We start from the raw sequence: 144179 nt of genomic DNA on the forward strand, positions 1-144179 counted from the left end.
TCAATGTCATGGTCCCCCTGTATATACCTACCCTGATCAATGTCATGGTCCCCCTGTCTACACCTACCCTGATCAATGTCATGGTCCCCCTGTATACACCTACCCTGATCAATGTCATGGTCCCCCTGTATACACCTACCCTGATCAATGTCATGGTCCCCCTGTATACACCTACCCTGATCAATGTCATGGTCCCCCTGTCTACACCTACCCTGATCAATGTCATGGTCCCTCTGTATATACCTACCCTGATCAATGTCATGGTCCCCTGTATACACCTACCCTGATCAATGTCATGGTCCCCCTGTTTACACCTACCCTGATCAATGTCATGGTCCCCTTGTATATACCTACCCTGATCAATGTCATGGTCCCCTTGTATATACCTACCCTGATCAATGTCATGGTCCCCCTGTATATACCTACCCTGATCAATGTCATGGTCCCCTTGTCTACACCTACCCTGATCAATGTCATGGTCCCCTTGTCTACACCTACCCTGATCAATGTCATGGTCCCCTGTATACACCTACCCTGATCAATGTCATGGTCCCTCTGTATATACCTACCCTGATCAATGTCATGGTCCCCTGTATACACCTACCCTGGTCAATGTCATGGTCCCCCTGTTTACACCTACCCTGATCAATGTCATGGTCCCCTTGTATATACCTACCCTGATCAATGTCATGGTCCCCTTGTATATACCTACCCTGATCAATGTCATGGTCCCCTTGTCTACACCTACCCTGATCAATGTCATGGTCCCCTGTATACACCTACCCTGATCAATGTCATGGTCCCCCTGTATATACCTACCCTGATCAATGTCATGGTCCCCTTGTATATAGAAGGTTCCTCCTTTTCTTCTTTTGATCTGTAACCAGACTGGAGACACGAAGGAGAACTTCCGAGAGAAAGTCTTAGCTATATCATAGCCATGACTGTTCCACTGAAAGAGAAACAAAATCTTAGCTATATCATAGCCATGATTATTATACCTCTACTGATTTTTCACTATATAAAAATGTGAATCAATGTATTTTGCTGATTTCCTGAAAATCACCGTTAATAAACCAATTCCCTGCAAAACAAGATTGATTCCCTGCAAAAAAAGTTCGTTTTTTTGATGAATTGATACACACCTATTCCAAACACTTAGCATTTTCTTTAAACTTACGACAAACTTAGAAATGTTCTGAATAAACTCATGAATATTCATTAATGATATGAAATGCATCGCGAGTCAACTAGTCCCATATCAATCAATAAGAACTAGTTTACTGGTAGCAAATGATGCCGAGCTCAGGATTTGAATATAACTTTTTTAAATGTCTAGTTTGTATCGATATAATAAAACAGTTAAAGTATATCATTGAGGGAGTCAGCAAGATTCCAGTTCCCCAAGAGCAAGTCTATTTCCCAAGGCGCTTGCGCCGAGGGAAATAGGCGTGCTCGAGCAGAACTGGAATCTTGCCGACTCCCTCAATGTTATACTTTAACTGTATACTGTTCCACTGAAAGAGAAACAAAATCTTAGTTATATCCTTACCTGTCATTTTCCACTGAAAAAGAATTTTCTTTTAACTATATAAAAATATCCTTAGATAAAATTTTGAATTTAAAGATTACTGAAATAGAAAATTGAATTTTCAGAAACTTAAGATTTAAAATGTGTACTTACTCACAGGTGCTTGACGTTTTTAACCTTTTTATCATAAATAAAAAATCCCCCCTGTACTATAATGGGATATCTTTATTTATGAAAAGAAAGATTAAAAACGCCAAATTACGCCTGTGTACTTACTGTAAATAAAGTAATCACAAATAAAGAATTATTACAGAATTTGAGATATGACATGATGAAAACAAAAGCTTATATGTACAGGTGAACTGTACAAAATTAGTCCTCTAATATTTCTTTTTTACTAAACAAACCTCTAATCATTTATTTTCTACTCACCGGTGTGACATAGGCCAGAGTGACCCCAGGGAAATGTTTGACCTCTCGATCTCTGTCGCAATATGAGGCATGCTCCTTAATGATGTCCGTAGACTTGACTTTCTCTGTCACTAAACCTCTGTCTATGACATTCACAGAGCTTAATTTTATCTGTGAAAATAAAACTTCAATGCAAGAACATGCCGGGACATTAAAACAAGTCAAAATGACATCAGCATTAAAATTTTAAACATATTACATGTATGACTGAAAACATTTTCTTCTTTTTTGTTATTCAGCTCTTTTAAATGGGTGTGTAAAATCATGAACCATCAAAGTTACAGGTTATTATATGTGGCTAATTGTCAGTACCTCATTTGGTCGTTCCTTCTTCTTGTCACTCTTAGACAATGTTGCTTCAGATATTCCTAACATCACAAGCAAGCCAAACCATCCACTCATGATATTTAAATTCATGTCTGTCTGGTTAATCTAAGCGAAATAAAAATATTGATCCAAATCTATGACAATTAAATCTACATTTAAATTCATATTCAATGGTTTGAAAAAAGTCATTCATATGAATTATATAAGTTTTAATTAAAAAATATCAACTGATTATGAAGTGTAAATCATAGCTTAATTCTGACAGACAGATTGACAAGAACAAAGAGATTATAATTAAAAACTGCTTGACATTTTTTGTACCAGCTGCTGAAGCAGAAGACCTTAATCCATGCTACTGACAATGATCTCAATAATATTACTCACTTTATCTCAGTTAAATTCAAATTATGACGATAGAAAAAAAAATAAAAATCAGTCTTCTCGGGAGAGCTTTACAAATATGCCCAGATCAGTGCTCAGCTGCCGCTCTAAACATGCTTTATCTGTTTATGTGGCTAAGTATTAAAAATGCATGAGCGTGCACGGAAATGGGGAAAAAATAAATTGTAGACGCTTTAAAATTCCCATAACTTGATCATGAATATTTCATTTAACCTAAAATACATGTATGTATTGATGTTAGATTCAGTATCTACTTACATGCGATGCTGGATCGCGTTGGTATGAAATAAAACATGAAACAATGGCAAAAGTGAAAGTAGAAACCGGAAATTACTTGGCCTACTTTGTTTTTGCTTTTGGAAGAGTCGGCGGCGAGTCGCTAAAGTTTGGGGGCCTTGGCCTAAGAACTCGATGTTCTTGATTTCTATGGCAGCATGATTTTATTTGTGTATATAACTTTTCTCTACTGTTTTCTATCTGCATACGGTAAGTGGCTGATAAGTAAAGGTGTTTCCCCTAAAACTTAAGATTACTTATTGATGAAGTGATTCCAAATACTCAGTTCTGTGTTTCTATCACTAGATCTATTTCCTAAAATCAACATTATGTAAAGTAAAGATAAAATAGGTCTATATTTAGAATATTACAAAAATAGAAATCACGAACTGTGATATAATTGGAAGAAACAGATCCCTGTAAGTTAGCTGCAGAACTGTAGCTCGATCTCCGGAGAAAATATTGACAGACCGGAGAGCTACAGTGCCACCCATTGTAAAAACTGTATATTTATTGCGCTCAAAAAGTTGCGCTTATTTCTGGATTTATTCTTTCAAATTCTTACCTCAATCATAAAAAAGTATAGATTTCAAAATATTCCTTACTCCTCTGTCAAGTACGGTCTGTGTCAAGTCTGCCAACGTCAGTGAGGAAGGAGTCATTCTGCCCACAAACCATCGAGGAGTGGAATATTAGTTACATAGTCTTTTAGAGATAAGGTATGGAATGATACCTGGTTAGTAAATTTCATACCTGGCAAGGCGGAGACGAGTCAGGTATGAAATTTACTAACCAGGTATCATTCCATACCCTGTCACTAAAAGAATATGTAACGAATTTACCCCACCGATGAAACATTTACGTTTTGTCAGTGGTTTATAGATGATTTTCTCTGCTAAATGCTTCATCACGCTTATACTGTGCCTATTATGATGTCACATTATGTTTGTTACGTAATACATCGACCGGGTATAGATTTACAACTGACCGTGTATAGATTTACAACTGACTGGATATAAAAATCCACCTCCTTCACATGACAGACTTTAACCAATCGCAAGCCAGGATTTCACGGAAAATCAACAGAGGTGGGGTAATGCCCAGGCCACCTCTACCGTGATGGCACCGAGCCTTGACTGCTTCAATTAAATTAAGGCTCGCCTCCGTCTATAGGTCACCAGCCAAACAATTAAACTCACTTGTAAATAGACTGTCACAATTGTTACATTTTTTAAAAATCTTTTTAAACATGCACACACCTGGTGGCATAATAGTCAACTAATTGATGGAGGCCACTTACTGGTAGAAGTAGAAGTATTCTCGTAGTTGACATCTGCACGAAGCATGTTGGACCGAATTATCTTGCAGACCAAAATGACAGTATAAATAGACGAATTTTTTGATGGTCTTAATTTCAGGGCCAGAAGAGCTATTAACAACAATTATAAGGGTCATTTTGTCGTGGAATAAGTGAAATAATATGTTAGGAACACGCTGTTAGTAATATTTTGAGATGACAGTTTAAAAAGATATGATTTTAGTCAGATTGGAGTAAAGCATAGTTATACATTAACCTTTATTGTGAATTTCCTTTATTGTTACTTTTTTTTGTAGGAATAGAAGATTTAAAGTATTATGAATTTTTAAAGAAATCTGACCTTAATCGAAGAGTTCGTCGAAGCGTTGATCCGCGACCACAGGCAGCCATCCATGAGGTGTCATTTGAAAGTTTTGGAAGGTATTTAACTGTCTAATCAAAAACTAATAAAATAGTACATGTATATAATTTGATCAGTATTCATTTTAGAGAATTGATATTTTTTAAAATTTATTATAATCAGGTAACATATTGTGTCTGTTGTCAATGATACTTTATTCAGGGTCTGCATTTTCAATTAAGAATTTTAACACTAAATCTACATTGAAAACTCTTTTAATAGCAGAAAACTTGTTTCCTTGTTTATATTGTATTCCAATGATCATAATTTTTGACAATTCTCAATTTCAACCAATATAAGGAATGTTAAATGTTTAATGTGAATAATTTCTGTGAATTAACGCAGACTTGAATGTAGGTATATTTTTTTTTACTTCAAGAAATATGCCTTAAGGATAAATAACACAAATATACTTTTTTCAGAAATCAGCATTATTTCTCATAGATTTACATTTAAATTGACAACCTGAGTAATGTTTACCAAGTAGAGTGGGAGAATTTTATAAGATTTTGTCATAAAGTTAAAAAATTGTGCAAAATTTTGTATGGAATTATATAAAGGGCAAAATAAAATCTCAAATCTAAACACCAAGGAAAACTTACGATTTCTTGATATTTCAGGGATTTATTATTCATACATGTATCAATACAAATCAAAATCAGTCAAAAAATATATATCAACCCGCACATCCATTTTTTGTTTGTGGTAAGTACCCTTAAGGGCAACAAGTCTGCTTTACGTTTCAGTTACTCACAGAAAACTTCAAATGTTCCTTAATTAATTTCATTCTTTTCAATGAATTAAAATAGCTATAACTATATTTTAATTTTAGAAAATTTCACCTGCTTCTGAAGCCATCCGTTCCAATATCAAGTGATTTTAAAGCCTCTGCGATCCACAAAGATGGAAGTACCTCAGAGTTTTCTGTCAATACTGACATCTTTTTCGAGGGAACGTCTAAATCAGACCCTGGTTCTACGGTTCACCTACAATGGGAAAATGAGCTTGCCAACATCTTTGTCAATACAAAAGATGAAAAATACTTTTTTGAAGTATGTCAAACATTATTAAATACTGTTTAAGTGGAAATTTTAGCAAGGTGACAATTTTGTAATTTATCAAAAGAAAAAAATTGGCCTTTAGTGAGATATAATTTTAGTGATATTTAATGTCAAGAGAGAAAGCTAAAATGAAATAACCGATACAGAATAAATTATTAGCAATATTCAGTAATGGTTTTCTTCTAATCCTTGCTTTTAATGTCAACATTAAATCCACCCTCAAAATTCTGCTTATAAGGTATGATTGGATATAAAATCTTTATATTGTTTTTTATTTCGATTTGAATTTTAAGTTACATTACAGAATTTTGATTTTGAATACTCGAGATGCATTATTAACAAAAAAACCCACATAAATATAGATCCATAGATTTCCACAACAGTTATACCATAGAGAATGTTGTATTAATATGACTCACACTTTATTCTTTATTTTTAGCCAATGTGGAAACATGTATCAGGGTCGTCCAATGACTCTATGATAGCTTACAGACAATCAGATATGAAATGGAGGCCAGAGGATTCTACCATGGGGGTCAGGTAAGGTACTATATGGACCCGCTAACACACAGACAGACACACTCACACAGGCAAACAGAAATACACACAGACAAACAGACACACAAAGAGATATGAAATTGAAGCCAGAGAATTCTACCAGTAAGACCCAGGTTCTTCATCACATGTAAAACTGAACAGTAAACATAGACAGATAGGCATGCGGCTAGACGGATTGATAGACAGACTTTTCATCAGTCAATCAATTCCAGAAAACATGACCTAACAAGACACCAATACCAATGATAAACAGTACACTGTTCCTGCATGTATATTTATTGTAAGGGGTCCTTTGATACATAAATGTATTTAGTAAGTTTTAGTTTCAATTTTTTTAAAAATATATTTTAAAGAAATGGAAAAAATAAAAGGATAAAAGCACCAATATTGAAATTATACAAATATCATCATCATTTACATGGTGTATTTATCAAAACAGGGAATCTTTGTGCAATGCGACAAGGGGAACAACTCTTACTAGAGCAGAAAATTTGGAGGATGGCTTACGACTTTTTCCATTGTATGAAGACACAGCAAGTGAGTAATAATGAAATAAGAATTTACTCTGAATAGGCTTGTTATTTCTATTTCTTCTCATTCATCTATAGTTATCCCAATTAGTTTTTTGACATAATACAGTACAGGCAACGCGGATCCCGTTTTAGACCGCGTCCCCTCCGCGGTGTATTAATCCTTTCCGCGTTACACCGTCGCGGGTTTTGATCGCGGTGCTACCTGAGACCGTGTTTACACCGCAGCGGGGCCCGCTACCGTTATTCTTCAGCTTAGATGTTCTTACCTGTAAAGTATTGTCGATTTTTAATCGTGTCGAAATGAGGGGGGGGGGGGATTACGACCAAATTAATATTAACAGATTTATACCATTACATGGATTCTTTAAAAATTCATTTTTAAGTTTTATCAAATTGTTTAATAAAAAACATCTTTCTTTTTTTTTTTTACCAATGGTCACTCAAAATTAATTAATTCTCAAAAACGTCTGTTAACAGTAATACATGTAAAGTATAGGATGAAATAAAGTCGAATAATTTATTGAATATATTAACTTAAAGTTTATTTTCAAAATCAATAATGCCACCCCAAATGATCTTCAAATTGCTAAAAAGGTATAATTAAAATTTAAAGAATGCCATGATATCGCTTCTCTTTATATGCACTGTAATCCGGTGTTCACAATTAGCCCGTGCAGTTGCAGTTACATGTAGCTATGTGTTTATTTATCTGCGATATTATATCAGTCATTTGGTTTCATTTAGAAAAGTACCGTTACTTCTGTATACATGTCTGTTATAAATAATAGCATGAAAAACGATGATAGATATTGATGCATAATTACAATTAAATTTTAACAAAACACGCCTAAGTGTAGGAATACCGTTGCTCCATTATTATGCGCCACACTGTAAGACTAAGAACTAAATATCGACGATTTTTTTTTAGGGGGGAGGAGGGGTTCTTGTTAATGAAATAATCACAGGTATTTCTATTCAGAATATCAATAATATCATAGCTTGTATTTGAATGTATTTCTATTTTCTGCTCTTTTCGAAAATTACTTAATTAAATCATGTTTATGAACATAAACAAATTTCAGATTTTTCCGGTTCAAATAAAACACAAAAATAAATATGGGCCCTTAAAATATTTGAACACACAACACAGAAATTAACTTATTTTAATCAGCAAGTTGCCATGCTTCTTGGAGTTTTCAGATGTCTGTGTAACCGTTCGGTTTTCCTCAGGTAAGTTTGGTGTGGAGTGGAGCTTACTCGAAGCGGTTGAGAAGCCCCGAGGGAACGACACTGTCTAGTGTACATACTACGGTTTGTTCCCATCTCGCCTTAACTGTAAAATTTTGTATTCCCATTTCGCCTTAGTAAGCTCTCAGATGAATTAAGGTGAAAAAGATTTAATATATTTAGCATAAAGTATTTTTGAGTATTACATGTATTATTTCATTCACTGTATTCATAAATTCCAATTAAATGTTTAATTCAATCTTATTCAATTTTTTAAATTTAAATTATAATAATATTTACAAATATTAAAATTCCCATTTCGCCTTAGTACTTTTTCTTACCTGAATTTCACAGTTAAGGCGAAATGGGAACATGGGCATACTACCTATATACACAGGATGTTACCTGAGTGTATTACCTGTATGCGTTTTCCTACGACATTGTAAAACGAAGCCGTTTTTTTTTTTCATGTGTAGCTCATGAATTGAAATAAAGAATGTTTTTGTTGCAGACAGAATCCTTTTTAAATTTAATGTTTCAAATAAATATTTTCAATAATTCGACAATTTTAATATACTGTGTTTTTCTTAATCAAATTTTATAACAAAAATACATTTCATTTTACCTCCAAAATCTGTCGTTGTAATCTGGCGACAAAAAGGGAAGTAATTCAAATGTACATATGCTGAAGAAAGTGGATCATAAACAAGTCTCTCGATAAATAACAATAAAACTTAGACAAATTCCACAAATGGTCAATAAACTGATAAATCAGCGGTAGTTTTATTCACTAGACTTAAGAAATTGATATACTGATCAAAAAGGAGGAAAAACGATCATGCACGTGCCTTAATATTGTGATATTTTTCTTCTCTCTCTCCTCTCTCTCTCTCTCTCTCTCTCTCTTTCAATCTTGTAACTGGTACAGATATAATCAGACACGAAATAACATAGTAATGGATCATTATTTGATTTAATTAATATCAAATACTTCATTAATTTGTTTTAAAAGTTTTTTTTTTTTTTTACTTTTATTCTTCTTATACACTCCGTTTAAAAAAAAGCAACAATAATTTGACACAAATTCCAAGGCTAATATCGCATCTGAAAATGATATCGATGAAATAATAATGAAACAATGAATCAAATGTGTTGTTGAATGGCACATCATGTGCCAGCGAGCGTTACCCAAGGTATACTGTAAGACAGGTGTGAAACCCCCAGGGCATGTCGTTTCCTGCTCAGGCACTGCTAATCCCTATACACAGGAAATGATCGCGGCTAATACTTAATACACAAAGAAACAGAATTTGTCAAAGAAAACAAAAATATATTAATTTTTGCATTTAATATTTATTAATATAAACTATAATTTCGTCTGTGAAGTTTATCATGACACCTGCACATCCTATCTTATCTATTGAACACGAAAATCGAGAAATATTAAAATTAAAAAGAAAGACATTGTATTAAAAAGTAAAACATGTTAATGTGAAGGTGAAAAATGATATTTTTTCTTGATCTCTTGTATAAAGTTCACGTGCTCAAAGTTAACTCTCGTCATCGAATGCTTTCCGGTCATTTAACAATTTGAGAAAAATGCCTGCACATTTATATAAAAGAGGGAAATACATTAAAGAAAATTAATTAATTAAATTAAGTTAATTTGAGAACAGAACATAAACGATGAGAAATAAAGAAGAATAGAACTTTTTCTTGATATCTTGGATAAAGAAAATTTAAGTTCACGTGCCCACTACATGTAACTGCAAATGCTCGTCATCGGATGTTTTCCGGTAATTTGACACTTTAAGAAAAAGCCTGTACATGTTATATACAATAAATCGAAATTAATTAATAAACAATATGAAGATGTACATTTTTAAAAAGATGTACATCTTTTTTTTCAAATAAATGCTGAAAATCGTTCATCGAAACTTAAACAGTCTGAGTTCAACATTTATTACAGTTTGCATATAATATGAAGATTAAAAAAAAACTAATTAAAATTTCTAGTATTTAATTTTGTTTCTTGATAGATTCTTAATAACATAAAATAATTAACCAATTGCAAAGACGTAACAATTTAATGAAATTTTCTATTCAATTTCAAAGATTGATATGTAATTTTAGAAACAAAAATAAACTTATTTTTTCTTAGTTTAAATTCTATTCATAGCAAAATTTATTAATAAACACACGGTTTTTTTTTTTTTTGTTTGTTTTTTTTTTTGTTTGTTTGTTTTTGTTTTCGTTTTTGTTTTTTTTTTTTTTTTTGTTATAGGGAAAATTCGCAAATTTCAATTCGGGGAGATAACTCCCGTTTGTTTACGATACTAATTGTCAGTAATATATTGATCGATGATTTAACCGCGGCGGGGACAGGTAAGTGACGAATTTCCCGCGGAGGGAACGCGGTTTACCTGTCTACCTGGCCAAATACCGCGTTGTGATTATACCGCGGTGGGGACGCGGGAAATACGGGATCCGCGTTGCCTGTACTGTATATACTGTTAAGACATGAGTCACATGACGTGTATTGAGATTCAAAAGTATAGTGAACTACCAGGGATATCTTTTTATTTTGTTGAATACAAATCACAGAATATGGAAGTGAAGGTGCACTAGAAACAAATATGCCAGGGTATTATAATTAGTTTTTAGTACTCGGTAAAAAATAAAACATATCCTTGAATCATGTGTTTTCTGAGAAATAATTTTACCCCTGATTATAGTACAAAAGGGCACAGTTTTATATACATGTGAATTTGTTTATTTTATGTGGTTTATGTACTTCAGATGCTCGCAGTTCTCTGAGCAGATTAATTCCAGATTATAATTTTCTGTTATCTCTCCCTTCAGGTCCCTTAAGAAGAAAGCGTCAGACTATGTCCTATGTCGGTTCCCACACAGTTTGCCGATTAATAGTCGTGGCCGATTACTACTTTTACAGCAATCTAGGTCGTAGGAACAGGAGAACTACAGGAGAATACATTGTAGGAATTTTACGTAATTTTTTTTTATACCTTGGTAGCAATTAAACCAATAAGTTGGTTTAATTTTATTAATAGAAAGCTGAATGAAATACAGTAAAATATGATTATAGAAAACCTGCTTATGATGAATTGATGCTTACAGCAAAGTGATTTTCATACCCCTTGATTTTAGTTACATTATAAGTGGGAAGGATGTAACAAAATATGATTATAACAAAACAAAATTGTCCATCCCTGGCACTTTGCTATAAAATTATTTTTTACTGTGTATGTATTTGTGATACTTGGTTATAGTTAAACTTTTTATTTCTTGAAAATTAATATTTTGAATATAGAGAATATGTCTAAGTGAGTCATTCAGCATTCAGTTTCAGTCATTCCTGAAACTGTTATAAAAATTTAAGTTTCCAAATCTCAGATGTAGTAAAGTTTATCAATGCCCCATTGTGCTTTGGCCACTAAGGTACAGTTATGTGTACATGTTCCTTGTAGATTGGAATCATTGGCAGGGTGAATGCTATCTACAAAGCTACAATGTGGCCTGATTTCAACTCCAACATCAAGAATCTGGGATTTGAAATTGCAGAGGTAAATTGTTTTCATACACTCTGAAACTTATTAAATTGATTTTGATTCTTCTTTTTAATGTGTTTTTCTGAAATTCAAAGATTTTGAAAGTAAAACAATTTTAGGTCTACTAAAATAGATAGAAAGAGACAAAGAAAATGTGATATTATAATCATGATACAATAATTTATAAAATATAATAAATTTGACTGGAACAAAAAATGCTTCAAAAAATATGGGAATGACTTGACATGTGAATCAATTGTTGGTTGCTATGGTTACAGCTGGTTGTCCACGATTCCTACACGGTTGTTCCTCCCAATGGTTTACACTACAACATGGCGAATCGACCCCAGGACATGGGACTGGTACTAGATGTAAGTAGGTCACAGGTCAGAAACAGAATAGCATTACAATGTTACCACAAAAACTTGACCAGAAGACATGGGACTGATGCTAGATGTAAATAGAAAGAAATTAGCCTTACACCCCCCTTCCAAAAAAAATAATAGCAACTAGAGGACACGCATTTGGTGTTAATAATTATATATGTATATTGGTTACTCTTTAAAAGAAGTTTCAAAAGTTTCTTTAGAATGTGTTCATATTATTAACTTAAAGTTATACAGAAGTTTGGTTGGGAGCATCAGAAGCATATGCCTGGTACTGTTTAGCTCAAGTTTTATTATGTTGTACAGATGTTTTCATTGAGGGGATCAGAAGCATGCCTTGTTCTGTTTAGCTCACCTGTTTTATTGTGTTACACAGATGTTTGGTTGGGAGGATCAGAAGCATGCCTCGTACTGTTTAGCTCACCTGTTCACGTATCAGTCGTTCCCGGGGAAACTGGGTCTTGCCTACATTGCCTCCCACAGGATCAATGACCTAGGAGGAATGTGTTCCCCAGGTAAGATCAGACCAGACAAGTGTAGTTTTCTACAAAACGAATTTAGACAGGAATTCTAAAAGATTTTGGGTGCATGATTTTAATGAACTTAATCTGTTTCGTTTGACTTTTGCACATTTCCACCTTTATTATATTTTTTGTAAAGTTAATCAAGTTTTTAGATACTCTTATGTACTTGTAAATTTTTAAATAATTAAGAACTGGTAATTTGTAAGATTTGAATCATTTCAAATGTTCAGAAGAGAAAACAAAAGAAATAATGGAAAGTAAGCAAAGAAAAAAGTAGTTCTGATTTTACTTTGAATAAGTTTATGTTATAAGTTTGTGTAGCCTATACATGTAAAGTATAATATAATGTACCTGTGTGTCCCAGTGTTGATAAAATTCAGACAAAGGTAAGAAGATTTACCTCCCCTTTTGTTGCCTGCCTCACTCCTTGGTATTCAATGTTTTAACTCAGAATGAATGAATGGAGGTTGAACATTTTAACTTTATACTTCTGAAATTACATGTTCAACTCCCTTGAATGTTTGAAAATGTCTCTTTCTTATTTACTTACTGGTGATGCAAATTTAGCTTTGAGATTTTAAAGAGAAATTGAAAGTGCACTTTACACATTTGACAAAAAAGCATGAAAGGGGGCACTTGGAAACCAGCTTGAAGAGGAAAAAATTAAATCTTATATGCATTGTGAATCAATGAGCGAATGTCACTGATTTCACATGTTTCTGCATGTACTCTTACAGGGGATGAAATACATGTAATACACCGGGAGTAAACCCTAATGGGTCACTGCATGATGATACTTATGTACTTGACTGTGGATTGAAAATCTTACTAACAAATGACTCCATCTTTATAGTTGGTTGTTGTATATATTATCAGTAATCAGTCTTTATGTTTGGTTAGTAGAATCTTCTTTTTAACCCCCCCCCCCCCCCCCCCAACTTCCCCACTCCTCTTAATTTTTTTTAGAGAGGTATCACAATCTATTCCAAATCCTCTTTTTGATCCCATCTTCAAGAAGTTGGAACATAAGAAATGAAATGCTTGACCCGAAATCTAAAGATACATTGTGGTCTTAAGGTTTATTTACCCTTCTGCTTCCTCAAGTAAAATGTTGCAGTAATGATTTAATTTTCAAAAAAATAGACTGATATGTATAAAATAAGTAAAATACAAACAAATCCTGGAGAATATCATTAGCTTGTGGAGGTAAAATTTTACACCCCCCTCCAAAAAAAATTAAAACCTCTAAACTTGTCAGTGATATCTAACCCAGTAAGAGTTATCTCTCTTACCAGTTTATAAATAATCCTTAAGTAATTTCTCCTAACTGGAGCACTCATGAGGCTCATGTTATATATTTACAACTTTTAGACATGCAAGTGTTGTCTTTTAATTCCTCTTGACATAAATCCTTATTAGTTTTCTAAACAGGTTTCAAACATAAAGAGGACTTGTATAAGCTATGTCTGATGTCCAATCCATTTATCTAAAATATCCTGATTGAACTAAAACAGATTTCTAACATATATGTCTAGTTGTCCAAATGTGTGTTTTTTTTTCATATTATATTTATAACTTTGTTCATTTCATAATTACATGTGTATAACCAATTTAAACATGTTTAAAAATGATTTTGTTGTCTTTCATAAATTCTGCTTTTATTACAACTAAACAATATAATCTTCACTATTAAGATGCATGTGACCATCTGAATTATGAAATCAATTGGGCATGATTGGCATAATGTTAAAAAACATTTTTCAAAGTATACTTTTAGATTCCTCTCTCCATTACGGATACTTCAATTTCATTGTCAATTTGTTGTGCATTAGATTTATTTTGAACATTGCTTTTAAAATCATCAGTAATTTTTGTAATTTTATTTAATCATCAGTGTGGCTTTTTTTGCCTGTTTTTTTGTGTATCTTGTTTAAATTAACCTCTGTAAGCTCCTCTTGCTAGATTCTCTAATATTTTAAAAGTATAACAGAGACATTGTTTATTTTCCCGCAGTGGCATGGAAGGACAATAGGAGAATGGCCGCCAACACCGGGCTGAGTACGTACAGAAATCCTGATGGAAGTCAGGCCCTCGTTCATCAAGCCACCATTACTACAGCTCATGGTCAGTTCAGCATTTGTTCATACAGGGACTTCATTTATAGAATAGTTAAAGGCATTCTTTCTTTCTTATAATTTATGATATCATTTTTTCACCTTATATAAAATCAATAAAATTTGCTCACAGCTGTGCTGTCAATTGAATATACAAATTACAGAAATGAAGAAATTTTTAGAAATGACAGTTCTATATATACATTGTCAATTGCTTCTCCGGGATAAAGCATTACAAATGTACTTAAATTAGTGCATCCAAATTTACCCAAAAGTCTCTCGCATCTGATAATAAATAATTTTTCATCCCAATAATAATGAATGATGCAATTGTTTATCAAATAATTATGAATACCTGATGTAAATTGACAATCATTAATTTGTTTCTTTCCTGATTTTTCAGAGTTGGGTAAGTAGATTAACTCTCTATCCTCTCTTCAAAATAAATAAGCTTAAATTTAAGAATTAAAAAATAATTTGATTCTTAGTGCATATCAAAGTTCAAGTTCTTTGAAGTCCTTTTTTAAAAATGATTATTACAAGATCGTCATTGATGTTCGCTTGTCATTGCCAATCATACTTCCAGGTCATAACTGGGGGAGTGAGCACGACCCAGATACCGATTCCTGTGCCCCGTCCACCTCATCGGGGGGCCGGTTCATCATGTATCCCTCCGCAGTCTCGGGGTACGAGAAAAATAATCAGGTCAGTATAGACTAATGTAAACATATTACATTTAGCGGTGTATTCTATTTAGCGATTTTGGCGGAAAACATAGTCCGCTAATTCAAGTACATCGCTAAATGTCTTTATATTAACTTCTTTAACTAGCAAATTCAGACAGTGCTAAATCAAATCTACGCTAACTTGTTGAAAATTGAATTTCCGCCAAATATTGTACACGCCAAATGTAATACATTCATAGTAATCAGGTCAGTCCAGACTAATGGTGAGATAATATGTCAGTCATAATGTTGCCTTATATCCTACAACCAGTTGTGTCAAAAAAGGCGATCGATACTTGAATGAAGCTTGTTATGATAATAAATTCTAGCTTGAAGCTGCTTTGAGACACGGGCCTTTCTTTTTTATGCCCCGCCATGAATATGGCCGGGGCATATAGTGTTTGTCATGTCCGTCTTCCGTCCTTCCGTCCTTCTGTCCTTCTGTCCTTCCGTCCTTCTGTCCTTCCGTCACACTTTGCGTTTAGCTCTGCTCAAAGCTAAGTTTCAAAGAAACCATCCAAGATATTTTCATCAAACTTCATATGCTGATAGATATTGATGAGAGCTATGCAACTGCATCAACATTTTTTGACCTTGACCTTTCCTTTGACCTTGACCTCACTTTTGTTAAATTAGTGTTTAGCTCAGTTTTAAACATACCATTCAAGATAGATTAATCAAACTTCACATGTTGATACAAACTTGCATGGATGATGCATCTTGGGATGAACACCACCAGACTTGCTTCGGATGCTGGATCTGACCTACATTTTCCAGATGAGTGACCAGATTTAAGTTTTTGGAGCAGGTCCATTCCTAAGGTATTATAAGCCCTACTTGGACCAAACTTGCATGGATGATGCATCTAGGGATGGACACTACCAGACTTGCTTCGGATGCTGGATTTGACCTATATTTTCATTCTGAAGTAACTATAAGCCCTACCTGAACCAAACTTACATGGATGATGCATCTAGGGATGGACACTACAAGACTTGCTTCGGATGCTGGATTTGACCTATATTTTCATTCCCAAGTAACTATAAGCCCTACCTGAACCAAACTTGCATGGATGATGCATCTAGGGATGGACACTACCAGACTTGCTTCGAATGCTGGATATGACCTATATTTTCATTCCCAAGTAACTATAAGTCCTGCCCGAACCAAACAAGCATGGATAATGCATCTAGGGATGGACACTACCAGACTTGCTTCGGATGCTGGATCTGACCTATATTTTCATTCCCAAGTAACTATAAGTCCTGCCCGAACCAAACTTGCATGGATGATGCATCAAGGAATGGACACAACCAGACTTGCTTCGGATGCTGGATCTGACCTATATTTTCATTCCCAAGTAACTATAAGTCCTGCCCGAACCAAACTTGCATGGATGATGCATCTAGGGATGGACACTACCAGACTTGCTTCGGATGCTGGATCTGACCTATATTTTCATTCCCAAGAAACTATAAGCCCTGCCTGAACCAAACTTGCATGGATGATGCATCTAGGGATAGACACTACCAGACTTGCTTCGGATGCTGGATCTGACCTATATTTTCATTCCCAAGTAACTATAAGTCCTACCTGAACCAAACTTGTTTGGATGATGCATCTAGGGATGAACACTACCAGACTTGCTTCAGATGCTGGATCTGACCTACATTTTCCAGATGAGTGACCAGATTTAAGTTTTTGGAGCAGGTCCATTCCTAAGGAATTATAAGCCCTACTTGGACCAAATTTGCATGGATGATGCATCTAGGGATGGACACTACCAGACTTGCTTCGGATGCTGGATTTGACCTATATTTTCATTCCCAAGTAACTTTAAGCCCTACCTGAACCAAACTTGCATGGATGATGCATCTAGGGATGGACACTACAAGACTTGCTTCGGATGCTGGATCTGATCTATATTTTCATTCCCAAGTAACTATAAGCCCTACCTGAACCAAACTTGCATGGATGATGCATCTAGGCATGCACACTACCATACTTGCTACGGATGCTGGATCTGACCTATATTTTCATTCCCAAGTAACTATAAGTCCTGCCCGAACCAAACTTGCATGGATAATGCATCTAGGGATGGACACTACCAGACTTGCTTTGGATGCTGGATCTGACCTATATTTTCCAAACAAGCAATTCCGCTGCATCACTATTCAACTTCTGATCAAATTTTATACACATACAAATTTTCATGTTGCTTTACTTATACATCCTCGGCGGGGCATTCATGTCCTATGGACATATTTCTAGTTTAACTTCTAGGAAACATATATTTTTTATATGTAGTCAGTGGAAAATAGTATTAAAAAAAATAAGTATTGAAATTGAAATTTTCAGAGAAAAGAATTTTCTCATCTACCTACCAACCCAATATTTTCAGATCAACATGGGAGAAGGAAAACAAACATTTTTTTCAAAGTTGGCCTATTAAGTGTATATTCATATTTGTCTTTCAGCTGTTTTCTCCATGCAGCAGACAGCATATATTCAATGTCATCAAGACAAAGGGCTACAGCTGTTTTAAAGGTAGGATATAAACACTGTCATTATTTAAATGTGTTGTTACAGTATTCATCACTTTATTCTTGTAACCTTTTTATAAGATGATTGCAGTCAACTTACACTCGGCCCAATATATTTGTCCATCCTCCATACAATATAAAGTGAGCTTTGCATTGTTATTTGTCAATGGAACTTTATGACTGAAATAGCATCTCTCATCTGTTTTTGCTGTAGATGCTGTGATATGCTTTAAGTTGATAAAATAACTTACAAGGAAGGTGGGAAAAAAGCAGATCCTTTGCAAACTAGAATTTTTTTTAGATAAATAACCTCAAAATCCAAATACATGTAGTATTCAATTAATTGTCTTTATTTTATTTTTATGCAGAGGGCTCGAAACGTTTAATTTCTGTGATATTTAAAAATATATATAGATAAGTTTTTCTGATTTAATTTCTACAGTTATAAAAAATGAAGTCAAAACCAATTATATAATTTTTATATCGTTTTATAAACTAGAGTCCTCTGGTAAGTTTTAATTTCTTTCCCCCCTTTGTTTGTTTAATTTAAACAGCCAGCTATTATATTGAATATATGCTTACTCAAGATACTGTACATAAACATCAAACACTTTAGCTTCTTTTCCTCTACATGCAATGGTATTTCTCTTAATGGTACTGGCATGGAATGGTGTATCTGATTTTTTGTTTGGTTTTACATGTACTTTTGATTTCAGTAAGTTAGCATAAGACCTGTGTACATGAAAACTGATTTTCTTTTCCTTAATGTTTTGTACTGAGGAAATGTAAAATTATGAATAATGATATGAGATGACAATTCTCTTTCATTATAATTGTATATCTACATTTATGAATCATGAAATTAATGTAGACATGAAAAAAAAAAACTTTCTCTGTATGTTTTTCACAGTCTTGACGGAAATTACATAAACTGTTTATATGAAAAGTACGTCTCAACTATTAAGGGTCTTACAAGTTTCATATCTACTCTTTTTTCTGAAGTTATAGATGGATGTAGAACAAAATATGCTGATTGATCAATCAATCTTTTATAGAAAGTGGTGTGAAGTAAAAAATCTGGATCAAAAAACACTATTTGAAATCCATTATTCTAATACCATCAGTGTACCTCTTCATCTGAATTCCATGTATATTATCTTCAGTTTATATTATACAATAGGAGCACCCCCATTCCTTCATCCGAGCCTTATTTTACTCCACAATACAATTTTATCATCAACCTTAATTTTAATTTTACCCAAATATCATTAATTATTAAAACAATAATTTTTTTTCTGCATGTAACAATCCTCATGAAATATCTAAACATATATTGAACACAAATAATATGATTATCCTTCAAAAATTAGATAAGAGAATTATATTTTGAGGTTTTTTTTTCCAAATAAGCCCTACCAAGTCAAATTTATAGTCTCAGTTGAGATGTTTTAATTTAAGTTTGTCTATTATGTGTTTATATCTGGTATAGTATACTCTAAGTATTCAAATGGTGTCCTGTAGCCCTTTTCATGAAGTGATTGAGAAATAGAACCAGAGTATTCCATGGAATGCTAGTGCAGTCAACTGAAGAAAAGTACAAGAAAGGAGGAGATCTTCAAAATATAGAAAAAGACATATATACAGCCTTCTAAGTTCAATAGGAAAAAATGAGAATTAATACAATCATAAAGTTACTGAATGTTTTTGAATTTCAGTCTGTATGATAACTATTCGAATTGGGAATATGATACGTCAGTTTAAACATAAAATATAGTTTGTTTCATTATTCTTTCTATCCTGGGAATTTTATGAAACATGCTGTTGAGGTGAACTTTTAATATATAAATATTGTGTAAACTGGTACTAAGATGAGTATTGCTGTCACTAAGTCTTCTGGTTTGTGTGTTTTTACAGCTCTAATATTTTATTCGTGATAAAGTTGAATAAGAACAAATGGTAAAATTAAGTCATTTGTTTTTTAGTTGTGTTGCTATTAAAATGAAAATACTACATGGAGGATAACCAAAAATTATTCAATACTTTATTGTTGACTTTTTCTTGATATTTTTAACAGAGGCCTCAGCTACAGGTCAAGGTTTATGTGGAAATGGACGCGTCGATAAAAACGAGGACTGTGACGCGGGCTACACGGGGGACAGGTGCTGTAACGACAAATGTCAGTTCAGGGCCAAGTTTATGAAATGCAGGTAACGTCTTTTGTGAAACTTGTAACTAAATATTAAATTCATATCCCAACACACACCCACATTATAAGTTTATCTGTAAGTCAGAATATTGGCCCTTATAAAGTAATTAGATCCAGGGTAGCCTAACCTTAACAAGATTATTAGCATAGAAATCTTAGCATATTAAAGGTTATTTTTTGACCACACACATTGACCACTGATCAAGATGACTGTATATAGAGAAAGAATTAAAAATTTTAGTGTCCATAGCATAATGTAATAATTTTATTTTGTCCTTAGTGATGACCGTGAACAAAGGTCATTAAGATCAAGGTCAAAAAGTCTTTCAGTCCAATGAACTTTGCGTGCTATATTAACTGAACAGTGGTTCCTCCTGGATACATTTTATCATTTTCTTTTCAGTCCTATGAACTTTTCGTACTATATTAACTGTCATCGTCTGAAACCCACGGGTGACCTCGTCTTTACTTATCACCCGTGGGCAAACTTACCGAAAAATCGTCATATGTAATTAAATATGTATGAGTCATTTGATTGGCCGCATCACAGAGTCGCGATGCGAAACAACGAATTACAGTTCACGTTACATATGCATGTTCAGCATTGCCAAAAACATGAAAAACTCATTCCGTAGTTAACACAGCTGATGCATCCACTCACCGGTGCATTTTGCAGTTAGAAAGAGGTACTACTTCATAATATCTGACGGATATTAATGTCCGTGACCTGTACGAATTGACTTTCATTGTTTTAAATCAAACTTCGCACGTTTTAACGAGCGTCAAAATATTTACCATAAATAGCAAAGTAATAAACGTATTTTTCAAAATTGAAGAGTTCCAACTTTCTGATTGGTTGACTAAAAACAACAAATTAGCATATTTTACGGCGATTTTTCAGCTAGTTTGCCCACGGGTGATAAGTAAAGACGAGATCACCAGTGGGTTTCCGACGATGATTAACTGTATGTTGGCCCCTGTTGGATATATTTTATCATTTTGTCTTTCAGTCCTATGAACTTTGCCTGCTGTGTTAATTGTACTGTGGCCCCTATAGGGTACACCTGTCTAGACCATGTAGATGATAACTTTGACTGTAAGGGGAAGTCACACTGCAGGTATCCTTCTACTGGTGATAAAGAAGTTATAGTACAATTCTCAGTTAACCTTGGACTTGGACCCAGTAAGGCATGGCATTCTCGGCGCCACGTATGTAGCATCTCTCAAATGGTGATTAGATTCTCATTGGTTAAGAAATTAATAACATCTAGAACTTTAAATAAATTGTTGTTTAGAACAATGAGACGACTTGAGTCCCACCTCTTAGCCCAATGAGATGCTGTTATTGGATATTTGCTACACTTGTTGACATTGGCCCAAAATTCTTATCCCCTGTATATTTCAACAGTGAAAAAAAGCGTGTAAATTTCAGACGCTTAATTACCGGTATGTAACGTTGAGAATATACCATGCCTTACTGAAACTAGTGCAAGGATAACAGAGAATTGTACTAAAAAATCAACACACAGTAATAATTATACCGTGTAAGTAGAATTTTTAGCGAGGATTTAATTTTGGCATTATTAGCAAGGGTGCCAAGATCGCTAAGATTGAATATCGATAAAAACTAATCGTGCTTTATTTGCAATAGCTTCTTTAGTGAGCTTTTTAAAATCACTAAAATTACTTCTCGCTAAAAATAAAATACCAATTTTTAAGGACAATTCACTAAATTTGCATCGTGCTAAAATTTTCTCTTATACGGTATTACTGGTGAATACTGGTGATAGAGAATTTATAGAATATCAGCACACTGTAATAATTACATAAGCAAAACAAGAGGCAAATTTGAAAAACAAAACAAGTAACAACTAAGATACAAGTTAAAACAAAAACACACCATATGCATTTACTCTACCCACCTAGGATTGTCCCAAAGTAAAATTAAAAACATGATCAGAACTTGATATCAAGTTAAAAAAATTATTTGAGGAATTGTATTTGAAACGTCTTGTATGTTGATTTATACATGTAACTGTTTGATTGTTCCTTAACATGAACAGTGGTAAAGATCTGACCTGCCCGAACGCCCTACCTAAGATTGATGGTACACCATGTCATAATGGGTAAGTTATAGAAATGTATGCCAAGATCTTAAGAATTCTATAGTGCAATCTCACCAATTTCAATTTAATTAGGAACATTTAAAATATTACTTTCAATTGAAGAATACTTTGAAGAAATGGAAATTTTACTTTTTGATTTGAGTAAAAATTAATTTCTTTGTTTCCATTCCTTCAGTGAATATATATTCAAAACTTTTAGAAAACTTCAGTTGTTTTTAAAAGTACTGTGTTCAATTTCTTTGAATCTTAAGGGGATATTTTTGTTTGTTTGTTAAAAAGTTGAAACTGTTGCTTGTCAAAGACTGTATCATTGTAGATTTGGAAAATGTAGGAATGGAAAATGTTTAGATGCTTGTCAACAAGTTAATAGGAATCCATGTCTGTGCAAAGGTAGGGTTATTAAGGTGCTGAGATTGAAGAGTACTATAGAAGCTAGAGCTGTGAACCCACTGAACAAGGCTGTTACTATCATTCCGGTAACAGCATTTCACTTTGCTTGAGCTAGCATACTAATTAAAGTTTCACATCTTACATGTAATTACCATTTTACTCATCAATTGGATGTTTGATTTCAATGGAATCAATTATACATTGCATATGAAACACAGAGCCCATGCAGCAATACCACTGACAATACTATAGCCATACTCGTATTGTACGATTGTTCATGAGAATGCAGTAAACAATAATCACATGTGGTGAAAGAAAGTACGTTTTAATCCTGAAAATGATGATATTGATCGTTATATATTTTATAATGGTAGCAGAGTTACAGAGTATAGCACTACATATTTCATGCTTCAAAGGATCTCTTCTAGGTAAATGTATGATTTGACGTATAAAACCGATATTGGTTTCAGTCTTTAGAAAAATCTTATCGTTATCCATTCGGGTTGCTGAATTTAGGATATACGTGCATGTAATGTTTGTTTCTTATGCATAATTTTTCTTTGTGTGCCCATGCATTGACTTCATGATAACAAAGTTGGGAATGTACATATTTATTTCTGTAGGAGATGATGCCTGTAAGACGTGCTGCTTCAAGCCCAACACGGAGATCTGTGAACCATTATCAGACCAATCAGATCAATTCCTGGAGGATGGGAGGCCCTGTTATGATGGCTTCTGTAAAAAGGTAAAAAGAAGCACAATAATTTACAGGTTTTAGTAATTTTCACATCTCTATATATCTCCAAATATGCAAGAAATTTTCGCGAGGTTCCTGAGATCCTCGTCATCGCAAAGATTTCTCGCCATGAACTGGTCCTTAAAGTCTCTATGTCTATTAGTAACAGATCCAAAAAAGGTATGATCATGAAAATTAATTGTCGCAAACTAGTTTACCCCTAGTAAATCGCAAAATAAGTCGTCGCGAATGAAAGGTGGTTTAAAGTAACCCAAGAGGAATATCCCGACAAGTTGACAGGAGTGAATCAAACTCCATGCTTTGCATTGAGTTTGATCGGATGCATTGTAATTAAGTGCCTGTCAGCTCAACGTGATATGGCTCTTAGGATCAATTTACTGTTCTAATGGTAAATTTATTATATACCCTCATTACAATTAGCAAAATATAGTTTTAAAAACTTTTGAGATCAATTATATATAATTTTTTCACCAAAGAAAGCAGTTTGTTAAGAAACTTTTTTTATATGCAAGAAAAATAACGTCATGTCTTAGCACTGCATCATTAGTTTCAGAGAGTTGTGATATGGATTCAGAAAACCACAGTGTGGTGATCTGGAAAGTCGGATCATGACATTCATTAAATCTACAGTAAAATTGAGTGATACACATTTGGGTATATAATAAAATAATTATAACAAAGGCTTCTGATTTTAAACTTATTTTTATATTTTTTTTTCATAGGGAAAATGTGAGAAATCCCAGTCAAAATTAGTACAGAGGTTATTTTCAATCATCCAATCTTTCAGCATAGATCAAATAGGTAAGTCTATCACCTCATAATAGACATGTCACTAGTCCACTGACTTTGCATGTACTTTCTGGTCAGGTAAAAGGACCCTGTCCCAATTGAAATTTAGACGTGCTTAGCAAATTAACCTTCAATCTTAAACTAAACAGTAAAGGTTAATAAACAACATCATTATTTCCAATATTTTCATTTTTTTTTTCATTAAGGACCCTCTCTACACCAGTACAAAATGTTTTTTGGATATTGACAAAAATATATTCTATAAAGGTGTTAGTTTTTGAGCTTATTTATATGAATTTCAACATATGGTGCGTGGCATTTACCCCCAGGAAAAATAATCAAACTCAACACAGTATCAGTGAATAGAAATCACTGTTTGTTACTTCCATTGAGAAAATACATGTTAGTAACATGTTCAATTAATTTATCTTGGCCTTTTAAAATGTTAAGAATACCTGAATTGATTTAAAATTGTGTAATAAAATGTGAATTTCTCATTTTAAGAATTTAGATCTAAGGGCAGATCATTCTAACTGCAAAAAATACCATAGAATCAGAACTCTTTAGTGTGCAGTGTAGAGAGGGTTCTTAAAAAAATCGATTGAAAATGTTCAGGACCCTGATTAAAAAGCATTAATTACTGCAAGTCCATAATACAGTGTTACCTTTTATATTTGGCTGTGCTTTAATTAATTTTAAATCAATATTCAATTAAAGATAAAGACCAAATAAAAACCAATTTAAGTGCAGTCCATTTTTAGCTCACCTGAGCCGAAGGCTCAAGTGAGCTTTTCTGATCACATTTTGTCCGGCGTCCGTCTGTCCGTCTGTCTGTCTGTCTGTCCGTCTGTCTGTAAACTTTTCACATTTTCGACTTCTTCTCAAGAACCACTGGGCCAATTTCAACCAAACTTGGCACAAAGCATCCTTGGGTGAAGGGGATTCAAGTTTTTTAAATGAAGGGCCACGCCCTTTTCCAAGGGGAGATAATCATGAATTTGTTAAAAATTAATGGCATTTTTAAAAAATCTTCTTCTCCAGAACCGCTGGGCCAGGAAAGATGAAACCCATGTGGAATCATCCTCAGGTAGTGTAGATTCAAGTTTGTTAGGTCACCTGAGTAACTCAGGTGACCTATTGCTATCTGTTTTCGTCCGTCGTCGTGCGTCGTGTGTCGTGTGTTAACATTTGAACATTTTCAGCTTCTTCTCTGAAACCACTGAACCAATTTCAACCAAATTTGGTATACAGCATCTATGGGTGAAGGGGAACAAAAATTGTGAATTTCATGGTCCCTGCCCCCCTGGGGCCTGAGGGGTGGGGCCAAAACCACTAAAATTATAGCAATCTTCAAAAATCTTCTTCTTTACTCCTGGACATCAAGCAGGCAAACTGTTAGCATGAATGTAATGAGCATTGAGTCCTCTACCAAAATTGTGAAATTCATGGCCCCAGGGTCAGGGGTTCTAGTGCTAGGGCGGGGCTATATAGTTCATATAGTGAAAATGCATTATTTCTTTGAAAATCTTCTTCTCTGCTCCTGGGTATTAAATAAACTATCTAAGTACATAGTTATGATGAGCAAGAGTGCCTCTTCCAGATTTGTGAATTTTATGGCCCCAGGGTCAGGGGTTCAGGTGTTAGGGCGGGGCTCTATAGATTATATAGTGAAAATGCATTTAGTCTTTGAAAATCTTCTTCTCTGCTTCTGGGTATTAAAAAAACTAACTAAGTACATAGTTATGATGAGCAAGAGTGCCTCTTCCAGATTTGTGAATTTTATGGCCCCAGGGTCAGGGGTTCAGGTGTTAGGGCGGGGCTCTATAGATTATACAGTGAAAATACATTAATTTCTTTTAACATCTTCTTCTCTGCTTTGGGTATTAAACAATCTAACTTAGGATATTGTTACGATGAGCAAGAATTCCTTTTCCAAATTTGTGAATTTTATGCCAATGATCCAATTATATATATTTATGATGAAGAAAGGTGCATCTAGCAAAATGGTTATCCCCCCTCCCTTGGTGGGGGGGGGGTACATAGTCTGAAAATAAATTAATGCTTGGAAATCTGCTCTTTGGTTTTAATCAACTATTTTTTGATAAAATTTTGAAATATGTGGCCCCAGGATCAGTGGTTCTTTTGGGGTGAGGTGCACAACTGGTTATAAAGTGGGAAAACATTTTCTCTCTTTGTAACTCTGATATACCTTTGGGTATTGAGTAAGTAAGAGTATTTTTAATTATGATAAGCAATGGTGCCTCTTTCAAAATTGTGAATTGTGAATTTCATGGCCTCTGGTTTAAAACACGAACCAAATTTAATTGTTTGAAAGTTGTTACACAATACTCAGGTGACCTATAAGGCCCGTGGGCCTCTTGTTCAAATCATGACCCCCGGGGCAAGGGTGGGGCCAAAATGGCCGACCCAAGTTTTACATAGGAATATATAGGAAAAATCTTTAAAAATCTTCTTCTCCAGAACCACTAGGCCAGGAAAGATGAAACTCATGTGGAATCATCCTCAGGTAGTGTAGATTCAAGTTTGTTCAAATCATGACCCCCGGGGCAAGGGTGGGGCCAAAATGGCCGACCCAAGTTTTACATAGGAATATATAGGAAAAATCTTTAAAAATCTTCTTCTCCAGAACCACTAGGCCAGGAAAGATGAAACTCATGTGGAATCATCCTCAGGTAGTGTAGATTCAAGTTTGTTCAAATCATGACCCCCGGGGCAAGGGTGGGGCCAAAATGGCCGACCCAAGTTTTACATAGGAATATATAGGAAAAATCTTTAAAAATCTTCTTCTCCAGAACCACTAGGCCAGGAAAGATGAAACTCATGTGGAATCATCCTCAGGTAGTGTAGATATATGTTTGTTCAAATCATGACCCCCGGGGCAAAGGGTGGAGCCAAAACAGCCGACCCTAGTTTTACATAGGAATATATAGGAAAAATCTTTAAAAATCTTCTTCTCCAGAACCACTGGGCCAGGAAAGATGAAACTCATGTGGAATCATTCTCAGGTAGTGTAGATTCAAGTTTGATCAAATCATGACCCCCGGGGCAAGGGTGGGGCCAAAATGGCCGACCCTAGTTTTACATAGGAATATATAGGAAACCTTTAAAAAATCTTCTTCTCCAGAACCACTAGGCCAGGAAAGATGAAACTCATGAGGAATCATCCTCAGGTAGTGTAGATTCAAGTTTGTTCAAATCATGACCCCCGGGGCAAGGATGGGGCCAAAATGGCCGACCCAAGTTTTACATAGGAATGTACAGGAAAAATCTTTAAAAATCTTCTTCTCCAGAACCACTGAGCCAGGAAAGATGAAACTCAAGTGGAATCATCTTGAGGTAGTGTAGATTCAAACTTGTTCAAATCATGACCCCCGGGGCAAGGGTGTGGCCAAAATGGCCGACCCTAGTGTTACATAGGAATATATTAGAAAAATCTTTAAAAATCTTCTTCTCCAGAACCACTGGGCCAGGAAAGATGAAACTCATGTGGAATCATTCTCAGGTAGTGCAGATTCAAATTTGTTCAAATCATAACCCCCGGGGCAAGGGTGGGGCCAAAACGGCCGACCCAAGTTTTACACAGGAATATATAGGAAAAATCTTTAAAAATCTTCTTCTCCAGAACCACTGGGCCAGGAAAGATATGTGGAATCATCCTCAGGTAGTGCAGATTCAAGTTTGTTCAAATCATGACCCCTTGGGTTAGGGTGGGGCCAAAACAGCCGACCCAAGTTTTACATAAGGATATATAGGGAAACCTTTTAAAAATCTTCTTTTCAAGTACTTCAAAGCTAAATATAATTAGTGATATTTATATGGAATCATCCTCAGGTAGTGTAGACTCTAGTTTGTTCAAATGATGACCGCCTGGAGGGGAGGGGGGGGGGGGAGGGGAGTAAATTCAAGCCCGATGTGCTCAGGTGAGCGCTGTGGCCCCTGGGCCTCTTGTTTACAGGATAGCATATAAAATGTACATCTGATGTTCATATTAAAGTGATTATAAATTATTTAATGTTTCAAGCTGTATTTATGAAGAACAACATTGTATGGACAGTCCTGATCCTGGCTATACCTGTGTGGATTTTAGGCATTTACATCATAAACAAATTCGTAAGTTAATATAATCAAGCAATAACTTACAGCAAAGTGTTTAATAAAACATTGCTATGTTCCAGCCTAATACATGTATGACATATTTTTATACACATGTATAATGAAATATTTTAGGATGAAAGAGAGGAGATGAAGGACCAACCAGCCAGAAATCGCAAGCGTGATGCGGTAATTTTTTTTTTAAAAACATATAATTAATGGGAGAAGATGTGTTAATACAAGGGGCGTTCAATAAATAATGTCATTAGCTCGATGACATACAACATAGAAATCATATGACATTGGCTTTCTCTCACTATTTAATCTTTAATGAATTGATAAAAGTTTATGTGACCACTTTTCGTTGCATTATTTCATTGTGGGAAGCTAGAAAACAAGGGCTACTCGAGACACTGCATTAAAAATGAATGGTCAAGAATCAGTAAACTAGAGTAAAATTAAACGCATCATTAAAGCTGCTATAAAACTTGTTAATTTCCCAAAGATCTATTAACTGAAATATATGAAATTTACAGCAACTTATGTCTGTTTCATACACCCATGAACAGGTGGATTTCAGTTAACAAAAATTATATAATTGGCATCAAAAATGGGTACCGTCCTTGTCAAAATGTACATACAACAACCAATGTATACTAGCGATAATTCAACAAATTATCACTGATTATGTTTTATTGACTTTAAGTTACATAGCAAATTTGATAGGCATCATTTTGGGGATAGTTCACACTGTTTTAAAGAAATATTTGATTGTAAAAAAGTTTAATACTCAAAGGTCACCCTATATTTTTAAAAATGAGCGAAAACGAGAGCGTGTAGAAAATCTAACAATTATGTTTAAAAATTCAAAAATTGTTCTTAACCACGTGTTTCTGAAATTCAAACAGATCATGAAACTTGAATCCATTTTGAGTTAAACCCTCAAAACAAATTTAGAATAATACGTACTTGACAAAACTGCAAAGGCCTAAGAAGAGCAAAAATTTGCAAGAACACATAAACAGATTTATACGCTATTTTGTTAAATATTAGCGTATTTGTTGTTCAAATTCATATATAGGGAGGCAGTTCAATTTCTGGAGGAGTCTAGTAAGCAAAATATTTGCCAAAAAATTGAAAGGTTTATGAGAGGAAGGAAACAGAATGAGAAATTCACTACATTTAATTTCTTCCTGACAGCGTACAAACCCACAGGCCATGAAGAGTAAAGGAGTTTTGGGGTAAACAGAAAGTTAATGTTTTGTCACATCAACAATATTTGCCAGATCTTTTAATCTTTGCCTTGTTTCATTTCCTAAACTTAGGAAAACACCTTTCAGAAAGAAAAAAACAAGTACAGCAAATCATAGGATCTGCCATTTTCCAGTATACGAAGGGTCATACTCAAAACTGTGTTCTAAAAACAATTAGAAATTGAATAAAAATGTTACGGACATGTGTTTTTATTAAAAGAGAACATTTAAGTTAAATCTTTAAGACTAAATCATAGAAAAGCGTTTTTTTGTTTCTTTCCGAGCCCCGATGACATTATTTATTGAACGTCCCTCGTGTAATAGATTGCTTATTAAAAAAAATTATGTAAGCTCGGCTGCTGCTATGAAAATTTTTGGAAAACCCCCCAACTAGTTGATGTTTGTATTTATAAGGCTGTCTGATAATAAAAGCTGACTTACTTCCTTTTAATATATTACTTGTATACACTTGTAATGAGAGAAGAGAACAATGCAGCAGACCAGACCGGGATTTGAACCTAGGCTCCCTGAATCTCTGGTCAGGTACTCTACCGACTGAGCTATCTGACCACCAGTGATTGATCCTGGCTGACTGCCACACACTTTTTGATATACATCAATCAATTTGGAAGTTTTACTGTTCTTTTTTATTTTGTGTAAACTTTTTTATTTGAAGATGAAGTAAGTATCAATTCTTGTTTTTAAATTCCTAGGAATCAAGAAGAAGAATATTATTAACAGAAAATGAGAAGATAATAGATGCACCAAGGAAACCGTTCAATACAGCAAATCCAGTAGTCTAGTTCATACTGATCAGTGCAATGTTTTACATTAGTCTCCTTCCTTCCCATTGGTTGATCTTGTTAACCTTTTTCCCATTGGTTAATCTGTCTTCCAATTAAATGTCTGTGATTGGATGAAAACTGCAGGAATTTACATGACTTCAAAGTGCCCTTTCTGTTTTCTATGCTCTCTTGTTTGTATGCATGTGAGTGGCAATATGTGTGTTAAAATGGACATTTTTTTTACTCTCTAACACATGCCGTGTAACTTCATGTAGTTAAAAGTTCAAATCCCAATAGATGATTTTATTCAGTGATCTACAAATAAAAAGATATTAAATTTCTGTAAAAAGTAACTTATATTAAATGGATGTACATGTACAGGTCAAACCAATTTTTATGAAATGCCCATCACTGTAGACTTTTAGATTGATATTGGATTTACTTGTTTACATAATTTCACCAGAATTACAGTTTAAAAACAATACAAATGTCATGTGATTCTATATACACGTACACATTGCTAAAAATCCTGTATATGTTCAAATGGCAGTATTGCATAATCCCATGTTTTGATTATATAAATGAATATGAGAGAGAGAGAGAGAGAGAGAGAGAGAGAGAGAGAGAGAGAGAGAGACTTTTTTCAAACTTTCCTGTTTGTTGCTCATTATGTGAAAATTCTTCATTACTCAATTATATGAGTTACATGTAATAGTGTGATGAAATCTTATATTAGCCTTTCATGCTCACTAAGAATTGCACAGGGTGCTCAATTTTTCTATTGTTTGTCATTTTTAGCTCTACTGGTCAGAGACCAGAAGAGCTTATGCGATAGTAATGCGTCCGGCGTCCGTCCGTCTGTCCGTCTGTAAACAATTTTTCAAAACGCTACTCCTCCTACAGTTTTGGTCTGATTTCAACACAACTTGGCACACAAGTAGACTACACTAAAATACATAATTCTGTGTATCGGTTTTTGATTTCAATGAACAGTGTTGCCATGGTTACTAAAAATAGAAATTTCTGTGAAATACTTTCATAATGCTACTCCTCCTACAGTTTTGGTCTGATGTCAATATAACTTATACATAATTCTATATAACAATTTTTGATTTCGATGAACGATTTTTCCGTGGTTAATAGAAATAGAAATTTCTGTGAAATACTTTTAAAATGCTACTTCTCCTACAGTTTTGGTCTGATTTCATTATACTTTGGCACACAAGTAGACTACACTAAATATATAATTCTGTATACCGATTTTTGATTTCAATGAACGGTGTTGCTGTTGTTACTAAAAATAGAAATTTTTGTGAAATACTTTTAAAATGCTACTCCTCCTACAATTTTGGTCCGATTTCAACACAACTTGGCACACAAGTAGACTACACTAAGATACATAATTCTGTGTATCGGTTTTTGATTTCGATGAATGGTGTTGCCGTTGTTACTAAAAATAGAAATTTCAATTAAATGCTTTCAAAATGCTACTCCTCCTACAGTTTTGGTCTGATTTCAGTATAACTTGGCACACAAGTAAACTACAATAAGATACATAATTCTGTGTATCGGTTTTTGATTTCAATGAACAGTGTTGCTGTTGTTACTAAAAATAGAAATTTCTTTGAAATACTTTAAAATGCTACTTTTCTCTTCCTCTGTTATAAGTACAAACCAGTAGAGCTACAGTCTCGACAGAGACTTCTGGTTTTTATACATAGTCCTGAGTTATGCATGTTTACATGTAATCATTTAACTACATGTAAGTGATTTATAAATTAATGATATCCCATTTATTTGAAAGTTAAGATGGAATTATATATATTGTAAACATTTAAATGCATGCAGACAATTACCCTTTCACCAGCATTTTGTGCTCTGTAGTTTTCAGATAAACTTCAAAAAATATTTTATAAATGAAAAAAAATGTTGTTTGATAAAATCTCCCTTTTGATGTCACATCTTCATAGTGTAAAGAATGTATTTTGTCCATTGATTTTCATGAATTGGCTAATAGTTTGGGTATTAACTATTATGATTATCTTAATCACATAGTTATCTTAACTGTTACATTTATGGTGAACATTAAAAATACTGACACCTACTATACCCCCACTAACCCCCCCCCCCCCCCAAATCAAAGGGGTTGAAGATTTCTTTAATTTTCAGGTAAATATTGAAAGTTTATATACAATGTATAACATTAGAGTGATTATCATTAGCTTTTTATGCCATGTGTTTTTTTTACTTAGTGTTTGTATTTTTTGTATTTTATTTAAGTTATAGATATGAAGATTAAATATATGAATTATATTTAAACATATTATTGGTTTATTTCAAATAAATCCGAATGTCAAAGCGGGCGCAGGAAGTTTGAATAATGATGTAATGCCTTGGGTAAACAAATTCATTATTTGATTATCACCATATATAATAATATTTCGTCAATTGTATAAATATATATTTACATTAGCTCTGTCTTTCTACTATGCCAACTGTGAAATTGATTTGAATACAACCATTTTTGTGTATATAAGCACGGGTAGAAATATACACAGATAATAACGCGATAACGTGACGTCACATTGAGGCTACAGCGACGTAAGTAAAAATGCAACGATTAAGGGCAGCGAGAAATTGAAATATTGACTACTAGTATTTTTTGGTGCTTTAAAAGATGTAAAATGTAAATATAAAGAATGTTTTTAGGGTTAGTATGAAGTATTGGTGTGTATATCACAGACTTGCACAGCTACAGCGAGAAATTCAAATATTGAGTAAATTTTAGAGCTTTCAGACATGTAAAATGTAAGGCCAAAAAAAAGTAATCAATAGTTTTTTAGGCCAAAAAATTGGAATTCAATGCGACAGGCAGGCTTTTTTTTTTTTTTTTTTTTTTTGCAGGTTTAACATCCTTTTTAAGCCATTTGTTCAATAAAATGATAATATCTACCAGTTCTTAATTTTTGTTCTCTGAAATTGGTTGTAATATGTATTCAACTTTAAATAATGTTACTCCAAACATTTATTTAAAAGTTAAATAATAAAAAAAATGAAAATGTAGAAGAAATGTATTGTTTTTCTAATAAAACCGACTACTAGTATCTTAGCATTTATGAAAAGGGGAATAACTCAATTTTCTTTTTCAACTTAGAAGAATAGAAAAATTGAGTTACATTTGTATTTCCCTTTTCAATGTCAATAAAATTGATCAATGCGGCCGTTTTTGAACTGATGCGGCGGTGCCTGAGAAACTATAATTGATTATTTTTTTGGCCTAAATATAATTTTTTTTAAAAAAGTTTAGTGTGAGTTAATTGAATGTTAATCACGCAGACTTGTACACACCATAACTCGCACAAAACTTAAAATGAAAGGATTTAATATTCAATATTTACATTCGGTGTAATTTCGATATGAAATCCATAAGAAATCCACGGCGTTCAAATTAATTAACGTAAAAATACAACAATTGTACGTTTAAAATTGATTTTTTTTTTCACTTTTTGCTCGCAATGTTCGTTTGCGTTATTAAACGTTGCAACGTCACAAACGGCTGTTACGTCTATTATGCACATCAATACCGCTGGGCGCTAAATTCACATTAATTATAATAATTACACATAATTAAAACGAAAAATTGTAAATATTGGCATTTAATTCGTATTTTTGGATGTCGTCGGTCCTATAACACACCTGGCCGTGCCAACGAATTATCATACCGCGCTAACGCGCGCTATTCAAATTGTCGGCACGGCCATGTTATAGAACTGACGACATCCAAAAATATGAATTCAATGCTTATATGTAAATTTAATTTTGGATTTGATAAAAAAAAGATTTAATTGGTCCTCTGGGTGGTTCTAACTGTAATATATCCCTGACTTAAAATTGATTTCGATTTCATATGTAGAGAAACTGAATTTAGGCTGTTTTTTTTTTATTCATACAAAGGTTTCCATTCAAATGGGATGACTTGGAAGTCTCTGCGGATATTTGTTTCCCTGTTCGGCGTACCCCAAATTAAGTTTCAATTGCTTAGGAGAGAGAAGGGAGGGGGGGGGGGTGTAGTAAAGCAGGGACAGGGATCTAGACAAAGGGATATTTCCAATCTTGATTCATCACTGATTTGGATTTGAAATGCAAATAATGATTAATACATATATTCCTACGTAAATGATAAAAAAGAATTTAAAAGAAGATTAAAAAAAAAATCAAGAGAAGCTTTATCATACTTATTCCATCATATCCATGAATTTTTTTTTGGTGGGATGTATCGGAAGTCTAAACCACATGTACTTCAAAATTATAAACTTGACATGTTTTTGCTTTCAGTAAAAACAGGAAAGGAATATATTGGGGCAATCATTTAATCAGATTTTTTTGTACGCACTTTAAGCATATCTTCATGGTGGGCACATTCGAATGGTGTTGTTCATTTAATTCCTCTTCCAGTAGGCGGATCCCACTTTTAGATCTCAAATTATAATTACTGAGACGGAAAACACCACTTAGTGGATTCATCGCCTCGTTAGACGCTAAGACAGGGGATTTAGGATTTACATGTTAGACGTGTGATTACAAATCGGAGCGACATGTGATTATTATACAGACCGTAAGGTAAAGGGCTCTTTCATTCGTCTTTGATATTTTTCATTTGTATCCCCCCTTTCTCTCTCTCTTCGAAAAATATTTTTTTTCATTCGTACAAATGTAACCCATCCCCCATTGCATCTTATCTAAAGTAAACTAATACTTAAATAGAAAAAAACTATACTGTGGTAAAGGATGTTTGAGCTATAGATACACAAGGAAATTTTTGTCATATATTAGATAAAAACCAATGTTTTCTGATATTTTAAGGACAATTTTTTTAGGCGTGTTAAACTTGTAAATCAGAATTGATTGCAAAAACCCCACTGATTTGAAATTCATATCTATTCAGAGCGTAAACCATAAATGACTAAAATAATTTATACAAGTTTCAATTAAATTCATATCCATATGGAATGTTTTCAAAGTTTTTTTTCCGCTAAATTTCACAAACATTGGTTTACAGCGTCGAATGATCATTTGATTTGACTTTGAAGGTAAAGTTAAAACGTTTTATGATTGATGTTTCGGACAACGACCAGCTAATGATCGGTTTAACACACACCGAATGTTGTTTATATACTGTATTGTTTATACTATAAGCGTCTGTAGATAGCGTAAACGCCTAAGTAGAATGCCCGTTTTTTCTCTGTTAACGCCCATATCAAATACACATTGTTATTTTAAGAGGTGCACGGGCCGCCGAAGCTCACCGTGTGCAACCAATTGGTAGATCGAACTTTTAAATCATGATCAAATATAGGTTTTGATTTCGCATCGCGAAGCCCAATCATTTTTTCTGAGAATTGTCTTTCTGCTGTCATTGCCTGTCAATTATGTTAATTTAACGAACGATATAATCTTAATATTCAAAGTTTCCCTCAAACGTATTTAGAACTTAAAGTCATGTATTTTCCATAGGCCCTCCCCATCTTTATTGTTAAAGAAAAAATATATCTACTATACTATAAACATAACGTTATGTTTATAGTATAGTAGATATATTTTTTCTTTAACAATAAAGATGGGGAGTGCCTATGGTATTTTCAACCGAAAAAGTAATTAAGCGATTTTTTTTCTTGTACCCCCCTCCCCCGAGGTTTTTGATTCTAGGCAGTGTTCTTTCCCCTATCTGTTTTCTTTTCTACCTTTTTTGTCAAAGTTTTCCCTTTTTTTCACTTCTCATTTGTTGCTTTTACAACCCCTCCACTTTAAAATAAATGATAAATTGTGCGTGATCTTAAAGAAATAACTTATGCCTTAATTACGCCTTAATTGCATAAAAAGACTGTTTGAGGACCACACGCCATATCTGCGATTTCAATTAACGATTTCCGATGTTTTATTATGCAGGAATAGTAAAATACAATTCTGTGCCAAATTTTATTTTAAATAATTTATACTCCAAACGTGATTAATTGAAATAATTAAGAAAACGTATACTTAAAAGCCTATTCTCAATATCTATATCAGAATCAATTTCACCCAAGCATAAAGCTCCCCTAATTGCGACACATGCCCCTAATTTGTATTTCAATAACAAAGGTAAACTGAGATACCCTACACCTGCAAACAAAACTCTACATCGCCGCTGCTTCATGTGCAATACTCGGCTGCCGGGGCCTCAGAATGGTATCCCACACCTGGATATTTATGCTGATTTACACGTGGACAGGTGAGCATTATTAATTGTTTTCTTTCTATTTTTTAGTTTTTTTTAATTTTCAAGGATACATCCTTTTGATAATCATGATTATGACTTTTCTCTTCCCCCTCTCTCTATCTCCTCTCTCTCTCTTTCGCTCTATCACTCTCTCTCTCTCTCTTAGTTCCTAAATCACTGTCTGGCCGTGTCATAAGGAGGTCATCTGTCGAATACCTGCGCGATTCGGACCATTATACCTACATTATATACAGATCTGGCCTGTAATTAGGATTAGTTATTGATGCCCAATGTCTTTATTAACCCACGGAAAGTTTCTAAAGCGAATCAGTCAATATATTATGCGGACTGTCCTATTCTGTATTTTTCATATTTCAGGAATTTTATCTGTTCTGGGCTCAGTTCATCGGTATAAAAGATCTGTAAGTACTTCTAGTTGTTGTAATTTTAATAAGTACAGGTTATACACCCCCTTACAACATACGTACTTTATATATGTATATTTTTTAAAGAGTATCATAAGTATTATCAGATATAGACAAAATATAGTTTGTCTGGTGTCTCCTCAAAATAACTTTTAAGAATTTTGACTAGACGCTGTAAAACAGGATAAAGTTCCTTCAATTATCGAGACTCATCAATTGCACAAGGACGAATAAAGTTAAAAATTACGTCGTGCATATTTTTCACGTGCAAAGCGTTTTACCTAAGATTCAAATGAAATCGTGTGTTTTTTTTAATTTCTTATCATATAGGTTCGGTTCACCTGAAAAAGAATTTTTGAAATCACTTAATAATTTTTAATGAAATATCATTTAAATGCATGATTGTATATGTTTTGACATTATTAAGGAAATTATAGAATCACCTTTTGATGTTTCTTTTTCCTGTTTTGAGATATCTACCTTTTCCCCACCCATTTATGCTGAACAAAACAAGAATCTGATAACTTTCTAAAGACTATTTCCTATAAAATTCAATGAATTGTCATGTCAGATTTCATCCACAAGGACCATTTTATAGTCAACTCAATCGAAACTATTCTAATGTTCAGATGTGAATTTTTAGTTATAGCCAATATTTTATTAATTTTCTATAATAGTTTATAAACATTTAATTGAGATTTTGTTTTACTAAAATTTTTTTCAAGGGCGATAATGGAAAGATAACTCGTTGATTGATGCGTATTATTTTACAAGCACAGAAAACAATTTGATATTCTGATTTAAAAAGCAACGCTTCAGTATGTTTTCTAATGAGAATTAGATAGGTATGAGAGTAAATATTATTTCTATATATACCTCATATTTCTAATTTTATTGTGAGATAAAAAAACAATTGATCATTCTGTTTTACCATATCAAATTTTCTTCACATCATGATTTGACATATCTGTAGCCATTGGTAGCGGAACCTGTAGGGGACATGTATTGCTTAATATGCATTTACTCTCAGAATATGCTTGTTTTTCTTGTGCATCAGAAAGTGCCTTGTTTAAAGGATAAATGTTATATAATTGATCTTTAATTTTTTTTCTATATACATGTGTACTTAAAACTTTCAATCAAGATCGAACAATGTGGTTTTTCTTGACTAAAAGTTTATTAATTTATTTTACAATTATATAACCATTAACATTTCTGAAGATAAGCCTCTATGATTATAGCAGTAACTTGATCCCAAGTCTCTCGTTTGATCCTGATTACTCAGTGGAACTCTTGGGATCACGTTACACTATTATAACAAATATACATTTATCAAACTTCTATTTCCTTGTACATAGATAAATTACATGTGTTGTATTTGTATTGTTTCATCTTGTATATTATTAGTAACATTTAGTTTCTTGAACATTCCAGAGTGGTCAACATGTTCGGTCATTTTTTCTAGAACATTCTTGAACTTTGTGTATGTCCAGAACTTTCCAGTAATATCATATACTTACAACTTCTAGAATATTCTAGATTTATATTACTGTATAAATATCCTGTCAATTCGATGCATAGATACACTATTGTCGTATAAGCATCATTGAGGTATTACTGGGATATAATTTCACTGGGACATTGTGTGCAGCAACGGACACTCTGATGTATGTATTTTTAGATTTTTGCTAAGTTTGTACTTAATGATTTGTATATTACTGTAAATAAATTATTGTTAAGTTTAAACTGTGTGATTGATCTTTGCTGGCATTTAGGGTTATTCTGACCCATAACAGAATTGGGGGCTCGTCCGGGATAAATAATTTCTTGCACTTTTGCAGTTCATTGTCAGAATTTTGTTAATTAAATTGTTAAATTTGACTATAAGCCAGCAAAAATCAACATGGTATTTTCGGTCACAAACTTTCTTAGTTCGCCAAGTGTTCAGGTTTTTGATACGTTAAAAAAGGATGACTTGATCGCATTAGGTTTGCATTTTGGGTTAGATGTTAAATCCTCTCAGAAAAAGCAAGACATTAGAATTAAGGTTGCAAACAAACTAGTAGATGAAAACATTTTTGAAAAATACGATCTTCCAGAATATACGGTTAAATCAGAATTAGGCTCTTACAAAATGACAGAATATCAGTTTCAATTAGAGTTAGAGAAAATGCGATTTGAAAGAGAAGAGCGAGAAAGAGAGAGAGAAGAACGAGAGCGTGAACGGAAATTTGAATTAGACAAATTAGAAAGACAAGAGCACTTTGAGTTAGAGAAATTAAGATTGCAGCACCAACCAGAACTGTCATTTGTCAAGAATGAATTTGACGCAGCAAAAAATATTAGGTTAGTTCCGAAATTTCAAGAAAAATCTGTAGACAAATATTTTCCCCAATTCGAGAAAGTCGCAGAGAATCTTAAATGGCCACAACATGTTTGGTCAACCATGTTACAAAGTGTACTGGTTGGCAAAGCAGCTGAGGTATATTCTGCACTAGGGGTAGCTGAAAGTTCAGACTATGAGAAGGTTAAAGCAGCAATATTAAAAGCATATGAATTAGTACCTGAAGCGTATAGACAAAAGTTCAGAAAGTATAGAAAGTTTGATAATCAAACATTTGTTGAATTTTCACGAGAGAAAGAAGATTTATTCGATCACTGGTTTAGATCTAAGAAACTTGATAAAACATTTGCTAATTTGCGCCAAGTCATCCTGGTAGAAGAGTTTAAGGAATGTGTTTCTCAAGATTTGAAAACACATTTAGAAGATAAGAATGTGAAAACTCTTGAAGAGGCAGCAGTCATTTCTGATACTTATGCTCTGTCTCATAAAAAGAATTTTATATCAAGATCTCAGACTAGCAGTAATTCTACCAATTCAGACACATATAAAAAGAGTGGTTCAGGGTCTCAGTCTTTCACAAGTTCCCATTCTCCATCCCAAGGTGGTTCTAAGTCCGGTCCAGGACGTTTTGAAGGATCTTCTGGAATAGGGTCGCTTCCTACTTGTAGTTATTGTAAGAAAAAAGGTCATCTGATCAGTGAATGCTTTAAACTTAAGAGAAAAAATGACTTTGATAAAACTCAGCCACATGCTTGTGCTGCAGTTAGAGGTGATAGAGAAACCTTAGGTTCGATTTGTTCTGACACTCCTGATGTCCAGGGTTCACAGTCCAGTTCTATTGATTCTATGGAGGATTATAAGCCCTTTATGTCTCAGGGATTTGTTTCACTCGGTGACTCTAGCGAAATTAAACCTGTCCAGATTTTGAGAGATACTGGTGCTGCACAGACGTTATTGTTAGAGGGCGTGCTTCCTTTGTCTGAGCAGACTTCTACTGGTGGGTCAGTTTTATTACAGGGTGTGGAGCTAGGCGTCATTGATGTTCCCCTGCATAGAATTAGTTTGAAGTCAGATTTAGTTACTGGACCTGTTATCGTAGGTGTTCGACCTACTCTTCCCGTTCCAGGCATTTCTTTGTTGCTAGGCAACGATTTAGCTGGTGGAAAAGTTGTACCAGATCCTATAGTTTGTGAGAAAATCACTCCAGATGTTATGTGCGATGATAAAGATGATGACATTTATCCAGCCTGTGCTGTTACTAGAGCGATGGCCAGAAGACGAGAAATGGAGGCAGACCATACTCAAGCCTTTGACGAGACGAATTCCTCTGTTGAGATTGATTTGAATGACACTTTCTTATCTGACCTTGATGGCACTCAAACAAACATGGAACCACACAATATCGAGAAGTCGGTGATGAAGGAACCTTTATCAAAATTTGGTGGTGAGGATGATGAGTTGCATCCATTAGTTAGCCAAGGCAAGGACATCCTTAGCCGAGAACGTCTACTCTCTGAACAACATAAAGACCCAGATATCATTCAACTTAGTAAGAGGGCACTTCCACCAGAAGAGGCTACTAAAGTTGGAGAATGCTTCTATATGAAAGATGGCATCCTTATGCGAAAATGGCGACCACCTGACGCTTCCCCAGATGATGTGTGGCTTGTTGTTCACCAGATAGTGGTTCCAGCTGCTTATCGTCGAGATGTCATGAGTTTAGCTCACGATACCCCTATGGCTGGTCATTTAGGTATCAGTAAGACTTATAATAGGATTTTGAGTCATTTTTATTGGCCTAAGCTAAGGAAGGATGTTTCTGAGTTTTGTAAGTCGTGTCATGTCTGTCAGATGGTAGGTAAACCAAATCAGAAGATACCATCTGCTCCTCTCCAACCCATTCCAGCTTTTGAAGAACCGTTTAGTCGAGTGTTGGTGGATTGTGTAGGACCTTTGCCTAGGACTAGATCTGGAAACCAGTATTTACTTACCATTATGTGTACATCCACTCGATCTCCTGAAGCCATACCTCTAAGGAATATAAAGGCAAAGAGCATAGTTAAGGCCCTTACCAAGTTTTTCAGTTTTGTAGGAGCACCCAAGGCAATTCAGTCGGATCAAGGCTCAAATTTTATGTCGGGGTTGTTCCAGCAAGTCATGCATGAGTTGGGTATTAGGCAGTATCGATCAACTGCTTATCATCCTGAGTCCCAGGGAGCGCTAGAACGTTTTCATCAAACCCTAAAAACAATGCTGAAGACCTATTGTTACCAGTATGAGAAAGACTGGGATGAAGGGGTTCATCTTGTACTATTTGCTGCACGAGAAGCAGTCCAGGAGTCTCTTGGGTTCAGTCCTTTTGAATTGGTGTTTGGTCATACAGTTAGAGGTCCTTTGAAATTGTTGAAGGAAAAGTGGCTGACTGAGACTAGTGATCTTAATCTTTTAGATTATGTGTCTGATTTCAAAGAAAAACTTTACAATGCTTGTAAATTAGCACAAGAAAATTTGAAGAGTTCTCAGATGAAAATGAAAATGTGGTATGACAAAGATGCGAGAAATAGGGTGTTTAGGCCAGGTGATAAGGTTCTTGTATTTTTACCTATTCCTGGTCATCCTTTACAGGCCAGATTTTATGGCCCTTATGAAATTGAAAGCAAGATCAGTGATGTAAACTATGTAGTTAAGACACCAGGTCGACGTAAAGAGAAACGGGTTTGTCACATTAACATGTTAAAAGAGTATTTTGAAAGGTGTGACCGAAATTCTGTAAAACCAGTTTCCACTTTAGCCAACGCTAAGACTGTTCAAAATTGTACTGAGAGTGATACGAGTGTAGAGATGAATGAGAAAGATTGTAATCAGAGTGTCCGCTTGAAAAACTCAGAAATTTTGGCTGATTTTGATGCCAAACTTGGACATTTGAACATTCACCAAAAAGAACAAGTTAAAAACTTGATGAATGAGTACCATCAAATCTTCTCGGATATTCCAAAGAAAACTAATGCAGCTTGTCATGATGTTATAGTTGGCGACGCTCTGCCTATCAAACAACATCCGTACCGTCTCAATCCAATAAAATTGCAGTACCTAAGAAGGGAAGTGCAGTATATGTTGGACAATGACATTGTTGAACCTAGTAAAAGTGATTGGAGCTCACCGTGTATTCTTGTACCAAAACAGGACGGTTCCTACCGATTATGTACAGACTTCAGAAAGGTGAATTCTGTTACCAAAACTGATTCATATCCAATACCTAGAATCGATGACTGTATTGACAACATTGGAAACGCGAAATTTGTCAGTAAATTTGACCTGTTGAAAGGCTACTGGCAAGTGCCGTTAACAGAAAGAGCAAAAGAAATATCTGCTTTTGCTACACCAGATGGACTTTACCAGTATAAAGTAATGCCTTTTGGCATGAAAAACGCACCGGCTACATTCCAAAGGATGATTCACTCCCTTCTTCAAGACCTTGAGGGATGCGAGGCCTACATTGATGATGTCGTCATATACAGCGACACATGGGACGAACATCTCCGAATCATGCGTGCTTTATTTGACATTTTAGCTAAAGCAAACTTAACTGTGAATCTTGAGAAGAGCGAATTTTGTCATGCTTATGTAGAGTATTTAGGTCATAAAGTAGGTCAAGGTTATGTTACACCAATTATGGCTAAAGTGGAAGCTATTGCAAAGTTCCCGATTCCTACAAACAAGAAAGAGTTAATGAGGTTTTTGGGCATGGCTGGGTTTTACAGAAAATTTTGTCCAAATTTTTCCTCAGTAGTTAGTCCACTTACAAATCTTTTACAAAAGAGGGTTAACTTTGAATGGACAAAGGACTGTGAAAAATCATTTCATAAAATCAAATCTGTCCTTATGAGCAATCCAGTTCTATCAACTCCAGATTTTGCTAAGCAATTTAAGCTTACTGTTGACGCTAGTGATGTTGGAATCGGGGCAGCTTTGTTTCAAGAACATAGTGATAAGGTAGATAGAGTTGTTTCTTATTTTTCAAAGAAACTTACAAAATGTCAACAAAAGTATTCCACCATTGAAAAGGAATGCCTTGCTTTGTTGTTAGCCTTACAACATTTTGATGTTTATCTAAATGTTACTTTGCATCCAATTCTTGTATATACTGATCACAACCCCCTGACATTTTTGCATAAATTGTCAAACAAGAATCAAAGACTGACTAGATGGAGTTTGTTGTTACAAGAATACAACATAACAATTAAGCATATCAAGGGCAAAGACAATGTTATTGCAGATGCCTTGTCCAGAGTATCGTGAACAAATTAGATTTTGGTATTAATGTACATATGTTTTAACAATATAAGTTTTCATTGACATTCAAACTTTTTAAGGGGGGAGGTGTTGTGTGATGTGTTGTATTTGTATTGTTTCATCTTGTATATTATTAGTAACATTTAGTTTCTTGAACATTCCAGAGTGGTCAACATGTTCGGTCATTTTTTCTAGAACATTCTTGAACTTTGTGTATGTCCAGAACTTTCCAGTAATATCATATACTTACAACTTCTAGAATATTCTAGATTTATATTACTGTATAAATATCCTGTCAATTCGATGCATAGATACACTATTGTCGTATAAGCATCATTGAGGTATTACTGGGATATAATTTCACTGGGACATTGTGTGCAGCAACGGACACTCTGATGTATGTATTTTTAGATTTTTGCTAAGTTTGTACTTAATGATTTGTATATTACTGTAAATAAATTATTGTTAAGTTTAAACTGTGTGATTGATCTTTGCTGGCATTTAGGGTTATTCTGACCCATAACACATGTGATTTATTGTGTTGTGAAATTTAATATTTTTCTTTTAAATTCTCGCCATGAATTTGGCCACAGTGTTTTAGCTCACCTGAACCGAAGGCTAAAGTGAGCTCTTCTAATCAAAGATTGTCCGGCGTCCGTCCGTCGTCTGTAAAATTTTCACATTTTGACTTCTTCTCGATCAAGAACCACTGGGTTATTTTCAAATGAACATGCAACAAAACATCATTGGGTGAAGGGGATATAAATGTGAACAGGAAGAACCACGCCCTATTTCAAGGAAAAATAATTCAAAATTCGTGAAATTTTGGTGGCATCTTCTAAAATTCTTCTTCTCAAGAATCACTGAGCAAGAAAAGATGAAACATGTGGAATTTTTCGATACTGAACGATATTTTTTCAAGCCATTTCGCTCTTGTGGGCGAAGTGGACCATAGGCCTCTTTTTTCATGTTTGTCTTCAAAAATGTTTAGGTAAATTTCAGAGAAACTTATGAAGAATGTATGACAATGTTCATGGATTAAAAATCAAAAGTGTACACGTTTGTTATACGTTTTCATCATGGTTTCATTTTTTTCCAAGTCATATTTTTTTAATTCCTTCGCTCCGAAGTATACTGTTTTACCTTGTGTATCTGTCTGTGTGTGTCTGTGTCTCAGCAGGACTGGGCAAAATATCGATATTTCGGTATAATGCAATACAATTGCAAAAAATATTGCATTCAATGTATTGCGATACGTTTTTGTAATTTCGATATATCGGCAAAATGCTTTAACTTAGAATTTTATCATTAAATACAAAAAATAAATATGAGAAAAGGTTTGTTATTAAACCGAAGAGTATGACAGAAGCTGTTTTAAAGGTGTATTTCAGAGCAAAACTAATTAATAAAATCAACAAAATTGTTTTCCCCTTTTTGTGCTTATCATTAGTTTTGTACATTTTGCATGTAAATTAAAGTTAATATTATAAGAAGATATTTAAATTATCGTTGAAAGTATCGCAATGCATATCGCAATACATTAAAAAAATATCGCAATACGAAATCTCTGAACAATACCCAGTTCTATACAGTGTCTGTCTAGCTGTAGTTTTCTCAGCAACTACTCATTGCAGATTCTTGATTTTACCTTTCTCTGTTTAGCATTCCGTCGCAGGTTTTCAACTACTCATCACTGATGTTTGAAATTCTAGCACATTTTTGTTCAGGCAAGTCATATGGTGGGATTCATTTTTGCATGAATCCAATGTCAACTTCCAATGATAATTTTCCGTCGCAGTTTTTTTTTAACAACAACGACTCATCACAGATGCATGAAATGTCAGCACACAGTCTTTCTTTATTCCATAGGTTGGGATTCGTATTTTTGTACAAATCTGTTGTCAACTTGCTGTTTTTCCGTGCATCTGTCACAAGGAAATTTCCGTTGCATCTGAATTAAGTTATGTATATTCACAATTTAAAGCGTATATCCACAGTCAGTGCGGGGGTTTTACTAGTGAGCATTGACTCTCAGACTTCTATACTGGAAGAAATGAAACCGACTCTAATGAAATTTTTGTGTATTCCAAAACTTCTCTCTTTTGATTACAGACTAGTTGTGCTAGGAAGTTTCAAGTTATTCCAAACCATTCTGCATGTTTACCAAAGTCATCAGAGGCGAGAAACTCAGGTTTGTTAAAAAAAAAACCATGTAAATATATATTATATATGGGACCAGATGGTTTTATGCACATGCATGCATGTATATACAGAATTAAATACAAAAAAAAAAAAGAAAAAAAAAAAAAAAAAAAAAAAAAAAACTCAGAAAATTTATTTTCTGTGTATCACATTTTTTTTCAAAATTAAAAAAAAACATGAAAAATCTATGGTAGTTTAGAACTATTTTTCCTGCTTTTATACAATTTCTAGTAAAAACGGATATAGTAAATTAAAACAAAAATTCGTATTTTTTTTTTTAAATTGAAGGAAAATTGGTTTTCAATCATTTTATTATCCTCAATTTTCTAATACTTTGATGTATGTCAAAATATCAGTCTGTTATTGAATGCTGTGATAGTTTAGTTAACATTTACACTGTATTTTAGTTTCATAAATACATGTGCATTGAAAATTGAAAGCACAGCATAAATGAACATTTTAACATTGTTTGATAAGGGTTTGTAAGTACATATATATACATGATTGTACTATGCAAAATTACAAACGCACAACCGAAGCAAATTCATACTCAACTTTTCAAATTATATCTGGTGTTCAGTATTTGAATATTATTAAACTTAAGTTAAAAGTATGTTATATAAGGTCTAAATTGCATAAAAACATTACAAAAATTGTGTTCACAATTTTTTTTATATAAGGTTCTTTGAGCAAATTTATTCCAAAGAAACTATAAGTTCTATGTTCAAGAAACCTGCATAGAAAAAAAAACATACAAGGCTTGCTTCGAATGCTGGATTGGACCTACATTTTCCAGACCCAAACATGCATGGATGAGATATCTAGGGATGCATATTGTCTTTCCTGATATACTTTATTTTTACCAAATAAAATATACAACATGACTATAGTCATGTTGTATATTTTATTTGGTAAAATAAAGTATATCAGGAAAGACAATATTAGCATTATGCACTTCAGATGCTTTTAATATGATGCCTGTAAGGGTGCACACTACTGGACTTGCTACGGTTGCTGGATGTGAAGAACGTACCTCTTTCAAATGATTGGACCAGGGTAAAGCTTTCGAGCAGGTCCATTAGCCATGGAATGACTGTATTGCCTATCTAGAACAAATACGTTTGAATGATGCATCAAAGGATGTGCGGTGTATAGAGCATGAACACATATTAAAGGAACTGGATGAACACTTGCTGATATGAAAGACAAATCGCCTTACTAAGTATATCATTTGATCTTCGACTGGAAAACCGAACACCACGGACGTTGCCATATTGGAAATTGGTTTTCGGTCAAGAAGGTTGTTTGAGGATCTTAACATTACACCTTGTCCTTTGCCAGTTAAACTGCAAGATGGCATATTGAATAAACCAGAGCTAATTATTTATGAAAATGTTGGGAATATTACATTAATGCTGTGAAACATTGCCAAGTCACACAAACTGGACGGAAAGGTTTATGAGTAAGATATGGGTATTATTTCAGACATTGGGGAATTTTCTAATTTATCATTCATTCTCTGTTCCAGGTGTTTCAGAAGAAGACAGGAAATCTATTGTAGATAAACATAATGAATTCAGATCTCTTGTGCAGCCATCGGCGGCCATCATGGCGAGAATGGTTAGTGGAACAGGTCCTTCGTAGAAAAAAAGTTTATTTTGTTGCTTTTACCCCCTCACCTCCTTAAAACTCTCAAAACAAACTACACACTAACCTATTTAAAATATTGACTAAATCGCAAGTGCTAAATACTAGGGAAGTTCAATAAATAATGTCATTTGCTCGATGACATACAACATAGTTGTCATATGACATAAAGCTTGACTTTCTCTCATTATTGAATCTTTAATGAATTGATACCAGTTTGTGTGACCACTTTTCATCGCATTATTTCATCGTGTGAAGCAGGAAAACAAGGGCTATTCGAGACACTGCATTAAAAATTAATGGTAAAGAATCAATAAACTAGAGTAAAATTAAACGCTTTATTAAAGCAGCTGTAAAACATGTGAATATTCCAAAAATATATTAACTGAAATATATAAGTTACAGCAACCAATGCCTGTTTTATAGACAAGATAACATGTAGATTTCAATAAACAAAAATTGTATAATGGGCATAAAAAATTGGTACCGTCCTAGGCAACAATGGCTTACATTACAACCGATGCAAATTTGCAAAATTTCAACAAATTATCACTGATTATGTTTTATTGACTTTAAGACACATAGCAAAATTGATAAAAAATCATTTTGGGGATAGTTTATACTGTTTTAAAGAAACATTTTGTAGTAAAAAAAAGTTTAATACTCAAAGGTCACCGTTTATTTTGAAAAATGATTGAAAACGACAGCATGAAGGAATATCCAAACGATTATTTTAAAAAATCAAAATTTGTATTTATCCACATTTGTATGAAATTCAAACAGATAATGAAACTTGAATCCATTTTGCTTTAAGCCCTCAAAACAGATTTACAATAAGATGCACTTGACAAAACTGCAAATGCCTAAGAAGAGCAAAGAATTGCAAGAGCAAAACACAGTTTAATATGCTCTTTTCTTAAATATTAGCGGTCTTGTTGTTCAAATTCATATTCGGGGAGGAAGTTCAATTTCTGGAGGAGTCTAGAAAACAATTTTTGGCAAAAAATTGACAGGTTTATGAGAGGAAGGAAACAGAATGAGGAATTCCCTTCATTAAATGTCTTTAGGACGGCGTCTAAACCCACAGGCCATGAAGAGTAAAGGAGTTTTGGGGATAAACAGAAAGTTAATGCTTTGTCACACCAACAAAATTTGCCAGATCTTTCAACCTTTGATTTGTTTCACTTCCTAAACTTAGGAAATCATCTATCAGAAGGAAAAAAAAACAAGTACAGCAAATCATAGGATCTGCCATATTCCAGTATACGAAGGATCATACTCAAATATGTGTTCGAAAAACAGTTAGAAATTGAATGAAAATGTTAAGGGTATGCGTTTCAATTGAAAAGGAATATTTTAGTTAAATCATTGAGACTAAATCACAGAAAAGCGTTTATTGTTTCGTACCTATCTCCAATGACATTATTTATTGAACGCCTCTCGTATAATTCATTTTAGGGGTATTTTACGTTTGGACGCCTCTTTTTAAGTAATCTCACATTTTCTACATACATAATAACATGCAGTTTTCTCTCGAATAAATAATTACAGTGTCTGCTGAATGGTAGCTACAATTCAAAAACTGAGTTAGAAAAAAATACATCTTATGATAGTGTCATCATCAAAAGCCACAAATAAAGGATAGATCTTAAAGTTTATACATACTTTAATGTTAATCATGTGAGATAGATATAATTTCTATTTTTGGCGTCTGCTCTAGAGTCGTGAAGGAAGGAGTTGATCCTTACCTCGCGGGTTCGAATCCCACTATGGGACATGGAGACCGGTCCTTCGGATGAGACCGAATAAACCGAGGTCCCGTGTCGCAGTAGGTGCTGGCACAAAAAAGATCCCCCACTGCTCAATGGCCCCGAGTGCTGAGAAGAGGTCAAAACTCTCCACCGGGAAATGGTGGAGTCTCCATATGAGTGAAATTCTTGAGAGGGACGTTAAACAACATACAATCAATCAATCAATCGCCACCTGATTACGTAAAAAATACATCAGGTATGCACATGCACAAAATGTTCCTTTACTGAACAAGTTTTGTTTCAAGTATAACCAAGAAAAGCTATAACTAGAAATTCAAGTATAGCTGTCATTATATAAATAGAGTCAAACCTTGATATGGGCACGGCACGGGGCCATAAAATTGTTTGAAATATCTGAGGATTTGACCAATCTAAGTTAAAATAGGCTAGAAAACAAGGCTAGGGTCTCCAACTTACTTTGACATATACACGGTATTGGAATTAAAGGTGTTCGAGATACGTAAGTTTAATTGAATTGTCGATTCAAATAAAAACAATTACCTATAAATCAGTCAGGGGCCTTTTTTGAAATATTGACCCTTGTCGTAATAGAAAGTGTTTTATATGGGAATGTATGAGAAAAAACTATTTAAAACACCAGTTGACCATTAGTAACTTTTTTCACGTAAATAAACAAATCTTACATGTAGCCATCTTTGTCTAGTAAAGTTTTGCATTAATATAATGACGTTAATTAATTAATTTTGATCAAACTAAGATACACATATTATGATTGCAGTAAAGGGTTCCATTTATCTTCATTAACTTTTACATATTCATTGGCCAGGAAGAAAACTGTGACTCAGGCGAGCGTTACAACCCATAGACATCTTGTTTTGAATTTAAGAATAACTTTGTATTTTTTTCTCTTCGTTAGTCATGGGATGACGAAATAGCATTGGTTGCTCAGAACTACGCAGATGCATGTAAAGGTCTGGTACACGACGGAGGACGACAGCGCAGTATTCCTGGTGAGTGAATCGAACACGAATCAAATACTGTGTAGTGTAGTCTAGCAGTATTCCTAGTAAGTGAATCGAACATCAAATAGTGTAATATAGCAGTATTCCTAGCAGCGCGTGATTGGAATCAAAAAGTGTAAGCTAGCAGTATTCCTGGTAAGTGAATCGAACACGTGTCAGAGGTGATTCGATTGCACACCAAAACAAACTTCATAAGAATTCTTACAAAATTACATATCGGGTTCCAGTAAATGTTTAAAGAAGCCTCTTTCTTCACTCCTCACTAAGATATTAACAGTGCTGAAGGAGAAATTTCAAGAGAACTGTGCAACAATATAATATTTGAGAAGTGGTATAAATCAGATGTAGATGCGAACTAAGGAACTTTTGGAAAGTTTTAAATCAGAAAATTTTACTAAAATCAACAGCTTAAAGGACATTTCAACTTTATACACAATCATTCCCCACCATAATTTAAAGTCTAGGCTTTTTGATATCATTGACAGCTGCCTTTTCAATTAAAATGGAAGTCGAAAATCTGCTTACCTTGTCATTGATCATTTGCAAAATTATTTTGTTAAAAATACATGTATTCTGATTGTGGACACAAGTACACTGAAGATGACATCGAAAAGATGCCTAAGTATCTATGTGGGATTTGGAGACCAGGTCTTCCAACATACGATTTGAATTTCTATTGGTGCCAATTGCGCCTAGTTATTGGCAGACCTATTTTTGTATTCATATGAAGCTGACTTTTTTTTTCAAAATCTCATACGTTAAAGGAAGAAAACACTTTTTGTGGCTTTCAACTCGATATTAAGATACATCGACGACGTATTGTCAATTAATAAAGGTTATTTCCATTCTCATGTCTATACGATATATCCCGGTGAACTTGAGATAAAAGATACCACTGAGTCTGACACATCTGCTTCATATTTGGATATTTTACTGGAAAAAGACGTTAATGGTAATCTAGCAACCAAGCTTTATGATAAACCTGATGATTTTAACTTTTCTATCGTTAACTCCCCTTACTTCTGCAACACTATTACCTTCATCACCTACATACGGAGTTTATATCTCTCATTTGATGCGATACACAAGAGCATGCCCTACGTATAAACAATTTCTAAAACGAGGTAAATTTCTGACAAGTTGATGAAACAAAAATATCAACAGTCTCGTTTAATGTCATTATTTCGTAAGTTTTATTATTTACATGTATACAGTGACATTGTCAGCAAGTACAGATTTGAAATATATGTTTTAATTAAGTGATAACATTATTTATAAATCAGCTCGGTATAGTATCTTGGGTATGAAATATTATATAAAATTCTACTAAATTTAAAATGAATGCATTTTGTATGTATTGAATGGAATGCTAACGAACGAACGTCTTACAAATGGTTATATATAAATCAAAATATAAAAAATATTATTATTTCTCAATAAAATAGCCTAGTTTTAAAAGTGTACATGAATTATAATATATTTTTTTATTTTGATACCATTTCCATATGTAATCATTCATTTCCAGGTCGTTTTTCTGTGGGTCAGAACTTGGCGAGTGCGTCATACGACCTTGGGTGGGCAGGCGTAGTGACGCTATGGCATGATGAAGTAAAAGACTTTACTCTGGGCGGAAGTAATGATCTGTTTAAAGTGGGTCACTATACCCAGGTAAACGCAGCAATTATCACTCTCCTTTTAATCTTAATTATTTTAATTTTCCCCTGTCGCTTCAAAATAAAATTAATCGCTATTGACTAGATGTAATTTGATTTTTCAATCAATGTTTATTTTGCTCAGGTATTGAATCAATTATTATCATGTTAATTTGGTTAATGATTATTTCCGTAATTTTTCTTGGATTACCTTTCTCTTATCTATGTTCATTTATATATGTTGTTATTCACAAATTCCACTTCTCGTTCATAATGTCTATATATACATGTAGGTTGTCTGGAAAGATTCCATTAAATTAGGATGTGGGTTTGCTGTCTGTGGATCAACTAGAAGCTATGTTTGTAATTATGGACCAGGGTAATTTTAAGTCCTTTTTTTCTACCAATATCACATATCGTTGTGCATGGTACAACAAAGACATGTACCTATATACTAGGTTTATATCTCTCAGTTGATTCTATACGCAAAAGCATATGAACAATTTCTAAAACGAAGTTAGCATTGATGACAAACAAGTTGAGGAAACAAGAATATCAACAGTCTCCTTTAAAGTCCTCGTTTCCTAAATTCTATGGTCGATAAAATGACCTTATCAGCAGATACAAGCTGACGTTTTACAACTGATCATTATCTATACACTGAATTGTCGACGGATTTTACACGGCGGATGTGGCCGGAAAGCAGGGATGCTCACTCCTCTCCGATCCTATTTCTAATGTATAAGAGGTCTTGTTTGCTCTGCTTGTACATGTAATTTGTATCGTTTTTAAAAAAGACTTTTGAGCTTGAACAATGTTCGTTTTCTCCATGTATTTTATACAAACAGACTATTTAGTAAATAGTTATTTACCTTGTCGGGATTTTCAAATCTTGTTTTACTCTGATAAAATCGTGTTTGCATCCTTTGTACATTTCTTTATTGTCAGTTTGCTGCTTCAATATAATTTTATGTTGAAAAATATACTTTAATTAATCAGTTTATTTGACTTTTGAATATAAATAAGCTTTTTTTTTACTTCGAGTTTTTAAAGATATTTCAAAACTGTAATGTTAAATTGATCTTACCCTGTAATAGAGTGCTTCATTCGACATATTTCAGAAATATCTTTAAAAATAAAAACTAAGGCATCAACCAAGAAGACACAAAATTTAAATAAATATTATTTAATCAGGGGTAACTTGGATATCAACAATCCCTATACATCGGGGTCGTCGTGTAGCGGATGTGCGGCGACCTGTAGAGATAAGCTTTGTGGTAAGACCAACTATAATTATATCTGTTAATTAATTTAATGACAACTCCGTTGGGCAGGGTAACTCCGTTTTCTAAATTATGATGAACTTTACGCCATATTTTTTATTACAAATGTTTGCATACACAGAAGCCTCCATGGCCTTCATATTGGAATCCCTTACATTCCAACATCTATAATGTTTACTTTTATATTAAAAAGTGTATATCAAAGAAAAAAAATGAGATAAGATGTAAATTAGTCTAAAGATTTTACAAAGCAATATTTTTCCCTGAAAGAGTTCATCTGGTCCCGAAAGTTTTTACAGGCGTTTAATTTTATTGGAATAATTTTTTTATTCTAGACTGCAAGGGAAAGGTTTGCGAAAATGGAGGGACAATGAATTTCAACACGTGCACGTGCTCATGTAAAACCCCATCTACTACATACCTTGCCCCATCCTGTCAGTGTAAGTATTTGAATAAATTATTCTAAAATTGAAATGCCAAATTGAGAACTATTGGCATAAGTTGAATTGACCATTCATTGAGTGAAAAAAAAGTTTTCCAAATTATACTTGAACATTTTTAATACTGAATGGTTCGTGAGAAGTCATTGATCTTTTAGACAAATTCCTGAATTTGAAAACGCTTCGTTTTTTTCTAATATACTACGGATCCAATAAGCTTTCAAATTTTTAATGATTACTGCTTATCATGCCTTGTTTTACATTTGCTGGTCCATTGGCGCTAGCAACTACAAATGTTTATTTTTTTCGAATGTGATATTAAAGTATTGTTGGAAAAATTGTTAGTTTTGTATTTTTATTTTGAAAAAAAAATACATGAGCAAAGAGGGAACATACAAAATCATGCATGCTTAAGACTATAGCTTTACATCTAATTTAAATAAATATATCTTTGTATTTGTTTATTCTGATTTAGTAAACTGCACAGGACAGAAGGATCCATATTTCTGTGGGACGCAATTTACTCCAGACATGTGTGACAGATTCACCAATGTACCATATGACTGTCCTACCATGTGTCAAGTCTGTCCCTGTAAGTTTATATAATGTGTGACAGATTCACCAATGTACCATATGACTGTCCCACCATGTGCCAAGTCTGTCCCTGTAAGTTTATGTAATGTGCGACAGATTCACCAATGTACCATATGACTGTCCCACCATGTGTCACGTCTGTCCCTGTAAGTTTATATAATGTGCGACAGATTCACCAATGTACCATATGACTGTCCCACCATGTGTCAAGTCTGTCCCTGTAAGTTTATATAATGTGTGACAGATTCACCAGTGTACCATATGACTGTCCCACCATGTGTCAAGTCTGTCCCTGTAAGTTTATATAATGTGTGACAGATTCACCAATGTACCATATGACTGTCCCACCATGTGTCAAGTCTGTCCCTGTAAGTTTATATAATGTGCGACAGATTCACCAATGTACCATATGACTGTCCCACCATGTGCCAAGTCTGTCCCTGTAAGTTTATATAATGTGTGACAGATTCACCAATGTACCATATGACTGTCCCACCATGTGTCAAGTCTGTCCCTGTAAGTTTATATAATGTGTGACAGATTCACCAATGTACCATATGACTGTCCCACCATGTGCCAAGTCTGTCCTTGTAAGTTTAAACGAATTTTCGTTTCCAAATACCAGTCAATTAAAAAAACTAATGTTAAAGCATTAAATAATTATATGTGGGATTATGGTGATTGATGAGTTCTGATCTTGTTATAAGGTATGTCACTCTTGAAATTTGTTAAATCAAGGATTTATTGAGAAGTATATTTTTTATAAGTACTCATATAGAGTGACTCAAAATCGCAGAGAAAATAGGGGGTCCGTGTTCATCTTACTGATCTACGGTACAATGAAGTTGACCTTTTTGCACTTAAATTTTAACTCTTTGGTAATCACTTAAACCTTTATTATGTTTTATCAGATGTAACCATGGCAAAAAATATTATCCTATGTTACGTAAAATATTTTGAATAATATTTATAATTGAAAAAAATCTTGCAAATTAATGCGCTTAAATTATTGTGTGACCTTTTTGCACTAAAAAGTAACATATTTTGGGGTATTAAAAAACTAAATAGGCAATGAAACATTTTCTTAAATCAAGCTTTTTACGACTTAATTACTCATCAGTCACAAGTACAGAGTACTTTAAAATAATGAAAGAAAAAGTTGGGGTCAGTGATGTTAATTTTGAAATATTGGTCAAAATATGTGATTTTCAGGCAAAAAATGGTGTTAATTTCATATTGACTAATTTGACACATCTTCATTTCTTGGCAAAGTTTGTTGAAGGAAGGTGTAAGACTTGTTCTAAAAATATAAATTAAGACCTATATTAAATATTCCTAGCAATATCATAATGGAAAATATTCTCCGAGTAAAAGTATGTAGGGCTTAAAATCCAGATACTAAATTTAATAAATGTGCAGATTTGCAGATCTGCTAAATATCCTTCCAACACAAAAAAGTCCCTCACAAATCTTGCTTCTTTGTAGCTTTCTGAGCAGTTTTTTTGTTGAATGTTACAACATAAACATTGTTGAAATAAAATATGTTATAAAAATTGAATTTTGATAAATAGTTTTGAAGTAAGAGGTTCTGTGTGAGCTTTTCCCAAAAGCTGACGAGTGACCTACCTTAAGTACATTAAAACATTATCATTAAGGTTGAGTGATACTCTGGTAAGAGTGAAAACTCTTATGGTATAAATTATTAAATATTTCCTTTTTATGAGAATAAATCTGTTCTTGACCGCTTTTGTATGCCGAAATTCTTTTATTTCACTTAAAGAATACATTTTATTTGGTAAATCATAAGCGTTTAAGAAACATTGTATTTGAAAAAAAAAACTTTCAGTTTTATTTACTTATTAATCTTCAAATGGTATTGGTTGAGTATTTAAAATGCTTTTTGGCATTTTTGTAATTTCTTTTAATTTTAAATACGTAGTACATATTATTTTCATATAATATTTATTGTTAAATATCATAATAAACGGACAAAAAGTACGTTTTATGACATTTTTACAACAACGTAACCATTTCTTTTGTAGATGCAGGTGTTAACTTTCAGCCAGGAAGTGGGCAGATTAGGCCGGAAGCTTATACGAAGTTATCGTTCCTGTCTACGGTTGTCCTCGCTGTTCTACAGTTTATTCTATAAATACGAACAATATTTCTTTTCTACTGAATTGTACAAATAATGATTATTGCTCAAGTTTATAACTTAAACTTGTTACACTTCTTGTTAAGTTTAATAAAAATATAAGACAAAAGATAATGACACAATATATGATTTTTTTTCTGTTTATAAGAAAATGTCGCTTGGTTTGCATTTTAGAATAAAGTAGAATGTCAACAAATATAAGAACTCGGCACCGCTATATATGTACCTGATCATAGAAAATTTAATGCTATGTGATTGTCATGGATCAATGCCCAGCGATTAACAAACGATGAACTTCATTGCAGGTTTTGCTAAATGTAGTTATCTATTTACCACTGTGTTCTTGAAACTTTCAAATTAAAAACAAAATGAAAAGGAAAATTCCCAAGAAGAGCATACTTAATAAGTTAAGGCTATATGTTTGAATGTTCATTTTCATGTATTATCATTATTAGTATTACATGCAGACGTTGTTCATTCATCTTATTTCATCAAAAAGGTACATAGCAGATGTATGACACATTTTTGCAACAAAAAAGTCTCCTGGAATACTATGTTTAATTACTCATGTATGCATTCTTCCAGTCTATAGAAAATTCATTTCCATTTTGTATATTATTGCACAAATAACACCAAATTTCATTTCTTTGAAGGTGCCATTTTATTTCATCAAAGCGACAACCTCTTTTGGAGAAGTTTGGTTTATAGTTCTAAATTTCGTATTAGCTTATTCCTTTCATGTTATATTTGAGAACATTAATTCATTGCATCACAAACCCGAGTGTAATTCCAATTATAGGAAATAATAAAAACCATAATTCCTTCGAAAAATGAATGAAGCGAAACAAAATTCAAACTCGATCTGTATTTCATCAAAAACACTCACAAACCAAAAATCAGCTCGTTATATGCAAGCATTTAGAAAAAAGTGTGGAAAATCAAGTAGGACAGACTGACAGTCAGAAATGAGACACCTAGTCAGACAGACGGACAGACTCAGAGGAAACCTATAGTCCCCTCCGGTTTAACCGGTAGGGGACTAATAATATTGTTGATGGATCTGACATGAGTAATAGTATTGACATCACACTGAAATGAGTTATTCACAAATGAATATATATCATGTATTACGATGAAAGTAAACTATAAATTATAAAGTCCATATATTCAATGTCACCTTTGATTAACTATTGCCCTTGTATATTTTTTTTATTTTGGAGCGTATAATTAACAATTCAAAAACGTAATAAAGTTGAAAGAATCCAAAATATTTGTTGTTTTTCTTCTAACCTTCAGTAAGATAAATGGGTATAAATAGTGTAATGGTTAATCAAACAAAGATATAAAATACATTGAATTCACCTGTCAACACATTATATTCGAGGTAATAGGACGGAGAACCCTGCTTTTCAGTTTTTGTAAGGACAGGAGACTTCTGAGTAAAAATTACAATTCTATTATCCTAACCCAACCAACACATTCCAGCCTTCAGACTTCCAGAATGGGGCCACAAACCTGCACGGTGTTGCTGATATATTTAAGTAGGTGAATTTATATTTTTCATGAAATAAAATGTGTTCTGGAAACAATAGATTTAGAAGGACTTTTAAATTCCTGAAAAGATATGCGGTAAAAAGTTCTAATTTTGAGGGCCTTGTCTTTATTTTTGGTTCACGTACTAGACAGCCTTTTTTGTGTTTTCTTTATTTCTTTGAAAGTCAATCAAATTACTTGCAACAGGTGCACTTCATACAGTTTAAGAGTTAAAGTTTGTTTCGAAGAAGACCTACATACACGAACAAATTGCTTCTCGTCCAACAAATAAAAGAATGAAAAATTAAATGTAAATTTTAACAATTTTCAAATTTATCATTCATTTCACAATGTGTTAAATCTCCAAAAATTGCAACAATTCCATAAAGATTGAAACTTTTTGCATGTAAATTAACTTTATACATTCACATTAGGTGGCAAAAAATCATTCCTTCTTAATAAAGCTTCAACAATTTTTCCGAAGGAGAGGTCCTTATTTCATTTAAAAAAAAAGATAATACTAAAAGTACACCTTAAATATACATTAATTACCAAAGATAAGGAGCAAAGAACAACTATTAATGAAAATACACTTTTATGAAATGATAGCGTAGTGGTTAAAAAGTAAGGGATTTTAATTGATTGGTAGAACCTCGATTATATCCAATTTTATTTAAATAAATTGAATGTTGAGTAATTTTTGATATAGAATTTTCCACAGCAAATATTTTGTTAAATCATATATATAATTTGAAATATGTCAATGATAAGAAATTTTTCTGAAACTTAATTCATAAACTGCTTATATATAATTGTAGCTATAAAAACACTTTACGCTTTTTCTTCCTCATCCATCTCTGTTAGAAATAAAAACGAGTATGATTTGATTCACTTTGAAATGGTCACAATTTTTCATTCACCCTCCCAAAACAACAAATGACTTTTAATTACAATTATTTCTTCTGTCTGTGCTCGTGTATAGGCCAAATTTGCAGCATTACACTGGCAAGTGATGGCATCTCCATATGGGTGAAAAATTCTCAAGAGTGACGTTAAACAACATACAAACAGAGCAAAATATGTCTGTTCTCAGATAAAGAGATTTCATGCTTTCACACGAACAATCAATACATCTTTCTGATACATAACTCATATTTAACATGTCAGTTCACATGACTAATTAGTTATAACAATAAGGTGAAAACACAAATGAAAGTTAGTAATATAAAAATGCGTCGAAAGTTTTATAATGAAATGATCGATTGTCGTGTTTTGTTACATTATTAAACTTAATTATACATTTACTTATTTCGAGAAAATGCATCATCATCATTTTTCTTTTTTCTTCTCTTTCATTCATTAATCCATCATTTATAAGATCGGAAATTTGATCTAACATTATATGTTGCCCAACTACAATGTCTTCTTTTTATATCTAGGTTTTCTATTATTTGCAAGTGCCGATGAGCGCCTGAATAGTTGGGTACGTATTTTTCGTATAATTGCTCATACAGACATAATTTTATATTGTCTACTTCGATGTGTTTTATTCATCCAGGGAATACATGTATTCTGTAAAATGACATATTTTCGCGGGGGCAAAATTTTTGAGGTTTGAGAAAAAATTATTGATATGTGGCCTGGGGATTTGATTTCGTGCTTAGAGAAGTGTTGAGTAATAATTCATATTAAAATTTACATTTAGTGGTGGTCATGAATTTGTGGCTCTCTCCATACCTCAAAATTAACGAAAATTAACCCCCACGAAAATTAGTGATTTTACAGTATGTATTTCATAATCACTCAAGCAGTCCTCTATTTTGATTTCTGGTCAGATGATCATGAATCATTTTACGCTTAAAGTAAAAATATTCATGTTGTACAAGAATTTGGATTAAGTCAAGTTGACAAACCAAATTAAAATATTTTTAATTATTACTTTAAAAAAAGATATGTTATCTGCAAAATTAAAGATTAGTTCAATAATTAAGTAACATTTTCCAGGCGATTAAAAATTTGACGTTAGTGTAAAGTTCATGATCCTGGAACCTGCTTTCATCAAAATAATTATCTAATTTCTGTTAATATCTTTTCTCTAATAAAAGACCTATGCAGTCATCTTTTCTAATCACTTCTCTTTTTAAAACTCATCGGTTTTGTGCTCCTTTCTCAAAAATGACAAAAGATCTCTTATCTAACGGAACTCTTTTATACATTTTAAAGATATCATCGATAATAAAAAAGAAACTCGTAAACAACTTCCATGTACCTTGTCAGCGGTCATTTTAAAATTATTCTACAAAGGATTTTATATCTCTCATTTGATTCTATACACAAGAGCAGGCTCTACGTATGAATAATTTATAATGGATGTAAATTATTCAAGAACAAGTAGATGAAACAAGAATATCCTCAGTCTCCTTTAAAGTCATTGTTTCGTAAATTCCATGGTCGATACAATAACCTTGTTAGCAAACACAATTTATCATTGAGTTAAATGCTGACTGACAATTTTTATACCAATTGTTAGGCCATAATTAACACACTGAATTGACGATTTGAATTTTTCCGTTATTTCCTAATCATGACAAAGAGCTTACGGTTGGTGTGACCAGTCGGCAGGGGATGTTTACTCCTTCATGGCACCCCATTCCACCTCTAAACTTTTGGAGGTCCGTTTTTGTACTGCTCCGATTTTATATTGTTTTATGCACTTTTGAGCTTGCATGCTGTTTGTTACTCCATACATTTTATTTATTGTACACACAAGTACTTTGAACTTGACATTAAAAAGATCTTTCTTAGTTTCTTATTGACAATATAGATGTAGTTTTTGAAGACCAGGTCTTCCATAAATCTTTTGGAATTGCCTTGTTAAGCAGTTACGTCCCGTTATTAGCAGACCTATTTTTGTATTCATTATTTATACACTGAATTGACGACGGATTTTTCCGTTATTTCACGATCATGACAATGAGCACACGGCGGGTGTGACCGATCAGCAGGGGATGCTTACTCCTCCATGGCAATTAATCCCACCTCCGATGTTTCGAAGGTCCGTGTTTGCTTTGCTCCTATTTTGAATTGTTTTATGGACTTTAATTTGATATTGAACACTGTTTGTTATCTTCATATCCTTCATTCATATGAAGCAGAATTTGTCCAAAATCTTATATGTGAAAAGAAGACTTTTGCTGTAGCCTTCAATTCGACATTTAGATATATCGTCGATGTATTTTCAATTAACAATGGTAATTTTAATTCTTATGTCGATAAGATATATCGCGGTGATCTTGAAATAAAAGATACCACTGGATCTTACACATCTGTTTCATATTTGGATATTTTACTTGAAAAAGACTTAACTGGTAATCTTACAACCAAGTTTTGTGATAAATGTGATGCCTTCAACTTTTCAATCGTCAACCTCCCTTACTTGTGAAACAACTATAAATCTTCGTCACCTGCATACGGCGTTTATATCTTTAAGTTGATTCGATACGCAAGAGCATCTCTGATACTAGGTCTATTTTTGATGAAACAAGAATATCAGTAGTCTCGTTTAATTTCATCATTTCGTCAGTTCTATTGTCAATACTATGACCTTGTCAACAAAGACAATTATCATTGAGTCAAATGCTGACTGACGTATTTCATACCGATTGTTAGGCCATTATTTACACACTGAATTGATGCTGGATTACCGATCATGATATGTAGCCGGTTGCGACTGGTCAGCAGAGGATGCTCACTCCTCCATGGCACCTGATCCCACCTCTGATGTTTTAGAGGTCCGTGTTTGCTCCGCTCCCATTTTGTTTTGTTTTATGGACTTTTGAACCTGACTTATGTCCGTTTATTTGACTTTAAAACATTTTGAAAAAAAGGAATTTGACATGATTGCATGATAATTGTCTTTGCCGTTTTTGTTTCAGGCCAATTGTGCAAAGAAGTATCAGGTTATTCCAAATCATTCTGCCTGTCTACAGAGATCTCCAATGGCTACACAATCAGGTATGGTAGATAAATTATTTAATTCCTAATTTTCTGTTGTGCATATATAGCCCTAATGGCTAGGTTTAGTGGTGTTTTAGGTATTTTATTCCTAATTTTCTGCTGTGCTTAGATAGCCCTAATGGCTAGGTTAAGTGGTGTTTTAGGTATTTTATTCCTAATTTTCTTCTGTGCTTAGATAGCCCTAATGGCTAGGTTTAGTGATGTTTTAGGTATTTTATTCCTAATTTTCTGCTGTGCATAGATAGCCCTAATGGCTAGGTTTAGTGGTGTTTTAGGTATTTTATTCCTAATTTTCTGCTGTGCATAGATAGCTCTAATGGCTAGGTTGAATGGTATTTTAGGTATTTTATTCCTAATTTTACTGAGTCTTGAGAGATCATTGTGGAAAGGCATTGTTGTCAATCAAAAGAAAGCGATTCAGTTAAACATCGAATCTGTGATAAACTTCATATTTCTTTTCATTTCTTTAAACTACGAACGAATGTTTTTTTTTAAAGATTAATTTCAGACTTTATATTTTTCTTTTTTTCATGTCCCACGTTCAGTAAAGATAAAGAATAGAAAAACCGAGAACAATGGTCAATTTCACACAACTGTATTTTTTCTTTCAGGTGTATCAGAGGAAAACAAGAGAAAGATTGTCGATAAACATAATGAATTCAGAGCGGCCGTGCAACCAGCAGCAGTCGCCATGGCTAAATTGGTCAGTAGACCAGTTACATACTGATGTGATAGAAATATTTTAGACATATATCTGTGAATTATTCCATCTAATATCAATACACATGACTATATATTTTTACCCTATCCTCCACTCTTTAAAAACACTAACACTGGAATAAGTTAAAATGTATTATTTAGGTAGGGTGACATGAAATTATTGTATTAGCGTTTATTTAATTTTCTTATCAGTACTGGGACGATGAGCTAGCGATGGTCGCCCAGAGATATGCTGATGCCTGTAAGGGACTCGTGCACGATGGTAAAAGACAAAGGAGTATTCCAGGTAAGTAGATCGAACACGACAGCAGAATTATTGACACTATTATACAAAAAGAACACAAATTCTCCATCCCCAACTCCCCGAAACATTTAATAATATCAATACAAAATTACCTAGATTACTGACATCTTTGGTGCCTTATTAAGTTTATTTTGTGAACTCAAGAGTACATTTGATATTTCATTCCGGGAAAGTGAAATCGACCTTTTATTATATGAAAAACAATGGTTTATGCGATATAAAATCATTTATGAAAATTATACGAACTGAGTAAATGAATAGTTTGTATAATAATTTTAAAAAGTCTATGTATAGGTCGTTTTTCCGTTGGACAAAATATTGGAAGTACTTCGGAATCCAAGGACTGGGAGGAAATAGTGAACCTGTGGCATGACGAGGGAGAAGACTTTACATTAGGGGGAAGGAATGATCCGACGCAAGTTGGTCGATACGTACAGGTGATCTAAATATCAGTTATATGTATTTTTGCCCTTACTGTGTCGTTTTTCAAACAACACTCACAAGAATATTTAAATTATATATCGAACCAAAAAACAAAATAAAATCAAAATTAACTGTTAGTAGAAGCAAAACATCGTTGTTAGATGGATACAACGGAATATGTATCAAGCAACAGAAAGAAAATGACTCATTTAGCATTCATAGTAAGCCTTTGGTTTTGGTCATTGAATATCAAATTTTGATTCGATGGTCAAAGCAATTTTCAAACTATTTGTTTCATTGAAAAGAAGGGCAGTAAAATAGAAAATTCGAGACATTTTCGTTTCAAGTAATTTCTTAACTGAAGTATATGCTATTCATAATTTTATTTTTAGGTGAATATTTATGGCTCTTTATTGGTCATCTACCTGCTGTCAACTTTAGGTGTAAAAATGGACTTTTACATGGATAGATGTATTACTATTGTGCTCCTAGCAGCTTATAGTTGGAATAAAATTTCTTTTTTATTCCTTTCCAGCTTGTCTCGGCGACATCTACAAGGATTGGCTGTGGTTTTACACTTTGTGGATCAATGAGAAGCTTTATTTGTAATTACGGACCTGGGTTTGTATTCATTATTTTATTCCCAGTGTAAAACGTCACAAAACAATAACAGTAATGCAAAAACAGATTTAATTCATTCATTTTAAGGACTAACAAAAGCAAAGCAATATTAATTCAAAAAGTAATAAGCATAAAAACTAAAATAGAGGTTATAGAAAATAAAAAGAAAGCCATCGTTACTTTATTCTGAGAGAAACAAAAACAGCCCCACACAGAAAAATTAGCAATTAAGAATTAAACTGATAAAGTTTTCAAATTCTCTATGAAGTTGTAACATATCTGGCGACCGTTTCACTAACAAATCGCAAATCGTAAACGTACGATAACGTTTACGTTTGCTAAAGGTGCACGTAAACGAGCGTTTCACAAAACATATCGTAGACGTAGCACTTACGACTGGCGAGTTACGACCAACTTATTGGAACTCTTCTAACAAAGGAGGTGTATTTGTATTTGTTTGAGAGCGGGAGAAGCGGAGAGAAAAAGAAAGAAAGATCATAACGACATACAAATATATTTCATTATTTGTCTTAGTCCTCAAAAAAAAAAAAAAAAGAAAAAAAAGAAAGAAAGAAAGAAAGAATGAAAGAAAGAGAAAAAAGACAATAAGTTATTATATATGGAAAATACATGTAGATCACATTATTGCAATATCTATTCTATATGCATACAATTTGCCAGTGACTAAAGTTCCTTTCTATAATTATAACTAGGATCAAATTTTACGTATCAAATATCTTTATTCATTCTTGCATCTGTGTATCTTGATTATAAAGCATAGTCCACAATGGTGTAAATGTTTTATTTTACTTAAATCTAAAGAACGTGGGCGCTTTTGATGGGCATTCGGCAGGAATCTGGGCGTACTTGAAAAGTGAAAATTTTATCGACATGTCACATGAAATTTTAACATTTTTTTTTATTTATCGGGTTCCTGTGCAACAGGAAAGGAAAATATTTTCCTGAGATTGATCTCTGATTAGCTAAAAAATAACTTGAAAATTAGTCAGATCAGACATTTTGTACAAAAAGGTACATTTTTAGACACGTTTTTCTAAAAATTTTCTATCTCTGGGTCTTCTCTCCATGATTTTGAAACGTTATCCGTGTGTTTTTAAATTCAAAGAAACGAATACACTTTTTAAAAAGATGGAGAGAAGACCCAGAGACTACGAAAAATTAACTTTTCCCAAAAAATCCAAATGTGTGAATGCGGTGCTTCTTTGTCCTTTTAAAATTATGGGTATACCTGTAGCGGTGATAGCTCAGTATGTTGGGTAAACTGTTCACTGCACTCGAAGCGAAAAGTTTTTGGTTCGAGCCTGGCATGGGGCGTTATTTTTTTTTCATGCAAACAATCATTTATTTTGTCAGTTTCATTTTAGGTACTTATGTATTAAAATTTTGAATTAGATAAATTTTGGTTCAGTTTGGTTCTCGATCGAAATCAATTCAGAATCTAATCTTCTATTCATTAAATATTATAGGTGTTTATTTTTTGTGAAACATTAATATGTTACAGTACCCCCAGGAAAAACGGACATAAATGTTACAATTTCACACGGTCTTTCAAACTAAATGAAAAAAAAACCTATGGACGTGCTTGAAAAATCTGACCAGCTATGTTCAGCCAACCAAATCATGGACATTTAAACCATAAATGTTTCGTACAAATGATTCCTGTAGATTACTCGCTAAATGCGCCCATCTTCTTTGTTTCCCACCTTGCTAAAAAAAACCGAAACATATATAAAAGTTGTTTTCGTTTCATGTCTTTGTTAGAAATTACAAATAATTGATACATGTGATACAATTCGGCATGTTTATTATTTCAAATATTGCCAAAACTCACACGCATGCATGTTTTTAAAAATATTTTTAAAATATTAATAAGTAAGCAAAGTTGTTAGCAAACTATCCATCGAAATAGATCGCTCTCACTTCAACATCGGGAATGTAATTCAGAAAAAAAAATTTATTTTCACAAATTGCAAATTAATTTTATCAGACAAAATTATTCAATCTAAATTAATTCAAATTGTCTTAAACAAACGCTGATCCAACGACCGGCAAAGCGCTCCTTTTATAGTTTGTATATAAGAACCGTAGTAATGGTTTCATAAAAAGGTGTCAAGTTACCCTAATTTCACCCGAGAGGCAAATTGAAATTGATTATTGAACAAATTTTAATTTTAACACCCCCTCCCCGAAAAAGGAGGGGTACATGTACATGTAACTTCCAAGAGTAATCTGAAAAGCAAAGGAAAATTATAAACTGCCCAAATCCTAGAATTTGCCGGTGCCCGAACTTACAGCAACAAAAAGTGGGAACAGGGAGGGGGGAGAATATCTTAAGAAAGATCTACTACATGTACATGTATGTGGCAAAATATATGCCCAAAGAGTGCACACCTCCCGTGTTCTACGGGTCACTGTTTACATTTATATACAGGTATATTAGTTTTCATAAGTTAGAAAGGTTTATTTGATTTTATTTTGACTGACCCATTACCGTCCACGTAACTAAATTTTCATTTTACAGAAACTTGGTTAATTTCACAAATTCACGTATATATGTGCATATTCCCGTGATGCTTAATTTATTTAGAAAAGAAACAGTGAGAAATAGAGTATTTTTAGTTTAAATTTATTTCTGTGTCATTATTCATTTCTGTAAAGGGGGAGAATGTGCATCTATCTTCTGAGCGATCGTATACATGTACTTAATGCATTCGGCATTCGATCTAATTTTAAACTGTATTTTTACTGTTTGATTTTTATGAAAGCAGAATATATTTAGCTTTAAAATACAATTCATTTGAAAATTTAACTATTTCTTATATAAGTTGTAAATTTAATTTTTTGTAAATTGTAACGTTATCTTTTTTTTTTTACTTTGACAGTGTCATTTTAAGATCGGACTCGGTCTACGCAAAATACTATTGTTGTTAAGAGTCAAAATCAGCAAGCATCGAGCATTGAATGGAAAGTCAAAATTTTATTTTTTCAAAAGCTTTTGGTATATGAAAGATTTTGTCTTACCTAATGCTAAAACACAATTAAAATTTTTTTCGAACGTATGAAGGGACTGGTATCCCAGGAAATTCATTTCCTTAGCAACGGGTTCATAAATCCTTATGAAAATCAATGATTTTTAGACATTTTTCTACGAATATGTTTTCTGAACGTGATAAGATAAGGTATTTTGGTTACTTTATTTGTTAAAAGATGGAATTACTTTATTCTCCAAAAATAGGAAAAACAAAATTTCTGTAGTGATATTGTTGCCACGACAACGGGAAAAGAACATGGCGTCAATGCTTATTAATTTTGAAAAAAAATACATATGTGTATCACTTTATTCACAAAATCTACAACCACTGCTGGAAAAATGAATGGTATGATCTTGTTAGGGGTTATCTATATGTCATATCTATACAATAAAATTTGCAGGCAACTTTAGCAGAAAAAAGTTACAAATGGTTAAAATGTGTGAAAATCTGGCATATAAGCTTTTTTGAAGGGGTGGGGGTAATTTAAATACATGTTCAGTGTCCATTATATTGGCCATATTGGTTCTGATCAATGCATACTCATAACTTTACTATTGTTAATAAATAAATGTACATTCAGTTTCAAAAGGAATTTTATATTCCTCACAAACGAAACTTGGGAAAAAAAAGGGGGGGGTAGGAATCACCTTGTTCACCGATCCATATGTATGTAAAATTTTGACTTGTCCATAACATTTCAATGAAGTGCCACTGAAAGTTCATACATGTACTTGATATTAAGATTGCTTGCGATCGAGAGATGTGTCAAAAACTTGACTCAAGGTCATTTGAACAAATTCAAGGTCATTTATAGAAGAAAAGTGCAACCTTTGCCCATTCTGTAACATTCTAATGAAAAGACTTGGTTTTATCTTGGGAATTATTTTTAAGCTGTAGGTTTGTCATTACCTTGACCAAAATTCATTTGAACATGTTTGCCCTTGACTCAAGGACATAGCTTTTTCAAGGTCACTGCAGTAAAAGTGTACTATATGAGTTTGGCACATTTACATATTTAACTTCGAATGAAGGGAAAGTTTGTGCTCAACACAACGGTTTTACTACCTATGACTTGAGTATTTGTCATAGTCATTTTTGGTATGTATATCTGCACTTGCAAAATTTTAAAAGGTTTCAAATTAGTATTTAGACCTTTTTGTAATAAAACAAACATTTAATGCAATAGCAGGAGGGTTGGTATCATTTTATTAGCTTGCTCACAATAATTCTTGTTTATGAAAGAGATGTCACTATGACAGCTCACATAATTATAAAGTAAAACCATGCCAATCAGGCATGTAGCATCAGGTTTGGGTTGTGTAGGGGGGATGACATCCCCCACCCAACTTTTTTCTCAACGTACGCTAATGTTTAACCACAACCCCTCTTCCGAGTTTGTCCTTCCGTCCGTCCATCTTTCTGTCTGTCTGGAACGCTTTCGTTTCCACACGATATCTCGAGAACCCTCTGAGCTTTTGCAATGAAATTTAGCATAGCAACAGTTACTCCCTATGGACTAAAGAAGAACCCTATTGATTTTGTGGTCAAAAATTCAAAGGTCAAGGTCATAAATAAACAAATTCTGTCTGTTATAACACTTTCCTTTCCACACAGTATCTCTAGAACCATTTGAGCTATTGCAATGAAATTTTACATGACAACTCCCCGTGGCCTTATGAAGACCCCTATTGATTTTGAGGTCAAAAGGTAAAAGTTAAAGGTCGTAAATTTATACATTCTCTCTGTGTGTAACACTATCATATCCGGGCGATATTTCAAGATTTTGAGCTTATGCAATGTATTTTATACCAAAACTCCCTAGGACCTCTCTCAAAGTGTCCTGCTCCGTTTGTTTTATTAGTATTTATAGTATTACATGTCGCTATTTTAGCACAGGGGCATGAGGAGAGTTATTGCGTATAAAACAGGTTCTCGGCAGAATTTATATTCCTATCACATCTACCAGAACTGTTTAATAAAGGTTGAATTAGACACCATGTTTTGTGTAAATTTTTGACGATATCAAACGTGAATATATACATGTATGTGACTTCATATTTGCATATAATGGTCGAATTGTACAACAGTTCAGTGGCGCAGTGGTATGTCTCCCGCTTCACATGCGAGAGGTCACGGGCTCGATTCTAGGACGATCATTTTTTTCTTTTCCGAAATTCTTTTTTTTTTACTAAATGATAGTATTCAGCATGTGAAATGAAAAAAAAAATTATGAGGTCTAGCTAGTACAAACTCATAAAATCATCATTACGTTGTGATAAATAATCCACATAAAATGGGTGTTTCTAAAACGCGGAACGGAAAACGGAACGGAAAGCGGAACGGAACGGAAAACGCACACACACACACACACACAGACGAAATAGGATTTTCAGCAAAGGGCATATCCTTCTTTTTTGCTTCTCAAATTTGTTGTATGTTGGAATTTTTTTTAATTACCCCCACCCCTCTTTCAATTTGTTTCCAATGTCAATGTATATAATTACAAAAATATTTAAGTATGATAACTAAGTAGTTAAAATTAGTTATGATATTCAAATTATGTACGCAGTGTCGAATTCGCAAATCATGAAAGGGGGAGTGACAGTTTCGGGTCTGTGTAGGGGCCAACAGCCACTTTAAAATTGATTTATCAAACCTTGCGTATATTTTGGACACAAAAGGGGGGCAGACCTATCACAACTTCTCAGATCTTGTCGATGAGCGGGAAAACAAACTCATTTTTACGGGGTCATTCATGTACAATCCCTTAGCATATTCACATATGTACCGCAAACAAACAAAATTTAACTTCATTGAATGCAAAGATTCTGCATTATATCTACCACATGAAAGTTTTCCAGCTTTGTCTATCGAAAAAACGACTCTATTTTGAATGAAATTTTAACAACTAGTGTGTATAAGAGATCTGTATGCGAGCATGCCATAATAAAGGTTTGCCCTAAACGTAATCTTAATAATTTTTTTTTTTTACATTTTATTACTCTTTCCATGGTTCATCTAGATATAAAATATTTGACCCCACCCCCAGTCATAACCTTTTCACTAGGGAAATGTTCGTTCAAGTTCACATCCTCAAACTTTTTGTGAATGTAATTAATGTAGTAAGTTTATAATAGTGCAAAAAATTACTTACTGAAAGATTTGGAGTTGGAACTTAGCCCCCCCCCTCCCCCCGAATCAAACAATTGTTTCTTTTTGTGTTTTATCCCCCTCCCAAATCAAACAATTGTCTTTTTTTGTATTTTTGCTTGTAAAATACTTTTCAAGTTCGTTTACCCCCCCCCCTTTTCAAATTCGATTCTAGGTGACTGCTATATGTTGGCGATTTTCGTAAATAAGAGACTGAGCATGACAAAATCAACTTGTATAAAATAGTGGAGGATTGAATGTGTATAAGATATATCGTTTATGATAAAATTTGTGTATTTAAAGTGATTTAATCCAAAATAATATATTCCGTTTTCCGTTCCGTTCCGCTTTCCGTTCCGTTTTCCGTTCCGCGTTTTAGCAACACCCACATAAAATGAACCTTCTATACACATAATCAAATCATTATATCAATATTGACATATTTTATTTGCTTCAGTATACATGTGTACATTTAAAAATTCTACAAATTCAATTAGGGGGATCCGACCCCCCACCCCCCACCCCCGCCCCGAACTGCGCATGGTTTACTTTTTCCCTAAGCGGGGGACACAAATTCTCTGAATTAGCTTGTTAGATTTACATCAATAAAAAAAATGCTAACAGACAAACAAAGAATGTTACTTTTGGATTGAACATTTTTATTTGATCCACTTTCATGAATACACTGTACAATTTATGGATCCTATTTTCTGGATCCCTGAGTCTCCGGTAACACTATCCACTCACTTCCAGCACCAGTGGTCTGTACTGTAATGGTGTATTCTCATAATGATAATCTGAAAAAGTGATAAAATTAAAATGTAATAATATTATACAGCTTTGCCTTCAGATACTTACTAAGAATCATTTCTAGTTCAGCTTGAGCAATGATGATGAATGCAAAGCATGTTTATTGGAATCAATTAAATTCCAAAAGATCTCAATGGTTTAGTTTATCATTTTATTTTAAAAAGTTAACGTTTTTACTAAATGTATTTTTTACACGTTTTTCCTCTCTAATTCTATATCAGCTCATCCAATTCTGTTTCTGCTTCTTTCCGAGTTTGGCTTCAAAGTGGCGAATTTCATTCTAAAAACAGAAGTATACGACACAAAGTTGAGACGGTATTGATTTTAGATATTCTTTAAATTTATAAACTTGTAATAAAAAGGTCAATTGGTTCTAGGTTTTGTCAAAACTCTAAATTGTGGTTTTCATTTATTTCCAATAACCCCCCCCCCCCCCCAAGAAAAAATAGAGTATAGAAATTCTTTTCAAAAATTTATGTGCTGTAATTCTAATGATGTTTATTATTTGAACCTAGTTGACTTAAATTAGTTCAGTGGTACCCGTGAAAATGTTAGCTGAATATGAATTTTCTTTCATAAGTAAACACTGGATGACTTCAGCAAAAACCTTTTTTTCAATTTATTATTTTACTGTGGTATATATACAATTCAGTTACCACTAGTCCACTACATTATATACTTGTCTGTATCACAATACTTCCAAGGTAATCCACTTTCCTAAACTAAAATATATTAAGGGGGCCGACTATAGTTTTATTGTGTGAAAACTACAATAACGAAACTCTTCATTTTTATACCATATATAACTTACATTAACTTCAGTGTATATGCAAAGTTTGGGGGAAATCTACCGTCCAGGTATTTTTGAGGGACCGTCTCAAAATGCAGGTACATTTACTCTAGGATTATATAGGAAAATGCTAATTTTTATCACTTTAAAGCAAATTATACAAATACTACAATAGACATTTTGTTCAAACTATAATATTTGATGAGTAATACTACATTATACAATATATGTAAGAAACACAAAATTCTACCGTCTTGTTACCAGAGGGGGCATCTCAAAATGCAAAAAATTAGAAAATTTTACTATTTTTATAGAGTATTACAAAATTTGAGGTACACTATGGATTCACATGAAAACATAATAAAATATTGGAAATGTTTTCAAATTTATATGTTTGAAATTTCAAGAGCCTATGTTAGTTACTTTTTCTCTAACAATATTTTTATTACCCCTTTCTTTAAGAGCTACAAATTATCATAACGTCAAAAACACACTGCAACGACGTCAACCTACCTATCAATTGCAACATCGGTTAAAAAATCAGTTATATCAAATTGTAATTACATTTTTATACCTATAATTTCTTAATTTTGTTTAATATTAGTAAATAAGCGAAAAAAGTTGCATTAAAACAGTAATTACGCTTCATTTTACTATGATGCGCGAAATATTGCGCAATGGAAACTATAGTCGGCCCCCTTAAGTACAGAGTTAACCCCCTGCCCCTTTTTCTTTTTTTACGACGCCATAACAAAAGTCATTCCATTTTACAAATATTTCATAATAGTGTTGATTTTCATAAATTCATAATTTTTTTATGTAAAACGCAGGTATTATCTTAAATGGTAAATAAAGATATCTATTACTATATACAGAATTTTTATTTACCCGACCATCACTCAAGTTATAATCATTATAGCTGGTGAGTGACTTGGTTACACACATGCTGTGAATACAACAAATCAAAATTAAACTAAATTCAAATTAAACTTTATAATTTGGGATACAGTTATGTAACTGATCATGACCAACTTTTTCACGTTCGGCCCGCAGAAACAATCTAAGTTGGGGAATTTAATTTCATTTTATCATAATTATTATAGTTTAATATCGGCAATATTATCGGGGAGGGGAAGGAGGGGCATACCCCCTCCTCTTGGTTCCTCAGGCCATGCATAATCTTTTCTTTTTAGTTATAAAATACTAAAGTAATGCTAACATATATATAATAAATCAGAATTAAATTGAAATGTGCAAAAAAAAAAAAAAAAAAAAAAAAAACACTTGCTAAGTGTTACATATTTTCCTGCATGGTTAATTTTTGTTATACATTCTTCAGAAACTGTTGTAATGGTAAATTGTAAAAAAATTCAGTCACTAACCGTAATTAAGACTCATGAAAACGCCAAAACTGAGGCTCAGACTGCTCCAAGTTTGTAATTTTCTTCTAGTCTTCTGTACACTGTTATTGAAAACAATGTAAGCAAACCACCGTTCATTCCTCCTATGTTAGAGAGCTATACCAAAGGGAGGTAATTTGAAGCAAAAAAGACAGAAAATTATGGATTTAAATCAGTTATCATATATAAATGCTTTAGTTGCCTGCAGATTTTTTTCTTGATTCTTCTAGGACAAATACTGTTTAACATATATTTTATGTTGATAAGCTTTAATGTGGTTGTAGATTTCTTATAGAGTACTGGAAATTTGCTGTTTTTTAAATCAAAATAAACCTCCAAAAACTAGTTTTTTTTATCAAAAGGTGAAGAGAATTTCAATAATTAGCAGTTGTTAAAATAGAGTATTTTTAGATAAATAGAATAATAATTTAAAAAGCTTTTATTAATGACTAGTAATAAAAAATATTTGTTTAACCATAAATTCAAGTGTCATGATAAAGTACAAAACACGCTATTTGAAAGTCGCGTGGTTTCCATAGCAACAATGCGAAAAATTATTTTTGGCTTGCTTTTTTCTATTATACCCTTTGTTCTGAAAATTTATATATGAGTTTTAACCTAATCTGTTTCTATGCCACTTTCCACATTTTTTAACTAAATGCTCGATGCTTGCTGATTTTGACTCTTAATAAGAAGCAGACAGAAATGTAAGAAAGTGACAAATAACTTAGTTTCTTGCTTATATTTTCGTTTTTTATTTATTTTTTTCATGAAATGACTCGCACGTAAGTATTTTAAGAGTGCCCCTGACCACTCGTAGAGTTACGATCACGTTTAATCGTAACTCACAAGTCGTAACTCTTAGTGAAACGCTCTTACGTGCAACGTTCAAGTTTACGTCTACGTTTACGAGCTACGACCTGTTAGTGAAACGGTCGCCTGAACTTTAAACATACTATGCATAATGTCGTGCTTGGTAAAAAAAAAAAATGGACGATACCTTTATTCATGTGCAAACTTAATCAGTTTTCTGAAACGCAAATAATTTTGTCTTATTTGTTCACAAATTAAACATTAAGTATCTGAATGAATTATAATATTTTAACAGAGGAATCCAGGACATAAACAATCCTTATGAATCTGGCACCGCCTGTAGTGATTGTCAAGGAAGCTGCAGAAATAAGCTGTGTGGTAAGCTTTATACTATTCATAATTCGTTCCATTAATAATTGTATGGTACGATAAATATGCATTAATTTTATTAACTTATTTCGATGACATTTTAAATGGCAGAAAACCAAGATGCTATAAAACCATATCCTTAATCTAAAGTTTCTTTTGCTGCTGTAGTAAACCATATGCAAATGTCAAGTATTTGAAGCAAAGAATGATTGCACTTAGTGTACAAAACGTGGCCCCCGGTAAATTGCGCAAAAATAAGGTATAGAAAGTAGCCTAATGAAATTAATAAAACAATTCTTCAAGGTCTATATCGCGACTTTGCAAAATTACAGAAATTAAAAGTGAGTATTATTAAAGAACGAGGCTGTGTTTTGTAAGAGGGGTCAATGCAAATCACGAATCTCTATTGTTATTCAAAGTTATTCCGATTTTTAGAGATGAAATACATAGTGAACGCATGCTTGCCCAAATTTCTCAAAAGGACAGAAGGTGTAGAACTGCTGGAAATTCAACATATTTAAGGGAGAATTTTGGGCAAGCCTCAGGCGCGGATCCAGAAATTTTTCAAAGGGGGGTTGAGGTTTTTTTCAAAAGGGGGGGGGGGGGGGTTGAAGGCGAACACAGTTAAAACGTACGTTGTACAATACTTAAGAAATAAATAACAAGTTTATAAACTTCAATGGGAATTGAAGTGGTTCGGTCACCTGATCAAATCCTGTGAAGGCCGAAGGCCTTCTCAGAAGATTTGATCACGTACCGACCCACTTCAATTCCCATTGAAGTTTATAAACTGTTATTTATTACTTATATATACATTTGAGACAGACAATTGAATATTTTCGAATTTAAATTATTGCACTAACCGTCCGCCGTAGATTTTGAAAAATGACGCAAGGTGTAAATTATTCTCTTTAGAGAAGTGGACAGGCTTTCGCCTACAGGCGAAGTGTAAATCGGCTTGCATGGCGGTTACGCTTCGAATTCATTAGGCTAAGGAATCTATTTCGAAGGGAATATTTTGTGAAAGGCTACTTGTGATCAGTAATGGTGAATAGATTGTTGTCTGGGAATATTTTTATTCGTGAAAATTGATAATCGATGCTGAAAAGACACAAGAAATACGTCCGAAGTTTGATGATAAAAAGTTGGAGGAATTTCGGTCGTCGGAAAGAAATTGATGGATCCGATGGTTTGAGACACTTGTCCGAGCCAGTTAATTTGCAATTTGATCAAAAACATTCTACGATTTCAGTAACTAAAGGCATACTTATCGTAAAACACTAATAAACACGGAGACACTGGCGACACATTGAACTACGAAAACGCCGAGGTGTTTGGCACCTGTTCATGGCATGATTGCAATTATATTTTCCAAAAGATTTACACATTTATCGTGAGTAGAATTTACAGATACAATAATACTTTATCATTTAAAAAATTTAACCAAAGGTCTACCCCCAAAAATAAGGATGAACGTTAGAGACTCTGCAGCTGACAAAAGTGAAGTAAAATGTCAACAAACGCTAGTTTTCTCTATGTACACAGGTTGAATCGATAGCCAAAAAAAAAAATGTATGAAATACTTGTTTACATTGTAATTTGTAAATAAAATAATTATAATTTTACTTGCTTATTTTGTTCATTTTTTATACATGAAAAGGAATTAGAGCAGGGCATTTTATAATTTATGTACAGGTAGATATTATTGCGCCGTGTGATTAGGTCACGTATTGACCTCTGACCTTTGACAAACTTCATACAGAATTGAAGATATTTTCTCTCTGTATGTTTATATAATGGAGAGATACCACAAATGTATATATATATAGTTAAATAACTCAATAGAATATCGATACAGGGTTTAGTATGGTTTTTGAAAGTGGGACGTTGATCAATCTGGGAAAAAGTACTTGTGTACATTACCAGAAAGTTTTTGAAAAAGAAAGGAAAATAAATCTCCGAACCTGAAAATCCTATTTTGTAAAGGGATGGGGTTTTATTTTGTTTTTACAACCGAATTTCTTTATATATTACAACATTAACCTTTCACCTTACATTTTCTGTAGTAAAAACACAACAAAAAATTGGAACTTTCTTATTTCTCTTTCTTTTTAGCAAATCCAAAGGGGGGGGGGGGTTGCAACCCCCGTAACCCCCCCTCTGGATCCGCCACTGAGCCTGCGCTCGGGGTAAACTTTTTGAAAAAAGGTACAAAACGCCAACAGTTTTCTTTACTGTTTTCGGGTATTTACATGACATTGACCTCATTGTGTCCTGTTTAATATTCCAATTTACCACGTGATTTGTAGACTCAGGTAACTCTGTGAATACAAAAAAATCAATAAACCACGTGGTTGTAGATCCGATAAACATTCCGTCGAAACGCGTCCAACTTAGACCGTTACATGCACATGTATATTTTCAATCAATCAACATAGAATTATTTCTTTTTGTCAAGTGTTTTAATAGGGTGATGGAATATTAAATTGAAAAAAAATGTAACGATATTTAATTTTAGTCCTTGGATTTAGGGGGGCACGTTTGCAGGCTCAATCAGTTTCAAAGATGTAGCTCCCATCTTCGAAGTAGCTTCATACCTCAAAGTGTTTTTGACTGTAAAAATATAAGGACACGGGGTAGAAATACGTAGATTGTTAAACACTTGCATGGAATTCTTACTGGTAACCCCCCCCCCCCCCCAAAAAAAAAGGCAATCACACATACAATTAATAAAATTGTTTTAGTGACAAAATACGGTATCACCACTTGCAGCATCACAAAAAAAAATATTCCGTTCACCATTATTTGTAAGAAGTACCGGGTATTTACTGTACTTTAAAAAGTACAAAGAGAGAGATAGAGAGAGAGAGAGAGAGAGATTTAAAATTTCAATACGGCACTAATCTTTTCGAAAATATAGAAGTTTTTCTTAAATATGATTTTTCTCCGTTTTCATATACAAGTAGGCTAGCTCAGTTTATTTAATGAAATGTTAAATTTCCACCTAACAACGACCACAAGATAGGGGATCTGGATTTATAGGGGTCATATACATCTCAAAAATCCTCCCCAGTGCCATTTTTACTAAAAAAAAATTGGCGTAACCCTTGAAAAATTCTTTGTTTATTTTTCTGTATACAGTTTGTATTTTGTATTAAATTCCAGAAGCCATTATAACTGGCTAAATATTACATGTTTTCAATCGATCGATGAAATGCCCCGCCTACTCTGAATATTAATGTGACACAATTAAAACCCAACTCGGACAAGCGCAACATTCCGGAATTAACACCCAGTATATGGCTTTTTAAATTACCATTTATAAAACTAAGACGCCGTTTTCAGTGTGAATTTTTACAATTAATATACCACAAAGATAACAAAGTATGAGTTAGGTGTAAAATGATTAACAATTGAGTTAATTAGATAAAGTTAGAGGGGTCCGTAAAAGGGGCCACGGCACTATGCTTGAGTGGAAACATTCTTAATAAATTTCAATGTTGATTGGTATGTCGTTTTTGCAGAGGAAACAACATTGTTTATATACATAAAAGTTCTGACATCTGTTTTTGAAATTACATAATAGACATTAAATTAAGTATTATATTACACCCATAATATAGATGCAATGACTGTTTCCCTGTCGAAGTAATTTTGACATTAGTTTTGGTGTATTTCAGACTGTCAAGGTAAGGTGTGTCAAAATGGCGGCACGATGGACTTTAACAGCTGTACATGTACCTGTAGACCCCCGCGTACAACCTACATCGGCCCTAACTGTCAATGTGAGTACTGTTATCAGTCCACTAGTACTGTGAGTACTGACATTATATCATTTCATTTTCTATAAGTAAATGAACTGTTTGATGATGACACAAAACATTGAGAAAGGACAATTTTACTAGCAGTATAAAAATTACCAATAGAAACAATGCAAAAGGACAATTATTTGTTTTTATAGTTTACTGCCATTCTATGTTTTAATGAATATTTTCAAAAATCCAAACAGTATTTTAAAACAATGCTTAAAGTATCATTGAAATTAACAAGATATAAAATGTTTGTTTTGTCCAGTAAAATTGCACCGACCAAAACAGTATTTTAAAACAATCCTTAACATATAACTAATATTATCAAGACGTGATTGATTTTTTGTCCAGTAAACTGCACCGGCCAAAGAGACCCGCCACAGTGTGGCAGACAGTTTACCCGCCAGGCCTGTGACACGTACTCTAATGTACCCCAGGACTGCCCCACAATGTGCCAAGTCTGTCCCTGTAAGTCTTTAGAAGGTTTCTGACTCTCTTATTTGCTGCAGTTCAACTTTCATTCTAAAAATTATACAAAGTCCTGTGTAACTGCCTTCCAGGTGAACATAGTACTTTTATTACAATTGACCGGAATGGGTACCTTAAATTAAAGCTTGCACATTATGAAGAAACCAATTTGATGTTTCATTAATTACATCTTGTTCTTATACAAAATGAAATTGTTATAGCTAAGAATCGGCGAAGGTAAATGTACAAATATTATAAGAAATATTAAAAAAGATTTAATCGAAAGAAACATGTGAAAGATGAACAAACAAAATCCTTTAGATATCGGGATAATATCCATTAAACTATACACATATAGTCATTAAATTATAAATACCACGTTAGAATAATTGCATGAGAGATTGACTCATTTATCCTCTTGAATTCAGTAAGTTCTACTTGTGAAAGAAACTTTTAGACATATTATATTTATTATCCATCATGATACGAATTTAAGCTAAAATGAAATTTGTTTGGAAAAAAACTCATTGCATTTAAAGTCAACATTGAAAGAATTAGGTTCTTTTTGTCAAACAACTTCGACATCAAGCAGCCAAACGCACGAATAAATTATTAAACTCATGCTTATTTGAAGACTTACAGGAGTATCTCTCTTTTTCTATTTATAGATGCAGGTATTGGATACGACAACAGCGGGATGTGGTTGCAGCCGTGTATACAGTTATCGTTTTTGTCAATTGCTCTTCTTATATACTTTGCTCTGTGACCTAGTTTTTTGTGCCGCTTCATATTTTTTCGTTTTGGGAAATCTATCTGAACGTGCAATCTAGTTTTATATTCTAGTTAAAATGACACAAACTAAAAATAAATAATACATAAAAGTCCTTAACATTGTCAAAATTAACCAAAACATATTAATTGTTATTGAGAAAGGACAATTTGGATCCATTGATGAAAATTTGATTTAAAATAAAGACATTTTAACGTTCTCCTTTTATTCAGTAAATATTTCATCCTAAACACCAGTGTGGACAGACGGTATAGTGGCAGAGAATTTCGGCCATCCTGTTCGTAAACATATGGCAATTATTCTTCGTTTTGCTAAATTTTCCATACACTCTCTCATAGTTGCGTGCGCATCCGACTATACATTCCACCGGTAATACACTGTAGCCTGCTGGTTTCCTCTCCCTTTTCGTTGGACAGAAATCTCCTACCATCGGATGCGTGGTTCTGATTACGACACTAGAATGTGGTCGTGTTCCAAATTCCAGAAAATGACCATCGTACCAAATCCAGCGATGGGAAATTCCGAACGGGTTACGCCTCGGAGATCGGGACACACGCCTGGGGAATAGGGACATGCACCAAATGTTGGTTTTACCGAAATAGAATGGTTCTGAAAAATAATGTCAGGCAATAAGAAGATGACGGAGAGATTTTGTTTGACTATAATGTTTAAAAGTTTAATGGTTGATTATAAAGACTTAGTGCTAATGAATATTAAAAGAAGAGTTTGTGCTTTTGATTAAATATTTTGTCTTTGAATTTTATATGCAATTTTAGTCTATGCACAGTATGAAGTATGAAGTATGAATTATTTTGAAGACTGTTCACTTTCTTTTACAACATCCGAGATAGCATTTAAAAATAAAAAATGATCAAAATGTAGAAATTTTGAATTACCTAACTATAAAGTATTTGAGATTTAAAGGATTTAAGGGTCTTAAAATTTTCTCCGAGAATTTATGCTAGTATACTTTTAATATGCTCAAATATTAAACTTTCCTCCGAGGATTAATGCAGAGTACATGTATACTCTTAATAAGCTTAAATATTAAATATCACAGTAATTCAAACAAATTACATGGATGTCATTTCCCAATGTTTGTTTATATTTTCAATCTAAATTTACTTGCGACATGCATAAATTTATATTTTTCTTCTTTGTGAGCAATGTGTATGATCTGGTATTTATTACTTTTAAATAATATATGAAATGTATGTAATGATATAAAGAATAAAAGAATTGAACTGATAACGAATTGTTAATTAATGAAATTATTTGTCCTTCTCCGACGACTAACATTTTAGAAAAATGTAGTTTAGCTTATTTTAAAATCAGCATTTTCAAATTCAAGCAGCGTATTCCTTATTCAATTCTGCTTTTCTAATTATGTCACCGTCATCAGTAAATATTATTCGTATCATATATACAATTTTGCAACGCCGTTTCAAATGTTATTTCAGCGATTTCAAATTGTTTTTCTATTATCTACAGTGTGAGCAAAGTTTCCATGTCGTTAGATTTTATACTTAATATTAACAGTTAAAATCTGACTCATCATAAGAAAGCCTCAACAGTCTACTCTGAAAGCAACAGCACATTTTTCTCCTTTGAAGAAAAAGAAGGATGTGCCAAATATTTGAAAGTTTAATACCATTATTTATAATGTGTTTAATGAACCATGAAAACAAATCACTTCTAATGAGATGTACTTCATTATATCAAATAAAAGAAAATCCATCTTTGTACATCATACATTATACAGTAATTACCCTAACAATTAAAATTAAAGTATCATTTTTAAGATTAGGTTATAAACAGACCTATTCTTGTATTCATTTAATAAGCAGAACTTATTAACTTATTAACAAGCTTCTACACGAAAAGAACAGGTATCTTGATGTAGCCTTCAATACAGCAATTTGGTACATGGGAGACGATTTATCAATTAACAGTATTGAAGGTCTTTCTGACTTTTTCATTTCTTTTTATTGTTCAAATTATTTTTACAATTACCTATGGAGTTCATTGAGTTTTGTAAATATAAGCGAAAGAACAGATATCAAGCTAAAAAGTCCATTGAATCAATACAAATCGAGATTGAGCAAACGATCACCCCTAAAAATAGAAATGGATTCAGGTGCCATAGAGATTTAAACGTCCCTGTCAAACGTTCACACCTATACCTGCCATATGCTCCTGATCATATATAATACTTAATTAAGAGATAATACGTGTGTAATTATAAATAACCGTTTAATTGTTCTTTGAAAACAATTGATTCAAATTTGAAACAATATTGTATTCTTTATGAGATGGGTTTCAGCTGAAGAACAATCTTACTTACAGAGTTTCGTTGAATTACTGATATTTATAGTGTTACTATATATAGACAAAAGTTGTGACCTACTTCCTACAGGCTGACATGCTGCGGTCTTTTGGAACAGAAATGAATGAGTTCCATGTACAAAGATACAAATAAGTAACAATACCTGAAATATAAACACAAGGTTTAAAATAATTCACATATTTAATAGAATACTTTTGCGTGTTAATATGGTAAAACATCTGAACAAAAGACAAAGTGAAGACATTTTCAAGTTCAAAAGAGTAAATTTTAGTAACCTGGACTCCTTCTTGCCGAATTTTACTATCTTCAAATCATGTATATATCTGATGTAATAGATTTTAGACCATGTTACTTTAAGTACTTTTAAAAATAAAAATCTTATTTAAACAAATGCTTGAAAGATTCGAACATTTGTATCTACATGTATAGGTATTTATGAAGTTACTGTAAATCACATAATTTTCAAGGGGTCAAATTTTCGTGGTTTGAGGAAAATGTATTGGTTCATTTGATTTCTTGGTTTAAAATTTGTTTAGTAGTAATATATGTGAAAAATTATATTTCGTGGTGGACAAAAATTTGTGGGTCTCTTCATGCCTTAAAAACAACGAAAATTTTAACCCCCTACAAAAATTAGTAATTTCACAGTAATCGTTAAGAAAAATAAAATTTTGAATACAATAATCACAATTAAAAGCATTATAATAGTCGACAAGTTTCTCTTGGCATTTTAAAATTCAGAATGAAAATTATTTTTACCAAAAGTATATTTTTTTATTTCTGAATTTACTTACAAAAGCACCGGAGTTCCTCATCCTGGAATTCTTTACACAGAGGAAGACAAAAGATCCCAAAATCTGTTTTAAAGCCTATTCTTGTATCCCCCGAAGGGTTAGATTAATGAGAAATCGAAAATGGATCACAAAACATGACTTTACTGAATGTTGGGTGATCGAGGGTAAAGTTTGCTCGGTGGTTTATCCGTACTTCCTACTGTGGGTTAATTACATTAATTATGTTAATGAACCATGTAACCAAACAAGTACAGTATTTTCCACACCTTATGTGTGTGTTTGTACTATGAAATAAATCTACCTGAACTCTATAGATAGTCATAAAGATTTCCTGTTCAGAATGAAAAAATCAAACGATTTGAAGGAGATACTTTTTAATGTGGATGTATCTAAGATATCCATTATTTATCTATTATTTGTACATGAATTAAAATGTTTATTTGCTTTTCTATTTCAATCTGATCAGTTGTAGTATAAAGAACGTCTTATATGTTAAACGATCTCTCATTCCGTCCTCAACAATTCACAGAAAAAAAAGAATATAAAATACCCTAAAATATGTACTGCTTTTAGCAAATACACGTAACAACATTGTATTTGTTTGAATTACTCATTAAATTAGCTGTATTTTGTTTGTTTGTTTGTTTATCGCCCCTTTGATAAAACTTCACTATCAAAAAGACGCAATCAATTACTGGTATTGGACTGCTAATTAAAATAACAGCAGTGTAAGGGATACTTTCCCATTGTTTAAACAATATATTTTAGAATTGATTTAAATCAGATGATTGTGAATACTTTCAATAAACTTTAAGCAAAGAGAGAGGGCGTATAAGGCGTGAATAATCCCCCGCCCTGAGACGAAATGTTTATCAATTTTCAAAATTCACAGAAAAGTTATATTTTTCTAAAATAATGTTTTCAGTAATATCTTCAAAACATTTTATCATTTTATTTTACTGAACGACTTCTTATTTGATAATATTTATTTCAAAGCTGACAGTTAAACATATTAAACTCCTTAAATGATGGAAACGTAAATGTGAAATCTATTTCATTAGTCCAAAAAATGGAATCTGAACCCATTCTACATGAAAATAGCAAATTTCTGAAAAAATGTATGTTTCAACAAACCCGTTCATTTAAATCACACTGACAGACGTCGATGATGCATTTAAACGTAGCGTAGAGGTTAAAGACATATATGCCATATAAGTGTTTTATTTTTATCGAAATATGTGGTGTCTCGTCAAGTTATATAAGTTATATACTTTCTGCAAAAAAGACAATCCCACTCCATCGCTTTGAAAAGTTATGAAATATTATTTGGTAAAAATTATTTTCTCTCCAAATCCGATGTTAAACCATTTCTTATTGAAATATTCTTGCTCACAGCAAATAATTGTCTAATCTCTAATGATCCGAAAAGCATGATGGTCTACTACATGTTTATTTTTAGTACAAACACACCCAGGATAGGGAAATTTAGGATGTGATTCAAATGACTGCTGGAAAATTAATCTACAATTTTTTGAAATGTGTTTGAGAAAAATACGAAGAAAAGATACTAATTAAAACTTCCAATGCTCACATTAACAAAAAAAAAAAAAAAAAAAAAAAAAAAAAAAAAAAAAAAATCAGTTTTCCTTGTTAAAAAGTACTTTGAAATACAGCTCACAAAGTCTCTACAAGTAAATAAGACTCCAGTTTTTTAACTCGTATACTTGCAATGTAACTGGTTAAAATTGGTTGTTGCTTAATTATTTGTAACTAGAAATTTACGTTCATGCATTTAAAAAAAGTTGCACGTTTTTTAAACAAGAAGCCCATGGGCCATATAGGTCACCTGTGCATTATGCAACAACTTTCAAGTGATTGAATCTGATTCATGTTTTAAGCCAGATACTATAGCAATCACAATCTTGAAAGAGGCACCATTGATCATCATAGCTATACATTTAGCAGTTGCTTAGTTTGTTTCTTAATGCCCATACACTAGGCAGGGTAGGGGAACAAAAAATGCATTTCAACTAATCAGTAATATTCAGCACATTGCACAATTTTTGAAAAGGCATCCTTGCTTTTCAAAAATACTTGATTAATACCAAGAAGCAGATTTCAAACAATTCATTCATTTTCCGTATATAAGTACAGCCCTCCCCCCTATGGTATCCCTGACCCCTGGGCCATAAAATTCACAATTCTGGGAGATTCGGGCCCTTTCTCCCAACTTTATTGGTAGTTCATCTGCTTAATATCCAGGAGCAGAGAAGAAAATTTTCAAAGATGTAATGTTTTTTCACTATATAATCAATAGAGCCTCTTCCCAACACCAGAACCCCTGACCCTGGCACCATAAAATTCACAATTTTGGTAAAGGCACTCTTGCTCAGCATAACTATGTACTTAGTTAGTTTATTTACTAGTAATACTCTGGAGCAGAAAAAAAAAGATTTTATGAAAATCGGAGCAGAGGGGCATTTCACCTTAAAATCATAAACCACTCAAGAGCAAGTTTATTGCAAACAAATAAATGTCGCATAACAAATATTTAGGGTTCAGAACTGTTTCCTCTCTCTCTCTGAACACTAAGTCTTGCTTTCGTGTACAATGTACTAAATAAAATAAAATGAATTGAAACGCCTAATTGGCTTGTGAGTATTTGGCAGACAGTGTAGGGTTCATTTATCTTCTTTTCAAACATTTGATAGGTGTAACCTTAATAAACAGGTCAATATCCACTTAGTACATAAAATTATGAAGGTAAGTACATTTATTTTCATTACTTTTGTCTCGTATCATTTCATTGATATAATTGAAATTACCGGGTATATTCAGTGCTTAAGACTTTTCTCCCAAATATTACTAAAAATTCTAATTATATAACTGACAGTTACGAGGGTTGATCCAAAAGTAATGTCACTGTGTCCATATCTTTTATATTAGGCGTCACATTATCAAATATAATACACCAAAAGATGCAGAAAAAGAAATCGAATCAAAATTGAAAGTTTCCTTTAATAATGTTTAATTGAATTCATTTTATAGACGTTTAAAACATTAAACATAGGGGTGCCGCCGCGTCAAAACTAAAGGTCACGTTTTAAAGTGTATATTGTTAGAATGAAAAAGACAAACACATTTAAAAAAGCATTTAAAAAAGCGTCCAATCGCCCAATATTTTTAAAAAAGACAAAATTGACAATTTCGATCTAGTCTTAAGTTAATAAAAATTGGCGACATTGTTTTTTTATTATAAACATTGTTGTTTATATCTGATGTATCGAAGAAAGGAAATGTCGAGATTGAATAAAACGCCGAATGGAGTTTTAATGCGTTTTCCCTTAAAAATTGGGAAATCGCCAGTAGAGTCAGTTACGATGGTAAATCAGACTCGCAGAGGAAATAATGTTAAAACTAAACTTGATCATAGATGGTGTCAGAGATTTTGGGCGGGACATGGGTAATTAATTGATCAGCTGAGGACAGAAAGACCGAAAGGTACGAGGTCGGGTGGAAATGTTCAATGGCGTCGACGTAGTAGAAAAAGAGATTCGTGTCACGCGGTTTGAGTCAGAATTGATTTAAAATAAATGTAGCTACCATCATGTATAATTTTGTTACTTTACGTCGACTAGAAGCAATTTTATCGAAGTTGTGACATTAATTTTGGATCAACCCTCGTATTTACCTGATAAACAAGTAAAACCAATGGTGCATTCATTGTTTACTTTAATTTGTATAAAAATTTTCATTCTTCTTCTTTTTTTTAATCATTTTTTTTCTTGTCATATCTTTTTTTGTACTAAAATTTTGTTTTAAAAATTCAAGTCGTTAAACTTTCTCTAACAGCATAAATGTAAGCATTTTCAATATTATAGTTTGCACTGACCTCCACTCAAAACTTCAAATATTTATCGCACGCCAAATTCACAAAAATGAGATAATCATAGTTTCACAATTGATAAACTAGGTTTATCGACTGTAAACTATAGTTTACAAATCGTAAACTATAGTTAACGATTCGTTAACTATAGTTAATGATTCGTTAAATATAGTTTTCATCTGTAAAACTATATTTAACGGTTGTTAACTATAGTTTACGAATGATAATCTAAGTTTATCTGTCTGTAATGAAACGTTAACAATAGATTTTGTTGATAAACATAGATTCACGTCTGTAAACTATAATTTACGATCATTAACTATAGTTAAGAGTTGTTAATCATAGTTTCACAAATCGTGAAACTATATTTATCAGATCGTTAACTATAGTTAACGGTTTGTAAACTACAGTTTACAAATCGTGAAACTGTATTTATCAGAAAATCTATGTTTTGCAATCGCAAATGATTGTTTTCGGTGTTAAGTATAGTTTACGGTTGTGAAACATAGATTATCGCGTTAACTATGGTTTACAGATGTGAAACATAGATTAACGTTGTTAACTATAGTTTACAGTTCATAAACTATAGTTTACAACCGATAAACCTAGTTTATCGATTGTGAAACTGTGATTATCTCATTTTTGTGAATTTGGTGTGCCATAAATATTATATCGAAGTTTATTGATAAAAATAGTTACTTTCATTTCATATGTCGACTCTATATATCTCAATAAATTAAAGAAATATTTTATATGGATGTTTTACTAGAAAGAAATGTTAAAGGCAATCTGACAACAAATCTTTATGATAAACCTGATTACTTTAACTTTTCAATTGTCAATTTTCCTTAATTATTCAGCAGTATATCCCTATCACTTGCATAAGGAGATTATATCTCTTAGTTGATTCGATACGCAAGAGCTTGCTCTAGGTATAAAACATAGTTATTTTTTAAGACGAGGTAATTATTGACAAAAAGTTGATGAAAGAAGAATATTCGGAGTTTCATTTATAGTCATCATTTCATACTAGTTCTTGTGCCATTAATACATTATTAGTTACACAGTCAGTTAGTGACCTAATACGGATTCATACAGGGTCTGAAATGGAAATCCGTATTGGGCGAGGCGAAGCCGAGTCCCAATACGGATTTCCATTTCACACCCTGTATGAATCCGTATTAGGTCACTAACTGACTGTGTTACGAATTTATCCCGCTGAAGACCTTTTTTCAATATTAAAAAAAATATTTGTGCATATTATGAAAATATTAAGTTTTAATCCAATAACAATCAACATAAAATATTACGGTAACAAGAAATTTAACTAAACTACCTTCGTAAATCGTTTCTTAGCCGCCATTTTTATTTACATTAACAACGCTTCGAACGGAATCGCGTGCCCGATTTTCATATTACGCCTCGACGGAGACGTAATACGGAAACGGAGACCTAATATGGAAAATTTCAGGGCGTCACGTGATTAGCTTTTATCCAATCAGTAATCGACAAATTTGTCTGAAGCGGGATAAAATTAATTATCGACGGATTTTTACGTTTTTTCGGATCATTTTAAGGAGTAGACGGCCGTTGTGATCTGTCGTAAGGGGATATTCACTCCTCTATGGCACCTGGTCCCACCTCTGATGTTTTAGAGGTACTTGTTGCCCTGCTAAATTTTTTTTTATGTTTAATGGACTTTTGAGCTTAAAAAGGTTCGTTATCTCCACTAATTTTATGAAAAGAGACCTTTATCAAACTATAATTCTGCAAAATTGTAAAATGAAGAAAATTGCTTACTATATTTTTATCTCCTGGAAGAATGAATGTAATGTGATGAACGTCGTTATCAATCTGAGGCAAAATTATTTGTTTCGTCAAAATTAAGGAGTTATGGATGCTTAATTGAGAAAAAGACATAAAAATACACTGCATACTGTACGATGCCAGGAAAGCTTTACATTTACATTTAAAATACATGAATACTTCGATGATCTTTTCCGTACCAATAATGAATTATTATAAGTTCTTTTTATTGTCAAATCAGACATACATTCATTAAGAATTCCTTTATTATTGTCTTAGTATGCAAAGTAGTCTAAAATGTATTAATGACGAGAGAAAACTCGGACAAATAAATGTTAATATTTTTCAAACAATGATTATCAATGTAACAGCTAGACTGAACAGACGGAGGTTTACCAGACAGGCAGGAGTCAGAAAGCCTGAAGATATAACTTCAGCAAAAGTAATGTCTCTGCACCATGGGGTTATATTGCATCTGACTTATGATTTCATTTTTCAGAACATTTGTTTAATCTTTGGACTCTTCTTATTCACGAGACTCGACTCTCTACCTGTTATAAAAGTAGGCCAGGCTGACTGTAGTCTTAGTAAAGGTGAGTTCTTCAAAACTTTATATTTTCCAATTATATTCATATTAATTTTCATTGGTTATAAATGCCCATTGGTAATGATATGTGCCAACAAGAACTTGGAAAATTAGGAAAATGTGGAAAAATGTACTTCATCAAACCTCTAAGTTATGAACCAGAGGCTCGTTTTACACGAACTAACAACAAAGACCAAAAAACTTTAATTTAGTAAATTGTAATTGTTTGGAGAATATATGAATCATTCTGTTTAAAATTGCTATTATTGAAATATCTTTCTACATGCCTTATAAAAATTAAAAGCATTTTCAATTAAATGTAAATAATTAAGTTATAAGCAGAATGAAAATTAGGTCTTAGTCGCAAGTTCTTTAGATAAACGGGCCCCTTATTGAAGAATATAATATACTTAATTCAAATATTTCACTTTCAGTCGGATCAAAGCCTTATTTCATTGGAACAACACATCTAACCTGTATGTTAAAAGAAGGCATCAAGGCAGCTGTAAATCTGATAACACCCGGAAGAAAAAGAAGAGCTCTTCAGGTCCAGGAGATAGATATGTCACATTCCTATTTGTTTTATGAGGGAGTGATATTTGAATTTGGTCTAAATGGGACAAGAATAGAACCACATGGACAACCAATGTTTTCTCAGAATTGTCCGTCTGCTTATCTTCCCTTGCCGGCTGGATTTTCCTTTTTATCTGTCGAGTGTATACTGAATTGTGCAAAGAATTATCATTTACGATTTGGAAACTACAAGGCTTTCACAAACAACTGTAATTCATTTACAAACAGATTGTCAGCTATTTTATGCCATGATACAATTTGTCCACCTTGGTGTTTGAATTCTAATTCTTAGGACATAATTAATGAAGCACTTATATTCTTTCTCCTGACATTGCTCAAAGAAAAGAGCCAATTTCTCATTTCGATTATGCACTGTAAAAATCCTTCGTTATATTTTGTTAATTATATTTGCAGTATAGAAATTGAAGCAGTTCTATCATAAAAATTATCTTGACGTATTCAAGAAAGATCGCCACATAAATATTGCCCATCAGTATAGAAGTTAATATTTTGTATTGTACATGTTATGAATCAAATATTTTAGACATATTTAAGCACAATTTAATATATCTATTTTGATAAGTATTTTTTCCCCATTTTCTTTTTATTTAAACAAAAAAATTAGAATATCGATTGAGCTAAGTATTTTTTTTTTTTAGGAATTGTTGAAAAAAAATCAAGACAAAACCTGTTTCGTTTACGTTTTCCAACTACGGGAAAAACAACCTTAATCTTTCACGAAATCTGAACAAGAACTTGGTAAAGATTTAAACCTTCTAGTACGGAAGCCCTGGAGGGACATTGAGTTACTTGTTATGACTTATTTGTTATAACTTTTTTATTTTGACTTATTTGTTTTGAGATTTTTTTTGGTTACTTCTAACTAAGTGTAGGTAATCTATTGAGAACGATTAATTGTAGTTTTGTAGGTAAATGTACAAAAGTGATGTGATTACTAAATTTTCATCTGCTAATTACGGATGCCCTTGAGAGATATTGACTTATTCCTTATGTGTTTTGACTTATTTCTTATGTGTTTTGACTTATTTCTTATGTGTTTTGACTTATTTCATATGTGTTTGGACTTAGTTCTTATGAATTTACTTTGAATTTATGTTATTTTGAATTTGTTATGACAAGTTTAGTTTACAAAAACTGGCGTGAAAGATAAAGACAACGTATAGTTTCAGAAAAAAGTCCTTGAACTTATTACTAACGACAAAATGAAATACATAGTAGTGATTGTTAGTTTGTCAATCATGCAAACTGGAAGTTACATGTAAGAGTCACGTAATTATATATATATATAATTTGGATATTTTACCAGAAAAAGACGTTAATGGCAATCTAACAACAAAGCTTTATGATAAAACTGATTACGTTAACTTTTCAATTGTCAACTTTCCTTAATTATTCAGCAATATATCCTTATCACTTGCATACGGGGATTATATCTCTTAATTGATTCGATACGCAAGAGCATGCTCTGTGTATGAAACATAGTTATTTCTAAGATGAGGTAAGTTATTAACAAAAAGTGATAAAAGAAGAATATTAGGAGTCTCATTTAAAGTCATCATTTCATACTAATCCTTGTGCCATTAATGACATTATTTCCGATCATTTCAAGGAGTAGACGGCGGTTGAGATCGACCGGAAGGGGATATTCACTCCTCTATGGCACCTGGTTCCACCTCTGATATTTTAGAGCTGCCTGTTTGCTCTGCTCCTAATTTGTAATGTTTAATGGATCTCTTTTTTTTTCTTTAAACATATTTTATTGAGTATAATTCAATCAGGATTGGGCAACAGGCAATGCCTATGTAAACTCTCTCCTTTAATGGGTCTTTGAGCCTTAAACTGTTTGTTACATGTATCTCCGCAAATTTCATGAAAGGAGACCTTTTAAAACTATTTTTCCGCAAAATCCTAAAAGGGTGGAAATTTCTTAATATATTTTTATCTCCAGTAATGACGGAATTCATAAAATGAACGTTGTTATCTAGCTGAGCTAAGATTTTGGATGCTTACTTGAGAAAAAACATAACATGTCACTGTATACTGTCCGAGGCCAGGGAATCTTTACATTTATATGAACTTGCCAAAAATAATGGAATACAAGAATACTTTGATGATCTTTTCAGTACCAAAAAATGAGATAAGTTCTTTATTGTCAAATCAGACATGCATTCATGACTAATACATTTGATTTTGTGTATCTTAGTATGCAAAGTAGTCTAAAATTTATAATATACATGCATTAATTGCAGTTCGGTTAATTTTTATTTCAAGGTTTGAAAAAAGTGTCAAATGACTAGAAGACTCGAACAAAAAAAAATAATCGTATTTTTCTAACAAGGATCATCGGTGTCAAAGTATTTGTGCATTAATATGATACCTAACTCATACTTTGCAGCTAGACTGAACAGAAGGGTTTAGAATGTCTGAAGATATAACTTCAGCAAAAGTAATATCCCTGCACTATTGGGATATATTACAACTGACTTATGATTTCCTTTTTTCAGAACATTTGTGTAATCTTTGGACTCTTCTTATTCACGAAAGTCAACCCCTTACCTGTTATAAAAGTGGGCCAGACTGACTGTAGTCTTAGTAAATGTGAGTTCTGTAAATGTTTATTTTTTTCTATCATATTCACTTAATTATAATTTTTCATTGGAAAAAAAATTCCACTGGAAATGGTACTTTCTAATCAGAACGTAGAAAATCTGGAAAGTGGGAAAAAATGTACTTCATCAAACCTCTAACTTATGAACAGGAGGCTTGTTAACTAACAACAAAGACCATAAAATTTAAATTTAGTAAATAATATTTTTTTGGCAGAATAAATGATTATGTTTAAAATTGCTATTGTTAAAATATCTTTTAACATTCCTTTTAAAAAATTAAAACCATTTTCATTTAAATGTAAATCATTGTGTTATAAGCAGAATGAAATTTTGGTCTTACTCGCAAGTTCTTTTGACAAACAGGCCCTGTTATATGTATATATATACTTAATTCAAATATTTCACTTTCAGTCGGATCTAGGCCTTATTTCCTTGGAACAACACATCTAACCTGTATGTTAAAAGAAGGCATCAAGGCAGCTGTAAATCTAATAACATCCGGAAGAAAAAGAAGAGCTCTTCAGGTCCAGGAGATAGATATGTCACATTCCTATTTGTTTTACGAGGGAGTGATATTTGAATTTGGACTAAATGGGACACGAATTGAACCACAAGGACAACCTATGTTTTCTCAGAATTGTCCATCTGCTTATCTTCCATTACCGGCTGGATTTTCCTTTTTATCTATCGAGTGTATACTGAATTGTGCAAAGAATTATCATTTACGATTTGGAAACTACAAGGCTTTTACAAACAACTGTAATTCCTTTACAAACAGATTGTCAGCTATATTATGCCATGATACAATATGTCCACATTGGTGTTTGAATTCTAATTCTTAGAACATAATTAATGATCAACGTCTTTTCTCCTTTCTGATATAATAAAGAATAAGATTTATCTAATTTTCAACACTTTTAATTGAATTAAAAAATTTAGGCTTTCCGAGGAGATCTTAAAGATCGAGGACCATTGTCACAGCAGACATTGGTTAGGAATCCATACTGTCCAATATCCCCGAATATCCCCGAAAAAATCGCTTTCGTCTCGGTCAATAATGATATTTATTTTTTCTTGTGAATAACAAACCATTTCAACTCTAAAAGATATCATAATATCATAATTGTATGATATCAGAACTGAAACTTGAAATCAATAAAAAAAAATGAATATATAATTCCATCCCTTCCTGTTAAATTTAAGCACATTGTTTATGAATTCAAAACAAATTAATATATGTTATCCTTAGGTATTATCAACCACCTATGATGTCATAGGTTTTTGCAAAAACTGTCAATAATTTTTATTCATGCCAAGTACATCAATATATTTTAAAAAATGATTATCAATAGGCGTAATGATAAATATTGTTAAGGAAAAGAATTTCAAAAACTTTTATTATCATTTTTAATCAATTATTCAATCTTTAAAAAATGTTGACAAAGACAGTAACTCCTTTCACGTATCTTTCACGTATCTTTCACGTATCTTCGTTCAGGCTAGGCATGTTCTTTATCGTGTCTCTTTTGTAAAATATTTTCCCTGATATTCACAATTCAAAATATCTTAGAAATAGCAAGTATTTTGGAATTGCATTTGAACCAGGTTTTACATAATTTTTATCATAATGTTTACAAAAAACGTACAATTGTTTTTATGATGACATAATCTTTTGTTTATTTGTGTCTCCTATCATAAATAAAACGGAAACCTATACATTTTTGCAATAATTTGTAAATTTAAACTATATCAAATGAAAATAAATGCAGTTTTTGTACTATGAACCATTAAAATTGTAAGGGTGGAAAAACCTTAAATGCCAATATGTGCACATTAAACATTAAAAATATTAAACAAATTGTTGGTGTTTTTATTAACAACTATATCTACATAAGAACAGATGTAGTATTTTAAATGTTTTGATCCAATTTGATATTATTTTAATCATGTTTTGCCTCATCTTAAAATTTTATCTTTTGCTGCTGTAATTTTTTACATTCTGCTTCAGTAATCAGTGGGATCTTCACAGAGTTTGTATTCTCTGCAGGTACAGCACTGAGGTAACTCCAAGTTCTCCAGTTTAAATCGATGAAAGTAAGGACAGAAAACCCAGACATTGAAGAAGCGGTGTCGATCAGGCAGACAAGCACTTGTTACAGAACCATCCTTCGAGCAACCCCTATGAAGATTTTATTATTTTCAATGAAATTTATTAGAAATAAACGGAGTAAGAAAAAAAAGGACAATAAGATGAAAAAAATTGCTATAAAACATTTAGAATAATTATAGAACAGACATGGCAGACTAAATTAAAGAATTACTTTTTAAAAAATAACTTACTTATTGTTTTCACAGTCTGCATATGTTATACACTGCCGGTTAGGGTATACCACGTAGCATGTTTCATTGTTCCTAACTATTGCTGTTACTTGCTTGAAATTGTGTGGGCAAACGTTTGTCAGCCCAATACCTGATATTTTGCTGAAATTTATTTTTTTACTCGTAAATTTAAGATAGGTTTTTAAACAGTATTCAATGAATAAAAAGAAGTAAACAAAATTACCTTGGTTCACAGTCATACGATTTTTGATCAAGAAACTTCTTAATTCCTGGTCTGCACTTTAAAGCTCGAAGAATTTTTCTTCTGTTCAAAAAATAATTTTAAATTTTAAAAAGATCTTTCACAGAATTGTTGCTTTAAAAATAAAAAAAAAGTTAAATACAGTTGACACTACAATATATAATGTGTACACTTTGTAAAAATGGGTCTATGGGTAAGAAAGAGTCAAAATATTAATCTTGTTTTAAGGATTTTATATGTTTAATCTTGTTGCTGAAATTAATTTGTTTTTTTTAATCCTTGCTAATGATTGCAAAACTTTGAGTTACATATGTAGGATTTAATAAGATGATAAGGTTAACAAAATATAATGAAATCACACAAGTATTTTTTTTTGTTTTGAACATATATTATTAAACACTATAACCTACAAAAATTGTAATGAGTGTGTTTTGACTATTATTTAGTAAAAATCAAAAAACATTATGCTAGAATTCAATGATATTTTATCAATCTATCCCCCACCAAATAATTTTGAATAAATATTTTCATCTTGCATTATCTTTGTTTATAATTTTATTGCAGTTACATTTATCTATGTTATTTGTATACTGCAATGACTTATACAACTATAATTGTAAATTTATTTGGTATCTTACTTTCCTGCATTAGATGATGTATTACGTTATTATTCTCACTACCAAGTCATGAATAGCATACGTCCGTCCACACCGATGTCGATTGATTAAACTGAACAGTCTCTAATTCTGGCCCTATTAATTCATAAGAGTCTGCAGGGTAGCGAGACTCGGGAAATAAAATGGCAGACGCGTTACTTTTACGAATCGTGTTCAGCTTTAATATGCCCTAGCTGATCTCATGTTTTAATTAAAGATCTAGTTAGATCCTTATCTTCTAATATTTAATTAAGATGATTTTAAAGATGCCCAATAGGCTTCCTCTTATAGATCCACTCGAAAAAAGAGAAATTAATATATTTAAACAAGTTTTGAACTCTTTTTTATCCTAAAAAAGATAATGTAGCATCCTATGATAGTGGCAACTCAAAATCTTATATTTAAATGACATAAATGTGAAAATATTATTTTTTTTAAATAGATTCACTTTAAAATAAGATATTTTTTTAAGAAAACAGTGGATGTAGCAAACATAAAAAATATTATGTGATAAAATTATTTTGTACAATGTGAAAGATTTTACAAGGAAATGAATTCTGACCTGATCATTAAAGCTTGACCGTTAGAAATGACCTCCAAATTCGGTTTTGTAGGTTCTTTCTCCCAGCATTCTTTCTTAACGTCATACTTTCCACTGCCAAAGGTTATGTAATCAAATGTTTTCTTGGTAGCATCAGTAAAGCAGGTTATTAAGAGCAATGTTTCAATAAAGAACAAAGCACACTGGAATTAAAGTTTGTACTTTTACATTCATTTAAAAGTTTATTTGCTTAGAGTATTAGAGACAAGTACGCATACTCGTAAGAATAAATAAGATTCTAATTTGATTAGAAACTTACAAATCTTATTTAATAATGAATGTAGTGTCATAAAGATGATGTTAAATGAATTAAAAATATAATATTTTTAAAATAAGTGAAAGATTTAATTTTTAATACCTTGTTTGAAACATGAAAGAAATGTATGAAACAAAAGAAAGCATTAAGTACAAAAATAGCATTAGAAATGTAAGATTTTCTGCTGAGTTTTATTTCTAATCAGTAAAACATAAAGGAGGTTTTCATCAATAATTAAAGAATTATTTCAGTTTCCTGCCCCCCCCCCCCCCCCCACACACAAAAATTGCTTTCACCATAAATTCGCTTCATTCATGTTTTTTACTTCATCTTGAATTTTAATGTTGGTATAAGAAAGGTTAATGGAAATGAAGATATGTTCTTACTTTTATTACTTAAACATTACATTTTGAATTATCTGAGAATCATTTTTATTTTGCCGTTTGATTAATTTAGACACTTTAATATAATAAGAAAAATTGAATGTTTTAAGAAAATACTTGAACGGAAAAAAGGCCAAGTTTTAAAAACAATTATTACCTTCATTATGCCGGAAAAGAGGCTCCCTGGACACCGATGAAATTTTTAAAATTAAACTCGTTATATACGTTTTACTAATTACATTAAAAAATGCAACATATGATTCAAAAGTAGTTTACGATAAACATTTTTATAGTTTTCCATTCAAAGCGTGTATCTGTTTTAAAATCTAAACTATAAGTATGCAGAGGACCACACATTTCGAATGAGATAAATAACAAGTCACAAAGAAGTAACAACGTACTTTAATTTCTTGTCAGTCTGATTGTTTGTTAAAACTTAAAGAAGTATATTTCCATAAATACTTTTATAGTACTTTTACGTAAGGACAATCTGTACACCACACTTTAATTTTAGGGTACACATGTAGACTAGCCTACCATTTGAAATAAAATAAGTGAATTTTTATTTATATCACAAGATATAATTTAATGTTTATATAGTAGTTACATGTACAAATGCAGATTGACCCAACATTTGGCATAAAATAAAATGGATTTTGGTTTTTACCAAATAATGTACTTTAAGATAAAACCAGGTACACTAAACATTATCTTAGACCAAGATAGAGTGGTTGAAAACATCATTTCTATTTATTGTCCCGTTGTAAGTAAGCAAACGCTTATCATTAATTCACTTTTTCTGAAGATGTTTTTGGAATTAAAAAGGACACACTTTCTAAACATATATGGAGTTAACGAACAGTATTCAAGCTCAAAGTCCATAAAACAATACTAAATAGAAGCAGAGCAAACACAAACCTCCGAATCATGAGCATCACCTGCCGACTGGTCAAAAAAATAAAATTATGAATTCAAAATATTATTTATCACAAAACATATTATTCCAATGTCTCTGTCTTTCCAATACTAGCAGCAACGATCTTGCAGCTCTAAACTTCGGCGATTTCCGTGTCACCGATATTTAACGATGATTAATTTCATGCAATGTAGCTGTGACGTTGTGGTCTAACAATTCTCATGTTGGGCTGGCAGGCCAGTCAGTGATGAGGTTGTTAGTTCGATGAAATAAACATTTTTATCATTAATAAATATATAGAAAATATATTTATAAGGTTGTTACAAATGCACATGTAGCTGAAGATTATATCATATCAAATTGGATTTTAAGAAAAATAATCTTATAATTATGTAATTGTGGTTCGAGGGCGGTGTATTGTATTTAATGGAGGTTTTAGAAAAGGAAAAACTGGGTCTAGGTTATATATTCCCTTTCTACGTACATGTATTTTCAATTAGTACAGAGTTATCAATACTTTATGAAAAGAATCAAAGTCTATCATGAATGCATAGAACTTTAAAATGATGATTTTTTATTTACTTATGTCAAACATTCAACATTGACTATGTACTTTCGATGGAGAGTAATATTTTATCTTGATATTTTTATCTTAGAATGTACTTATGCTTCAAAAGAGCGTGTACTTTTCTATTCAAGTTATATGAATAATTTAATTTGATAATTTGATTTGCAACGCTTTTAAAATTAATAATACATTTTGCAAAAATGGAAGGAATTTTAATTTTGCCTATCAATATTTTGATCAAATAATGTAAAATAAAAAATCTAAATATAAGAAGCATATTAAATAACATATATATTGAAAATTTATGACAAGTAGAAAAAGTTCGGATTAGAAAATATCCATTTTAGTTAAAATTAAATTATTTATGTCAATTAAGCAGTATCATCTTATAGGCCCTGTATGTTTGTGCCTTTTTATGCAAAAAGAAAACATTCAATCTTTTAGAATACAAGTACGGATTGCATGATTGGACACAGTAATTTTTATTTCTTTATGTCCAGAAAAAAATTTATGACCTTTTCCAGACCTTGCCTTTAATATTAAACTGTCAAATTGAATCTCGCTGATTCCATCACTTTGTCATATTGTTTTCTTGATTATGTAAAAATTTCAATAGTTTTTAAATACAAGAAATATGAGAAGAATCGTACCTTAAACTTGATTGTCATACACTGTATCACTAGTGATGAGTGGGAAAGCTCTTTTATCAAACCATATATATATATATATATATATATATATATATATATATATATATATATATAAAGCACAAATTACAACAACTCTTAAACTAATATAACTGCCCTAAGTGAAGGAATATTAATATGGAAAGCACAGAGAAATTCACTTTTACAAGGATACTCACTTCCGCCCCAGCCCGGGGTTGAACTCTCGACCTACGGAATCTGTCTCCTAGCAGTACAGAACAGCGCGTTAGACCGCTCGGCTATCTAGGCAAGTTAAAAAACTTGCTTTCGATGCCGATGGAATTCTCACAACGCTGCCCTACACTACACGGTCATTGAGAATGGAAGTGAAATACAGTTATTTGGACATTAGTTTTTAGAGGATCGTTACCAATACATGTTGTGATGAAATTAATTTTATTTATAAAGCACAAATTACAACAACTCTTAAACTAATATAACTGCCCTAAGTGAAGGAATATTAATATAGAAAGCACAGAGAAATTCACTTGTATCCTTGTAAAAGTGAATTTCTCTGTGCTTTCTATATTAATATATTGTATTGTTTATGGATTTTTGATCTTGAATGCTGTTCGTTATCTCCATATGTTTCATAATTAATTCCCTCAGAACAGCACACTACATGAAAAAAACTTGTAGATTTCAAGATAATATTAATTCAGCCCAATTCCAAAATTTTAGCTAGTCGTTTGTTAAATGTAATTGGTATTGCAAGTGTTAATAATTTTACTTACACTGCTAGTGTGAAAATGTTTTATGATAAGTGTTTTTAAGGAATCCCGAACTAGTTAGAATAGTATTCCAGGGCATCAACGATAGTGGGAAATATGGGATAATTTGCATGCCCCTTATGCATAAATTATACCCTGTTCCCAACTTTACTTGACATCCCTGGCATACTGTATTAGCTAGACAGTGATTCCTTATATTTCCATTTCATTGTAAAAGAAAATTTTGGATTTGGATTTTAAAAATGTAGACATAGATTTGAATAACACGAGGACTCCCATGCCACAGTCAATAATCATCGCCTACTGACGCCAAACACAAAGGCAGCAACACGCGTACGAGGAGATTTACATGCATATTTAGCCTCCTTAGTGTCAGACACAGATACGGATGCGCACGAGATTTGAAAGCATATTAAACCTCCCTAGTTCCTAATTTATTGACCTGCTTAATTTACATTCCGGTAGAATTATCAAGAAAAAAATCTCCTCTTAAGAATTAACACAGAAATGTATATTAATACATGAGCACTTGATCATTGTATACATTGCTTAGGTTTGGTACAATAATTTGCAGGGGCGGGCTTGAATTCAGTTAAAAAAGATAGATAGAGATATTTATTTATTGAATAAAAAAACTATTAAACATGGATTGTTTTTTATTTAAATATATTATACTTTCATGTAAATTACTTGAATCTGATTCGTCGAGAAATATTTGATAAAAAACACTATTACCCGCTAAATACTGATGCCACGCTCTCCTGCGTAGCAACAGTCAACATTGCGTGACGACGGGTGATATTCCAAAAGATAGCGACTGCAGAGAATTTATGCGCGCACGGTTCACTGTTATATGAATTTGTATAAAACATTCAGTATAAAATAATAAATATTGCATGTAGTTGAGTGTAACACTGAAAATTTTCATCCCCCGAAAACCACTGTCAACCTCGTTTGCGCCTAGGTTGACAATGGTTTTCTTGAGGTGAAAATATTCAGTGTTACACTCAACTACATGCAATATTTATATTATATTTCCTGTGCAACAGAGATTTACGGCAACATTTTTATTTCTTCTTTCAAAGAAAATATACCGGTCACGGTAGCCTAGTGGTTGAGCGTTCGCTTCATGATCGGGAGGCCCGGGTTTGATTCTCGATCGCGGCGCCGCGTCATACCTAAGACGTAAACAAAGGTAATGATTGTTCCTTCGCCAAGCGCTCGGCACTAGAAGTGAAATTAACGGGTCTTTCGGATATGACCTTAAAACGTAGGTCTCGTGTCACGGTAGACACTGGCTCGATAAAGAACCCTCACTGCTCAATGGCCCGGAGTGCTGAGTATAGGTCAAAATTTGAAGCCCTTCACCGGCATACAGTGACGTCTCCATATGAGTGAAAAATTCTCAAGAGGGACGTTAAACAATACACAATCAATCAATCAAAGAAAATTAAGAGTCTTTAACATTCATTAATATTCATTAGTTAGAATATGTTCTTATCATAAATATTATCCAATACCTATGCGCAGATTCAGCATTCTTTAAAGGGGGATCCATACTTACTAAAGATCCAATCTCAGAATTTTAGTGGCATTATATGGCAGCAGTGGAGTGGCTCTTTTTTTCATAGGAGGCCAAGCATTGGTATTGGAAAATGAAAATCAATATAATACGATTCATATCTAGGTTTATTGATATACAGGGTGAGCATATTGAAATGATTATGCATGGGTATTTTAGTTTCGAAAAAAAAAAACCCAACATGGTATGCTTGTGAAATACTGGTGCCATATCGTATGACAGCATATAGCAAGGATTGGGTTTCTCAAATGCAGGTCAAACTCAAATTTCAAAAGTAAACATTGTTGATATACGAAGTTATTCAGTGGAATGTCTGGCTACTAGGAGGACACCTTTGGAATGTAAAAGCCCTCGTACTAACTAATATTAGGTTCCAGGCCAAATATAACCATAACTGAGAATAGAACTAAGCCATAGTTTTATTCGGAATAACTTAAGTTTTATTCAATATATATGTTCTTTAAATTTTGGAGTTATGTATAATATTTAAATTCAAACAAATGATATAAATGAAGTTTTATTATTAATTTTTTTTCTTCAAAATTTAAATTGATTTGGAATTTTCACTTAAGTCTATTCTAAATTTATGGTCATGAGACCAGCTAGTTAAATATTTTAAAAGTAAATCAAACGGCAAAAGGTAAAATATTTTGAAACCATTTAAGAGTTTTTCTCAAGATGATAAACAAATATAAAGATGTATACACAATATGTCAAATAAAAGAGAATTTTAGCTTGAAAAATAACCTTCTGGGCCTGTTTTTTTTTCTTCCAGATTGTATGAAACACGTATGCATTTGTTTCTTAAACCTTTTATATATATATATATATATATATATATATATATATATATATATATATATATATATATATATATATATATATATATATATATATATATATATATATATACATGTTTTTAAAAGACTGATTTTACGTAGATTCTTTTATCCTGTATAAAGTAATGGATAAAAGGATACTACGACTTAAATCTAATTTTTAAAACCCCAATATAGGGATGCACAGATTATATATACATTGTATATTTTTTTCGTAGTTTCTGGTTAAATAATCTTTTTTATGCATACAAATTAAGAGGTTAATAATTATTTTAAAAGAAGATGATAAATTCATCAATAAAAGAATCATCTTTCACATTAGCTTTACTAGAATTCAAATTATACAAATTAAAAGCGAACGAAATTTTGAAGTTTTTATTCAAACTATATATGTTCATATATCAACAGTATTAGAAGATAAGTAACATCAAAATGCTAAAACCTGTCATATTTTAGAATTTGAATTTCACCATCTTTGAATAAAGTTTTTGTTTGAAATCTGCCTTAATTTTCACTTCTTCATCCCATCAGAGTTAGAATTATCTGAAGGACGTCACTTTTGTTCGCAGACATTTTTGATCAAGAAATTTCTTGATTCCTGTTCTGCACTTTAAAGCTCGAAAAAATTTTCTCCTGAAATCTAATTCTGAATTCATTATGTCTAAATATTAAGCTTATTGTTGTTTTTTTTAATTCATATGAAACTTTTTTTCAGCAAACAAAAAGCTATACAAAATTAATTTGATTTTGAGTACGAGGAAGAAACTTACCTGCCTGTTAATGACTGACAGACAGACTCGACCTCCAGCTCCGGGATTGTAGGCTTTTTCTCCCAGCATTCCTTCTTGACGTCAAGTGCGCCCCTTTTCATGAGAAGGTGAACTCAAAATTCAATAGAAAATTCAGTCGGAAACTAATGAATCAACAATTTGTTTGAAAAATGTTAATCAGTACCTTAATGCGAAAATTAAAATTTAATTCTTTTGATTAAAGGCTATTGTCTTTATCAATTTTTGAACAGCATTTCATTAGCATGTTTTGAGGTATGTCGCTCGTGAAATTAGATTGTAGATATATCAAGGATTTCTTGGGAAGTATATATAACATAAGTACTCATATAACATGAATCAAAATTGCAAGGAAAATCGGGGGTCAGTGTGCATCTAACTTATAGCTACAATACAATTAACTTGACCTTTTCGACTTAAATTCCAACTATTTGGTTAATCAGTTTAACTTTATCATATTTTAATAAATGCTGTCCTAGCAATAAATATAACCTTATTTTACGTACAATTGTTTGAACAATATTGATAATTACTCAAATAATTTAAATCAATGGGCATTGCTTATTGTGTTACTTTTTCGGTAACAAAAAGTTTGTTTTCTGGGTTTTGAAAATCTAAATAGGTACATGTAATAAATTTTTTTCTTGTATCAAACTATCTATGACTTTAAGTGCTGATCGGTTGCAAGTGTCATGTGGTTTAAACACTGAAAGAAAAAGTTGGTCGGTGATGTAAATTTTGAGATATTGGTCAAAATATATGATTTTCAGGCAAAAACAGTGCACATTTTACATTAATTTTCTTTATATATCTTCATTCCTTCGAAAATCGGTTGCGTGCCTGTGTAAAGAAAGTTTTAAAAATATGAATTGGAATAAGGTTAATAAATCATATGAAAGGTTTTTCGAAACACACACAAAAAATGTTTAAACTAATTTAATAATAATGCTTTGTCCTCTTTGTCTCTGCTATTACTCTGATGTTTTTAGAGGTATATGTTTACTTTTCTCCAGTTTGCATTTTTCTTAAGGGGGGACCTATGTCGTTCGACGTCAAAGCAGCGTTATGTGACGTCACAATAGCGACGTTTGCTTTTTTCCTGCTGACTTTTGGAACTGTAATTATAGGCATTACATTGTTATTAATCAAAAACGTACACAGTTTACATAAAGAAAAATTTTCATCATTTAAAACACTTTTATTTGATTTATGGAGTTTGTTAATATCAGAATTCTCTTCCTTTGGTTGATAATTCATAGCAATTTCAGTTGTGAAGAAATACCTCTATGATATGCTGATATAAAAATGCAAAACATGTAAGATAAAATTCAGCAAAGACAGCTGCTTGAATTCGGGAAATATGTTTAATTTTATGATTACCATAAATTGTATTTTCTGGATAAAACTAAAAAAATATTAAGAAATGTACTTGTACCTATATTTACTTATTGATTTATATTGTATGTAGATTTTATCATATAAAGTCATTCCTAGGTTCTATTAGGTTTTGGTTGTTGACGGGGAAGGGGGGGGGGGGTAAAATGATTAGAATGAAGAAGAAAATTTTTTATCTGTTTAGATTATTTCTTATCAAAACAAAATACTCGTTTTTTTGAAAATAATTTTACATTCAGATATTTGTCAGTGCTAGCTTACTTTTTTTTTAGTGCAGAAAGGTCAATATTTATGACAGAAGAGTACGAAAATAAAAGAAAACGTCATATTTCTCGTTTATTTTATCATAAAGGTATACTTTTTTCCTTGTTAAAATAAAGAGAGGGGTCATTTCTTTCAAAATATATGAATTACAATATTTCCACACAAAGACTTTTTAAGATATTACCTGTTATGCATGTCGGAATTGTAAAAAATACGACAAGAAAAACGGGGTGATACTTACATTGTACCTTTATAATTTTTCATGCGAGATGAATGACAATGAATTTGCCTTCATTTTAAAGATACAAGTCATATAAATTAAATACATGTTGATTTCGACTGTGATTTGACATTTTTAGTTCTTTTTAGCTCATATTTGAAGTAGAACAATAATGTCTGAAAATAATCTATTTTTAGCATTTTACACTGTTTTTGCACGTGCTCCTGTATAAAAATAAGCATATAAAGGTATTGTTTTTAATACCTAAAAATTAAGATCAAGTGGTCAGGAAAGAAATGTCAAAGTTTTGAAAATTTCACACAAAGACTTTTCGGACATAGGTCCCCCCTTAAAGTGTTTGAGGGCTTTATATCTCTCTGTTTTAATTTAATTTTCATCAAGAATTAAACACTTCAGATCTTGATTTTTATCAACAACAACAAAAACAACAAAGCATAAGATTGAAATGAGATAATGCTTGAGGGTTTTCCCCCTAAAAATAAATTATTGTCTTTTCATAATACATGTATAAAAAAAATAGAAGGAACTCTAATTTTTGCAATAGAATAAAACTAAAAGTTTGATGAATTCTTTAAAATGATATTTAGTGCCATACATATATTAAATTTGATACCAGAAATTAAAATGAAGTGATGACCTTTAACGCAAAATAATCACGTTATTCATCTTTGCATTATTTCATATAAAATTATGCCCACAAGCAGGAATTCACTTTCTTATATTAATTTTTTGAAGAAAAATGTACTTCTTATAAAATATTATACCTTGTAAACTGTAAATTATACAACTTTTTATTAAAAAAAAGAAATACAGGTATTTAAATTTAATTTATAACAGAATAAAGCTGGATGCAATTAAAAAAATATATAATTATCAAATAAAAACAAGTCAATGTTAGAAAAACATTTCTAAGCAATATAACGTTTACGATATAAGAATTATATTACAGAAAATACATATCAGGAACACTCGAACTGATTTATATTGAACTCTCTATATTTAAAAAATCGGTTACTTTGAAATGAATTTGGTTTTCCCTTAAAATAAACTTGTACAGTTCTTTGTACGATTTACTCGTTCAGATTAAAATCGGTTAAATTGAACAACTCGGTTATTTTGAAGTGATATGTCCGGTTCGTTGAACACAAAAGGTTTTTGTTTTGATAACAGTTGCAATGAAGTCGCCGATTGCGAGGGGTGGACACAGTTGACTGATTATATTCTAAGTCTTGTATCAACCTCAAATATGTAACTCATGCCACACTGATGAATTGAATTTCGGATAATTTGAAAATAAATTTCAGAATCTTTTTCTCCATGTTAACATTTTTGACTGTAAATGACCAAAAAAAAAAAAAAAAAAAACAAAAACAAAAAAACCACTTGATGAAACAAATTTTCGGTATGTTTGGATTTAATCTAGCTCTTCTGCAGTTATCTCTTTCGTCCGAGGGTTTCTTTACTCCAAGCTTGGTCACCATTCATTTTCTTCATATTTCATCGTATTCTCATTATTATGATATTTTTTCTTTTTTACCTTATGTAATAGAATATCAATAAAACAACTTTGATACAAATACATATCTAAATCTATTTTACAGATTCATTAAATAAATAGTAATGGGAAGAATAATCCAAAAATTCACAATTTTGCATGCTTCATCACAAATCCAAAACATTATCGCATTGGATCAAAATTTAAAGAAAACGGATTCAGTATTTTTGAATTGTGCCAACTCTTGTTCTTTATTTAAGGAAATGCTACATTTAAAAACTATCATATCTATGCAATTAATTGAAGAAAACCATAAATGTTTTGATTACAAACCCTTTGCATTTTTTATAACTAAATAAAATGCATATATCTCTAAAAAAAGAAGAATAAAGCCTTTATTGTCAAATTTGAACCTTATCATCGACCTATGCGTTTCAATTTAAACGATTTTAAGAATATATCTTTAAATAAAAAAGTTTTATGAAATAATCAAGTTTGTTTGCTAAATATGTATGTCGATCATAATATTTTATGCAAACAGGAATAAAACAAAATATTTGTCAGTCGTAATAGATGTTATCTGGAATGTGTGCTAATCGTAATACTGATATAAAAAACAGATATGAGCTTCAAACGTAAAGAAACATATAATTCTTTTTTTTGGATATTTTTCCTTTCAAGTTTTAATTGGTTTTTAATATGCATGTTAATATGCATTCAGTAAAAGGTATATAAAGGATACATTTGGTAAGCTGAACATCACTGCCTTTCAAGGACTTTGAAGGTCTGACATCATGAAGGTAAGATTTTTAATCCTGATTTCGTTCATCTTTCGTTTTACTTGCTTTGTTCTTTTTCAAAAATTTACATTGTCCAAATTGCAAAAAAAAAAAAAAAATCTTCAAGTATGAAATACAATATTTAACTATAAAAGTAAAAGACCATAACTTAGTATGATTATTTTATTTCTACATCTGTATATTCAATTTACCAAACTAATGCTAATTTCATTACAAAATTTTAAACAAATTGGTTATGAAGAATCACATTCTTTCTGTCATCCCAGTTGTCTTAATAACCTTTTTAAAAATGCTTTTAAACACTTTCTTATTAAACCAGATACGTATTTTTAACTTAATGTTTCATTTTTTTTAATCACATCCAAAATTTTTCATTTTTACAAGAATGCATTCAATTGTCTCTAGTCTTCTATTCGGTATATAATTAACCTGTTTTGAAATGCTTTAGTATGCTGATTTCAGGGTTATTTTCACCAGGTGTTATTTTCGCCCCTGCAAGCAATTTCGAACTTGCAAACAATTTTGCCCATTTTTAAAATCACCCTGTCACAGTTCTGTTTGAGAAAACATTATTATGTGTTCTCTGCATTGACCTCATTTTAAATTCGCCAAAATGTGACAAGAGGAAATGTTTGAAAATAAGAAAGAGGGGGCAAAAATTTACCTACATACAATTTATACACGTTAATTTCAGTGTGCTTGGTTCTTTATCGCCTCATACCTCTTTGTGGCATGCTTCACGGATGCTGTAGAGGAGAAATGTGATGTCGTAACATATGGCACGGGCAAGTATGACGTCAAGAAGGAATGCTGGGAGGAAGAACCTACAACGCCAAAGCTGGAGGTGGATTCCACCTGTCAATCATTGAAGATTAGGTCAGAGTTCATTTCTTTTTCAACTATCTCAGAAAATACTATTATGTTTTGCTGTTGTCGAAAGGCAGCCAAAACAAATTAAGTAAATGATAACTAAAAATATATATATCTTAACATATCAATATATACTTTTTATCATTTTAATCTAGAGTTTTCTTAAATGATCTTAAATGGAAAATAAGTTGCTAAGTGTGGAAGCTCCCTCGCCTTCTAATTTTATATTTTGCCTTTTATTTTACAAAAAAACTTAAGAAATTTCTTGAAGGCCGGTAAAGGGGACCTAAAATGGGTTAAAATGTTTAAAATTTCTCAAAATATCCTTTAAATTCAATATTAATAAGGTCTTCTTTTGACTATTTTCAACCACCATAGACAGAAAAATAAGAAACAGTGATTCGTTTATCAAAGCCAGTAAACAAGGCAAATTCTAAAGGGAGAAATAAGAATAACCTTACGTAAGATTAAAATTTAAAAATCATTTTAAAGGTTACCTAATATAACATAATCTGCAGGTTATTTATTTATTCAATAAACCTCATTAGAATAATCATTAGAAAAAAAACAGCATGCAGCATTAGTCAAATCTATCAGAAATCTATCAGAATAAAACGAACTATTAGCACTCCTGCATGAAGCAATGACTCCTATGTTTACATTTGATTAAAACCTTATATTTTAAGAAATGCTGATGAATGCTGCGATGTCTATTATTTGGAAAATATGTTTCATTCAATTCCAATGCATATTAAGATTTTGCAAGGCGTTGGAATAGTTAATATTATGTCAAAAAAAGTGAAAAAAAAACTCCGTAAATTAATACGAATTAGTTAATTTCAAAATATCCTCGTTTAAGCTATACAGTTTTTCAAAAAAAAAAAAAAATTATCAGTACATATAGGGTCCTTAAGATGATTTCTTTTTATAAATTATATTCTTCTCATATTATTCTGAAAAGCAACAATTCTTTGAAAGCATATTTTAAGATTAAAAATTTGAATATTTTTTTTTAGAAAAAAAATTCTTCGTGCATTAAAGTGCAGACCAGGAATTCAGAAGTTTCTTGCTCAAAAATCGTACGATTGCGAACCAAGGTAATTGTTTTTTTTTTATCTTCCTAAATATGTAATTTTGATGGTTTTGAAATGTTATTTTCGATAACAAAGTGAATAAAATTTTTTTTATAGTAAACTATCACACGTTGGATTTACAAACATTTGCCCATCCAAAATGGAGTACGTCACGACGGTAGTTAAGAACAGTAAAACATGCTACGTTGTATTTCCTAACCGGCAGTGTATAACATACTCAACGTGTGACTATTATACGTGAGTATCATTTAAAAATCATAAACAAATGGATCTGTCATGAATTTAATTGATTTACACTCACTTTGTACACAAACCGAGTCGTACACAAACCAACTCGTATACAAAAAGTCAACTCGTACACACGACTCGGTTTGTGTACGAAGTGACTGGACACCATTTAATATTTCTTAAAGACATCTTTTCCGCTTTATGTTAACCCTATCTCTTATTTTTTTTTCGTAATACATAATGTTCTTTACAAAGTGCACTTTTTAACTGACAAATTAATCCCCACAGCGGTTGCTCGAAGAACACGTATGCAAAAAGTGCCTGCCTGCCTGACCGATTCCGCTACTTCAACATCTGGGTTTACTGTCCTGACACTCACCAGTTTGAATTTGAAACCTTGGAGTTACCTCAGTGCTGTGCCTGCAGAGAGTACCAACTCTGCCTTGGATCCCCTGTAGTCCCCGGTACTCCATAAGATGAAGTGTTAAAATGAGCCGATGCAAAATTGTGAAAATATCATTTTTTTTGTGCTAAATATACATTCATTTACTTGTGAATAAAAGCATCAATATTTTGTTCGATTTTTTTATGTATATTTAAACTACAAAAAATAATTTATTTCGATATAAAATCATAATGTTTTATAGGAATAACGTAGGGTAGGTCTGATCAATAATGTCCAAGAGTGGGAAAACTAGATTTGAAAATCGAATACATAAAATATACATTCATTCAATTTTTAGTTTAAGGTCGATAAAAGCAGATTTAACGCTGAGTACAATTGAATTCATTAATACATTAATCCTTGAGGAATATGATATAAAGCAAAATTCGTTTTGAACGAACACGGATATTGCCATACGGGATTAAAATGTGTATAGATAATTTAATTATACGTTTGTTTCTTTAACTATATTCACGATTGACTAATTTTCGTGGACAATGCTTTCATTACGAACAAAATGAAATTTAAAGCATTGCAATCTAAATATATTTTAGAGTTACTTCATTCTGACATATCATTATACTCGCCGGTGGAAGATTGCAAATCGAAGCTGAAAACGATTCGTAAGAGCCAGGTTGCGGGAAAGTCATGCAAGTCATGCAAAACTGCCCATATTGAACGTTATCATATTTTATTGAAATTGGGTGGATGTTTAGACTTCATAACAAATAATTAAATAAAAGCAATAAAAAAAATTCCCATCCCACAACATGGACGTTGCAGTACACGCTTTAAAAAAAAAATATTTTTACTACAATCTAGACATCACAGGTACATGTAAACTAAACAAGTGAGAATACAGAAACTCTGATACTTAAAGGGACATCTTGACGCACAATTGGGAAAATTGACAAGCATAGATATTTTGCATGATCCATGTAACTTTTGTTCCATTCCTGATTCCAGTATTAGATTTCAGAAAATTACAGGTGTCAGAAGCTATAAAATATTTTATGGAGAAAAATATAAGTACGAGGGCTTTTCAATAAATAATGTCCTGAACTGTATGACATACAATACAGTTATCATATGACATTAAGCTTGACTTTTTTGCATTATTGAATCTTTAATGAATTTATAACAATTCATGTGACCAATTTTCATCGCATGATTGTATTGTGAGAAGCTGGAAAACATGAGCTATACGAGACACAACATGTAAAATGAATGGTAAAGATTCAGTAAACTAGAGTAAAATTAAACGCTTCATTCAAACTACCGTAAGACTCGTTAAGAATCCCAAAGAAATATTCACTGAAATATGTTACATTTACGGCAACCAATGTCTGTTTTATAGACAAATGAACAGATGGATTTAAACCCTGGTAGAGAAAAACCAGTTTCCCATTGTGGAAAATCTTATGGAAACCATGTGGAAACCTCAAGATTACATTATGTTCCCTTCCTGCGGGATACCGGGTTATTCCCCCTCGATTCTGTGCAATGGAAACACACTACGCTCCGATTCCATTAGGTATCCCGAGGCTCGAAATCCAGTGGAATTGCGAGGTTTCCCTTGATCCCGTAAATTTCCCATACGGGAATCTTGAAGATTCCTCTGGTTTCCGTGTTTCGAGATACATGTACCTAATGGAATCGGAGCGGAGGGTGTTTCCGTCGATGGGAAACTAGTCGGGAATCTCAAGGATTCCATGTTTTGGAAACCACTTCGATACCATAAGGAATCCTGAAGATTCCACTAGCTTCCTTACCTCGGGATACCTTATGGAATGGGAGTATAGTAGTTTCCTATTGATTCCCTCTTGGGAAACTACAAGGAAACTACAGGTTGAGTGTTTCCTAGTAGAGAATCCACATGGAAACCACATAGTGGTTTCCATGAAATGGCAACTATATGGAAACTACTGATGTCACGATTCCCGTAGGTTTCCACCATGTTTCCAAATTTGGAAAACCTGGTTTTTCACCCAGTGAAATGAAAAAAAAATATAATGGACATCAAAAATTGGTACCGTCCTTGCCAACAAATATATAACAACTGTACAATGTACTGTTGGTAAATGTTCAACGAATAAATAATTACTGAGGATGTATGATTGACTTTAAAACACATAGCAAATTAGATAGACATCATTTTGGGAGTAGTTCAAACTGTATTAAAGAAATATTTGAATGTGAAAAATCTGAGTACTCAAAGGTCAAAGGTTCTGAAAAATGATTGAAAACGACAGCGTGTAAGAATATCTTAACAATTATTTAAAAAAAAATGAAATTGTAGTTATCCAAGTTTGTTTGAAATTCAAACAAATTATGAAACTTGAACCTATTGTTCATTACCCTCAAAACAAAATTTACAATAATATGTACCTGACAAAAACAGCAAAGGTCTGAGAAGAGCAAAGAATTGCAAGAGCACAAAGACAGATTAATATGCTATTTTCTTAAATATTAGTGGTCTTATTGTAAAAATGCACTTTTGGAGAGTCAGTTTAATTTCTGGCAGAGCAAAAAAACCGAAAGGTTAATGAGAGAAAGTAACCAGAATCAGGAATCTACTACATTAAATATATTCATGACAGCATCCAAATCCGCACGCCATGAAGAGTTTTTGTGATCAACAGAAGTTGTTTTTTTTTACATTAACAATATTCGCAAGATCTTTCACCGTTTGACTTGTTTCATTTTCCAAATTTGAAAAAAGCAATTTAAGAACAAAGAAAGTTGTTCAGGAAATCATAAGATCTGCCATTTTCCAGTATACTAAGGGTCGTACCCAAGAAAGATTTCTAAAAACAATCAGAATATGCTTAAAAAAATTTATTGACAAGAATTTTAATTGAAAGAGAATATGAATATATAATTACCAAGACGAAATAATTGGAAAGCGACTTTTGCTTCTTTCGGAGCACCGAGGACATTATTTAAAAAAAATAGCCCTCGTAGAAATAATCATAGTATGCCCCTGCACGAAAATATTGCTTTGCTTCTTCTTCCCTTTTGTAGTGTAAACATAAAAGTTGAATTAGTACCATGATTTCCATGGTCTCAAGTACCTAGGAATGAATTTAAGTAGGCCAAGAATTTGGAGACAATGTTTTTGAAAGGTTCTTAGGGAATATTTACTAGTATTTAAAATTACATGCTCCAGTTGAATGCAGTTTGCAAGATAGAGCTAAAAATAAAAGTGTCGTGACCTTAACATAAATAAACAACGAAACTTAAGGTACAACCTTCTTTTTCTTTTCTTGCTTTACAGTGCAGTTTAGTTGTCATATTTTCGCTATATACTTATAATTAATTTTTCAACTTTTGCTGTATGTAACAGATAAATCAAATAAACACATGAATTTGACTAATTGTGCAACTTGAAAAACATTTGAAAAAAATTTTATTATCGAACAGATTGACACATGTTGTGGTCGGCGACGAGGCACAATATGGGCTTTGTACACTTGCATATTTTGGCATCAAGAGTTTCTTTGGATATCTAAATAGTGTACGATATTATAATCTTAAGTGTGAAAAGAAGAAAACACTTGTCGTGGCCTTCCAATCGACATTTAGATATATAGAAGACGTATATGTTTTATAAATTAACAATGATTATTTCTTATGTCGATACAATATATCTCAGTGCGCTTGAGATAAAATATATCACAGAGTCTGACAGATCTGTTTCATATATGGATAGTTTACTTGAAAAAAGACGTCAATGGCAATTTAACAACGAAGCTCTATGATAAACGTAATAACTTAACTTTTCTATCAGCAACTTCCCTTACTTATGCAGCAATAAACCTTCATCACCTGCATACGGAGTTTAGATCTCATAGTTGATTCGATACGCAAGAGCATGTTGTACGTATGAACAATTTCTAAAACAAAGTAAATTATTGACAAACATGTTGATGAAACAAGCATTTCAGCTGTCTCGTTTAAAGTCACAATTTTGTAATTTCTATAGTCAAAACAATGACTTGGTCAGCAGATACAATTTATCATTGAGTCAAATGCTGATTGACGTTTTTCATACTTATTGCAAATCCATTACTTATACACTGAATTGTCGATGGTTTTTCCCATTATTTCCTGATTATGACAAGGGGCACACGCGGGTGTGACCGGTCGGCAGGGAATGCTTACTCCTCCATGGCACCTGATCCAACCTCTGATGTTTCAGAGGTCCGTATTTGCTCTGCTCCTATTTTGTATTGTTTTATGGACTTTTGATCTTGAATACTGTTCATTATCTCCATATGTTTCATGTATATTTTAACTGCAGATTCTGATCAAATAACCATTTTACACGTCAAAATATAGAGTTTGATAATGACAATGAAATCAAAAGGAAAGAGATCATTTGTTAAATTAGTTTTACTGGTATTTGAATTAAATACATAAAAAGTCGCACGAATTAAATTTTGATGTTTTTATTCAAAATCGAATGAAAAACATGAGATAAGTTTTACCGGTCTCAATTTTGCAAAAAACTATGATGTTTTAAAATTGAATATCGCCATTTTTTACTACTTTAACACTTGAAAAATCTTTCTAAAAATCCGCCTTAATTTTTATTTCATCTCTACACCTCCTTCCATATTATCCAGAATAAGAGCTATTTGTAGACCAGGTAAACCATTGATCCAGAACAAGAGCAGAGTTAGAAATTATTATGTTTAGTACCTTAAGCTTTTTTTTCGGGTGGGTGGGTGGGTGGGGGTGTACAAAATCTACGTAGTTATATGCATCACGTATAAAATAACGACATAAAGCTCATGCTTAATATAGAGATTTAAATCTTTGTTTATGTGAATACATACGAATAAGTATTCGTTTTTTTAAGTCTAGTTAGTGAACACGTGATCATTATTTCGTCAACCTAAACTAAATTATATTTTTGTTTTACAGGTGTTTAAAAAATCAATAAAAATATATAACAGAATGCTGATGCTTTTATTTAACAATTGTATACACAGCACAAAAATATATACCACGGACTAAAAGCAGAGCCAATCTAGAAATTGCTTTTCATCAGATCTATTAATTTTTTTTATTTCCCACGGTTTTGTATGCTACTGTATACAAAAAATATTTCAACACTTAGTATGCTATCGGAATAGGAGAGGTTGTCGCTGATCTTGAATCTTCACAGAGTTTGTATTCTCTGCATGTACAACACTGAGGTAACTCCAAGGTCTCCAGTTTAAATCGATGAAAGTAAGGACAGAAAACCCAGACATTGAAGAAGCGGTGTCGATCAGGCAGACAAGCACTTTTTACAGAACCATTCTTCGAGCAGTCACTGTGGGAATTTTATTTTAAATTTTAGTAAAAATTGAAAGGAAAAATGACTTATTGCAAATAAAATGGAAGGAGAAAAGGGTGAATTAAAATGCTAAAATAAGATTTTAAAATACTAAATTCATGACAAACTGTTTAGCTGATTAAAAAAAAGTCAAACTTACACATTTGCTTCACAGTTTACATATGTTATGCACTGCCGGTTAGGGTATACAACGTAGCATGTTTCACTCTTCCTAACTATTGCTGTTACGTGCTTGTATTCGCTTGGGCAAATGTTTGTCAGTCCAATACCCGATATTTTGCTGGAAGATTTTTCATTGTTTAAAATCAAGGACGAGATTTCAAAACCATATTTTATGATCAGATTTACACATTGAAAAAGTAAAAGCATTTACCTTGGTTCGCAATCAAATGCTTTTTGCTCAAGAAACTTCTTAATTCCTGGTCTGCACTTTAAAGCTCGAAGTAGTTTTCTCCTGAAATATATTAAATTCTGAATTCATAATGTTTTAAATGTGCTGTTTCTTTCTTAATTGATATAATTAGAAGGTATCGTACACAACCTAAACTTTGTTTCAGCACCGAAAAAGTATAAATATAAAAATTAATATGGAATTAGAGGAAGAAACTCGAACCTGAGAGTTAATGACTGACACTTAGACTCGACCTCCAGCTTCGGGATCGTAGGCTTTTTCTCCCAGCATCCCCTCTTGAAATCATACGTTCCATTGCCAAATGTTACGGCATCACATTTCTTCTCGGAAGCACCAATGGAGCGGGCAAGAAAGAGAAACGAGGCGATAAGGAACCAGACACACTGAAATGTTAAGGTTTGTATAATAACATTCATAACCATATTCATGACATAGTAAGGAGATAATTGTCATCAAAATTAGGCATACTGTCAAAGTGAGTAAAATTCAGATTTAATTGGTATTTAAAAGAAGACAATCACATTTGGATAGATATTTTATGACAGAAGGTGAGGTTTAATGCATTGCAAGAAATATTGATGATTTTAAGGCAAGAATCATCCAAGAACAATTTGTATCCACTCTTCATCGGATACACCTACCATGAGCCCTATATATATTTTTTTAATGATCTGGTAGACAAATTGAATTTAATATAAAAATGTAATTCAAAATACTACGCAAATAAAAGGTTCAATAAAAAAAGTCTACAGAATATGCTCAATGAATAATTAAATAAAGAATTAATTATCCTTGAATATCTTTACTTCCCTTTTTAATTCATTTTCAATATAAATACTTATTATTTTGAGGTTATTTTGATATTTCGAATGAGGAGATAATTTTTAACAAAATTAGTCATACTCGTCAAAGTGAGTAAAATTCAGATTTAATTGGTATTTAAAAGAAGACAATCACATTTGGATAGATATTTTATGACAGAAGGTGAGGTTTAATGCATTGCCAGAAATATTGATGATTTTAAGGCAAGAATCATCCAAGAACAATTTGTTTGTCAGTTTTTTTTAGATAAAAGCTTGTATCCACTCTTCATCGGATACACCTACCATGAGCCCTATATATTATTTTTAATTTTCTGGTAGACAAATTGAATTTAATATAGAAATGTAATTCAAAATTTTAAGCAATTCAAAGGTTCATTAAAAAAGTCTACAGAATATGCTCAATGAATAATTAAATATAGAATTAATTATCCTTGAAGATCTTTACTTCCCTTTTTAATTCATTTCCAATATAAATACTTATTATCATAAGGTTATTTTGATATTTCGAATGAGATATCTGAAAAAACTTACAAAATAGATGTACCATATTTTGTTATTTAATTTAGCCGTAAACTCGTTATAAATATGAAATATATATGAGTCTGCTATAATCTTATAAATAGGAAGATAAAAAATAATAGTAAACCAGTACTATTTAAAGCATTGTGAAGGATTACGATATGGGAGTAGAGCAAACGCGGGCTTAAAAATAGATGTGGAATAAGGTGCAAAGAAGAAGTGGCTGTCCCCTGGTAACTGGTCACACCCGCCGTGTGTAACTTGTAATGGTCAGGTTAACAAAACAGAATCTAATGACCATACCATTTTTTTTTAAAATTCATCATCATTTTTCATTTCAGGAAAGACTTAATATTTGCTTACATGAACGTACAAAAAAAAATGTTACTAATGCTGTTATGTCCCCTCAGAAAAACGCCACTATTGTTGTAAATTCGAAATAACTAGGTCGGTACGGAGCGAAAAATTTAACAGCTGTTGTATCAAAGTTGATGAATTAAAAAAAATTGTGCTCTCAATTATTTTGAAATATTAAAGATAATATATTTAATTAAGAAAATTATGAGAATGTATTTGTTTTTAATGTAATAAACACCATCTTAAATGTTTTTAAAAATGAAGTTCTTAAATTTTTCATGTATAAAAAATTAAGTAATTTAACAAGTTTTACCTGCATGATACCAGACTTTGACGTTCCTGGAACCAGTGATTACTAACCTTTCATTCAAACTCTTTATATACCTTTTATTACTTGTATGAGAATGCAAAAGATCATTATCAAATTTTATTATATTTGATGCTATAGATAAAGTGCACGCGTAGAAATTTTATCATTTTGCGTTAAAACCTTGAGTTTTTTGTTTTCAAAATCTGAATTAGAATGTGAAACACGCATTTCAGATAATATCAACTGTGGGTTACTAAGTGGTACTGATGTATTTTATCATTTTTTTCCTAGTCCGATTGGTACCTATATATACAATTGTATAAAATGAATAATATTGTAGTACTTGTATTGAATATAAATATGGAAAATATTTCACTATATACATATTTGCATATTTGGTTTTCCGATTAGGTTAATGATATTAATCAATAAAGATGCTTTTAAATTTTGTATTTTGTTTTTTTTTCTATATGATTTTAAATTTTACAGAACATCTCTTTAAAATAGTGAGGTTCTTCTTAGTTTGGTCTGAAATAAATCACAGCATTAATTTTGATTAAATCACAGCTTGAATTTTAATTAAATCTCTCGATACTGTAACTGAACTTGATGAAACAGATAATAGTACATGCTATGTACTTTGGATAGGGTGATATTTTATCTTCTGAAAAATCATTATGCAACAAAAAAGCATGCACTTTCTTTTCTTGTAAGGAATGTGAATATTCTGATTTGTTGCACAAAGAATTAATATCTGACTTTGAAAAAAAAAACCTTTGTAATAATTAAAAAAATCATTTGAATATTAAACTAAATGACAAAGATTTCGCAATCATTATTTTAATTAAATAATGTCCTAATTTTCTACATTAATAATAAATTGTTTAAATAATTTTTTGTCGCCGAAAATACTTATTAAATTCTGTTAGTTACCGCTATATATGGCGTATTTTAACTTAAAATTAAAATAACAAAATTAGGTGTACATTTATAATAATGATGATATTTATTTAGTCGGTAAAATTAAATCTCTTATAAATATATATGAAATGCGATTGATTGAAGAAGTGTAGTTTACAGGAAAGTGCTATCTCTTTATGAAGTAACAAAACAAATAAAAAAGATTTTCTTTATGTCAGTAAGTCTGAACTTATCAGAAATGTCAGCATGTCATTGGCATATTATAAGGTATTAAACTCAACCATGGAAATAGTTACATCAAGAATTTTTGCAAAGTGTATTTTAGATACTTACTCATATAACCTGACTTTGCAAAATAAAAAAGAATATGATTTTTGAGATATTGTCAAAATATGCGATATGCAAAACCAGTGCAATTTTATATTGACTTCATTTATAAATCTTCATTCCAGGGAAAATTGTTTGGTGATTGTTTATAATTTTTCCTTAATTAATAAAAAAAAATGCTTTTAAAACATACAATAGGGTATTTTTCTAAACACATAAAAGGTTCAAACTCATATTATAAAAAAGATTTGGGCTCATTGTCAGCTTCTATTCGAAGAGGTCTGTGTCTGCTTTGTTCCCAGTTTTTTTATTGTCACGTTAGTGTTGAATGCTCTATAACCCTCTATTCTATTTAATTTTCATCAACACATTAAACACTTCAGAAATTGTTGTTTGTCAACAACAAAAGCGTTAGATTCAAATGGAATAAGCTTTGGGATTTACTTTTCCCAAAATAAAGTTTTGTCTGATAGTGATGTTAGGAAAATCTGATACAGGAAATAGAAATAGATGTATTTTTTTTTATCACAGCATACATGATAAAATATGAAGTATGCTTAAAAACAATATTTAGCATGATTCAGCATATTGCGGATTTTTGTGTACGTTATAAATTCACAAGCCGTGCTATACATATTAGTTTTGAAAATAAATTAAATTCTTCTCATTGAGTTCTATTTGTTTTCTTAAATCCTGATGGAATTCTAAACAATTGTCTTTCGGATGACAAAATTTAATATCAATTTATTATCAACATGCATTACCTTTTAATTGAATTAAAATGAAAAACACATAAACACTGAAACACACTTTAAAGATTTTGGATGCAATTAGCGGTCGCAATTGTGTTCAAATTACTTGTCGATGCAAATACTAAAATGATACTCTGGTTTCTCAGATCCACCAATGTAAATTCCAAATACTGTATACAGGGTTATTTTCGCCCCGTGTTATTTTCGCCCTTTCATATTCGGAAACAAGTTTGCCCCGTTTTAAATTTGCCCAGAAATATTTTTGTTTAAGATATTATACTGTTTACTTTGAATTCGCCCCGTTTTAAATTCGCCCACTTCCGACGAGGGCGAAAGGGGCGAAAATTAAACGGGAGCGAAAATTTCCCGGTATACAGTAAATGTTATGTGAGCAATGAGCTCACTGAATGCACTGCCTCCCATATGGATATATTGAAAGTTTCCATGATTTTCTGCGGGAAACCCAAGACATGTATTGGATCAAAAAGTTAAATAGAAGATGCACAATGGCAATATGTAAAAAAAAAAAGATTCTGTGAAAGTTTCATCAAAGAACTCGACCCACAAAGTGCCTCATATGGCCTAGCAAATATGAAAAATTTTAAGAGGGCTATAAAATCAATATTTCTGGTGAATCTTACCTTAGACCATTGATACAGTTTACATGTGCATCATTTCTGTCAATACCGGATGTTTGAGATATCAAATTAAAATCTAAACCTAACAATGGTTCGAAGTTTTCCGGGAAAATGCCGAAAATAGGACAGTTAATCGTGATTTACACATAGAGCACATTCGTTACGGCAAAATATTAAACCAGAAAAATAACAATCACTATGCGAGAGATATTTTCCAATGAAAATATTTACCCGTAACGTGTGCGCCCCTATTGAAAAAAGAAGAAATCATTGTCTGTGAAAGAATTATGGCTACAAACAATCATACATTTCCACGTGTTTTACATAAATTTAATGCATCGAACAAGGGGGTATTATATTGATGAGAGTAAAAGAACAACACATTTCTATCCCACATGTTTCAGACGATAATAGTGGGGAAAAAATTCTGAAATCAAATTCGAAAAAAAAAATTATACTATGATCATGTACACATAAATGTGACGTTACTGATTATAATACGTCATTTGTGACGTCATAAAAGATGTAAAGTGAGGTTTCACTTTTTTATTTAAAAAAAAAATTTCTAATGCTTTTATGGACGTATTGGGTAACTTGCTGTCATTAATAAAATGCCCTTTTGAAAAAAAAAGAAGAAGAAATGAGTAAAATTCTTGAAAAAAAAATCATTAAAAAAAATCAAACATTTGGGTTTTCTGCAAACTGGATCCTAAATAGAACTCATGTGAGGATGCATATAACACACAATATGTTTTTGACGAATCCCCTTATCGAACTTTATATGAATTTGTACAAAACGCGCAGTTACTGTATCATCCTTTTCAAACGAAAGATACTTGTCTGGCTTCTTATCTAAAGAAAGTATAAGTATAGGCCTATTTGATATATCCTTTATTTACGTCGAAAGTATAAATCTTGATACACTCACTGTCGTTTATGCGACATACTTTAAATATGTTTCCAGAATCAAATTACATAACTTATTTTAATTTTAATACATTTTTCTACATGTCACTATAGTAATTACTAGAAACATTGCTTTCCCCCTAAAGACGGTGCTTGGAGTCAAGAAATTAAAATAAGCTAAAAAAGTTATACACTTTGATAATTAAGAAAGAACACAAATTGAAGCATGTATGTGTGTGTGTGTGTGTGGGGGGGTGTCTTAGAAGAGTCTTTCATCCTATCTTTCTTTATTTCTTCATTCATTTTTTTTGCAGTATGGTCGAGACACTTCAGTAAAAAAAATATTCGAGTCAATAGTATGGAACTATAATTTTTTTCAAAGTGGTGTGGTGTAGGGGAGTCATGTCCACTTGTTGTATTATCAATTAAAATAAAATGTTTAAAGTACCCTTTCCAAAAATCAAACTTAAATTCATTGACAAGCAAAAGGCTTTAAATCGATTAACCCAATCGGAAGGGGGGGGGTAACTTTACATGTGAATATATTAGCGATTGCAATCGATTGCAGATTTGCTAATCGGTTAACTGCAAAACATTCTGACCTACATGTATTAACCATGCAGTTAGACGCATCAAGATATACATATCAATTGACATTTTCTTTTCATATACACAAAAAGGCTAAAAGGAGGTTAGAAGTTACATTCTCTTTATTATTTTGATCGGGGTATTTAATGTACATAAGAGTATATTCTATAATTTCAATAGACAAGAAAAAATTAAGAAAACCATGAATCTTGCTTGAGAATCAGAAAGGGATAATTTTCCAATGTATTTGTTAAAGAAGTTAATTCTGCTTTAATACCATAATCGGAACTAGTCTATGTCTGAACTTTCAATTTATTTACAATTTACAGCGTTCTTTATAATATTAACATAACTTAATACCGGTGTAGCATAATATTTTGATACCGCGATATATTGAACCCGGGTTCAATATATCGCATAATATTTTGAACCCGGGTTCACCGGTAGATAACGGCAAAATATAGGCATACTTTAATTAAAAGTGCTTAGCGGTGGCGATGTTTTTAATATCGTAAAAAAAAAACAAAACACAGAACTATCTGGGTAACGGCTTGATGTTATATAAACTGTAAATAACACTTTACCAATTACACTGCGATCTCTATCTGGATAGCTATAACTACCTCAAAATATGGTGTAAAAACCCTAAATAAAAATCAATGCAGCACTTTCCTTTCTAAAAAAAAAAAAAAAACAGAAGGGATTTTAAGGAAACTGCGTTCAAATTTACATATATTTTAATTTTTCCGACTAATTGATTAGTATGGATTTTCTAACGGGTTAGTAACGTTCCGACCGATTAATCGATTAACCGGTTACAAATTCTCATCCCTAGTATATATACACTATTCTTTTTACCAAATGCAGAGGACCTGTGTATCCTTTGGGTGCGCTGGTATGGTATTTTTTACTTTGCTTTTAATTACTCTGAAATCTGAACTCCCACTTAATCTGCTACGGAGATTGTTTGTTTCTCACCAAGTGTGTTGGGAGGGGGGGGGGATGAATCTTCATATAACTCTGCTTTCTCACTTTTTTAAAGCTAAAGTCGTAAAGCATAGTCTGTATAAATACTCATAAGAGATTTTTTGGGAAAGAGACTTTCAATATATACATGATATTGAATAAATAAAAAAAATCGTATACTTTACTGTAAAATCCTGGCTTAGCCATTACAGCTATGGAGGTAATTGTATTATCTGAATGAGAAAGCGGGGCGTCTTAAGTGAAAAAAATGATAAACTGACCCATAAAACCACTCGATCTTGATTCGTGCTAGAGACCGGCAAAATATAAGCATAGATTCTTGATTAAATTATATGACAGGTTATTCCACTAAACTTACGAGTTATATTTGAAACGGCTCACTATAAATTCGCTAAGACACAATGGAATCTGTAAACAGAGCAATTGCATTGATATAGCTTTCAGTTTGAGCAAAATCTTGTTTATTCATGCCAAACAAGTTATATGATCTTCTTCGTATAGGAATTCAATAATTATTAAAATTCACTCGTGTATTTTTATTTCATTTTTGTTTGTTTGTTTTTTTTTCTTGTTTGTTTTTTTGTTTTACGAACTCTCTCTGCTTAGTAAGATAAATGATAATTCACTTCAAAATATTTTTAATGCCCTTTTCCTTTTGATCGATTTCCCCCCTAAATACGTTGATCGGACATGTGAAAAGCCTATAAAAGTGCATTTTCTAGCTTTTAAAAATTATGCTTTAAAATACTTGCGAACATGGAATTTTTTACATGATCTGAAAATTATGATTTTTTTGCCGAGGCCAAAATAAAAAAAAATACCTTAAGTTTGTTTCCCCTATAACGCGACCTACCAAATTTAATCGCGCCGACTAAAATGATTTTTTAAATAAGATGATAATTCAAATAATTTTTTTTTATTGTTAACCAGATTTTTTGAAATACATGTACAGTTTCATCAAAATCAGTTTTTATCAGAAATGCCGACATTGTGCTACTGTGATTTTCAAGCAAATGTTGGAAACAAAATGACGCCCAGGTGTGATTATAGAGAATTAGTTCTTCATCAAACAACGGCGACGTATCAATCTTACGCCTTTGGCTAATAAGAATTCTTCACTCTTGAAACAATTCGATAATAAGTTGTGACTTAAACAGAACATTTGAGAAAAAATTGCTTCAATTATGTGTCTAAGCACCTTTAATAAACAGGTGCATTTATATAATCCTACAGTCATCTCTATCGCCTTTTTACGTGACGTTATATTACAAAAAATGACGTTCCTAATGCATTTTTCCATCAAAACAATACCATATTGCAATATCTCGTTTTGAAAAAGTAAAGTAGATATCAAAAAAAGAAAAACGGTTATGAAAAGCTTAAAGTCTACACTATCGATAATAAAAATCATGTTAATTTTGGGGATGAGGCCATATTTTATGGTTCGTGGATTAAACTCTTTCTTTTTAGTGGTATGAAAGGAGTTGCAGAGAGAGATGGGTACCCGAAAGCGTAATAGACTGACGGACGGACAGACAGACGGACGTAGAGACGGACATCCCGATTACTATATACCCTTCTGCTTTTGAAACTGGGGGTATAATAAACTATGGTAGCTAAATAAGCAACGGGTACGGAGAGTTGCAAGACCATTGTTCCAGGACATGAAAGTTTGTGGGTAAGGTATACCAAACATTTTATCATTGCTGTGTAAGAAAAAAGAGACCAATCAAAACATTAATTCATAAGATCTTTGAATTTTCGATTTATGTCATATTGTTTGCCAGAGATAAGTAAGTTTTCTCTCCAGTACCTTTTCGATTATCTGAAATTTTATTCCAATTTAGTCTAAACAAAAATTTTACTATTACAGTGTGAACTTTTCGTGAGCAAGAAGCAAATTGTTAAAAAGTTTACCTTGACCTTTGCACCTGATCACGTGATACATCTTTGCAGTTTATGTACATATACTGCGTTCACTCTGATAAGAATAATAATAGGCAAATAACTAAAACTTATTGAGTTGCTGTTAACGCAAAAATACCATTATCAAAATCAGATATTTATTAAATTTATATAAAATTGAATAATTATAAAACTTAAAAGAAAAATAAAAGTGCATGCTTCTTCGACTTCTCAAAAGTAAATAAAAAATTACTTGTATTTGATGAGGTTAACATTTTAAAGCTAATAATTATTTTCTTTAATTTGCATGCACAAAAGTACATTACATATTTTGTAGAAGTATCAAATGAATATATATTTCTTCTTCCTTTCATCTTGAATGTCTTTTATATAAATGTAAAGTTTAATCTAGACGCAGGTACAAATACTTCTATGTCATGTCTGATAATTGTTTTAGATTTGTAAAATTGAGTTTTGTTGCCTGCAATAAGGAGGCATGTTCTATTTAGAGAGTATAGAATAAACTTATGACTTAAAAAAAACTACACGCTTTTCGCTGCTGCAGAAATTATTCTTATAACATGAATCTAATCAATGACAAAAATTTCAAGAATACCTGTTCAGTATCCATTCTTAAGTTTTTTTAATTGTTTTTAATTAAATCTCATATAGCTCCACTGAAAACCGTTAACTATTCCTGCCAATTGTCTTTATGTAAGAGTACGTATATAATAACATTTGCAAAAGTAAATATAAGTGTTTACATTCAAAAGAAATAAGCCCCTTCATTTTTCTTTAATCATGTTAAAATAAGTGAGAACAAATGAGAAAACAAGAAGAAAGACTTTTCTAAATTATATTTTGAACTTTATCAACAAAAGATGCGTTTCAATCTGAATGTCTTTAAAACTATAGCTATAAAGTACAAATTTACAATACAAGTTTTTTAAAATAATTGGCTTTGTTCGGTAAATATGTATGAGATGTTTAGGGAAAAATTAGATGACAGATGTCAGACTTGCGACTTCATATATTAAATATTTTTGATGAAACTCAAAAATATTTAGCATATAAAAATGATGACAGAGACATTTTTGACACCAACTGGAATCATTGGAATCAATTGTTTTTATAAAATGCTATAAAATGAAATAGTCTTATTAATGTAAAGGAATTAACATGCCATCTCTCTCTCCCTCTCCTTCCTCCCCCCCTCTCTCTCTCTCTCTCTCAAAAACCAATCTGTTAAATAATAAATTGAGTATTGTGGTTTATGATACAGATTGTGTAGAATAAATAAAGAATTAAAAAAAATTTCTGGCGAATATTGTTATTGTGAAAAAATATTAATTATCTGTTTATCCCGAAAACCTCTTTGTTCTTCAGGGGATGCAGGTTTGGACGCTGTCATGAAGAAATTTAATGTAGTGGATTCCTGATTCTGGGTCCTTCCTCTAGTAAACCTTTTGATTTTTTTTGCAAACAATTCGCTTTCTAAACTCGTCCAGAAATTAAACTCTCACCCCGAATACGAATTTAAACAACAATACCACTAATATTTAAGAAAATTGCATATAAATCTGTCTTTGTGCCTTTGCAATTCCTTGCTCTCGTCAGACCTTCGCTGTTTTTGTCAAGTGCATCTTATGGTAATTTTTGTTTTGAGGAATTTAGCAATAGATCCAAGTTCCATTATCTGTTTGAATATAAAAAAAACTCCAATTACTGATATATAGCATATCTTTGAAAAAAGTAAGATATTTGTAGCTTCTTTCCCCATAGAGTTACCTTGTGGAATTCTCTCCCACACTCAGTGGTGGCAGCGGCCTCTTTGGACCAGTTCAGAACTCTGGTCCCAAGCTATGTCCCATGACTCTTATATTTATAAAAACAAGTAGATCACAATGTAAATACACATTTTTCATGCACAATTTTGTAAACTGTTTTTCATTGCACTAGGTTTATTTATACCTTCTATGGCACTTAGTTGTTTTTTTTCTTTTTTCACATACGTTTTATAATAAAAATTTAGAGTTCCGTTTGCGCAGGGCCAGCGCATAATCATTAAGGTTGATGGAACGCTGTAATATGTAGATGTAGATGTGTCGTTTTCACCAATTTCACAAAATATAGGATGACCTTTGAGTACTGAGTTTTTTTTACCGTCAAACATTTCTTTAAAAAAGTGTAAAATACCCCCGATGTGATGTCTATCAAATTTGCTTTGTGTCTTCAAGTCAATTCTACATCATCAAGTATTATTTGTTGAAATTTGGCAAACGGTAAATAAGTTGATATAATTTTTTGTTGGCAAGACACCCATTTTTGATGCGCATTATATAATTTTCTATCATTGAAATCCACCTGCTCATTTGTCTATAAAACAAGAATTGGTTGCTGTCAATGTCACATATTTTAGTGAATATTTCTTTGGGATTTTCAACAAGTTTTACAGCAACTTTGATGAAGCTTTTATTTTCACTCTAGTTTACCGATTCTTTACCATTCATTTATAATGCAGTGTCTCGAATAGCCCTTTTTTCCCAGCTTTCACAATGAAACTATGAGATGAAAAGTGGTCACATAAACTGTTATAAAATCATTAAAGATTCAATTATGAGAGAAAGTCAAGTTTAATGTCATATGATATCTGTATTGTATCTCATGCAGTTCAGGACATTATTTATTGAACAGCCCTCGTAGAGTAAAATTAAACGCTTCATTCAAACTGCCGTAAGACTCCTTAAGACAGACAAATGTGCAGATGGATTTAAATAGAAAAAAATATAATGGACATCAAAAATGGGTACCGTTCATGCCAACAAAAATTATAACAACTGTATAATGTACTGTTGGCCAATTTTCAACAAATAATCACCGAGGATGTATGATTAATAAACCTTCATCAGCTGCATATGGAGTTTAGATTTCTCAGTTGATTCGATGCGCAAGAGCATGCTGTACGCATGAACAATTTCTAAAACGAAGTAAATTATTGACAAACATGTTGATGAAACAAGCATTTCAGCTGTCTCGTTTAAAGTCACAATTTTGTAACTTCTAAAGTCAAAACTATGACCTAGTCAGCAAATATAATTCATCATTGAGTCAAATGCTGATTGACATTTTTCATACTAATTGCAAGTCCATTACTTATACACTGAGTTGTCGACGGTTTTTTTCGTATTATTTCCGGATTATGAAAATGGGCACACATCGGGTGTGAGCGGTCGGCATGGGAATCCTTACTCCTCCATGGCACCTGTACCACCTCTGATGTTTCGGAGGTCCGTGTTTGTTGTGCTCCTATTTTGTATAGTGGACTTTTAATCTTAAATACTGTTTGTTATCTCCATATGTTTCATGTATATTTTTTATTGCTGATTCTGATCCTATAATCATTTTTACATAAAGCAATTTAGAGTTTGATAATGATAATAAAATCAAAAGGAAAGGGATCATCTTTTGAATTAGTTTTACTGGTATTCAAATGAAAGACATAAAAAGTTGCAAGAATTCTATTTTGATGCTTTTATTCAAAACTAAATGAAAAAGCATTAGATAGGTTTTACCGGTCTCAATTTTGCAAAAAAAAAAAAAAAAAAAAAACTGTGATATTTTAAAATTGAATATCACCATCTTTTATTACTTTAACTCTCAAAAAATCTTTTGAAAATTTGCCTTGATTTTAATTTTATCTCTACTCCTCCTACCAGATTTATCCAGAATGAGAACTATTTATAGACCAGGTGAACCATTGATCCAGAACAGGAGGAGAGTTGGAAATTATTATGTTTTGTACCTTAAGCTTTTTTTTCGAAGGGGGGGGGGGTTGTACAAAAACTACGTAGTTATCTATATCACGTATGAAATAACGACATAAAGGCACTCACAGCTAAATATAAAAATATAAATCTTTGTTTATGTGAATGAATACAAATAAGTATTCGTTTTTTAAAGTCTTGTTATGGAACATGTGATCATTATTTCGTCAACATAAACTAAATTATATTTTTGTTCTACAGGTAATTGAAATATCAATAAAAATATATAACAGAATGCTGATGCTTTTATTTAACCATTGTATACACAGCACAAAAACATATACCACGGACTAAAAGCAGAGCCAATCTAGAAATTGCTTTTCATCAGATATATTATTTTTTTTATTTTCCACGGTCTTGTGTGCTACTGTATACAAAAAATATTTCAACACTTAGTATGCTATCGGAATAGGAGAGGTTGTCGCTGATCTTGAATCTTCACAGAGTTTGTATTCTCTGCAGGTACAACACTGAGGTAACTCCAAGGTCTCCAGTTCAAATCGATGAAAGTAAGGACAGAAAACCCACACATTGAAGAAGCGGTGTCGATCAGGCAGACAAGCACTTTTTACAGAACCATTCTTCGAGCAGTCACTGTGAAGATTTTATTTTAAATTTTAGTAAAAATTGAAAGGAAAAATGACTTATTGCAAATAAAATGGAAGGAGAAAAGGGTGAATTAAAATGCTAAAATAAGATTTTAAAATACTAAATTCATGACAAACTGTTTAGTTGATTAAAAAAAAGTCAAACTTACACATTTGCTTCACAGTTTGCATATGTTATGCACTGCCGGTTAGGGTATACAACGTAGCATGTTTCACTCTTCCTAACTATTGCTGTTACGTGCTTGTATTCGCTTGGGCAAATGTTTGTCAGTCCAATACCCGATATTTTGCTGGAAGATTTTTCATTGTTTAAAATCAAGGATGAGATTTTAAAACCATATTTTATGATCAGATTTACACATTGAAAAAGTAAAAGCATTTACCTTGGTTCGCAATCATATGATTTTTGCTCAAGAAACTTCTTAATTCCCGGTCTGCACTTTAAAGCTCGGAGAAGTTTTCTCCTGAAATATATTGAATTCTGAATTCATATTGTTTTAAATGTGCTGTTTCTTTCTTAATTGATATAATCAGAAGGTATCGTACACAACCTAAACTTTGTTTCAGCACCGAAAAAGTATAAATATAAAAATTAATATGGAATTAGAGGAAGAAAGTCAAACCTGAGAGTTAATGACTGACACTTAGACTCGACCTCCAGCTTCGGGATCGTAGGCTTTTTCTCCCAGCATCCCCTCTTGAAATCATACGTTCCATTGCCAAATGTTACGGCATCACATTTCTTCTCGGAAGCACCAATGGAGCGGGCAAGAAAGAGAAACGAGGCGATAAGGAACCAGACACACTGAAATGTTAAGGTTTGTATAATAACATTCATGACCATATTCATGAGATAGTAAGGAGATAATTGTTATCAAAATTAGGCATACTGTCAAAGTGAGTAAAATTCAGATTTAATTGGTATTTAAAACAAGACAATCACATTTGGATAGATATTTTATGACAGAATGTGAGGTTTAATGCATTGCAAGAAATATTGATAATTTTAAGGAAAGAATCATCGAAGAACAATTTGTTTGTCAGTTTTTTTTTTTTTTTTTTTTTTTTAGAAAAAAGCTTGTATCGTCTCTTCATCGGATACACCTACCATGAGCCCTATATATTTTTTTTAATGATCTGGTAGACAAATTGAATATAATATAAAAATATAATTGAAAATAGTACACAAATAAAAGGTTCAATAAAAAAAGTCTACAGAATATGCTCAATGAATAATTAAATATAAAATTAATTATCCTTGAATATCTTTACTTCCCTTTTTAATTTATTTTCAATATAAATACTTATTATTTTGAGGTTATTTTGATATTTCGAATGAGGAGATAATTTTTATCAAAATTAGGCATACTGGTCAGAGTGAGTAAAATTCAGATTTAATTGGTTTTTAAAAGAAGACAATCACATTTGGATAGATATTTTATGACAGAAGGTGAGGTTTAATGCATTGCAAGAAATATTGATGATTTTAAGGCAAGAATCATCCAAGAACAATTTGTTTGTCAGTTTTTTTTTTTAGAAAAAAGCTTGTATCGTCTCTTCATCGGATACACCTACCATGAGCCATATATATTTTTTTAATGATCTGGTAGACAAATTGAATTTAAATTCAAAATTCTAAGCAATTCAAAGGTTCATTAAAAAGTCTACAGAATATGCTCAATGAATAATTAAATATAGAATTAATTATCCTTGAAGATCTTTACTTCCCTTTTTAATTCATTTCCAATATAAATATTTATTATCATAAGATTATTTTGATATTTCGAATGAGATATCTTAAAAAACTGATAAAATAGATGTACCATATTTTGTTATTTAATTTAGCCGTAAACTCGTTATAAATATGAAATATATATGAGTCTGCTATAATCTTATAAATAGGAAGATAAAAAATAATAGTAAACCAATTCTATTTAAGGCATTGTGATGGAATACGATATGGGAGCAGAGCAAACGCGGGCTTAAAAATAGATGTGGAATAAGGTGCAAAGAAGAAGTGGTTGTCCCTTGGTAACTGGTCACACCCGCCGTGTGTAACTTGTAATGGTCAGGTTAACAAAACAGAATCTAATGTCCATACAATTTTTTTTTTAAATTCATCATCATTTTTCATTTCAGGAAAGACTTAATATTTGCTTACATGTACGTACAAAAAAGAAATGTTACTAATGCTGTTATGTCCCCTCAGAAAAACGCCACTATTGTTGTAAATTCGAAATAACTAGGTCCGTACGGAGCGAAAAATTTAACAGCTGTTGTATCAAAGGTGATGAATTAAAAAAAAATTGTGCTCTCAATTATTTTGAATTATTAAAGATAATATATTTAATTAAGAAAATTATGAGAATTCATTTGTTTTTAATGTAATTAACACCATCTTAAATGTTTTTAAAAATGAAGTCGTTGAATTTTTTCATGTATAAAAAATTAAGTAATTTAACAAGTTTTACCTGCATGATACCAGACTTTGACGTTCCTGGAACCAGTGATTATTAACCTTTCATTCAAACTCTTTATATACCTTTTATTAATTGTATGAGAATGCAAATAAAAAAATTATCAAATTTTATTATATTTGATGCTAAAGATAAAGTGCACGCGTAGAAATTTTATCATTTTGTGTAAGAAGCTTGAGTTTTTTGTTTTCAAAATCTGAATTAGAATGTGAAAAACGCATTTCAGATAATATCAACTGTGGGTTACTAAGTGGTACTGATATATTTTATCATTTTTTTCCTAGTCCGATTGGTACCTATATATACAATTGTATAAAATGAATAATATTGTAATACTTGTATTGAATATAAATATGAAAAATATTTCACTATATACATATTTGCATATTTTCTTTTCCGATTAGGTTAATGATATTAATCAATAAAGACGCTTTTGAATTTTGTATTTTGGCGTTTTTTTTTTCTATATGATTTCAAATTTTACAGAACATCTCTTTATAATAGTGAGGTTCTTCTGAGTTTGGTCTGAAATAAATCACAGCATTAATTTTGATAAAAACACAGCTTGAATTTTAATTAAATCTCTCGATACTGTAACCGAACTTGATGAAACAGATAATAGTACATGCTATGTACTTTGGATGGGGTGATATTTTATCTTCTGAAAAATCATTATGCAACAAAAAAGCAAGCACTTTCTTTTCTTGTAAGGAATGTGAATATTCTGATTTGTTGCACAAAGAATTAATATCTGACTTTGAAAAAAATCTTTTTTAATAATTAAAAATATCATTTGAATATTAAACTAAATGACAAAGATTTTGCAATCATTTTTTTAAATTAAATAATGTCCTAATTTTCTACATTAATAATAAATTGTTTAAATAATTTTTGTCGCCGAAAATACTCATTAAATTCTGTTAGTTACCGCTATATATGGCGTTTTTAACTTAAAATTAAAATTACAAAATTAGGTGTAGATTGATAATAATGATGATATTTATTTAGTCGGTAAAATTAAATCTCTTATATATATATATATATATATATATATATATATATATATATATATATATATATATATATATATATATATATATATATATATATATATATATATATATATATATATATATATATATATATATATATATATATATGTGTAACCAGGAATTTCATGTATTTCCTGAATTTTAGGAAATACATGAAATTCCTATTTTGCTTAGGGAATACGCGTATTTACTAATTTCAGTTAGGAAATACATGTAATTACTAAACTTTTCAATACTTTTTACACAAATTTACTGACAGCGTTTTCCAGGGATATAAAATATATATATGAAAATGCAATGTTCTTATCCGTGAGCATACCATATGTGAATATTAAATAATATTTGAAATAAACTTTTAAGTATAAAGTGTATTTGTTTACAGGAAAGTTATATCTCTTTATGAAGTAACAAAACAAATAAAAAAGATTTTCTTTGTGTCAGTAAGTCTGAATTTATCAGAAATGTCAGCATGTCATTAGCATATTATAAGGTATTAAACTCAATCATGGAAATAGTTACAGAATTTTTGCAAAGTGTATTTTAGATACTTACTCATATAACCTGACTTTGCAAAATAAAAAAAGGATATGATTTTTGAGATATTGTCAAAATATGCGATATGCAAAACCAGTGCAATTTTATATTGACTTCATTTATAAATCTTCATTCCAGGGAAAATTGTTTGGTGATTGTTTATAATTTTACCTTAATTAATAAAAAAGCTTTTAAAACATGCAATATGGTTTTTTTTCTAAACACATAAAACGTTCAAACTCATATTATAAAAAAAGATTTGGGCTCATTGTCAGCTTCTATTCGAAGAGGTCTGTGTCTGCTTTGTTCCCAGTTTTTTTATTGTCACGTTAGTGTTGAATGCTTTATAACCCTCTATTCTATTTAATTTTCATCAACACATTTAACACTTCAGAAATTGATGTTTGTCAACAACAAAAGTGTTAGATTCAAATGGAATAAGCTTTGGGATTTACTTTTCCCAAAATAAAGTTTTGTCTGATAGTGATGTTAGGAAAATCTGATACAGGAAATAGAAATAGATGTAATTTTTTTTATCACAGCATACATTATAAAATATGAAGTATGCTTAAAAACAATATTTAGTATAATTCAGCATATTGCGGATTTTTGTGTACGTTATAAATTCACAAGCCGTGCTATACATATTAGTTTTGAAAATGAATTAAATTCTTCTCATTTAGTTCTATTTTTTTTTCTAAAATCCTAATGGAATTCTAAACAATTGTCTTTCGGATGAGAAAATTTAATATCAATTTATTATCAACATGCATTACCTTTTAATTGAATTAAAATGAAAAACACATAAACACTGAAACACACTTTAAAGATTTTGGATGAAATTAGCTGTCGCAATTGTGTTCAAATTACATGTCGATGCAAATACTAAAATGATACTCTGGTTTCTCAGATCCACCAATGTAAATTCCAAATAAATGTTATAAGATCTTTGAATTTTGGATTTATGTCATATTGTTTTCTAGAGGTAAGCTAGTTTTCTCTCCAGTACCTTTTCGATTATCTGAAATTTTATTCCAATTTAGTCTAAACAAAAATTTTACTATTACAGTGTAAAGTCTTCGTGAGCAAGAAGCAAATTGTAAAAAAAAGTTTACCTTGAACCTTTGCACCTGATCAATACATCTTTGCAGTTTATGTACATATACTGCGTTCACCCTGATAAGAATAATGATAGGCAAATAACTAAAACTTATTGAGTTGCTGTTAATGCAAAAATACCATTATGAAAATCAGATATTTATTAAATTTATATAAAATTGAATAATTATAAAACTTAAAAGAAAAATAAAAGTGCATGCTTCTTCGACATCTCAAAAGTAAATAAAAAATTACTTGTATTTGATGAGGTTAACATTTTAAAGCTAATAATTATTTTCTTTAATTTGCATGCACAAAAGTACATTACGTATTTTGTAGAAGTATCAAATGAATATATATTTTTCTTCCTTTCATCTTGAATGTCTTTTATATAAATGTAAAGTTTAACCTAGACGCAGGTACAAATACTTCTATGTCATGTCTGATAATTGTTTTAGATTTGTAAAATTCATTTGTGTTGCCTGCAATAAGCTTGGCAAGTTCTGTATAGCCGTATAGAATAAACTTATGACTTAAAAAGAAAACTACACGCTTTTCGCTGCTGCAGAAATTATTCTTATAACATGAATCTAATCAATGACAAAAATTTCAAGAATACCTGTTCAGTATCCATCCTTAAGTTTTTTTTAATTGTTTTTAATTAAATCTCATATAGCTCCACTGAAAACCGTTAAATATTCCTGCCAATTGTCTTTATGTAAGAGTAGGTATATAAAAACATTTGCAAAAGTAAATATAAGTGTTTACATTTAAAAGAAATAAGCCCCTTCATTTTTCTTTAATCATGTTAAAATAAGTGAGAACAAATGAGAAAACAAAAAGAATAAAGACTTTTCTAAATTATATTTTGAACTTTATCAACAAAAGATGCGTTTCAATCTGAATGCCTTTAAAACTATAGCTATAAAGTACAAATCGACAATACAAGTTTTATAAAATAATTAGCTTCGTTCGGAAAATATGTATGAATGTTTATATAAATAGATGACAGATGTCAGACTTGCGACTTCATATTACAAATATTTTTGATGAAACTGAAAAATATTTAGCATATAAAAATGATGAAGAGGCATTTGTGACACCAACTGGAATCAGTGGAATCAATTGTTTTCAAATGAAATAGTCTTATTAATGAAAAGGAATTAACATGCCAATCTCTCTCTCGCTTTTCGCTGCTGCCTTTTCTCTCTCTCTCAAAAAGAATCTAATAATATAATAAATTGAGAATTGTGTTTATGATACAGATTGTGTTTTTTTAATTGTTAAAAAAAAAAAATCTCATATAATGTTATTGTGAAAAAATATTAATTATCCTGCCGAAAACCTCTTTGTTCTTCATGGGGATGCGGGTATATAAAAACTTTGAAGAAATTTAATGTAGTGGATTTACATTTAAAAGAAATAAACCTTTTGATTTTTTGCAAACAATTTGCTTTCTAAACTAGTCCAGAAATTAAAATTGCATAAAACTGTCTTTGTGAATAATTCCTTTTCTAACCTTATGTTTTTGTCAAGTGCATCTTATGGTAATTTTTGTTTTGAGGATTTTTAGCAATAGTTCCAATCCATTATCTGTTAAAATATAAAAATAAAGTACAAATTACTGATATAAAGTATACATTATGAAAATAATAAGACTTTGATTTAACAGTTACCTTGTGAGATGTCTCTCCCACAAAAAGTGGTGGACAGATGTCAGAATTCGACTTCATATATTAATATTTTTTATAAAAAAAATATTCAGCAATGTAAATACACATTTTTCATGTACAAGTTTGTAAATTGTTTTTCATTGCACTAGGTTTATTTATACCTTCTATGGCACTTAGTTGTTTTTTTTTTTTTTTCACATACTTTTTATAATAAAAATTTTGAGTTCCGTATGCGCAGGGCCAGCGTATAATCATCAGGGTTGATGAAACGCTGTAATATGTAGATGTAGATGTATCGTTTTCACACATTTTACAAAATATACGATGACCTTGGAGTACTGAGCTTTTTTTTTTTTTTTTTACCGTCAACTATTTCTTTAAAAAAGTGTAAAATACCCCCGATGCGATGTCTATCAAATTTGCTTTGTGTCTTCAAGTCAATCCTACATCATTAAGTATTATTTGTTGAAATTTGGCAAACGGTAAATAAGTTGATATAATTTTTTGTTGGCAATGACGGTACCCATTTTTGATGCGCATTATATAATTTTCTATCATTGAAATCCACCTGCTCATTTGTCTATAAAACAAGAATTGGATGCTGTAAATGTCACATATTTTAGTGAATATTTCTTTGGGATTTTCAACAAGTTTTACAGCAGCTTTGATGAAGCTTTTATTTTCACTCTATTTTATCGATTCTTTACCATTCATTTATAATGCAGTGTCTCGAATAGCCCTTTTTTCCCAGCTATCACAATGAAACTATGAGATGAAAAGTGGTCACATAAACTGTTATAAATTCATTAAAGATTCAATTATGAGAGAAAGTCAAGTTTAATGTCATATGATATTTGTATTGTATCTCATGCAGTTCAGGACATTATTTATTGAACAGCCCTCGTAGAGTAAAATTAAACGCTTCATTCAAACTGCCGTAAGACTCCTTAAGACAGGCAAATGTGCAGATGGATTTAAATATAGAAAAATATAATGGACATCAAAAATGGGTACCGTTCATGCCAACAAAAATTGTAACAACTGTATAATGTACTGTTGGCCAATTTTCAACAAATAATCACCGAGGATGTATGGTTAACTTTAAAACACATAGGAAATTCGATTCAATGAATTCAAACAAATAATGAAATTTGAGTCTATTGTTCATTACCCTCAAAACAAAATTTACAATAAGATGTACTTGACAAAAACAGCAAATGTCCGAAAAGAGCAAAGAATTGCAAGATCAGAAAGACAGATTAATATGCAATTTTCTTAAATATTAATGGTCTTGTTGTAAATATGCACTTTTGAGGAGGCAGTTTAATTTCTTGCAGAGCAAAAAAAAAAAAAAAACGAAAGGATAATGAGAAAAGGAACCAGAATCAGGAATTCACTACATTAAATATCTTCATGACAGCGTCCAAATCCGCACGTCATCGCAGTACAGTTAAGGCAACATTTTCTGTAAAAAGTCACCGAAAAAGATATAATTAATGTTTAACTATTTTATTTTTCGGCAAGACACTCTAGTTAAAATAGCTTTATGTTATCTTGAAGAGTATGTCCATCGCTATTCACCTCGGAATTTTTGTGATCATGTGACCCTCTAAAGTCACGTGGGCTCCGATTTTAGGTCAACAAATGAAATGTTAAATTTAACCAAAAAGTTCAAGGGCAAGGCAAACAAACAAAAAACTGCACAGTGTTTTAAATTGTCCCTATATATCTATACTTTCGCAAAAATGATGCTCATTCAGTTGGTTTTCCGATACATTTAAGTTATTCACCTAAAACAGTCAGTAGTATATGAAAAATAGGGTATTTTCCTAATATCATCGGAAATTATAAATTACCTAAAGGATTACAAAGAAATGAGCATCACTTTTTGAAAACTATACAGTAAAATGAATAATTTAAAATAAAAACCTACTTACTAGATTGTCGCCTTGCCCTTGAACTTTCTGATTAAAAATTGACATCTTGGTACAGTCAGTCTAAATATAGTTTTCAAACGCATCGTTGACCCAGCATGGGAGATAACTCTTTAGAAAGAGTACTTGATAAAGTTTGTTTACCTCGTAGATTTAACTAGGCCTAAATACTTGCAGACTGCGCTGGGATCTTTTTACTAAATCGAACAGTATGCATAAAACACTTGATATTACTTTCTATTTTGTGACTTCGTTCTTTATACAATGTATGAATTATGTACTTGTATGTTATAAGACGTCTTTCAGACCTTCTGCATTTCCGGAATTTCCTCGAATATGTGTAAATACACATGCAGCTACATGTAGGTGTAAAATTTGCCGCAGCATGTAATCTAAAACGCCGATTGTTAATAAAAATGGTAATATTCAATTATAATAATTAATTGATAGCCTCAATCAATAATTAATTCGATAACTATATACCCCTCTGTCACTACTGTACATACACTTGTATACAAATATTTTTTTCGCATACAAGATTCTATCATGGCTTTCTTTCAAAACTTCAATTCCTATGGGATTTAAGTTGTACGTGTTACAATCTAATTAAAATTAGATCTTTGATCCGCTCCAATTTGATCGCTACACACATTTTATTCCAAAAGAGGGGGCGGGGGGTTAGATCTCAAAAATGTTGAAAATAAATATGTCCCAGACTGGATAAAAAAATAAATAATCTGCCCCAGACCAGTGTTCCCCCCTCCTATTAATTATTATTTTTTTTTTTGCTTGTCAGACATTTTTCAGTGAAGAGGAAAATAAATAATTTGTCCTTCATCTTATTGGAAATAAATATTAGTAGACCTGTCCTTCATTGACATGAAAAGAAATAAAAAAAAAAATAATGACTTGGGAAAACTTGCCAACCCTCACCCCCCCCCCCCTCCCTTCAGAATAAAATGGTGGTCCACTTTCCTGTTTTGAATCAGTTAGGGGAGCCTTTAATCTCCTTTTTAGCTACTATTATTAAGAAAAACGAATAAACACAATGTACACGCTGGAAATAAAATCTTGATCATGGACATTGACACCCACCACACAAATATATGCAAGTCAAGATTATTAAATCTTAATAGCCTTTTCAAAACCTGTACAGTAAGTACATGTATATGAAAAAGTCAAATCATTTTTTATGAAGAAATTTTATTTCATAAACAGCTTTTTAAATTAAGGTAGACTGCACAAGGAATACTGAGCAGCTGCAAATTATTTCCTTCACTTCATGTTCTTGTGGATGAAATCAATTCTGAAAATACATGTATGAGAAAATCAGGATATGCATGTATTAACATACCATTATTGAGAGTAAATTGGTGTTTAAAATTGAATTAAATTCAAAACAATGCATGGAAACATGCACAAACATTGGATGCATAATTAAATGTATGCAATTCTACTGTTATATTTTATTGTTTGCCAGGAATATTGCATGGTAATTTGGTTTATAGCTAATATGGAGCATACCATTTTCCTTTAGTTACATGATGGATTAACTTGCTGCCTGAATGAATCCATTGTTCCAATTCTTTAGGAATAGCTGCAACACATTATATATGCTATGAGATATTCTAAGTAAAATACATTGTATAATAAAATCACATTACATTTGACAAAACAATTCATGATATAAATGTATTCTGTAGTGAATTTATGAAATTAAAATTATATTAAAATATAAATGGAAACAAAGTTGTGTTACAAAACTTTTCTGGGAAATTAAAACCTCTGACATTTACAAGAACAAATATTTAGAATATGAAAAAAACATTCTTTCATCTTTACCAAAATGAAAAATAAATATTATCATGCACACGTGCATGGTTTAAAAAATGTGAAATGCTTTTTTAGTGTACATACCCTGTGGAGAAATGGATGCATTTTGTATTTATTCATTCTTCAAGCCTTGAACTCTTGACTGCTACAGTAATAAAAGTATTATATATCATATAATTAAAAAAAAATACATGTATGTATAAATTACAGAAATTAATTGACTTGACATGAAATCAAACTAAAAAAAATAAATATTTTATTAATTCCCCATTAATTTAGAAATTCTATGAATTTAAAAATATAGATCTGAAGTGGAGATTCTTTGTCTTCAACATAATGATACAATTTTTTTTTACATTATGTAGCATGTTTGTATGTCAAAAAGACAACAACATTACATGTTCAGTAAATCATTGTCAACTCATTGACTGCAACAATGAAATTTTAAATTTAATTTAGTTTAAGTTTGTATTACTGTTGAACCCCCTTATTACACATGTTGTCTCAAAGAAAATAAGCTAATCTACTCTATATTTACTTCATTTACATTTTTAAATTTCTAGTAAAAAATGTGATCAACTTTATGTGGGCTGTTATGAGGGGGGGGGGACACAAACTGCACTGCATTAGTTTTTCACTGACTGTAATACATCTAAATAAACACGTACACACTCGCGATCGCCTTTTTTTCTTCGATGTTAACAAAAGCATATCTACATATTGTACATACATGTGTATACATACCTGGGCTGAATGCACTGCAGTGATGGATCTAGGGAGCTAGTGCAGATCGTCTCAGTCTTCTTTTATTTTCTGTTATAATGTCCTCATATTCTCGTATTAGGGATAAACAATGCCTTGTCTCTTATCTTATCCCTATTTTCTTTAATGAATGTCTGGTTATTGCATTAAAATCCACTGCATATCTCAGCTGATGTCGCCACGTTTTTAGATGTAAACAACCTTCCGTGTCATCGAGTGCAAGCGCTTGGCTGAAGCCGAATGCAGCCAAACGGCACATAAGAAAGAGAATTATTTTAAAAACATGCTATTCTGTGTAGGAGAAAATCACTAATAATTATTTATTTAAACATGGAAATATTGCCGTTTGTTACAAATTATTGCAAATATCTGTAAATAGTTATTTTGAGCTCTATTTCCTTATAAGGATCAATCAGGGCGGAGCAACTATCATGACGTCAAACCTCATTATGACCTCATTACCATATTTTTTCTGTGGGTTGCCTTAACCGTCCTGCGATGAAGAGTAAAGGAGTTTTTGGGATAAACAGAAAGTGATTTTCTTTCACATTAACAATATTCGCAAGATCTTGCGGCTTTACTTGTTTCATTTTCCAAACTTGAAAAAAGCACATTTCAAAACAAAGAAACTAGTCCAGGAAACCATAAGATCTGCCATTTTCCAGTATACTAAGGATCATACACAAAAATGATTTCTAAAAACAATCAGAATATGGATAAAAAAATTTATCGACATGAATTTTAATTAAAAGAAAATATTAAGTTAAATTACCAAGACGAAATAATTGGAAAGCGTCTTTTGCTTCTTTCTGAGCATCGAGGACATTATTTTTTGAAAAGCCCTCGTAAAAATAATTATAGTATGACCCAACAGGAAGATATTGTTTTACTTCTTCCTCCCTTTTTCAGTGTAAGCATAAAAGTTGAATAAGTACCATTATTCCCATGTTCTTAAGGGCCTAGGAATGAATGTAAATAGACCAAAAATTTGGAGACCATCTTTTTGAAAGGTTCTTAGAGTATATTATTCAAATTTGCATGCTCCAGTTGAATGCAGTTTACAAGTTAGAGCTAAAAATAAAAGCGTCGTTACCTTAACATAAAAAAAAACAACGAAACGGTAGATACAACATTCGTTTTATTTTCTTGCTTTACAGTGCAGTTTAGTTGTCATATTTTCGCCATATACTTATAATTAATTTTTCATCTTTTGCTGAATGAAACAGATAAGATCAAATAAACACATGAATTTGAGTAATTGTGCAACTTGAAAAACATAAAAAATTGTATTAGTGAACAGATTGACACATATTGTGGTCGGCGACGAGGTAGAATATGGGCTTGGTACACTTGCATATTTTGGCATCAGAAGTTTCTTTGGATATCTAAATAGGGTGCGATATTATAATCTTATGTGTGAAATGAAGAAAACACTTGCTGTGGCCTTCAACTCGACATTTAGATATATCGACGACGTATTGTCAATTAACATTTGTAATTTCCATTCTTATGTCGATACGATAATTCCCTGTAATATTGAAATAACAGAGTCTGACACATCTGTTTCATATTTGAATATTTTACTTAAAAGAAGACGTCAATGGAAATCTAACAACGAAGCTCTATGATAAACGTGATAACTTTAACTTTTCTATCGCCAACTTCCCTTACTTATGCAGCAATAAACCTTCATCACCTGAATACGGAGTTTAGATCTCTCAAATGATTCGATGCGCAAGAGCATGCTCTATGCATGAACAATTTCTAAAAGGAAGTAAATTATTGACAAACATGTTGATGAAACAAGCATTTCAGCTGTCTCGTTTAAAGTCACAATTTTGTAACTTCTAAAGTCAAAACAATGACCTAGTCAGCAAATACAATGCATCACTGAGTCAAATGCTGATTGACGTTTTTCATACTAATTGCTAGTCCATTACTTATACACTGAATTGTGGACGGTTTTTCCCATTATTTCCGGTTTATGAAAAGGGCCACACGTCGGGTGTGAGCGGTCGGCATGGGAATACTTACTCCCCCATTGCACCTGTACCACCTCTGATGTTTCGGAGGTCCGTGTTTGCTGTGCTCCTATTTTGTTTTGTATAATGGACTTTTAATCTTGAATACTGTTCGTTATCTCCATATGTTTCATGTATATTTTTTATTGTAGATTCTGATTCAATAATTATTTTTACACAAAGCAATTTAGAGTTTGATAATGATAATGAAATCAAAAGGAAAGGGATCATCCTTTGAATTAGTTTTACTGGTATTCAAATGAAAGATATAAAAAGTTGCACGAATTAAGTTTTGATGCTTTTATTCAAAATTAAATGAAAAACATTAGATAGGTTTTACCGGTCTCAATTTTGGGAAAAAAACTGTGATATTTTAAAATTGAATAATTGAATCTTTTATTACTTTGACTCTCAAAAAATCTTCTGAAAATTTGCCTTGATTTTAATTTTATCTCTACTCCTCCTACCAGATTTATCCAGAATAAGAACTATTTGTAGACCAGATGAACCATTGATCCAGAACAGGAGAAGAGTTAGAAATTATTATTTTTGCACCTTCAGCTTTTTTTCCGGGGGGGGGGGTGTACAAAAACTACATAGTTAATTATATCACGTATGAAATAACGACATAAAGGAACTCACAGCTAAATAGAGAGATTTAAATCTTTGTTTATGTGAATGAATACAAATAAGTATTCGTTTTTTAAAGTCTTGTTATGGAACATGTGATCATTATTTCGTCAACCTAAACTAAATTATATTTTTGTTTTACAGGTGTTTGAAATATCAATAAAAATATATAACAGAATGCTGATGCTTTTATTTAACCATTGTATACACAGCACAAAAACATACACCACGGACTAAAAGCAGAGCCAATGTAGAAATTGCTTTTCATCAGATATATTAATTTTTTTTTTCCACGGTCTTGTATGCTACTGTATACAAAGTACATTTCAACACTTAGTATGCTATCGGAATAGGAGAGGTTGTCGCTGATCTTGAATCTTCACAGAGTTTGTATTCTCTGCAGGTACAGCACTGAGGTAACTCCAAGGTCTCCAGTTCAAATCGACGAAAGTAAGGACAGAAAATCCAGACATTGAAGAAGCGGTGTCGATCAGGCAGACAAGCACTTTTTACAGAACCATTTTTCGAGCAGTCACTGTGAGGATTTTATTTTAAATTTTAGTAAAAATTGAAAGGAAAAATGACTTATTCCAAATAAAATGGAAGGAGAAAAGGGTGAATTAAAATGCTAAAATAAGATTTTAAAATACTAAATTCATGACAAACTGTTTAGCTGATAAAAAAAAGTCAAACTTACACATTTGCTTCACAGTTTGCATATGTTATGCATTGCCGGTTAGGGTATACAACGTAGCATGTTTCACTCTTCCTTACTATTGCTGTTACGTGCTTGTATTCGCTTGGGCAAATGTTTGTCAGTCCAATACCCGATATTTTGCTGGAAGATTTTTCATTTTTTAAAATCAAGGACGAGATTTCAAAACCATATTTTATGATCAGATTTACACATTGAAAAAGTAAAAGCATTTACCTTGGTTCGCAATCAAATGCTTTTTGCTCAAGAAACTTCTTAATTCCTGGTCTGCACTTTAAAGCTCGAAGAAGTTTTCTCCTGAAATATATTGAATTCTGAATTCATAATGTTTTAAATGTGTTGTTTCTTTCTTAATTGATATAATTAGAAGGTATCGTACACAACCTAAACTTTGTTTCAGCACCGTAAAAGTATAAATATAAAAATTAATATGGAATTAGAGGAAGAAAGTCGAACCTGAGAGTTAATGACTGACACTTAGACTCGACCTCAAGCTTCGGGATCGTAGGCCTTTTCTCCCAGCATCCCCTCTTAAAATCATACGTTCCATTGCCAAATGTTACGGCATCACATTTCTTCTCGGAAGCACCAATGGAGCGGGCAAGAAAGAGAAACGAGGCGATA

The 144179-nt window shown here is 32.0% G+C and overlaps 5 protein-coding genes and 1 long non-coding RNA gene across 6 annotated transcripts; 3 read left to right on the forward strand and 3 right to left on the reverse strand.

The window, feature by feature from the left end:
* Nucleotides 1–31: 31 nt before the first annotated feature.
* LOC134258823 (chitinase domain-containing protein 1-like) lies at nucleotides 32–3045 on the reverse strand (the record flags this gene model as incomplete). Its single annotated transcript, XM_062741407.1, has 5 exons — nucleotides 2986–3045; nucleotides 2315–2425; nucleotides 1964–2113; nucleotides 713–952; nucleotides 32–248 (listed from the first exon to the last, which is right to left on the reverse strand). Coding segments are annotated over exons 2-5 (712 nt in total), but the record flags the coding sequence as incomplete, so codon positions are not given.
* Nucleotides 3046–3054: 9 nt separating this feature from the next.
* On the forward strand, nucleotides 3055–30574 carry LOC134258824 (ADAM 17-like protease). The gene is made up of 22 exons (XM_062741408.1): nucleotides 3055–3217; nucleotides 4622–4745; nucleotides 5558–5777; nucleotides 6226–6326; nucleotides 6784–6881; nucleotides 10967–11100; nucleotides 11593–11688; nucleotides 11952–12044; nucleotides 12436–12574; nucleotides 14597–14707; nucleotides 15101–15106; nucleotides 15284–15402; nucleotides 17900–17969; nucleotides 20040–20172; nucleotides 21182–21289; nucleotides 22235–22297; nucleotides 22614–22687; nucleotides 23311–23432; nucleotides 24167–24245; nucleotides 28276–28364; nucleotides 28482–28535; nucleotides 30313–30574. The coding sequence occupies exons 1-22, from the start codon at nucleotides 3166–3168 to the stop codon at nucleotides 30400–30402; spliced, it is 2175 nt and encodes a 724-aa protein (XP_062597392.1). The 5' UTR covers nucleotides 3055–3165; the 3' UTR covers nucleotides 30403–30574.
* Nucleotides 30575–34854: 4280 nt separating this feature from the next.
* LOC134258821 (cysteine-rich venom protein pseudechetoxin-like) lies at nucleotides 34855–56503 on the forward strand. The gene is made up of 12 exons (XM_062741406.1): nucleotides 34855–35004; nucleotides 36523–36652; nucleotides 37019–37062; nucleotides 45815–45893; nucleotides 47433–47524; nucleotides 50240–50333; nucleotides 51871–52013; nucleotides 52291–52376; nucleotides 53192–53274; nucleotides 53616–53720; nucleotides 54196–54312; nucleotides 56357–56503. The coding sequence occupies exons 2-12, from the start codon at nucleotides 36607–36609 to the stop codon at nucleotides 56464–56466; spliced, it is 999 nt and encodes a 332-aa protein (XP_062597390.1). The 5' UTR covers nucleotides 34855–35004; nucleotides 36523–36606; the 3' UTR covers nucleotides 56467–56503.
* Nucleotides 56504–60368: 3865 nt separating this feature from the next.
* LOC134258825 (cysteine-rich venom protein Mr30-like) lies at nucleotides 60369–79527 on the forward strand. The gene is made up of 10 exons (XM_062741409.1): nucleotides 60369–60374; nucleotides 61938–62016; nucleotides 62631–62722; nucleotides 62932–63025; nucleotides 63338–63480; nucleotides 64002–64087; nucleotides 74399–74481; nucleotides 78153–78257; nucleotides 78633–78749; nucleotides 79418–79527. Exons 1-10 carry the CDS (start codon nucleotides 60369–60371, stop codon nucleotides 79513–79515), a joined length of 903 nt encoding a protein of 300 aa, XP_062597393.1. The 3' UTR covers nucleotides 79516–79527.
* A 232-nt stretch (nucleotides 79528–79759) lies between these two features.
* LOC134258827 (uncharacterized) lies at nucleotides 79760–82814 on the reverse strand. The gene is made up of 3 exons (XM_062741410.1): nucleotides 82681–82814; nucleotides 81947–82028; nucleotides 79760–80148 (listed from the first exon to the last, which is right to left on the reverse strand). The coding sequence occupies exons 1-3, from the start codon at nucleotides 82699–82701 to the stop codon at nucleotides 79760–79762; spliced, it is 492 nt and encodes a 163-aa protein (XP_062597394.1). The 5' UTR covers nucleotides 82702–82814.
* Nucleotides 82815–138255: 55441 nt separating this feature from the next.
* Nucleotides 138256–140512, reverse strand: LOC134258822 (uncharacterized). The gene is made up of 4 exons (XR_009990227.1): nucleotides 140172–140512; nucleotides 139512–139572; nucleotides 139119–139191; nucleotides 138256–138900 (listed from the first exon to the last, which is right to left on the reverse strand). It is a non-coding gene; the product is annotated as an uncharacterized LOC134258822 (long non-coding RNA).
* Nucleotides 140513–144179: the final 3667 nt, after the last annotated feature.

Source organism: Saccostrea cucullata, unplaced genomic scaffold (assembly GCF_032062105.1).
Source record: "Saccostrea cucullata isolate Sc308-1 unplaced genomic scaffold, CSIRO_AGI_Scuc_v1 ctg5017, whole genome shotgun sequence".
In the NCBI taxonomy this organism is placed as follows: Eukaryota; Metazoa; Mollusca; class Bivalvia; order Ostreida; family Ostreidae; genus Saccostrea; species Saccostrea cuccullata.

What these genes read in the sequence shown, in the direction of transcription:
- LOC134258824 (XM_062741408.1), top strand. Translation starts at nt 3,166, where the DNA reads ATGATTTTATTTGTGTATATAACTTTTCTCTACTGTTTTCTATCTGCA. An exon ending in TGGGATTTGAAATTGCAGAG is followed by an intron (nt 11,689 to 11,951) that starts GTAAATTGTTTT and finishes CTATGGTTACAG; the next exon opens with CTGGTTGTCCACGATTCCTA. An exon ending in GGTACACCATGTCATAATGG is followed by an intron (nt 22,298 to 22,613) that starts GTAAGTTATAGA and finishes GTATCATTGTAG; the next exon opens with ATTTGGAAAATGTAGGAATG.
- LOC134258821 (XM_062741406.1), top strand. Translation starts at nt 36,607, where the DNA reads ATGGTATCCCACACCTGGATATTTATGCTGATTTACACGTGGACAG. An exon ending in TTCATCGGTATAAAAGATCT is followed by an intron (nt 37,063 to 45,814) that starts GTAAGTACTTCT and finishes TTTTGATTACAG; the next exon opens with ACTAGTTGTGCTAGGAAGTT. An exon ending in AAGTGGGTCACTATACCCAG is followed by an intron (nt 52,014 to 52,290) that starts GTAAACGCAGCA and finishes ATATACATGTAG; the next exon opens with GTTGTCTGGAAAGATTCCAT.
- LOC134258825 (XM_062741409.1), top strand. An exon ending in TCCAATGGCTACACAATCAG is followed by an intron (nt 62,017 to 62,630) that starts GTATGGTAGATA and finishes TTTTTCTTTCAG; the next exon opens with GTGTATCAGAGGAAAACAAG. An exon ending in CTGCAGAAATAAGCTGTGTG is followed by an intron (nt 74,482 to 78,152) that starts GTAAGCTTTATA and finishes GGTGTATTTCAG; the next exon opens with ACTGTCAAGGTAAGGTGTGT.
- LOC134258827 (XM_062741410.1), bottom strand. Translation starts at nt 82,701, where the DNA reads ATGAGGAACTCCGGTGCTTTT. An exon ending in TGAGGAACTCCGGTGCTTTT is followed by an intron (nt 82,029 to 82,680) that starts GTAAGTAAATTC and finishes TTTATATTTCAG; the next exon opens with GTATTGTTACTTATTTGTAT. An exon ending in AGCATGTCAGCCTGTAGGAA is followed by an intron (nt 80,149 to 81,946) that starts GTAGGTCACAAC and finishes ATTATTTTTCAG; the next exon opens with AACCATTCTATTTCGGTAAA.